General features: G+C 44.0%; 21 protein-coding genes, 1 long non-coding RNA gene, 1 other non-coding gene and 2 pseudogenes across 36 annotated transcripts; 12 read left to right on the forward strand and 13 right to left on the reverse strand.

Annotated features, from left to right (window-relative positions):
* Positions 1-2,732: 2,732 nt before the first annotated feature.
* Positions 2,733-9,456, forward strand: LOC102720963. Its single transcript, XM_015835662.2, has 5 exons — positions 2,733-3,038; positions 5,016-5,068; positions 5,542-7,572; positions 7,881-8,130; positions 8,210-9,456. Exons 1-5 carry the CDS (start codon positions 2,870-2,872, stop codon positions 8,854-8,856), a joined length of 3,150 nt encoding a protein of 1,049 aa, XP_015691148.2. The 5' UTR covers positions 2,733-2,869; the 3' UTR covers positions 8,857-9,456.
* Positions 9,457-10,020: 564 nt separating this feature from the next.
* On the forward strand, positions 10,021-11,244 carry LOC102709068 (dirigent protein 25). The gene has a single exon (XM_040521524.1). The coding sequence runs from the start codon at positions 10,021-10,023 to the stop codon at positions 10,987-10,989; it is 969 nt and encodes a 322-aa protein (XP_040377458.1). The 3' UTR covers positions 10,990-11,244.
* On the reverse strand, positions 11,144-14,795 carry LOC102721250 (UDP-glucuronic acid decarboxylase 1-like). The gene is made up of 7 exons (XM_015834359.2): positions 14,038-14,795; positions 13,663-13,810; positions 13,474-13,553; positions 12,471-12,554; positions 12,305-12,379; positions 12,128-12,220; positions 11,144-11,699 (listed from the first exon to the last, which is right to left on the reverse strand). Exons 1-7 carry the CDS (start codon positions 14,776-14,778, stop codon positions 11,508-11,510), a joined length of 1,413 nt encoding a protein of 470 aa, XP_015689845.2. The 5' UTR covers positions 14,779-14,795; the 3' UTR covers positions 11,144-11,507.
* Positions 14,796-14,884: 89 nt separating this feature from the next.
* TRNAR-UCG lies at positions 14,885-14,958 on the forward strand. Its single transcript has one exon. It is a non-coding gene; the product is annotated as a tRNA-Arg (tRNA).
* Positions 14,959-17,561: 2,603 nt separating this feature from the next.
* Positions 17,562-20,807, forward strand: LOC102721528 (ankyrin repeat-containing protein ITN1). Its single transcript, XM_040522781.1, has 4 exons — positions 17,562-17,854; positions 17,945-18,772; positions 19,108-19,517; positions 19,598-20,807. Exons 1-4 carry the CDS (start codon positions 17,833-17,835, stop codon positions 20,429-20,431), a joined length of 2,094 nt encoding a protein of 697 aa, XP_040378715.1. The 5' UTR covers positions 17,562-17,832; the 3' UTR covers positions 20,432-20,807.
* Positions 20,808-24,974: 4,167 nt separating this feature from the next.
* Positions 24,975-28,058, forward strand: LOC102721816 (ankyrin repeat-containing protein At5g02620). Of its 6 annotated transcripts, XM_015834963.2 has the most exons (4): positions 25,765-25,799; positions 25,903-25,950; positions 26,052-26,488; positions 26,560-28,058. In XM_015834963.2, the coding sequence occupies exons 3-4, from the start codon at positions 26,095-26,097 to the stop codon at positions 27,855-27,857; spliced, it is 1,692 nt and encodes a 563-aa protein (XP_015690449.2). In that variant the 5' UTR covers positions 25,765-25,799; positions 25,903-25,950; positions 26,052-26,094; the 3' UTR covers positions 27,858-28,058. The 6 variants fall into 6 exon arrangements, with proteins under 6 accessions (XP_015690447.2, XP_015690448.2, XP_015690449.2 ...); XM_015834961.2 differs by lacking the exons at positions 25,765-25,799; positions 25,903-25,950 and adding an exon at positions 24,975-25,399; XM_015834962.2 differs by lacking the exon at positions 25,903-25,950 and having other exon boundaries at positions 25,718-25,799.
* A 3,563-nt stretch (positions 28,059-31,621) lies between these two features.
* LOC102722097 lies at positions 31,622-32,806 on the reverse strand. Its single transcript, XM_040522652.1, has one exon. It carries the CDS (start codon positions 32,678-32,680, stop codon positions 31,700-31,702), a length of 981 nt encoding a protein of 326 aa, XP_040378586.1. The 5' UTR covers positions 32,681-32,806; the 3' UTR covers positions 31,622-31,699.
* Positions 32,807-34,479: 1,673 nt separating this feature from the next.
* On the reverse strand, positions 34,480-41,998 carry LOC102709353 (protein MLP1-like). Of its 4 annotated transcripts, none has more exons than XR_001549988.2 (20): positions 41,709-41,997; positions 41,402-41,593; positions 41,212-41,307; positions 41,069-41,121; positions 40,833-40,929; positions 40,526-40,599; positions 40,318-40,423; positions 39,149-39,259; positions 38,900-38,976; positions 38,250-38,316; positions 37,750-37,815; positions 36,717-36,824; positions 36,490-36,620; positions 36,295-36,361; positions 36,140-36,207; positions 35,960-36,053; positions 35,760-35,830; positions 34,884-35,534; positions 34,727-34,795; positions 34,480-34,574 (listed from the first exon to the last, which is right to left on the reverse strand). XR_001549988.2 is itself a non-coding variant. In XM_006651195.3 (18 exons), exons 1-18 carry the CDS (start codon positions 41,871-41,873, stop codon positions 35,150-35,152), a joined length of 2,028 nt encoding a protein of 675 aa, XP_006651258.2. In that variant the 5' UTR covers positions 41,874-41,997; the 3' UTR covers positions 34,853-35,149. The 4 variants fall into 4 exon arrangements, 2 of the variants coding, with proteins under 2 accessions (XP_006651258.2, XP_040378663.1); XR_001549989.2 differs by having other exon boundaries at positions 34,727-34,798; XM_006651195.3 differs by lacking the exons at positions 34,480-34,574; positions 34,727-34,795 and having other exon boundaries at positions 34,853-35,534.
* A 5,906-nt stretch (positions 41,999-47,904) lies between these two features.
* On the forward strand, positions 47,905-50,746 carry LOC102709634 (receptor-like protein kinase HERK 1). The gene has a single exon (XM_040521896.1). It carries the CDS (start codon positions 48,089-48,091, stop codon positions 50,630-50,632), a length of 2,544 nt encoding a protein of 847 aa, XP_040377830.1. The 5' UTR covers positions 47,905-48,088; the 3' UTR covers positions 50,633-50,746.
* A 216-nt stretch (positions 50,747-50,962) lies between these two features.
* On the reverse strand, positions 50,963-56,937 carry LOC102709914 (calcium-transporting ATPase 4, endoplasmic reticulum-type-like). Its single transcript, XM_006651197.3, has 8 exons — positions 55,311-56,937; positions 55,002-55,068; positions 54,779-54,903; positions 54,132-54,410; positions 53,658-54,035; positions 52,803-52,912; positions 52,473-52,701; positions 50,963-51,790 (listed from the first exon to the last, which is right to left on the reverse strand). Exons 1-8 carry the CDS (start codon positions 56,733-56,735, stop codon positions 51,215-51,217), a joined length of 3,189 nt encoding a protein of 1,062 aa, XP_006651260.3. The 5' UTR covers positions 56,736-56,937; the 3' UTR covers positions 50,963-51,214.
* A 4,913-nt stretch (positions 56,938-61,850) lies between these two features.
* Positions 61,851-66,974, reverse strand: LOC102722377 (protein SIEL). Of its 2 annotated transcripts, none has more exons than XM_015834361.2 (8): positions 66,578-66,974; positions 66,139-66,225; positions 65,520-65,753; positions 65,241-65,432; positions 64,297-64,437; positions 64,009-64,095; positions 62,959-63,416; positions 61,851-62,831 (listed from the first exon to the last, which is right to left on the reverse strand). In XM_015834361.2, the coding sequence occupies exons 1-8, from the start codon at positions 66,950-66,952 to the stop codon at positions 61,934-61,936; spliced, it is 2,472 nt and encodes an 823-aa protein (XP_015689847.2). In that variant the 5' UTR covers positions 66,953-66,974; the 3' UTR covers positions 61,851-61,933. The 2 variants fall into 2 exon arrangements, with proteins under 2 accessions (XP_015689847.2, XP_040378112.1); XM_040522178.1 differs by having other exon boundaries at positions 61,855-62,831; positions 66,139-66,221; positions 66,578-66,692.
* A 2,835-nt stretch (positions 66,975-69,809) lies between these two features.
* LOC102710194 (ABC transporter G family member 5) lies at positions 69,810-72,558 on the forward strand. The gene has a single exon (XM_040522204.1). The coding sequence runs from the start codon at positions 69,833-69,835 to the stop codon at positions 72,206-72,208; it is 2,376 nt and encodes a 791-aa protein (XP_040378138.1). The 5' UTR covers positions 69,810-69,832; the 3' UTR covers positions 72,209-72,558.
* A 5,670-nt stretch (positions 72,559-78,228) lies between these two features.
* Positions 78,229-80,511, forward strand: LOC102722657 (ABC transporter G family member 5-like). The gene has a single exon (XM_006649814.2). The coding sequence runs from the start codon at positions 78,229-78,231 to the stop codon at positions 80,509-80,511; it is 2,283 nt and encodes a 760-aa protein (XP_006649877.2).
* A 1,664-nt stretch (positions 80,512-82,175) lies between these two features.
* On the reverse strand, positions 82,176-87,578 carry LOC102710481. 3 transcript variants are annotated; one of them, XM_040521714.1, is made up of 4 exons: positions 87,211-87,578; positions 86,292-86,356; positions 83,549-86,202; positions 82,176-83,398 (listed from the first exon to the last, which is right to left on the reverse strand). In XM_040521714.1, exons 2-4 carry the CDS (start codon positions 86,313-86,315, stop codon positions 82,381-82,383), a joined length of 3,696 nt encoding a protein of 1,231 aa, XP_040377648.1. In that variant the 5' UTR covers positions 86,316-86,356; positions 87,211-87,578; the 3' UTR covers positions 82,176-82,380. The 3 variants fall into 3 exon arrangements, with proteins under 3 accessions (XP_040377648.1, XP_040377646.1, XP_040377647.1); XM_040521712.1 differs by having other exon boundaries at positions 86,794-87,578; XM_040521713.1 differs by having other exon boundaries at positions 86,292-86,451; positions 87,211-87,577.
* An 11,639-nt stretch (positions 87,579-99,217) lies between these two features.
* LOC102710772 (pre-mRNA-splicing factor ATP-dependent RNA helicase DEAH1-like) lies at positions 99,218-100,027 on the forward strand. Its single transcript, XM_015834801.2, has one exon. The coding sequence runs from the start codon at positions 99,218-99,220 to the stop codon at positions 100,025-100,027; it is 810 nt and encodes a 269-aa protein (XP_015690287.2).
* A 332-nt stretch (positions 100,028-100,359) lies between these two features.
* On the reverse strand, positions 100,360-103,882 carry LOC102711054. Its single transcript, XM_015834802.1, has 4 exons — positions 103,588-103,882; positions 101,347-101,522; positions 101,018-101,204; positions 100,360-100,645 (listed from the first exon to the last, which is right to left on the reverse strand). The coding sequence occupies exons 1-4, from the start codon at positions 103,670-103,672 to the stop codon at positions 100,416-100,418; spliced, it is 678 nt and encodes a 225-aa protein (XP_015690288.1). The 5' UTR covers positions 103,673-103,882; the 3' UTR covers positions 100,360-100,415.
* Positions 103,883-104,071: 189 nt separating this feature from the next.
* LOC102722940 lies at positions 104,072-107,261 on the forward strand. Its single transcript, XM_006649815.3, has 6 exons — positions 104,072-104,380; positions 104,808-104,964; positions 106,168-106,249; positions 106,328-106,375; positions 106,629-106,729; positions 106,819-107,261. The coding sequence occupies exons 1-6, from the start codon at positions 104,188-104,190 to the stop codon at positions 106,949-106,951; spliced, it is 714 nt and encodes a 237-aa protein (XP_006649878.1). The 5' UTR covers positions 104,072-104,187; the 3' UTR covers positions 106,952-107,261.
* Positions 107,262-107,491: 230 nt separating this feature from the next.
* On the reverse strand, positions 107,492-110,111 carry LOC102711334 (annotated as a pseudogene).
* A 3,438-nt stretch (positions 110,112-113,549) lies between these two features.
* On the reverse strand, positions 113,550-116,863 carry LOC102699385 (protein IN2-1 homolog B). Its single transcript, XM_006649816.3, has 10 exons — positions 116,649-116,863; positions 116,426-116,500; positions 116,240-116,300; positions 116,055-116,141; positions 115,855-115,953; positions 115,651-115,759; positions 115,331-115,407; positions 115,106-115,213; positions 113,887-113,967; positions 113,550-113,810 (listed from the first exon to the last, which is right to left on the reverse strand). The coding sequence occupies exons 1-10, from the start codon at positions 116,846-116,848 to the stop codon at positions 113,802-113,804; spliced, it is 906 nt and encodes a 301-aa protein (XP_006649879.2). The 5' UTR covers positions 116,849-116,863; the 3' UTR covers positions 113,550-113,801.
* Positions 116,864-118,533: 1,670 nt separating this feature from the next.
* LOC102699668 (protein MODIFIER OF SNC1 11) lies at positions 118,534-121,564 on the forward strand. Of its 2 annotated transcripts, none has more exons than XM_040522230.1 (6): positions 118,534-118,879; positions 120,614-120,676; positions 120,788-120,910; positions 120,998-121,055; positions 121,137-121,192; positions 121,282-121,564. In XM_040522230.1, exons 1-5 carry the CDS (start codon positions 118,626-118,628, stop codon positions 121,164-121,166), a joined length of 528 nt encoding a protein of 175 aa, XP_040378164.1. In that variant the 5' UTR covers positions 118,534-118,625; the 3' UTR covers positions 121,167-121,192; positions 121,282-121,564. The 2 variants fall into 2 exon arrangements, with proteins under 2 accessions (XP_040378164.1, XP_015690453.2); XM_015834967.2 differs by having other exon boundaries at positions 121,131-121,192; positions 121,282-121,563.
* A 120-nt stretch (positions 121,565-121,684) lies between these two features.
* On the reverse strand, positions 121,685-124,117 carry LOC102711605 (protein starmaker). 2 transcript variants are annotated; one of them, XM_015835753.2, is made up of 4 exons: positions 123,890-124,117; positions 123,560-123,698; positions 123,073-123,443; positions 121,685-122,398 (listed from the first exon to the last, which is right to left on the reverse strand). In XM_015835753.2, the coding sequence occupies exons 1-4, from the start codon at positions 123,913-123,915 to the stop codon at positions 121,981-121,983; spliced, it is 954 nt and encodes a 317-aa protein (XP_015691239.1). In that variant the 5' UTR covers positions 123,916-124,117; the 3' UTR covers positions 121,685-121,980. The 2 variants fall into 2 exon arrangements, with proteins under 2 accessions (XP_015691239.1, XP_015691240.1); XM_015835754.2 differs by having other exon boundaries at positions 121,685-122,395; positions 123,890-124,115.
* A 2,104-nt stretch (positions 124,118-126,221) lies between these two features.
* Positions 126,222-127,017, reverse strand: LOC107303911. The gene is made up of 3 exons (XR_001549881.1): positions 126,928-127,017; positions 126,423-126,753; positions 126,222-126,309 (listed from the first exon to the last, which is right to left on the reverse strand). It is a non-coding gene; the product is annotated as an uncharacterized LOC107303911 (long non-coding RNA).
* An 898-nt stretch (positions 127,018-127,915) lies between these two features.
* LOC102699942 (pentatricopeptide repeat-containing protein At2g37310) lies at positions 127,916-130,506 on the reverse strand. The gene has a single exon (XM_040521904.1). The coding sequence runs from the start codon at positions 130,446-130,448 to the stop codon at positions 128,658-128,660; it is 1,791 nt and encodes a 596-aa protein (XP_040377838.1). The 5' UTR covers positions 130,449-130,506; the 3' UTR covers positions 127,916-128,657.
* A 193-nt stretch (positions 130,507-130,699) lies between these two features.
* LOC102712153 (cardiolipin synthase (CMP-forming), mitochondrial) lies at positions 130,700-135,170 on the reverse strand. Its single transcript, XM_015834363.2, has 7 exons — positions 134,589-135,170; positions 132,701-132,798; positions 132,555-132,605; positions 132,300-132,413; positions 131,522-131,578; positions 131,362-131,447; positions 130,700-131,259 (listed from the first exon to the last, which is right to left on the reverse strand). Exons 1-7 carry the CDS (start codon positions 135,043-135,045, stop codon positions 131,139-131,141), a joined length of 984 nt encoding a protein of 327 aa, XP_015689849.2. The 5' UTR covers positions 135,046-135,170; the 3' UTR covers positions 130,700-131,138.
* A 107-nt stretch (positions 135,171-135,277) lies between these two features.
* LOC107303748 overlaps positions 135,278-135,375 on the forward strand; it is a 6,481-nt pseudogene continuing 6,383 nt past the window's right edge.

Below are 135,375 nucleotides of genomic sequence, written 5' to 3' on the forward strand. Positions count from 1 at the left end.
TGCTGGGCATCCGAAGCGTACGCCCGATGTCACGTTACGTGGACACGGCTCCGGGCCCACCAGGGGTCCTGCTCGCCGTACACGTGCGCAGGCTGGCTGAGTGCCCACTGACATGTGGGCCACACCTGGCATAATATGGATATGGTTAAGCATCAGGGCAAGCTTTTTTTCCTTACCGAAAGATAGAGTATAAAATGAAACATTTTCTATTTTTTTATACTGATCTAGAAGTATAAATTTTAAAATTAATATTTTTATAATGTATTGTTTAGCCATTTGAGAAATGTGTGGATAAGAGTTGAGGAAAAACATGAGACAAAATTAAGAAAAGAATGCAGCGTGTGTATTACACAATACTCACCATGTTCTAAATTAATCATCATATAAGAGAAAAAGAGAAGAGAAAAAGAGAAATCTCAAATTAATTATCATATAAGGAAAAAAAACATACTATGTATTAGTTGGAATACGAATAACTAAATGCTTAAATGTATCCATCCAATCTAGATTTTTGACATTTTGGTTCTTTTAAAAAACTTATTTTACAAATAAAACTTTGAAAAAACTTATTGCACAAATAGACCTTTTTGACCGCGCCAACGCCATTAACGTCATCGTTGTATAGGACGGCGCCAATGACATTGACGCCGTCCTATACAACGACGGCGCCAATGACGTTGGTGCGGTCAAATTTGTCTATCTGTGCAATAAGTTTTTTCAAAGGTCTATTTGTAAAATAAGTTTTTCAAAAGGGCCAAAATGTGGAAAATACAGCCATCCAATCGACTATGACGTGATTTACAAATTTTAGTTTTGCATATATATATATATATCCCGAGATTTGTGACTCTCTGTTTTTTCAATGCTGATTAAATAGACTTTTGTTGGTTGTACGTAGACCTGTGTGATTATCAATTTAGAATGGACGGAGGACTCTGTGAACCCACAGACCACTAGGGAGAAAAATATATCAAAACACATGTTTTGTTTTTTTAATGGGAAGTTCTACTAGGTTGCTTTTCTTAATAGGCTCCTTTAGTTTAAAATTTTCATGTGACTTGGGAGTTGCAGGGGGTGCTAGAGACGAGTGCGCTAGGCTTCTCTTTTGTCCAACTGTTGGAGCTCGAAAGTGATGATGCTTCACGTACTTCACGGTTTGGATGGATGTTTTTTGTTGTTGTTGTCCTAGCAGCTGTTCTGAACCTTCAGGTTTCAAAAATTTTGGAGGTTTTTTTGTGGGATGCTGTTGCTGGGGAGAAGAGTAATACTCTCAAATTATCGATTTTCGGTTAGTTTTCTAGAAAGCGTGCAAGTTTATAAGTTTGGTGGCAAGTCGAACTAGGGATGTCGCAGTCCTATTTTTAAAATATTGAATTTTTTGCAGTTAATCAATGCGCTTTAGGTTTTATATCATACTACTTTTGTGAACTTTATGTGGGTGGGTCTTTTTGAGGATATATAGTAGAAAGAATTCGCGGAGTTCATACGTTATGATGTTCAATCAAAGAAGTTTAAGTTTCGTGCCACGTTATGTCTCCTTAATTTACTTTTCCGGCTGCAAATTAAAAACATGGACAATTATACAATGTTAGAACTATTAATACTCATAATGACGTTAGTGATGAACCTTTTAGGGAACTGCAAAGTTATGTTTTCTATAGCTGATCACAATATAGCAATGCTCAAGCACATTGCATTTGGACAAACCGTGATCATTGGAAACAAAGGGCCTTAATGATCACCTTCTAACTTAACAAGCCTCACAAAGATTTTAAAAGAAATTGCTATCCCTCGTAAGGGCAGTCTCGGCGGGGTTTCAATCTTATTAAATTACACGGCACATATGCACAAATGATAATATGACATATAATTTATGATGAAAGAGATTAGTTGATTTTCATGGAGAGAAAACTTGCTATACATAGTTAACTAGACCATAGAACTAGATTAAAACCTACAAAAAGTAATTTATTTTATCTATACACATTTAATTAACTAGTATCGAACACTTGAATGTATCATCTACATTTGCTGGGCCTGCAAAACAGTGGAATAAAATTTTGCAATGAGAGCACTTGTTTTATTCCTTCGCTCAAACATGTTCTGATGATATAACAATATTAAAAATCACACGATAAAATCTCTCACCGTAAATAAACTAAGGCCATGTTCAGTTAGGAAATTTTTTTTGGGAGAGAGGTCCCATCGATATGTACGGTCACATATTTAAAGTATTAAACGTAGTTTAATTATAAAATAAATTTTAGGTTCCGTCTGAAAATCGCGTGACGAATCTTTTAAGTCTAATTAATCCATCATCAGTAAATGTTGGTTACTGTAGCACTTATAACTAATCATGTATTAATTAGGCTTAAAAGATTTGTCTTACGATTTTCCGTAACTGTATAATTAGTTTTGGTATTCATGATTATTTAATGTTTTATTTAGATGTCTAAAGATTCGATACGATGTTTTTAGAAACTAACCCGGGCCTAATGCAAATAAAAAAGTACAATGGGGCTCCACCGATTCGACGGAAGATATGAAAATTTATTTCAGATAGATTTAGAGAGTTATACAGAGAGAGAGAGGGAAGAGAGAGAGAGAGAGAGACAGAGCAGTAGAAGCCGAAAAAAATACAAAGTCATCCAGAGGCTGCACTGCACAGCGGGCAGCGGCACAGCAGAGCCAAAGGAAACGGGCAAAACAAAACAAGGTCCTTTTCCCCATCCTCCCACCCCCCTTCCCCCTCCCGTCCCCTCCTCTCTGCTCGCGAACGCGACTCCTCTCGCGCACGCAGAGAGAGAGAGAGAGAGAAAAATATCGATCTGCTCGTTTAGCTCTCGCCGTCTCGCTCTCGCGGTGGTGGATGAGCGGCGGTCTCGCCGCCGCCGCTGCATCCAGCCGGGGGCTCCAGACCGCGCCGCCGGGCATGGCGAGCATTGGGCGCAGCAGATCGAGGCGCAGGGGAGAGGCCGGCGAAGGGTGGCTGGAGAGGAATGCGGCGGGCTCCACTCCCCCCGCCGTCGATCACCGTGGTTTGCTGCTCTCTCTGCCCCCCGCATCTCCTCCTTGTCTCTCTCATTTCGTTTGTTTTGAATTTTGCGTTTTGGTTTCTTCGCGCGGAATTTTCGGGGGGTTTAGGCGTCCCTGTGTTGAAGATCTCATCTATGATTTTTTGATAGTGAAGGCTTTCTTGGGGTTTCCTTGTACTATTATTAGCTTTATTACTGGCTTGTTGCCAAGTCGGAAGAGGGAAGATTTGAGAGATTTTCTCTAGTTTCTCCTTTGCCCATGCGGTGCTTCCGTCGGAAGCTTAGGAAGATAGGATTGCTTGTACATTTGTCTTCTTCCACTTTTAGGGTTTGCTTACGATCTGAATCAATTTTTTTTGTTTCTTCTATGATCTATATACTTCACAGGGGAATAATCATATTATAGTGTTACAGGAAAGAACGTACTTTTTGTTTTTTTGGCTGATCACGTTATCAAATCGAGAATTTGGGATAACTAGCTTGACATTTAATCTTCCGAGTTCAAACAAATCAGCGTAGCGTAAAATGCCTAGAATGATGTGGAATTTTTCTTTTACCCTCGTATTTTAAACTACGGAGGGGACATAACTTTCACATGGACTTTAGGTCCTAGTCAAGCCTTTATTGGAGAGAGAGAGGATTCTTGCTTTCAAAATTCAAATGATTCCAGCGGACGTTTTTTGGTTTTGTTTTTTGCTTTTCCTTTATGTTATTTCATTTCAGCTACAATAACCTAGATTCTGTAGTTCTTGGATAAAATCCTACTACTGTACTAAACATGAAACATAAATGTAATATCAGATTTCAGTTTTTGCATCCTTTGGAGGGGCTGGTAGTGCTAGAGCATTGACCGCCTTTTATCATTGGGCCAGGCCATCTAGAGCTTACAATTTTCAGGAAATGTGAGATATTGTCGACTTGACTATTTCCACAAGATCATGCAAAGAAACCTTATTTGCCCGTAGTTTGCTGGACATGTAAGTGAAAACATTAAATAATGTTCTTTTGCGTGCCTATGTCAGTTGGATGCCGTGAAGGTTCATGGCCAAATGGGCTTCTTATTCTAATCACCAAGAGAATCTTAGCGTAAACATAGATTTGTCACTTAGTCTCTGAAAGAGCCGTTCACTACGTTAAGCTCCAGGAGTGAAACTTATCATGTAATCCATTTGGCAGCCCGGTGAATTGACCTTTGATCTAAAAAGTGTTATAGGTTGGTAAAAATTTCAGCCTGTCACTGCCTACTGCCAAATCATGAAATGAAAGCACTTCTATGTGCTTGTCTAGTCGCTTTCTATGTGTGTTTGCAAGTTTGTAGGAGTATCCCTGTACGAAGTGGCTCCATAATGAAAGGTTATTTACCTACTTATTTATTGTAGTAAACAAATTAGTATGCCACATAAAGGTTTTACCTCTGATCACTCCGCAGTCCAAACATAGAACGCTTTTCCTCATAAAATTAGCAGGTAATCCGGAACTCCCAGGGTATATTTGCGAACTGAATTCCATTCAATTAGCCCCCCCCCCCCCCCCCCCCCCCCCGCCGCAAATGACAGATTTTCTGCACAAGCTGGCTATTTGAATCTTTTTTTTCCCTTTTGTTTGTCAAACTGGACTTCCATGGATTCATTTGAAGGAATAGGATCAAGGGAGCTAGAAAACCTTACCCTTACATGTCTTCCGATCTTTTTCTTTTTGACTTCTCCTTTTTAGATTTGATGTTTGTTTATTAATAGTATACCAAGTATATTTTTTTCTTATGGCAAAAGTAAGTTTATTTTCTTGTGGTCACTGATCTATGTGCTGTCGATGCATGCTTGATCAAGCCTGGAATACAGTAGTACATATCTTCCTACAGGGCTTGAAAATCCCCTTTCCATCCCTTAGTTCAACACCAAGTATATTTTCTGCTTGCTGTTTCATCATGCAGTTTGTTTTTGCCATCTACAGTAAATATTCACCGTTTCCTTTTTATTACAGGGACCATGCTGAGGAAACAAGCAAGTAATCCTGGGATGCTTTCTGATTCTATGGTGAGTGATTTGCACTTAATTAAAGATATATATTGTGTATTCACATACTTTTGAGTATTATAAATAGGGAGCTTAAAAAACATGTTCTGTTTTCTAGCATGATAATAATAACCTCTGGCATAAACTAAAAGCTCAAAACTGGAACACACTTATTGTCATCATACCAACATTTTCTGTATCTCTGTAGTACAAATGAATGTGGTAATAGTGAAATCTGAAAATGGGTAGTACATAAATGCCTTCTGTTACTATACCTTGTCTCTCTTGCAATACAAGCGAATGTTTCCAGTAGTGAAATCCTAAAACAGGTCGTACATAATTGTCTTTTATTACTATACCTTTTCTCTCTTGTAGTATAAGTGAATGTTGCTAATAGTCAAATTTGAAAATGGGTGGTACATAACTGTCTTTTGTTACTCTCCTATACTTTAGCTAATGGTTTGTTATTCCTTTTTTTTTTTTTTTGCTCTCAGCTTGCTGTGGAGAACTGGCAAAGTAAACCTAAGAAGGCTAGTGGTATACCAATCAAAACACTTATTGATGAAGAATTCTCGAAGGATTTCAATGCTAGGCACACTTCGCCAGGTGTCGTAGGAAGACTAATGGGTCTTGATTCACTGCCTTCATTTGGAACCACTAATCAAAACAGAAATGCCCAAAGTCATGCAGAAAAGTCCTCACCTTGTTACTCTCATGATAGGCGTAGTTTTTCTGAATATATACCACATCGGAGAAGCACAGATGAGATTCCAGAAGTCAAAGATGTTTTTGAAGTTATGGAGGCAACAAGAATGAAAATACACCAGAGCCCAAGATCTACAAGTGGAAATGGAACTTCCACATTTAACAAGACTGGCAGTCCTGATCTAGATCAGATGAGGCAAAAAATTATAGATGCAAAACGACTTTCTGCTGATGAATCCCTTCAGCTATCAGAAGAGCTCAGTGAAACACTAGACACATTGGTATCTAATAAAGATCTTCTTTTGCAATTTCTTCAGAAACTTGATCCTATAGTCAAAAGAGACCTACATGATCATGATTCTCCATCCTCTACTGCCAATTGCATTACAATATTAAAACCATCTAGAAGAAATCAATTTACTGATGCAGACGATATCTATTCATCGCAAGATAAAGGTGCTGAAAGCTACGTCTACAACCAAAAGGAAGTTGAACACTCTCAGAGTAGACGATATGCTAAGTTGCCCAGTCAATCCCCAAAAGAAGGCTCTGGTTTACTAAGACAGAAACTGTCAAGGCCAAGTCACCAGGAAATCAGTGACCAGCAAATGTGCTCCACACGGATTGTTGTCCTGAAGCCAAGTCTTGATAAAGCTCAGGACATTGAAGGAGCCTTTGCCTTAAGAAATGAACTAACTCGTTTTGATTTTAGGAGGCACAAACCATGTCATGGTGATGCTATGTGGAACTCATGTACTGAAGAATACATAGGCCCCTTGAGAGATTCTGAAACGTTAGATGATGTGGCAAAGGGGTCTAAAGAAATTGCTAGAGGGGTTATGAAACAAATGAGAGCTGCTAGGGGTGTTGGAAGCAGGAAGCAAATACTCAAACCAGAGACCAGCACGTCTGTTTCAGATGAAAGGTCACAGTTTCTGTCATCTGTTTCTAATGTCAAGTCTCCTGAGGTATTTCATAGATCTTCTGAGCTACTTGATGGATGGGCTTCTTCTAGCTTCACGTCCTCGCCAGCATATTCAAAAGAAACAAAAGTTAGCAGGGAGGCCAAGAAACACCTTTCTAACAGATGGAAGGCTGCCCACCGAAATCAGCATCAAGAAGACAAGAATAGTGGGTTCAGCATGCTTGGAGACATGCTTGCTCTTTCTGACCAGGAAGCTTCAAAAGTTGCTACCCAGAAAATATCAAACAAGAAAAATCCAAGGGGTGAATCACATAAAGATAGAATGCCAAGCACATGTAACACTCGTGTTGGCATCAGCAGCAATGATGGCTGGCGAGATGCGGCTACAAGTAATTTACCAAGGTCCAAATCTCTTCCAACACCCTTCAATCGGGGAGTTCAGAAGTCAAACAACAGAAAACGAACTGGCAGGCATAATGAGTTTTCTATGCTGAAAGATGTTCTCAAAGTAGGAACTCATGATTCTGAACATGCATGCCACAGCAGGAATAGAAAATCTCTGTTTCGAGATGTGACACTTCATAGCGATGAAGCTGATCTTGTCTCCTCAGATAATGAGGAAAGAATGATAATTGAACGTGAAATACATGTAAATTCAGAGGAGCCAACAAATGGTATTGCTTTGACTGATTCATCTAAAGAGACACTTCTACATCCTTCAAGTCCTGATAATGAGTTAGATACAGTGTACTATCTGGATACAAGTCCTGTGGTTGCTGGACAGAAGAAAGAACTCTGCTCTCCTGATAGACAGAACCAGCAGATGCATCAACAGTCACCAATAGAATTAGATGACCATCTTGTTTTATCTAGTCTCAACAGTTTGGTGGCTGAGGTAAATTACATATATAGTGCCCATTACCTAATTAATTGAATATGTTTCTTGCCTCATGCTGACCATTTCCCATGGAAAAATTCTTCCATTAGTGTGAAAAAAGCTAGATGCATTTTTTCTGTATGAATTTTTTTGTGTATCATCCATTTTTCCTTAAAACACATTTTTCATGTGCACGTCTGGTACCATCGTATTTATGCTAAGGCCTTTGTTGTGAATATTCGGTGTGCATGATATCATGTTGATTTGTTTTCATTTGTCCCTTTCTTGGCATCTTTTGCATGCTGACATCATCCATGTACACACAGGCTGATAGAATTGTACAGCATCAGGATGATGACAACCCAGTGTGTAAATTTGAGGAAAAATCAGTGTCTGCCACTAGGATTGATGACCATCAAAGTGATAGCAATCAAGCCCCATGGATGATTCGATCTGAATCTCCAGTGAGCTCAAGCAAAGATGAGCAACAAAGTCCAGTTTCTGTTCTTGAATCTTCTTTGGACGCGGAAGACATTTACTCTGGTGATTTTGAGAAAATTAGTGCTGATCTTCAAGGCAAGTAATTGAGTTCTTGTTTCCCTAACATCTTATTACTAATTCATGTTATTAAGTTTGATTTGTTGGGATATCACAGGACTGAGAATGCAACTGCGACTTCTCAAGATGGAAGCTACAGACAGCGCAGATGACACTGAGCTAATATTGAGTGATGATGAGCTTACCTCAGCAAGTCAGCCACCGCCAGATAAGGAAATATCCCATGCTTTTAGGGATGAAGAAGAAAGGGATTTCTCTTATGTACTTGATATGCTGATTGTTTTGGGCATTAATGCTGCTAACCGGGATCAGCTACTAGACGTGTGCTACTTAGCAGAGTGCCCAGCTGGACCTGATGTATTTGACATACTTGAAAACAAGTACAATAGCCTCATTCTATGGCCGTCACCTGAGAGGAAGCTCCTGTTTGATCTCGCAAACGATGTCATCACAGATATAATCACCTCTCTGATGCAGCGGAGCTCAAAGGGCTTGTCTTGGAGTTGGTCGACCAGATTGGACCAGGAGGGATTTGTTGAGGTGGTGTGGCAAAGGGTGATCGAGCTCCGACAAGAAATGGAGTATGCTCATGAGGGTCTATTTATGGACTTGGGGTGGGTTGGTTCTGAAGACGGCATTGATCTTATTGCTAGTGAAGTCGGGAGAATGTTACATGAGGATCTCCTGCAGGAAACCATATCCGGGTTTCTAGGGGTGACAAAATCTGCTATGTTCTGTGGCTAGACATGATTTGATCCCTACAGCCATTAAAGCATACTGGCAGTTCAGTGGTTGATGCCTTGATGGTTGCTGGAAGCTGCCACGAATTGGTCAAAGAACTTTGAAAATTTTCTCGTGGCTACTGAAAAACAGAAGGTGAGATTGTTTTAGCCTTTAGGTGTGCTGGCGACTGTCAGCCAAGTAAATTTCCGGTTGGAACTGGTTGTAACTATGGGGGTTTAATAACTGTGACCTAGGAGTTGGCCCTCCTGACTAGACAAGAAAAAAAAGTACATTTTCTGTGGCATGATGCCGGAGTATAAGTTTTGGCATGAACCAAAATCGTATATGTGTTGAATTTACCTGCATGCAAGTAATACCTGTGTTATTCTTGTTAGCTAATGTGGCAATGCTAGTGTTTATTCCATATTCAGTGGGGAAGCATACGTCCGAGGAAGATGCTAGCTTTGACATTCTTGCTGTAATGTCGTGACTTGTGAGCTTGCGATTGCAAAGCTGGGAACACCCTCGTTCCGCCCAATGCTATTGGGTTCGAGTGACTGGTGAACCTGTTCCAATTTGGTGCAGACTGCTGAAAATCCGTTCAGTCTTGCCGTTAATTCATGCGTGCAACAGCTTATAAGCCAACATTTAAATTTTTAATATTAAATTGGTTTTATGTTTTTTTATCATAGTTTACTTTATAATGTTTGATTTGAATCGCTTTAGACAGTATATAAAAGTTGTACTTATAAATCATTTTTCGATCAGTCTCAGGTTTTATTCCAAAAAGCAAAACGATTGGAGCGATAATTATCTTCCTATAATCTTCCAGAAATTCTTGCAGCAGTGTAAGGCCAAGAGGCCAACTCCTCCTCTAATCACTTGAGCAGGCTGGAGGAGTACATGGCCGGTCTATTGCCTGCCCCTGATGTTCATGTGGCATCGTGCCATCGTCTGCACGAAAGTACCAACCGCACCTCGTCTCTCCCAGAGGTTTAGGTTAATCTTGGACGCTGTTCCCAACTGCAACTAACACAAAAACCACACAAAGCGCCATCAGCAACTCCACCCATGGCGCATCAATCCTTGCTGCGAGCGAAACTCGCTATAAAATCCTTGCTGCGACATGCAAAGCAGCACTTGCAATCTGCAGTACGTTCTTGTCCGGCAGCAGAGCGGGCGAGCATGGCTGGCAGTGGCAGCTGCCCGGCCGTCAAGGCGGCACTGCGGTTAGTGGTGATCGCGCTCGCGGCGGCGAATTGCGCACTCGCCGGCCGCGTCCTCGACGAGCAGCCTGCGGCAGCAGCGCCGGTGCCGGTGGAGGCTCCTCTGCCAGCCGACCCGTTGCCCGCGCCGACCGACCCGCCCGCTGACCCGGTGGTATCGACCGTGGCCGTGCCAGCCGGCGGCGCTGCTGCGGCGGGCAATGCGGGCGCGGGAGCTGGCGGTGCTGCCGCTGCCGGCGCGGGCGACCACCCGCTGACGTTCTTCATGCACGACATCCTCGGCGGGTCGCAGCCGTCGGCGCGCATCGTGACCGGCGTGGTGGCGAGCGCCGCGGCGAACGGGCAGCTCCCGTTCGCGCGGCCGAACGAGAACATCTTCCCCATCCAGGGCGCGGTGCCGCTGCCGCAGGGCGCGAGCAACCTCATCGACGGCAACAACGTCCCCTACGTCGCCGGCCTCGGCGGCACGTCCGCCACCATCGTCCAGAGCAACGGCAACACCGTCAACGGCGGCAGCAAGAACACCCCATTCATCAACGCCGGCGACCTGCCGTCCGGCGTCACGCTCCAGAACCTCCTCTTCGGCACCACCACCGTCATCGACGACGAGCTCACCGAGGGCCACGAGCTCGGCGCCGCCGTCGTCGGCAGGGCGCAGGGGTTTTACGTCGCCAGCTCGCAGGACGGCACCAGCAAGACGCTCGCGCTCACGGCCATGTTCGACGGCGGGGAGGAGCACGGCGACACGCTCAGCTTCTTCGGTGTCCACCGGATGGCGGCGCCCGAGTCCCACGTCGCCATCATCGGCGGCACGGGCAAATACGAGAACGCCAAGGGGTTCGCGGCCATCGAGACGCTGCACTCCGGTGACGAGCACACAACCGACGGCGTCGAGACTCTCCTCCAGTTCAGCATTCACCTCATCTGAGCTCCTCCTTCCATATAGTTCATCTTAAGATTTTGGCCTTGCAGCTTATGCTGCTCCTCAGCTTCATGAAATGTTTGTAATTTCAAGTACTACGTGACATTGTATTCTACATGTACTGTACCTTGTATACAATGCACTAGTTGCTTTGATGAGTTTGATCACATGATTATATAGTAGTATTATTGAGGCAACTGAAGTATCTTTCTGATGTCCTCTAGTAGAGGAAATCCCCAGAACAGATAATAACAAAGTAAAAATACAAAGAAAAAAAAAGTTCTACGTAAATTTCTACTACTGTTGACTGCAGTAAGTTTCTGATAACAACATCCTTTGATAATACTGATGTATCAAAGAAATCAAAACAAAACAAGAGATTACCTGTAAAAAAAAAAAAGAATTGCCTCAAAGAAGAAAATTTGGGCAAGTTGTCTGTAATTCTGCAGCTAAGCTTGTCAGGGTACTGAAAATGTTCTGGGAAGTATATTACAGTTTCGCATCCGATCATTCCTTCTTGGTTCTTAATTCTCATCCATGATGCGCTTCTGGAAGTCTGAAACCATACGTGGCAGGCCTTGCTTCAGCGAGATTTTTGGCTCCCATTGGAGAAGAGATTTGGCCTTAGAAATGTCTGGTTTTCTCATGTGTGGATCATCTGCAGTGTTGGGTTTGAACTCAACACGAGCACTTGGGTCAATTGTCTCTTTCACTACCTACAGAAAAAGGGCAGACATTTATTGCTTGTAGAGAGTAGGAGAGGGAAGGATAATTAGTTTTAGGTGGTGTTTAGATTGAGAAAATTTTTAGGATAAGTGTCACGTCAAATGTTTGATCAGATGTCGGAAGGGGTTTTCGGACACGAATGAAAAAACGAATTTCACAACTAGCCTAGAATACGCGAGACGAATCTTTTGAGCCTAATTAATCCGTCATTACCACATGTTGGTTACTGTAGCACTTATAGCTAATCATAGGCTAATTAGACTCAAAAGATTCGTCTCAAGATTTCTTCTATAACTGTGCAATTAGTTTTTTGGTTCATCTATATTTAATGTTTTATTTAGGTGTCCAAAAATTCGATGTAATGTTTTTGGAAAAAAAAATTTGGAAACTAAACAAGGCCTTAGCATGAAAGCCAAACCTGAGCAAGCTCTAACATGGTAAATTCTCCAGGATTTCCCAAGTTGAAAGGTCCTATATGCTCACTTTCCATCAGAGTTACTAATCCATCAACCTATGAATGCATAAAGCATCAAAGTTATTTCTAGTTAAAAGGAAACTTCGATATATAACAAGGGAATAGTAGAGCTGGAAGTACCAAATCTGAAACATATTGAAAGCTTCTAGTCTGCTTTCCATCACCATAAACTGTCATTGGCTGTTTCCGCAAAGTCTGGAAATGAGGCATTTTCAGTAGTAAGTAATGCTGAACTTTAACTACACTTATATTTTCCTAAGACTTAGAATCATAAATTGACACAAACCTGAGCAACGAAGTTGCTAACAACTCGACCATCGTCTAAACACATACGAGGGCCATATGTGTTGAATATTCGTGCAATTCTCACCTGAGAAGAAACATTTGTTTAGTCAAAAGTTCTTTTTAAGCAGCACTTAAACCAGCATGGAGAGATTGCCTAGCTCTTGTCACAATAACCATACGGCCTCCCTATCAAATGTTCCAAATTATGTGTTCCAATAATACACCAACTATATGTAAAAGCTTAGCAACAGACCAATTTTGACACAAAACATCAACATAAAATAAAGTGAAATTCCATGAATCATATGTCCTGAGGCATGTCCATGGTATGATCTCCCGAAACAAAGTTCAGATAACAGTTTATAACATACAACATAGAGCAATAAAACCTGTATCTCAATTTTGGAGCCCTCTTAAGTTCACTAAAACAAAATATAAATACCAAACATCAACTATAAATAGCACTAAAATTCATAGGTGAAGGTTTTGTGCCGTTCACTCACATTTTTATGAAAAGAAGGGAAAAAATCCCCTCCAATTTCCATTAATAGAAATGATTTGAAAACACAACAGTCTGTAAAAATCAGCCGCACTTCCCAACATACAATCTGAGAGCTCCACAACCTAACAAACTAGACTAAACCAACGTTCCAACAATTATCACCCACCCCACAAAAGACTTCATTCACCACTTTTACTTGGAGTGATTAACCCGCCACCCAGGTCAAGCAAAAAAACTAGCAGAGAACTACAGGTGACTAGTCACAGCAGAAAACAAAGCTGTTCACTCACTGACTCACATACATTCCCGGATCATAACATTTATTTTAGGACCTATACAATTAATGTATGTTTCACTTCGAAAAATTAATGTTTGTTGAGGGACCCCTGCAGAATTAATATTAGCTAAAGTTTGCACAATTAATGTATGTATCAAGATCTTGGACGCTCTTCCAAAACCCAGACCAGATACCTATTCAGACACTGAATGACTGAAACTTTACCTCAACGCCAGCCCCACGATGGTAATCCATGGTCAGAGTTTCTGCCGTTCTCTTCCCCTCATCATAACAACTCCTAACACCTGCACATTGCGGCATAATGTCACATATGAATAATGCAGTGGAGTGCCCATTTTGAATGGGCCAGGCTAGCAATTCACAAATGTTTGCTCCTCCAGACAAGATTAGCACCTATGGGATTGACATGGCCCCAGTAGCTCTCTTTCTGTGGATGTTCAAGAGGATCACCATACACCTCACTGGTACTGGTCAATAAGAACCTTGCTCCAACTCTCTTTGCCAGTCCCAGCATGTTCAAGGTCCCCATCACATTTGTCTTGTACAATAACATTTAAGGAACCAAACTTTAAAAATATATATAGGGTTGGAACACAAATTCAGATTCTTCCAGGCAAATGGCTATGTAGGCACAAAATTCCAAATTTGTCCTGGCATTATTGGCCTACTGTTCAAGAACTCCTATCCATTTCAGCAATTCAATAATGCAAGCAGAAAAGAGCCATTTTTGTGCGAAATGAGAAACCGCATTTGCAGTGGAAAGGATATGATGGTCTTGATGGGGTTGAATTTGTAATGGACGGGGGACGCCGGGCAGGCGAGGTGGTAGATCTGGTCGACCTCGAGGAGGATGGGCTCGACGACGTCGTGTCGGATGAGCTCGAGCCGCGGGTTGCTGAGGTGGTGCGCGACGTTCTCCTTGCTCCCCGTGAAGAAGTTATCGACGACGATGACGCTGTCCCCGCGGGCGAGGAGCTTGTCGACGAGGTGGCTCCCGACGAAACCCGCGCCTCCCGTGACGACGACGCGGAGCGACGGCTTGCGGACGCCGACGGGGAGGCGGCGCGCGGCGGCGGAGATGACAGACGACGCGCCGCCGCGGCGGATTCTGGCGGCGACCGTACTGGCGGCAGCCACGGAGGAGGAGGAGGAGAGAGGGTTGGGGTGCGGGGTGAGGGACGGGTAGAGGAGGAAGAAGGAGGAGGCGAGGAGGAAGCCGAGGAGGACGAAGAGGAGGCGCTGCTCGCGGAAGAGGTAGGAGGCGAGGGAGCGGGAGAGGGAGAGGCGGTGGTGGTGGTGCGGTCGGTGCTGCTTGCTGAGGCTCGACTGCCGGCTGAGCTGCTTCATGGCCGGCGCCGGCGCCGGTGCTCCGGTCTCCGGAGGCGGAGGTGCGGTGGTGGCGAGAGGCGGAGGAGGCGCTGGCACGTGGTGGCGCGGAGCCGGATGCGATGCTTCCCTGCCCGCCGCGGTGGCCTGCTCCCCGCAGATGCCGCACGTGCGTGGAACCATTCCTTTTCCTTGGTCCCCTCTCCCTCTCCTCTCATTTCCTTTGTTTTTTCCTTCCTCCATTATTCTTAAAGAACTTATAAATTCTATGATTTTCTTCGACAGTAATGACCGCATAGCGCAGTGGATTAGCGCGTCTGACTTCGGATCAGAAGGTCGTGGGTTCGACTCCCACTGTGGTCGAGATTCTGTCTCTCTTTTTTTCTTTTTTTCTTTTTTTTCCTTTTTTCTTTTTTTCCTTTTTTGCTTCGCTTGTTGGTACTCTGGGACTGTGCTAGTGACTTTTCTAACCAGCTAGCTGACCCCTCGCTTGTTGCTACTCCCTGTCTTAAAAAAACGAATTTTCTGGTTTCCGTGTCCAACATTTGACCATTCGTCTTATTTGAAAATTTTTTAGAAAATTAAAAAAAATTAGTCACACATAAAGCACTATTTATGATTTATCATCTAATAAAAACAAAAATATCAATAAAAAAATTTTAAATAAAATGAAGAGTCAAAAAGTAAAAAGTGAAAAATTAGTTTATTTTGAGATGGAGAGAGTACTCCTCTAGTGGCTAGCTGACTGACAATTCTGACCGTGTCATTTTTGGCTAATTACACAAGTTGATACGTAACCCCCGCTTCGGCAAATTTGCAGCCACGTAAATCTGAATCCAGCAAATAAAACACATCGACACATTTTTATAACGACGAGTGGCCCATCGCCCCCATCCCAAGTTCCTAACGATTTGCCCATCAGATTCCTAGTGGGCAACAGTGAAAGAAGCAGAAAACAATGCAGTCAATGCTCTGAGCCTCTAACAGTAATATGCTCTTAAAGCATTCTCAACCGTTCATCTAAATTTAGTCATCCATATCTTCATTTGGATGATCATCTAAAACATTTTTATCTTTCATATCCCTATGTACTCCAGCAGATCATCTATATATGACATCCTCCATATCTATTTGGAGAATTGGAGAGAGAACATCTAAATATAGAGTTTCTCTTTCCTAATATGGATAACATCCAAAAATAGATGGTGGGATAGATGTTCTGCTGGAGCTTAACTTTTACTCTTCATCCTCTATTTCTAGGATTAAGGATGGCATAGGTCGACCCGCGGATAGTTTAGGGCCAGCTCTAGTTCAACAAAATAAACTAAGTTTTATCCTAAAATACAATTTACTTCATTTAGTTGAACTAGAGTCGATCCTAAAATATCCGCGGGTCAACCCATGGCCATCCCTATCTAGGACGAAGAATGAGATAAATGAGCTGTTAAGAATGCTCTTAGAACTAAGCCATGCGCTCGTTTATTGCGTCTGTTATACCTCAGGCTTGCTCACGAGGATCATAACAAATTATCAAGCAAGCGAGCGAGCGTGTGGTTTGTGATTATTGATCGGTGACCCTTTCATCAAACAATGAGTGCCTCGCTAGCTGCAGATTTTACCGCTCCCTTGGGCAGCAATCAGGTTGTTTTCATGCAAGGCGGCTTCTGCGAATAGATTCCCCCGCAGCATACGGCGTGAAACATGTCGGATTCTAGAGCATCGCCAGCACACGGTGGCCGGAGGGCGGACCAGTGGACTGACTGATTGACCGGCCCCACCAACCGGCCGGCGAGTCAAGGTAAAGCTGACCACGTGGGGGTGGGGGGCATCCTCATCGTCCCGGCCCGTCGTCACGGCGACAGCCCAACATGCGAGCGGTTTTGGCCGTTGCTGATGCGCGTGGTGTGGCGGGCGCTGCTACAACCCCCCCTGGTGCACTGAACCTGGTGGTGGTGCTGGTGCTACTTGAAGTTATTAGCACCGTCGTACAGTACTATGTGTTCTGTGCTGAAAGCTGAACAGCAACTGAATTTCGACTCCGAGGTGGGCCGGCACGAGGAATCAGGGGTCGTTACTGAAATAGCCAAATAATATGTTCATAAACTAAGATAATTTATAAAACAAACTATAATAAAAAACTAGAATCAATTATAAATTTAAGGTTGAATATTTTGATTTTAGCTTACCAGTAAAACAAGTAGACACAGTTTAAGTGAGCACCGAGTGGTGTCTGATTACGCTGTCTCTCCCTTGTGCAAATGTAAGGTCGCTCGCAACTGAAATGTCACGGTCATCTTTTAGTTCTTTACCGGCTGGGATAAGGGAAAAAAAAGAGAGAGAGCAACGCAGACAAGGATGAGGGCGTGTTCAGAAATAAGAAATCCAGACTTAAAAAAAAGGCGTAGTGCAAGGCTACGCAGGCAGAGGCAGTGCGTGCGTACATGTATGCGCGTTAGCTTGGCCCCATCGCACCCAGCCAAGCGCCATGCAAATTGCGTGCGTGTTCCGTAGTGAGCCCGCGCGGGGACGGGACCCGCAACGATTCTCTCCTCCACCAAAGCACCCGATTAACAATCCAGATTTCTCGAAAGCAACGAACCATCTCGTTAAGTAAAACTCGCATGTGCCGTATCTTTTTTCGCATAAAAATTTGAATAACATGAACAGCTAAATCCAACATTTAACGGCATGATGTATTTTACGATGATGCCGGTGTTTTTTCCGTCGCCCCAGTAAAAAAACGCGTAAAATTGACACGTTGTTGTTTGTTAATTACGCACCGTGACAGTGAGCTTACGGGAGTGACAGGCACACACACTTGCGCGAAAAATAGAAAGGCAAGTGAAAAAAAAATCACAAGGGAAGGCGACAAAAGGCGGCCATATGCAGAACGCAACCGGGCAGGTGGCGCTGGCGCCCCCCTCCCCCTCCCGCACCAAACGAAGCGAAAAGGAGCGAACAAAACCGAGCTGCCTGCCGCGGCTGCGGCTCTGCCTGCCTGATAAACGAAGAGAAACCAACGGGAAGCAGAGGCAGACGCCGCTCGCGCTCGCTCGCTCCCTCCCCCTGCCGTTCGTTTCATCAGACGACGCACGCACGCACGTCCCGCGAATCCGCGATTCGCCTCCCCCTGTCCACCTCCCGTTCCGCTCGCTCCACCCGACCCCCGCATGCTGCCTCCTCCCCGTCGCCTCGTCGTCGTCGCCGCCGCCGCCTAGCTACGTCCCCGACGACGCCATGGCCGCCGATTCCGACAGAGGTGTGTATCGTCTCGTTTTGTTGGTTTGGTTGCTTATTTGTCTTGGTGTGTGGTGGTGATTGGGTTTGATCGATCGGATTGGGGGTGCAGGGGAGGGGGATTTGGAGATTGAGATTGGGCCGGCGTCGCCTGTGGAGGAGGGAGGGGCGGGCGACGACGGCCGGCCGGCGCTGGAGGCGAGCGGCTCCGGGAAGCGGCTGGACCAGTCGCCGCCCGGGGTGGTGAGGCGGCCCGGGCTGGTGATGTCCAACTCCGCGAAGCGGTTGGACCAGTCGCCGGCGGCGTCGCCGTCGCCGTCGCGGCCGGTGCTGGTGATGTCCCACTCGAGCAACCGGCTGGACCAGTCGCCGGCGCGGCCGGTGCTGGTGATGTCGCGCTCCAGCAACCGGCTGGACCAGTCCCCGGCGTCGTCGCCAGCGTCCTCCAGGGGCTCGGTGCTGGTGATGTCCGGCTCCAGTAATCGGCTGGACAGCTCGCAGCCGTCCCCGTCCCCGTCGCCATCGCCCACGGCCGCTGCGGCGGCTGCGCCGGTCCTGGTGCTCTCGAACTCCGGCAAGAGGATGGACCAGGCGGGGCGGAAGAAGTACGTCAAGCAGGTGACCGGCCGACACAACGATACGGAGCTCCACCTCGCCGCGCAGCGCGGAGACCTCGAGGCTGTGCGCCAGATCATCGCCGAAATCAACGCGCAGATGACTGGCACTGGGGAGGAGTTCGACACTGAGGTCGCGGAGATCCGCGCCGCCGTGGTGAACGAGCCCAACGAGGTGGAGGAGACCGCGCTGCTCATCGCCGCGGAGAGGGGGTTCCTTGACATCGTCGTCGAGCTGCTCAAGCACTCCGACAAGGAGAGCCTCACGAGGAAGAACAAGTCCGGATTCGATGCTCTACATGTCGCCGCAAAAGAAGGCCACCGAGGTGAGCGCTGCACACTCAATTCACACTCCTGTGAAAATCTCCGTAAGCACAAACCTCTAAGGTTTGCATGATGAAATGTTTTTTTAATAATTGGAGTCTTATACCTAGTTAAACCATCACTAAGGTAATTACTTAAGCCTTGAATCCCACTTTGATTTTTCACCTTATCTTCGTCTTAAATCAGTTGGTCACAAATCATAGTTTAGTTTCGCGATGCTAACGTACTGATTGTTCACATAAGCTATCGAGCAAGCGTTGCTCTATTATTGCTTTGTTGCATATCCATAATATACTTATGTCACGCACAAAGATGGAACACTGACATTTGTTTATAGATATTGTAAAGGTACTCCTGGATCATGATCCATCCCTTGGGAAGACGTTTGGCCAATCAAATGTGACGCCTCTGATAACCGCAGCGATTAGAGGCCACATTGAGGTAGTGAACCTGCTACTGGAGAGAGTTTCTGGGTTGGTTGAGATATCAAAGGGGAATGGAAAGAACGCCTTGCATTTTGCTGCCCGTCAGGGGCATGTTGAAATTGTCAAGGCTTTGCTAGACGCAGATCCTCAGCTTGCTCGGAGGACTGATAAGAAAGGCCAGACTGCTTTGCACATGGCAGTGAAAGGAACTAGTGCGGGGGTTGTTAGGGCACTAGTGAATGCTGATCCAGCTATTGTCATGCTACCTGACAGAAATGGCAACTTAGCTTTGCATGTTGCCACTAGGAAGAAACGATCAGAGGTATTGTTCTACCTTTGTTAAATCTAGTGTAGAAACAAAAGCGTTGTTCTGCTGCTCACAACTTTTGTTTCATCTCGCAGATTGTAAATGAGCTTCTGCTTCTTCCAGACATGAATGTCAATGCACTTACTAGGGATCGCAAGACTGCATTTGACATAGCTGAGGGTCTTCCACTTTCAGAGGAATCTGCAGAGATAAAGGATTGTCTCTCTCGTGCTGGCGCAGTCAGAGCAAATGATCTGAACCAGCCTCGAGACGAGCTCAGAAAAACAGTGACTGAGATCAAGAAGGATGTGCACACACAACTTGAGCAAGCAAGAAAAACCAACAAAAATGTTTCTGGCATAGCAAAGGAGCTGAGGAAACTCCATAGGGAAGGCATCAACAATGCAACCAATTCTGTCACCGTTGTGGCTGTGCTCTTTGCTACGGTTGCATTTGCTGCAATATTCACTGTGCCAGGCGGTAATGATAACAACGGTGTGGCAATAGCTGTGCATGCAGTATCCTTCAAGGTCTTCTTCATCTTCAATGCCATCGCCTTGTTCACATCATTAGCAGTAGTGGTGGTTCAGATTACACTTGTTAGGGGTGAGACTAAAGCAGAGAGGAGGGTAGTCGGGGTTATCAACAAGTTGATGTGGTTGGCTTCTGTGTGCACTACAGTGGCGTTCATTTCATCTGCTTATATTGTGGTTGGTCGTCACTTCCAGTGGGCAGCGCTTCTGGTGACCCTCGTTGGTGGAATGATCATGGCCGGTGTGCTTGGTACAATGACCTACTATGTGGTGAGATCCAAGCGCACGCGTTCAATCAGGAAGAAGGTGAAATCGACAAGGAGGAGTGGCTCAAACTCGTGGCAGCAGAACTCAGACTTCTCAGATTCAGAGATAGACCGGATATACGCCATATGAAGCCTCATTTCGGTTAGGTGATGATGATCCCTGAGCTTTTTGGCAGTCATACTACAAGATGTAAAAAATGAAAAAAAGGATGTTATAAACAGCATAACCCTTGAGATTACTAGGGGTTTACTGCATACATTCCAATAAACTGGTGTAATCTGCCATTTCCTGTTCCTGGATCAGCAGGAGCTAGCCGACAGTGCTGTTGTATACTAGTACTACAGATAGATTGGTAATTAGAATATGCAGCCTGTGCTGTGCTCCATGTGCATTGCCTTCAACTGCATATCTTCTTTTTTATACTACAACAATGATTAGCAGGATGATATATATGTATGCTCCCCTGTTATATGTAAAATTTGTATAGGGTAGATTTGTTTGGTCTTATTCGATCCTACAAAATTCCTATGCTCCAATGGAGTTATAGGCTTGAAGGAGACTTCCCATGGTGGAGAGAGAGCTCTCTCTTGTTTGTCCATGGCACGTGAGAAGAGGAGAATATTTTCCATGTCGACATGCCGGATTTTCTACCGGAGAGGACAAGCCTGGATCAGCAGCAGTAATCTTCAGAGCAGCGATCGCGACAGAGACGGGAGCAAAAATTAATTCCAGGAAAAGGAGAAAAGGCAAGAACGACAGGGACGGGCAATCAGGCGGCAGTGGAGACTCCGGAGAGGGAGAGCCTGGCCGCAACTTGAATCGCCGTCTCTTCTCTTGCTTGTGGGCTTCAATCATCAGAGTGTCTGAAACCGCATGTGTGTGGCGTTCGAACGGTAAAAGGGTGAAGAGCACGGCACGCTTGCTCCATTGCAGATAAGGGCATTGACGCTCTGGCAGCAGACTCGGTTAACCTGACGCCCGGAGTCGTCGTCGTCTTCCTCGCGCATGATTGATTGCTGAACCGCCGAAGTTGAATTAACCACGACAATTGTTGCCACAGACCGTCAGAAACTGTTGTACCATGGCCTAATTAATTAGGTGCAAGAGCTACCAAGAGTACAATAGCAGGCTATAAGCCGTAAGAGAAAAGAGCAATGGACTGTAGATTTGTAGCCAACTATAATACAGACTCGAAGGCATAACGTGTGTATGACAGGTGTGACATAATAGTATATGTTTTATAGGTAACTATTGTTTAAATTAATTTTTAGATTGACTATAAATAAATTGAAGGTAGTAATTGGTTATACTAGGGCCGTAGGAGTCAGGTTTCACGACTCATTCGAGGGAGTCAACACTGCAGGGACCAAGGCAAATAAATGCTGAAATCCAAAGGATTCATATATATTATAGAAACTTTGAAGACCAGTTGGAAATATAAAACAGCTTATAGCTGAAGCTTTTTTTCTGACAGACAAAATGAGGAATATCATTGGTACATATTTAATTAAGTATTAACTATTATAAACTTAAAAAATAGATTTATTTGATTTTTAAAGTAACTTATATATATATATATTATAAAATATAACGTTTATTAGTTTGAAAGAGTGTGCAAATGGTAAAAGATATAAATGCTCAGCCCATAAGCTTAGTATCTGAAGCACAAGGCTTTATAGAAGTCTTGAAGACCAAATGCAAAGGTATATGTGAGCTTGTGAAGCAGAAGGCTTTATGGTAGCTGTTCTTTAGCAATCCGAAGATGATGATGTGGAAGGCTGCAAGCCGAAGAAGGCCGGTGCGGCGGCACACCAGCAGCACCACCAAGATCCCACTTTGAGGCTTTACGCATATACGAATCCCGTAAAGCTCTCCAGGTCAGCCTCCACGGTAAAGCCTGCGCACTGTAGAGTGGGCATAGCGCATCCAGACGCGGTGCTTTCTGCAAGAACGTTCCTTGGATACATTATCTTATCATCATCGCCAAAGTTCAGAGACATTTTCACCTGCTAATAAAGTTCAGAGAAAGATTTCACTTGCAAGCAAAGATGCCCCTCTCGAAGGCTATGCAGCAACAATACATGATGTGATGTAGCCAGTTCTCACTTCTCTGGGCCAGTTCGGATGAGGGTGGATGATAAATTATCTTCGTCATACTTCCCATTTTTTCTAATCGAATAATCAACAGATAATACTATTTTTTATCAGTATATTTTTATAATATTATAGTTGAAAAACTTTTCAACTCTATAGCATTTAATTCATATTTGTATGTATCCTCGAATAATTGTCATAACAGAGCTAGTCATCATCCAAACGTGATTCTCCCAAAACTCTTATAAACGAAACTCTAAACTGTTTGATTTGACTTTGAACCGTTTGATTTAATTGTCACAGAAAAATCTAGGTTTATTCATACAGTGTCATCTTTTGGCTTTTGGCTTTCTAAAAGTAAAAAACCAAACAACATATTTATAAACAAAAATAATCTATAAATAAAAAAAATCATATATGTCTTTTAGCTATCTAAACAAATGCTAAAAAATAAACTATGATGAAAAATCCCTAAATTCAACTCTAAATTTGAGGTTGTAAATTCAAAATATGGTAGCCATAGTTTGCCATATCAATGTTTGTTGGTCTTGGCGTGTTTAGTTAATAAAAAAAATTGAATGTCAAGTCGGACGTTTGACCGGATGTCAAAGAGGTTTTCGAATATGAATAAAAAAATAAATTTTATAGCTCGTCTGGAAAACATGAGACGAATCTTTTGAGTCTAATCTATTATATATATAAAGTAATAGGAAAAGAAGCCACCACGTTTACTCTCATGTGCCAGAAAATCCCACATTAATCGAAGGAAAATAAGAGAAAAGAAGAAAAGGTAAGGATTTTTTTATCGGACAATTTAAAAAAAGAAGGTGATTTTTTGGATAAAAAACTATTTTTTGAATCGGACAACTCCTTAAAAAAGGAATGTGAGATTTTGTTGATCGGATAACTCTAAAAAAAAGGCTTGATTCTTTGGATAAAAAACTATTTTTTGAATCGGACAACTCCTTAAAAAAGAAATGTGAGATTTTGTTGATCGGATAACTCTAAAAAAAAAGCGTGATTCTTTGGATAAAAATCGATTTTTTGGATTGGACAATTCCTGAAAAAGAACGTGTTTTTTTGAATTTTTTAAAAGTAAAATCGGACTAGGAAGTTTTTTTTAAAAAGGAAAACTACCTAAACAGTTTGTTACAACCGTGGAAAAACAAGAGTAAAAAAGAAAAAAAAAAGGTGACTTTATTTTATTTTTTTAAGTGGAATCGGACTAGGAAGCTTTTTTAAAAAACGAAAACTACCTACACAGTTTGTTACAACCGTGGAAAAATAAGAGGAAAAAAGAAAAAAAATACTGCATACGCACATGGAATCTGACTAGGAGTTGTTTTTAGAAAAACTATGTGAAATAAAAGAAAAAAAATCATGTTTGTGTGGAATCGGACAAGGATATATTATACATATATGCTAGAAATTGTAAGATTAATCGAAGAAAAATAAGAGAAAAGATTAATCGAAGAAAATTAAGAAAAAAAGATCAATTTGGCGAACATTTGCTATAACAGAAAAGATCACGTTGACAGATCAGATTTTTATTCGGACGAAAGATCAATCGGAGATGAATAACAGAAAAGATCATGTCGTCGGATCATATTTTTATTTTCGCCAAAAGATCAATCAGGCGAATATTAGCTATAACAGAAAAGATCAGGTCGATAGATTAGATTTTCAATCGGAAGGAAGATCAATCGGAGACGAATTACAGAAAAGATTAGGTCGCCAGATCATATTTTTATTTTCGCCGTATGTAACGACAGATCAGAGAAAAGATCAATCGGACATATCACTGTTTCTATAAGAGAAACTAGGACTTAAAAAGCGCACAAAAAATTGGAAAAGAATCGAAAGCATCAAATGTAAAAGTTTGATTTAAGTTATATCCGAGTTTAAAACTATATTACCACTTTTAGTATTTATATTTTACAAAATATAATATAAAACATATTTGATATTATATAAGAAATTTTATAACAAAATTAGCCGCGCAGTATGCGCAGGCCATGATGCTAGTTAATTCATTATTAGCATATATGGGTTACTGTAGTATCTATGGCTAAACAACCATTGTATAGGCTCAAAAGATCCGTCTTACAATTTCTCTCTAACTGTGTAATTAGTTTTTTATCTATATTTAATACTCTATTTAGATATTTAAAGATTCGATGCTATGTTTTTTAAAAAATAAACTAGCCCCGAAAGATTATATACCTTTAGACTTTTTTCTATCTAGAACGCTTTGATCGTCGTTAACTTCATGGTAGACATTTGCCTCGGGATGGTCTGCGATAACAACGGACCGACAGATTACTGCCTTGTCTCAATCCTGTCCATTGATGCGTCGCCGTCTCCCTCCCAACGTGTCTCGTGCGCTTCACCACCAATGCAAAACCACGTCCTGGTCGAGAGACCCCTTGCCGCGTCAACGGTCAACGCCCACTTTTTTCTCTCGACTTCTCGACTCGAGCGCTAAGCTGCTCTTTGCTCGCGCCAAAACAAGCGTTTGGTCATCACCAAACCAAGAGCTCAACGAAAATGACATACATAATTATAACAGAGACAAAAACACAACGATAATTATTAGCAGAATCAAACAACAGCGAAGTGGTACTTAAGAGAAAGAAACCAAAAAACGATCATCACCTAACCATGCATCACCAACCTGCATGAACTGGTACAATCTAAACGGCGTCAGTTTATGGATCGATGCACGTCGCAGCTCACGATTGGTCCAGTGAAGATGATGATTGTCTTAAAATAGGCGGAATAAAACGAGCGAGAGAGGAAGACGCTTAATAAAAATCCTAGAAATTTTGATTCCATTTCCGTGCCTGTTCATTCGTTTGATCGGACCGGGGATTATTATTATAACGTCTATAACCGGCGGAGCTCTTTGTCTTCTCCGGCGTAATCATCTCCTCCGGCGTGTCGGATCAGGGGCCCCACGGATCACATGGAGGCGGCAACGAGGTGCAGAGCTCGATCATGCCGGTATGTCTGTTTCTTCTGTTCATCCATTTTTGATTCCCCTTTCTCTCCATGGATGCATGTGTTCCGTGGCCTTTGCTGCATCCATGGCCTATTCCTCCCTAGATACCTCTGTGATTGTGAGTGTTCATTTCTTATGTGGCATCCGGTGCTGATTGCCTCTTCTTTATGGGGGGAAAGCTTGGTGAATGAGGTGGAAATGAGGCGAAAGGGGAACGAAAAGATGAACCAAAGTATGTGTGCATTTTTGTTTGCATTATTGCTTAGGTTGTTGTAGTAGTGATCTTCTGTAGATATCTAGTTCCAAGTCTCGGCCTCATGATCTGGGTGTGTGTGGTGTGCAAATGGAGGAGCTTTTGTGGAGGGAGATGGAGTGGGGAGGGCACTTGCATGGCACTAGCCGGTCGGCCTCCTTTTGCATTTGGTTCATACTTCCTTTTTTAATTTATTTTCTGAACTTTTCCGCCATCTTTTATTTTGTTGTTAATGTTGCTCCCTTTATGTAGATTTTAGATTTTATTTCTACAATGATCTAGGATTGGGCAATTTGGTTGGTGAGTTCACCCAAGTGGGCAAAAATTAAAAAGAAAAAGAGTGAAGAAAAATAAACACAAGTATTGTAATGGAGTTCTTTTGTTCATCTCCTCGTTTGCAGCTACTAGCCCTTGGTGCTGCATCGCGACGCGTCTCCGATTCTGATGGATGCAAAGAACCAATCCGGCGAAAGCCATCAACCGCCGCAGCAGGCTGAGCCGATGGACTCCAGGAAGGCCGCGCAGGCGGCGACGCGGCGGAAGAAGATGACGAAGCAGCTGACGGGGAAGCGGGACGACACGGCGCTGCACGGGTCGGCGCGCGCGGGGCAGCTCGTCGCCGTGCAGCAGACGCTGTCCGGCGCACCGCCGGACGAGCTGCGCGCGCTGCTGTCGAAGCAGAACCAGGCCGGCGAGACGCCGCTGTTCGTCGCCGCCGAGTACGGGTACGTGGCCCTGGTGAGCGAGATGATCAAGTACCACGACGTCGCCACCGCCTGCATCAAGGCCCGGAGCGGCTACGACGCTCTCCACATTGCCGCTAAGCAAGGGGATGTAGGTATTGATATTCTCGTTGCACGCCTCGACGCGGGATTGCTCGAGATGTTTGATGTTGCGTGGGTGATGTAGAGGTGGTGAATGAGTTGCTGCGAGCGCTGCCGGAGCTGTCGATGACGGTGGACGCGTCGAACACGACGGCGCTGAACACGGCGGCGACGCAGGGGCACATGGAGGTGGTGCGGCTGCTGCTGGAGGCGGACCGGAGCTTGGCGCTGATTGCCCGGAGCAACGGAAAGACGGCGCTGCACTCGGCGGCGAGGAACGGGCACGTGGAGGTGGTGCGCGCGCTGATGGAGGCGGAGCCCAGCATCGCGGTGCGGGTGGACAAGAAGGGCCAGACGGCGCTGCACATGGCCGCCAAGGGCACCCGCCTCGACCTCGTCGACGCGCTCCTCGCCGGCGAGCCGTCGCTGCTCAACCTGGCGGACAGCAAGGGCAACACGGCGCTGCACATCGCCGCCCGCAAGGCGCGGGTTCCTATCGTAAAGCGGCTGCTCGAGCTGCCGGACACCGACCTGAAGGCGATCAACCGGTCCCGCGAGACGGCGCTCGACACGGCGGAGAAGATGGGAAACGCCGAGGCGGTGTCGGTGCTGGCGGAGCACGGCGTCCCGTCGGCGCGCGCCATCAGCCCGACGGGCGGCGGCGGCGGCGGCGGCAACCCGGCGCGCGAGCTGAAGCAGCAGGTGAGTGACATCAAGCACGAGGTGCACTCGCAGCTGGAGCAGACGCGGCAGACGCGGGTGCGGATGCAAGGGATCGCGAAGCGCATCAACAAACTCCACGAGGAAGGTCTGAACAACGCGATCAACTCGACGACGGTGGTGGCGGTGCTGATCGCGACGGTGGCGTTCGCGGCGATCTTCACGGTCCCCGGCGAGTACGTGGACGCGGACAGCCTGTCGCCGGGGCAGGTCCTCGGGGAGGCGAACATATCCCACCAGACGGCGTTCATCATCTTCTTCGTGTTCGACTCGGTGGCGCTGTTCATCTCGCTGGCGGTGGTGGTGGTGCAGACGTCGGTGGTGGTGATCGAGCGGAAGGCCAAGAAGCAGATGATGGCGGTGATCAACAAGCTGATGTGGGCGGCGTGCGTGCTCGTGAGCGTGGCGTTCCTGGCGCTGTCGTTCGTCGTGGTGGGGAAGGCGGAGCGGTGGCTGGCCGTCGGCGTGACCATCATGGGCGCCACCATCCTCGTCACCACCATCGGCACCATGCTCTACTGGGTGATCGCCCACCGGATCGAGGCCAAGCGCATGCGCAGCATCAAGCGCTCCTCGCTCAGCCGCTCCCGCTCCTTCTCGGCCTCCGGCATGTCCGAGTCCGAGTGGGTCGACGAGGAGTTCAAGCGGATGTACGCCATCTGATCTCATCCATCCCTCTCACCACGTGACACGTCTCTCGTTCATTGCATGGATGCATTCCAGTGACGACGATACGTTTCTACTCATATGATAAACAGGAACTGACCAGTATTCAATGTTGAAGGAATATATATTCAGGGTTCGGAAATTTGAACTTCCGTGGAATTTGATCACTTTATTTTCTAAATTTAAACAGATTCTCAATTTGACCAATAGTCAGTCACTCCCTGAACTCCTACAGCAAAAATTCGGGCCAGAATTTGTGAACCCTTCTGGTACTAATACCAAAGAAAGGTCCAGCTAGCCCAGCCCGCTTACTGGGCCATGTTCAGCTGTTTTGGGCCTATTCCTCGGCCCAGCTGCTTCGTGCAGGTTCGTCCGCAATTCCGCATTGAAATGCCAATGTTAAGAACCCGAGCGATCAAGCAATTGGAGGTGGCTAGATTTCACAAATTCAAGAGCACGATACAGAATACGATAAATACACACCACAGTTCTCAACTCTGCATGAGCGTTGACAGTGCATACACCACAGTTTAGAAACGACGTCTGATGTCTGTTGTTATTTCGAAATTTGAATGGATCGAAATAGGTGTACTAGTTTAGCATTTAGGGATTTAGATATATCCAGAGAGATTAATCCCATTCCAATATAGTATTACGTCTAAAATTCGATTTGAAGGGGCTTTTGGAAAAAAAAAAGCTGCTGCAAAACAAGAGAACTCAAAATGAAACTCAGAGTATGGCCAATCTAGAACATTCCATGTTAATTACAAGATTTCTTATCATTTAGTCATTTTCTATCATCTATATATTTGATACGTTGAACCGTTATCATTTAGCTATTTAATCAATTATATATATATATATAATAAGAGGAAAATGAGTCACCACGTTTACTCTCACGAGTTATAAAATCCCATGTTAATCGAAGAAAAATAAAAGATAAAAAAGAAAAACATAATAACTTTTTAGAATCGGACAAGAAAAGGAAAAAAAATCAGTTTTTTTATCGATTAGTCGAAGAAAATTAAAATATAATAAAATATAATATTTTTTTGGAATCGGAAAAGAAAGAAAAAAATTAGGCTTTTTTAACCAGCTGCTCCCGTCCGATCCCTACGAGCGCTCCATGGCTCGCTTATGGGCTTCCTACGTAGACGGGCAAGGTACATACATTACACAACCATATATTTTTTATATAGTAAAGGAAAATAATTTGCTACACCCGTGCAAGAGGAAAATAAGAGAAAAAAAGAAAAAATAGAATCAGACAAGAATCTATTATATATATGCTAGAAATTCTAAGATTAATTGAAGAAAAATAAGAAAAAAAAGAGAAAAGATCAATCAAACGAAATATCAATTGGATAGATATTTGATATAGTATTATTTTTAGACCTAAAAGGATTCACTATTTTACTTTGCGGGGAGCAGATCAGATTTTTCATTTCTCCGTATGTAACAACAAATCAGATCAATAGCAATTAAAAAAGAGAGAAAAGATCAGTCAGACATATCAATGTTTCTATTTGAGAAACTAGGGCTTACCACGGACAAAGAAATTGGAAAAGAATCGAAAGGAAATCATGACTTTGGAAACGGACAAACATACTTTCTAATTTGTGTGAAACACCTTGGATATCATGTGAGAAAAAAGATTTATTTGTTACCAATATGAAAATGAACGGTTGGATATCGTGCAAGATTAAACTAAAAATAATAATCTCATATGCCTAATATTTAGTTTATTTTAAAAGTGAACGCTATGTTATTTGAAACAGATTATGAAATACATGAACGATATGTGATTGAAGAAGACGACGAGAAGAAGAGATATTATGCCATAAATTTTGTACAATGATCTATTATAGTATTATTCTTATATCTATTATGTTATTAAAGTAATATAAAAGGAGTCATTGTTTTACTTTGCGTGGAGCATCAAATGTAAAAGTTTAATTTAAGTTAGGTCCGAGTTTAAATTATATTGCCATTTTAATATTTATATGTTACAGTATCATATGAAACTGTTTGATATTATATAAGAAATTGTATAACAAAGTTAGCCGCTTAGTTTGTGCGAGCCACAATGCTAGTTATATGAATAGTACGAAATTATGGTTAATTGTGTGTATATGTGCTACTCCCTCCGTTTCACAATGTAAGACTTTTTGTCTTGCCTAAATTCTTATGGATTCTAATATATAAATTATATATATTCATCAATTGATGAATTTAGACAAAGCTAGAAAGTCTTACAATATGAAATAGAGGTAGTACATATTATAACAGTATTACTTTAGAACCAAATATTAGGTTTTTGGTTGTAATTTTCTTTGACTCCTTTCTATTTTGAATACCCAACTTTAGTTTTTTTTAAGGCCCACCACTGCTCCGGTGTCGAACGGTTTGCATGAACACACACTCCCACATCCCCAACGACCCAAAGCTGTTATCTTTCACCCTAAAACCAAAAGTCGTCATGATAGCGCTAGCTACTGCTACTGTTCCCACAGGTGTAACCGCACCATGCACTCGCTACCTAGCTGTGTTCTTCACATCTCAGCACATGCATGGGCGAGCTAGGTAGGCTAAGTAAAGGCCTTTTTGCCGAATTTTCTTTTCATTCCCTCTCTATCTTTCTCAATTCGATCGTGTGCCTTTGAGCTCCCACTCGAGTAGGGCGCGTAGCCATCGCCTGGAGAGAACACACAGAGCCGAGCCCGCCAAAACAAGTTGCACATGTAGTAAAAGACGCTTTCTTCCTCGCCGTCTAAAGCGAGAAAATTTCTGCCTTGGCTCTGGCTGGCACGCATGGGCATGGCGATTCCTTTGTGCCACTCAAGCTGCAGGTAGTAGCAGTAGCAGTAGATCTCCAAAAAGGTTTTGGCTTGATAAGACCGTTCGTTCGGTTGCAGAAATTGTTCGGCATGGCATCAACCCGGCCACACCCCCAATCAAGGCAAGGGTCTTCACGAGTGGTGGGGAGGGGTCAAAGAATTTAAGGATGAGCACAACGTACTGCCTCCGTTCGTCGTGCACAACGTTAATTGCCGGCGATAATGTAAGACCAAAACTGGCGGCCATGTCATGTGCCTCTCCTCCTGCCCCCACCAAACCGGCGAGACGAGGTGGTGGGTAGCACTAGCTGCTGCTTGCCGTTGCCGCCATGACCGATCCATCGACGAGCGCGAGTGCGGGTGGTTGCCTCCGCTTCTCTCCACCCTCCCGCGCCTTTCTGGCCTTTGATGGGGGGACCCCTACTCTCGCCTCGCCAATCCATCGACCGATCCGCGGCATCGCGCGCGGCGATGACGGAGATCGCGCGCGTTTTCTCGCTTCCTTTTTTGCTCTCGCTCTCTCTTTTTGTGCTCTGTTACCGAAAGGCGTGGCTAGTGGTGGGCTCGTGGGTAGCGACTAGTAGCAAGCTAGTCGCTGCTGCTGCAGCGCTGCGTTTTTCAGGCTTGGGGGTTTAATGGCGCTATTTACTATCGCACTGAATGAGCGAGCGGCAGTTGGTCAGAACAAATTCTGAGCCGGCGGCAGCGGCCCATGCTGACGAGAAAAATGTGCGCCGTTCTTTGCTCGGAGGACGCTGCAGAACTCCCCGGTTTTTACGGGGATTGATGAGAGTTTTGTTTGCTGCTGGATGGATCTTGTTCTTCCTCTCTCTTCTGTGAAGAAAAACATGGGCGTGGGCAGCGAGAGATGAGAGAAATTAGGAAAGAAAGAAGCACTTCACATTATTGTCATCGTGGTCGTGATCATTTTGGGAGCCGTCTATAATTTAGCTAGCATGCACACGTAGGAGGAAGGGAGGGAGGGAGGAGTAGGCTACGGTACTAGAGCTGAGTTTGGAATTGCAGGGAGCAGAGGGCGGCGTCGCTGACGCTCTTCCGGGCGAGCACGAGCTGCTGCTGCGAGCGCTTGCAGTAGGCGATGGCGCCCTGGATGAGCCCCTCCGACTCGGACCGGGCGCTGCTGCATCTCTTCAGCGGCGGGTCGCAGGCTGAGCTCCTCCTCGACGTCGAGGATGGCGGCGGCCGCGGCCTCGATGATGCGGCCGTCGGTTCCGACGGCGGCGGCGGCGGCGCTGGACGCCACTTGATCACGCCGGAGAAGGACTTCCGTTGGCGGACGCTGGCCGCGTGCTCCTCCTCGTCCATGAGCTTCTCCTGCTCAATGCTGCTCCTCAGGGTGGTCGGCGCCGCCGCCCTGCCGCTGCAGCTGCCGTAGCTGCTCCTGATTTGGCCAAACGGCGCCGGCTTGGCGGCCCCGGCAGCTCCGCCGTTCTTGATTCCGACAGGCGACGTGGCCGTCCTGCTCCTGGTGGCCCGGACGCCGACGCCGTGGCATTGCTCGTCGGAGCACGAGGTCCTCGCGAACAGGGACCGGAAGAAGGCCCGCGACGCCTGCAGCTTCGCGTGCACGGTCCCGGCGGCCTTCTTGCGCCGGCCGGTGGCGCCATCCGGTTGCTGCAGCCTCGCCGGATGCGCATTACGCACCCCCGCACCACCACCATGCGGCTGCTGCCACGGCGCAACCGTCGCGGTGCTCCTCCTGCCACCGCCGCCACAGCCGCCTCCGCCCGCATCAGCTTCCTGCTGCTGCTTGGCCCCCGACCTCGGCACGGCCCTGTGCAGCCTTCCCCTGCAGAGCGTCTCATCCCCGCAGGGCGCCGCCGCGCTCCGGCACACCCGGAACTCGAGCCCCCGGCAAGAACTGAGATCCAGGTCGATATACTCCTCCTCCACAAAGCACTGAGCAGCAGCTGCTCTCGCCATTGCAGCGCCCCCGTGCTGCGCCGTCGCTCTTGGGCACATCGAGTGGAAGCAGGGCTTGCTCCGATCGTCCGGCCAAGATGGCCAAACGGGGGAAGGAGGAGAGGAGTTAAGGAGGTGACGGGGGCAGTGGCTGGGCAGGAGTGTTTGAAAAACTTTTATGGGCAAGGCAATGGCAGTGGCAGCAATGGCAGTGGCAGGGAGGGATCCAAGAAAACAGAATTGGGATGGGGTGGCAGCTTGGACCCCCTTGTCTTGGAGGCTGATTGATTCCAGGGTTTGTCTTGTGCTCACTCGGGTTGTTTAGATGTGACTAAACTTTTTAGCCCTATGTCACATTGAATATTTGGACACTAATTTAAAGTATTAAACATAGACTAATAAAAAAACTAATTTCATAAATAAGAGCTAATCCACGAGACGAATTTTTTGAGTCTAATTAATCCATAATTAGCAAATATTAACTATAGCATCACATAGACTAATCATAGATTAATTAGACTCATTAGATTCGTCTCATGAATTAGCCCAAGATTATAAATAGGTTTCATTAATAAACTACATTTACTATTTATAATAAATATCCAAACATCTGATATGATTAGGGACTAAACTTTAGCTCTAGAAACAAACACCCCTCACTCGCTCGCTCGCTCACTCATCACTCAGTGCTGGGTGCTCTCTCTCTTGGTGGGTTTGGAATTTTGGATGTGTGTAGTTGTTGTACTGATGTGCCATGTACTGAGGTGGTGGTGGTGTGTAGATGCCGTACTTGTTAATATGAATCACAAACCACAAACCAGACAGTGACTAGATTCATGTAATTATATCGGAGGTGTGAGAGCATCTCCAAGAGATGTTTAAAATTGATCTCTATAAACAAATTTTAGAAATTAGACTAGAAGATGTATCTCCAACAGGTTACCAAATGTATGACTAATATTTACTCATGCCTAAAATTACATCAATTGTATTCTAAATTTGGGGCAAAAGTATGTGTTCCTAATACAAGTTATTCATTTTTAGACTTCTGTTGGAGTTGTGTGTAATTTTTATGCCTAATATTTTTTAGATGAATCCAATACAAATTTTTGAGTAACAAAATATTAGCATTCTCTTGAAGATGCTCTTATGAGTGGTAAGATGTAAACAAATACTGATCAAAAGAATGATATGCTTCGGGAGGAGGGGGTAGTGGTGGGGGAGATAAGAGCATCTCCAACAAATGACTAAAAATTAACCTCCAATAATCTAGGGTGGATCTTCCAAAAAAACAATTGGCCCAAAAAATATCTACCAACTCTAACAATTCTTCTAAAATTGGTTCCTAAAATCTGTTAGTTGGCCACGTAGGACGTAATTTCCGTATCAGTTTGACGAGTTACCTGGTAGTTTTAGTGTGTCTGATAATCATTAACAATCTTTGCAATAATACAACTTAGCCCGATATCATACTGAATAGAAATATCTTAGCATGAAATATTTAGATGTGCATCTTAAGCTAGCCACCAGTACAAGCCCACATGCACGTTGGCGATGGATGGAGGGGGCGCCGGTGGCAACAGATGCAGGAGGAAGCAATTTGTTGAAAAGATGACAGGGTAAAAAAATAGTGTCCAGTGAAAAGTTTGGTGCGTTTCTTGAAGGGTGACAGGGTAAAAAAAGTAGTGCCAGTGAAAAATTTGGTGTGTTTTCTTGGTTTGGGAGTTCCAGCGTGAGACCAAAATTTGGTTCAAGAAATGATGTTATTTGGGAATGCTAAAAAATTAGAAGTTATTTTGAACAGCTGATGGAGAAACGTTTTTAGTCATAATGCTAATATTTGGTTTTTGGACATGTATAGGACTTCTATTGGAGATGCTTTAAGATGATACCTCCGCTGTTACTACTAGTACAACTGTGACAGTACTTTCCCATATTTTCTTCCCCCTTGTTGCTGTAAATGGTCAGAACACAGAAATTTCAATGAATGTAATAAATACTCAGTTTTTGAGATAAAATAATTGTCTAGCAATTCAATTTGTACATAAGAGCATTTTTGAATTGAAAACATAAAAAATATATAGGGTGAGAAAGGTAGGGCAACACCTTTGTGCAGAGAAAGGGTTGAGAGCTTCTTTTGTTTTTCTCCCATTTCTTTTAGCGTCTTTGATCTTTCTGCTGTCAAGTAAAGCAGGAGAAAAGAATAAAGGCTAAAAAAGAGGGAAGACGCAGACGAACAAAAGAGGGGGGAAGTTGACTTTACCAGGTCAGGATACCCATACACCCCAGCAAATTTTGTACGTACGTGCACGCATGGTCAAATACTCAATACAGCGAGGTTGACGCATCACAAATCGTAAACGGCTCTTCTACCAATGTCCGACATATGTGCAGGAAGACAACACAACAACGTCCACAAGATGAAGCAAACGCTTCTCTGTACCGAAAACGAAGACTACATACAATGTACAGTTTTGTGCACCTATGTGCTCTCCACATCTTAGGCTAGTGAGATTCTACGTGCATGAACTATTCTGGATCTGTGAGTCCAATTTGCTGCCTATGCATGTCACTGGAGTCCTGGAAGCCTGGTGTTACCTCTGCCTCGTCCTCAAGATCATCAAACTCCCACCCACTTATGTCGTCACCCGAGTACTCCTTGTACTCTGGGTCAAATCTGGCCAGTTCTGAGTCGGACTCTGATGGCAGACGTGTCCTGAGCTGGGCTGGGATTTGGGACTCGTGCCCTGCGTTTCTCGGTGAGCCAGCGGCCTGCAAGCTTGAACGAGATTGTTTTGTTCTCTCTTCTTTCGCTTTGATCTCGATCTGTAGCACTGGCCGTGGAACCGATTCAAACTCGACCCGCAGCTTGTCTATGTTGGCAAATAGTTTTTTGACATCAGGGTCGTCTCTCCTGCAAAAACCGAAGGAATGGCTTTAGTGTTTTTTTTTTTGACTGCAAAGTAGCCCACCAGAAGGATCTAATAGTCGAGCTTTTTACTATCATTGAGAAGATGCAAGCAGTAGAGTTACCAAGAGTTATCACAGATTAACAGTCAAAATATGGATCCCGCGTGGTAACTGTCAGTACCTTCTTAGGGATCGTAAAAACTCTCCTAATAGTTTGAAGAAGAACTACCTGGCTTGATGCTCTTGATTGAAAAAATATATTGTTCTGATGTTATCAATCAAACTGAATGCTGCTACAACCTGAAATAGAACAGAGGGTAATCATAAATGTCACCCGAAACCTTTTGGAACCAGCTTCTGGTCCCAGCTTGTTCTCCTCAGCGAGTATCTCTATTTGTAGCAAGCAGTACCCAGAAAGACTTGAGATACCTTTTTCTCAGCTTCCAGATATTCTTCCTCAAGGTATTTACGTGGATTTGATTGCTTGGACGAACCATTGCTTCCGTCTTCCGCTGATACTGATCTGGTGATTCAGTTAGAAGAATCAGCATCAAGAAAACTTCATGTGCAACAGCGCAAGTAGTCTAAACTAGCAAATAAGAGTTATACCTGTCGTCAAATATTTTCAAGTTATCAACAAAGGTCTTTATACGATCAATGCAAGTGCTCAGCTCTTCCTAGAAAACAACGGAAAACAACGAATTGAGAAAAAAAAAACAATTGGCTATACTCAATAGCACTGTGATAATAGTCAAATGAAGTACCACTCGTGTATCAACATGATGATTAATCAATTTTGCAAAGCAAGTTGCACACCTATCCAGTTCATCACTGCGATAAAGAAAAGTTTAAAAGAGCAACATATATCAGCAAATCTTCATACATCAAAATTTTGCGTGAGTATTAATGATATTTTCATCGAGAAATCACACAGCGCTTCTCTAAAAGAGCCTACATACTTGGCCTGTTTTTGACTTAGTTCTTCATAAAAAGACTGCAACTTCCATGTATCTTCTAAAAAGTTGATCCACGCACTGACAGTGCTTGACTCAACTTTGCAGGAAGCAATAGATCTTGATAGTTCTTCCTCCTAGAGGTGGAATATGGCAGAAAGCACTGAAGTGAAAGGCTAGCTTGCAATGAAGCTTTCTATTTCTAGAAACTAAAAAAGAAAAGGTTATCAAACCTTTGCTTTCAAGTGTAGCACAATCTGATTGCTGGCTTCATCGAATTGGTCTCTCTCCTCTCTAGTTTTTTTAAGCTTCATGAAGGCCGCCTTCAGTTTAGTATTTACCTGTAATCTGAGTTTCAGAATTACTCTTACAAATAAGTCTCAAGGGATAATAAATTCTACATAACAGTAAAAACCTAATTGATAATGGTAACTAATTCGGCAAATGCTCTAGGTAATTTTGAAATGAAAATGTAAAATTTATATTACAAACCTGTTAAAAGTTTTATGTTTTTGAATCAGCTATGAAATTAAAAGAAACATTACCTGTCTTTGTTTATTATGTCTGCGATTCTGGACAATAATTACATTTATGGCTGTGCTCGGGAGGGGGGCATAAGTTAACTTATGCCGCCGGCACGGAAAACATAGTAATAGATTAGTATATGATTAATTAATTATTAATTATTAGAAAAATATAAAATATATTAATATGATTTTTTAAAACAACTTTCCTATAGAAATTTTTTGCAAAAAATACACCGTTTGAGCAGTTCGGGAAGCGTGCGCGTGGAAAACAAGGGAGACTTAGTTAATTTATAGCGGTGGCCGAACGCGGCCTATGTGGTACAACTAAGACCATAAATTAACAATTAATTTGAAGCCTATATCTGCAGTTCTGCATCCTGAGTGTTTCTCCTGGATATCTTCCCAGTTCTCATACATTGACCATCACCACCAAGCATCAGAGAATGAGAACTATACCCAGACTTTATAATGACACAAAAAACCATATTCGTACCTTTTGTGGTGGTTTGGTTGGTGTTCCTTTAGTTTTTTTTAATATCTGTGGCACAATTCGTTGATGATACTGCTCCTGCAATGCATCTCTAGGTTGTTTTGTAGCGCTTATTTCTTTAACAAATGGAGGAACTCCTTCCTTTTAAGGAAACTAGAGGATTCCCCACACAATTTTGCGCGAAATAAATCAAAAGATTGGGTTGGGAACTTTAGCTCTATAAAAAAGAGAGAGAATGGATCGTCATACTTTCTTTAGTTCGGCCTCAAGTTGATCCTTTTGGTGCTCAAGCCCAGAGATCTCAGCCACTAGTTCCTTTAAAGGAAAACATAACTCAGAAACTAAAGCCAATCCATATGACTAAGACTATTGAAGAAAAATGTTAGAGCAATTCAGATGTCCAGTTATGTCTTATCCTTAAAAAATGTTTTTTTACCATTCTTAAAAAGTATCTTGAGGTACAAAAAATTTTAGTGTAAAATTCTGTTATTTTAAGGTACATTTTACCTCAAGTTACTAAACTTTTACGCTAAAAAATGTAGTACCTCAAGATACTTTTTTCAAGGTTGATAAAAAATCTCTAAAAAATGGTTAGATGGACATGATATAGATGAAGTTAAGATGGTCTTCTCTGTGCTTCAGAAAAAATATGTAAAGTTATTTATTGCTTTCAATGCAATATATGCAGATGTATGCAGGTACCACAGTAGTTTAAGTGATAATTCACAAGCTCATAGCAAAGAGGTTACCTTTTCAGTTCCACTAACTTCATTTGTTTTGGTAACTCGGAAGATAAGAGATTCTTCCTTTTGTAGCCTACATTGCAGAACATAAGACACAAAATTCACATCAAAGCAGAAAGGGCCATTTCAATCATCTGGTGGCAATAAAAGGCAGTTATGAAATGAAAAGGTACAATATGCATATAATTGTTCTACCTAAAATTTACATCACTTCAAGTTATACCAACTTTGCTGCACAAAATTACCTTGACTACACTCACATTTTGGAAATAACTACGTGCTAAGGGCATGTTCAAATGTAAAGCTTAGATTGACTCTTTCCTCATCCACATCAGTAATACTAACTCGTGTTAAAAGCGTATGTATAAAGATAGAGTTAAGTATGGTTCCATCATTAACACAACACATTTTTTTTATTACTCTTCTTTCTTTTTAAGCTACCGCATGCAAAAAAAATTCCTTAAAATATATCAAGAGATGACTCTAAGGTATTGTCATGTATAACAATCATTTTTCTCTTTGCTCCTTTCTTCTTTACTTCATATCATCATATTTGCTCACGTGGCAATGGAAAGAGTTAGCTAATAATCGCCACTATACGTGCCCTAAGTTGCTAAAAGTAAATGCAATAAATACATCATGCTTAAGACAGAAACCTATTCTCCATAATTCGCCTTTCCGCTTTTGCAGCTGAATTTGCAAGTGATTCTGACAAAACCTTCAATTTATCAACCTGCAAAGTTTTATGAAATGGACATTGAGGCAGTAAACATGTTGGTGACAAGGAGATAAGTTAACTGTTGTTGTTGTTGTTATTTTTGTTGTCCTGAATCTGAATTCCAGAATGAAGAACGATCCAGAACAATAACACAATCAGATTAATATAGAAATTGTAAATTTCATACCTTCTCAAAATAAGTCTCGTATGAGTTGCCATGGTGTATCGATTTCTTCATCAGTACAAGTTCTTCCATTCTAGAGCACAAGTGAACCTCATTAATTGCAGTTCTGAAACCCTGCAAATAGCATCATAATGTTGAAATACACTGCTGAATCCATTTTCAAATACTACCTCCATTATAAAATATAAGAATTTCTAGGTTAGTTACCATAGGTTAAGGAGATATCAAAAGATTATGTTTTAGTCACTTCAGTAGTCAATTTTTAAATTTTGAATTGATTAGATTTCTTCCTAAGCATCTGATTAGCTCTATAATCATTGGAATGATTGAAATCATGGGAATCAGTGCAATAATACTTATATCATGGTACAAAATTTGAATCCTAAAAATGCTTACATTTTGGGATGGAGGGAGTAATTAGTAACGAAAAAGTATGATAGGCCGGATGATAAAAACTTTCAGGCATATAAATAAATATTTCTATGCATTTGTTTGAAAGTATAATGCAGTTAACATGTGATCGCTTGTCTTTCTCCTCCATGGAGGACAACGGACAGTAACTTTTTTAGTAAGTCATACTCACACAGACTCATCTGTTGTTTTAGCATAAACCAAAGAGTGGATGTGCATTTGCGCGTAGATGTCAGAATAGAAACAATATAAAAATATTATGCATCTGCACAGAGAACAGTTTCATAGTATTCATTCTCTAATTTTTGAAATAGTAGAGGATATAAAATTATTAATTAGAGCATTGATATAGTCTTTCATTAGCCACCAGTCTAACAGAAGAAACATGTCAACCTTATATTTGGATCAAACAACATAGGGGTGATCGTTTGGCTTTTTCAGGAAAAAAGACAAACAACATTTTTGCAAATGGAGAATAATTCATGAATAAAACTTCTATATACATGTTCTTAGTGATCTAAAAGTCAAGGCTGAAAAATAAACTATGATGAAAAAACCCCAAAATCAGTTCTAAATTTAAAGTTGAAAATTTAAATTTTGGCTTCTAAGCATAAGCAGAAGCAGAAGCGAAAAGATGAGGATATGTTTTTCTGCGTTTCTCTTGCTTTATAGGTCAGCAAATCATATAGCATAACTAAAGGTAGCTTTTGTATTTTTCTTAAATGAAAACAATATTTACACACTCAATCTTGTAAAGTCACCTCTGCTATTGTTTGAGATGCTTTGCTACGCCTACTGGTCGAATTGTATTGAAGAGCGTCCATTCCATTTATCCGTTGTTGTAGCTGCACGATTTCATCATCTAATCTGGAATGAAGAAGGAACAGAAGTTTTGGAGCATGTAAAGTACACATGCAACCGTAAATTACCCAAACAAACCATCCTGTTTCCTCAAAAGAAAGAGCTAACCTTGCAATGTCAGCATTTTTTTTTAACCCTGAGATTGCACATTGAGCAAACTGAAGCAGCTCACCACGTTTTGCCTGGGAAGGAAAAGCACACAAGTACACGTTCATAATGATAAATTTTATGCCTTTTTTCGGGCATCTAATCTAATTTAATCATCAAAGGTTCCAAAGATCAAGTCATGGACCAAGTGGATGAGCTAAGAAGAGTTTCTTAAACTAAGAGGTATACAGTTAGACTAATTTTGTTAAGAGTTTTTAATTCCAGTCTATGGTTTAATATCGAGAGGAAGGAAACAAGAAGTATATACCAAAACTTCGTCATGGTAACTTGAAAATAACTTTGCCAACTCCTGTATGCTATTAAGAATTGCATTGTGGACATCTTTTCCTCCATAAAGACACATTCTGCAAGCAGCAATCCACAGATCACAGTAGTATATCAGTGGAAGTTTCAAGATCCTCCACGTTCCGAAGCCACCAATTTTTTTTTTGAAAAATACTCAAATAGAACGAGTAATTGGACAGAAATGGCTGAAGAACTTGCCCAAAAATCTCTGAGAGAAGGGAAACTTCTTCTTCCGTTGGGACTTCCAGAATCTGATCCAGATAATTGTTTCAAATCATTAGGCGCTTAAATAATAGCAAAAGCAGGCGTTCGCAAAGTCGAATTTCGCAGATACAGCGTACCATAGACAAGACGATGCATTCAAGCGCTTGGCTGTATAGGAAGACATGGATAAAGTTCATCGGCTCGGCCGCGGTCTCGTAATCCATATACAGGTCCTGCAATACGCACCAGCCCGTGCCCAACCGATCACGGAACGCAGTTTTTTTTAGAAAAAACTTGGAAAGCTAGATCAGATATGCGTATGCTCACCAACACGGGTAGTGCTTGATCGGGATCGGCCGCGTGCTGTGGCTCCTTCGCCGCCGCGGCCGCGCGCTGGGTCTCCTTGAGCGCGAGGAGCCACCGGCGCAGCAGCTGCACCCGCTCCACCCCTTTGTAGGACAGCGCCGAGTCCTCCAGCCTCTTGGCGGTCAGCCTCATGCTCTTGTAGCTCCGGCTCCCCTACCCGAAGAAACAAACGCCGGAATCAATCAAACCGCAACGAAAAACCACGAGACGACGACGCGACGTCGCGGGGGCGCGTACGTAGTAACTAAGCAGATCGGGTCGCACGTACGATGCGGTCGTTGATGAGCCTGGCGCCACCGGCGACGGCCTGTCCGGCGTGGACCGCGTGGTGGACAACGGTGTGGAGGGAGGTGCGGACGGTGCGGGTGAGGAGGGAGCTAGGGCCGCCGCTCGCCTCCACCGCGCGGTGCACCGCGTTGCGGAGCCACGACATCGCGCGCAGACGCGAGCGAGCGAGCTAGCTATCCACCTACCTCCCGCGGTCGATCGGGCCTCCGCCTCCTCCCCCCTTCGCAGCAAAATCGGAGAGCGCCTGGTCGGGGAGGGGAACGCGCGCGGGTTGGGGATGGGGGAGGGAGGAGACGCGCGGCGCCGATGCGGGGAACGCATTCGCGCGACCCCCCCCCCCCCCCCCCCCCCCCTCCCTGCGCGCGGCCGACGAACGCGCCCGCCCGTTCCCCTTGCGATTTGCTACACGAACTTCTCGGCGATTTGGTGGCACCATGTTTGGGCGGTGGGTGTGGGCCGTGGGCCGCGGTGCCCCGGTTTTGGCCCAACACAAAGCATTTCCAGCCTCTTTATGGTTGGCAAATTACTAGCCCCAGCCCATGTCTACTGCGTGCGCCCCACAGCCCGCCCGGCTGCGAGCTGCCGCGGAGCGTTGACGTGCTGCGGCCTGCGGGGGCGGCGGCGATGGAGACGGGGATGGCGCTGCTCGACGACGCGCTCGCCAACACCCTCGGCCACCTCCCGCCATGAAGCCTGGCCACGTTGCTCAGCCAGGGGTGATAATGGGTTGGGTCAGGCAAGTGTAGAACAAATTTATGTCCATCAGATGCCCCAACTTCGTCCATCCGATTTATGCCCGATAGGGTTGGAGGGTAGAACTCGATGTTCGTGTCCGTGCCTGGATGGGTATGCCTCGTGGATATCCCATGGCTTTCATATAATTAATATGAATAGATGACTAAATAAAGAGCAACATAATTAATTATAGAATTGTCGGCCATGGTTTAAAAGAGCAACATAAACTATTACCAAGCTACCATAATTCCACATTTCACCAATAAGCGAAGTGACGTATTTATAAATAAAAAATAATTTGTGATAAACTATAATTTAGAAGCCAATGATGAAAAAAAAACTACGATCAAAAACATTAAAATCAATTTTAAATTTGAGATTGAAAAGTTAAATTTTAGCTTATTTCATAAGCATAAGTGAAAAAAATATGGATAAGCATGTTGATATAAGTTAACTACAAGCTAGCTTTTGATGATGTAGAGAAATTGTGGAGCTAGTAGCTAACTCCTCTATTCATTTGCTCTTACCATACAAATATCAAGGCCGTGAGTATCAACATAACAAATACTTATCGCTTTGATTTATGCTCCATCATCCTTTTAAGTTGTTCTTGATGCTCTTTATCGGCGATTTTATACACTACCATTGTTTTGACTTTTGAGCTGTTTTTTATTATGTTTATCCGTGATACTGTTGTATCTTGTAAGAGAGAATGATCTAAGTCTAACAAAAAAATTTGTATGAGTAATTCGAATTGCTTATACATTTGATCATCTAATGTTTTTTATGGATTAGTTTGCCATTTGAATTGTGCAATTATTTCTTGCACGGTTCTAGATTTTATTTAACTTGGTAACTCATAGTACTGGAATTGTTCTCTGCACCTAAAATGAAGCAACGGATTAATATATGATTAACTAAATAATTACAAATAAGCTTATAAATTGATCAATATATATTTCTAAAATAATTGTTTTCAGATTTTTTTTTCAAAAAGAAATACACAATTGGGTACGTGCTGGGAAAAGATGGAGTTTTGATTGGAAACTGCAGCAGACGCCGACGAATGCGCCCGCACACCCGTTTCCTCTTGCGGGCTGGCTCGAATTTCTCGGGATTTTGAGGGGAAACGCTGCCGTGGTGTGTCCGCGGTGCGCGGTTTCTGGTCCGGCTTGAGCTCCGGGATGAGAACGTCACGAACGCCCGCGCCGTAGTTTGGTCGCCTAGCCCAACACAGAGCTTTTGCAGTTTGACAAATGGCCGTATGGCCCTAAACCTGACGCTCGTCTAGCTCATCCGTACGTCTCAAGCTCTCCGATGTCCAAGTGGCAATGCGTCCGAATACTATGGTACCACGACCACCACGGTACCGCTCGCGCCGACTACATTCACAATATAATAACTAACATTGTTTTTATAAAGTTAAATAACATTGTTTTTATAAAGTTAAATAGGTTATTATATATGATAAAATCTGATGTGACAAGTGATTAAATGAAAAAATAAAAGCAAAACCTATCTTGTATAAGACATAATTTTTTATACGATATCCAAAACATGATGATAGATAAATGATATTAAATTTATATGTAAATTATTAGTGTATATACTATAAAAGTAATATCTAATACTAGTTTATTTATAGAGGGTACAGAAATAATGTAGCCAAGTCTACATCAAGTCCGCGCGACAGACATGTAGACTGGGATGGCTCTGCCTGTGCCTGACCGATGAGGCGCTCGCTAACATTGTCACACATAACATTTTTTCTGTCGCGTCTGCAAGCTGTGGCGCGCGGTGGTCGACGGCCGCGGGCCACTGCTCCAACATATCCTGCCGTGTGGTGGTGCGCAGCGCGCGTCGTCTTCCCTTCAAACTACGGGCCCCCACCGTTCCGTATTGGTGTCAGTGGTGTGTGTGCCCGCGCTCCATGACGGGTACTCTTGGGAAGGAGCAATTTTATCATCTTTGAGAAGGTATCAGAAAATATCACTATTTTTAGGGAATTGCTACCATACAGCCCGCTTTTTTTTTGGTTTTCTCAGCCAAATTTGTGACCATTCAAAAATCCCAAAGATTCATGTAGCCTTTTACGTGGGCCTTGTGATCAATGCTTGTGTACACAGCCCAAAACAGAGAAAACACGTGTTTCCACATTACTAGCAACGGCGACTTGGATCTCCACACTCTTCCCAAATTCTAGTAATATGATAATATCAACTAACCCAAGTTTTTTATAAATGTTTTTCAACTACCAATCTTACCAGTTTCTTTGGTTTGTCTTTTTTTCAGAAATGAAAATAGTTTTGTTAGTTTTGTGATCTGTAGCACCAAGTTTTGTTAGAACTTAGTTACATGGGCCCGATTTTGTTATTTTTGTAAGTATTCCTGCTTTGTGTCTTTGCTGCTAGTTGGATAGTTTTGTTATTTTTTGTTGTTTGGAGTTTTGTTATCAAATTTATGGCGATAGGTATTAGTTTTGTTAATTTAGTTTTGTCAGAAAACCTCAAAACAAACCGCTACTAGAAATGCCTAGTTTTGTAAATTTTGTAGTTTCGTCAGCTACTAATCATGTCTAGTTTTGTAAGCTACTAGAAATGCCTAGTTTTGTGAATTTTGTAGTTTCATCGGTTACTAAACATACATGATGTCTTGTTAGCTGATGCTTGAATTTACCAGCTCTAATTATTGTAGAATCAACAATTCACCACTGTTGTAGGCTCGAAGAAACCTGATATACCCACTAATTGATGATGACGAAAAGTGTAGGGCTATGTTTTAGCAAAGCGCAGCTAATCCAATGCTATTTAGTTTTGTTTGAAACAGTGCAGAGAAATAGTTTTGTTATTTTTTCAGAAGTGTTAATTGTGGAAGTAACTAGCTTAAGTTATGCAATATTAACTAGCTTAAGTTTTGTTATTTTTGTCTGAATTCTACTAATACGATTATATCAAGAAAAAAGTATGGATTACCCCCTAAAGGATGGCGGTCGTCTGTTTAACACTCCAAAGTCGAAAACCAAACATAATGCACCCTCAACTATTAAAACCAGTTAATTAACCACCTAAGGCAGTGTCAGGGGCTGGTTTGACTGGTTTTTGAACACATGGCAATACAGCGTGGCAAGAGGATGCCCCATCAGCTTAGTTTTACATATGACAGCACATATGTGTTTGTTGGGCTTTATTGCTATTTCTTATGTGGTTTATCCTTTTTAGAACTAAAGGTGAAGCAAAAGCCCAAAAAGACCCACTAGCAAAATCCACTAACAGAATGAACAGCCGAAATGACAAGCACAATAGTGGAGACAACGACAAAACAAATACACGCTACGCACGCGGTTCATCGTAGAGAGGGGGCATCTAGATGACGACACGCGTCTTCATCGTATGGCTCAAGATCCAGTTGAAATTGCAAAAAAATTCAGCCGGCTGTCAACTAGACAGTCCTATTTTTTATGTAAAATTTAATAACTCTCGATATCTTACATATTAAAAGGTACCAAATTTTACATAGAAAACAGTGATATCTCTAGTATATTTTAAGGATGAGAAAAATACTCATTGGGAAGAGGTGGGCCAGAAAACGGAGACAGTGCGCCAGTGCCGCCCTTGACACACTGCCAATTCTGGTTTTACCGTGTCCAAAGTATAAACCAGCGACTTGCATATGCCACATTCCCACGGCCCGACGCCGATGCGACGATAATTCCTCACCCCAATCGCCCCATTGACTCGATCACCCACACCCAAACAGAAAAGGAGAAAAAACAAATAAAAGGTACGTGCGTACGTGATCACAGCTAAACAGGAGCATACGCACGCATCCCGGAAAACAGAAGGCAGCCGCGCGGGTCAAGTCAAAAGAAGGCGATCGCGACACCATCATCCGCAATCGTGCCCTGGTATGCATGCGATGCACGCTGACGCAGCTGCTCTCCCCGCCTCGTCCCGTTCCCGTCTCGCCCCCGGCGACGCAGAGAGAGAGATCCATCCCCGCGCGTAGTAGCTATAGGCGCGTAGCGCGGGTCGCTTTCCTCCACCTCTCTCCACCGCGCCATCACGCTACGCCACCGCGCGCTAGCTCCAGCCGTCTCCCACCACCTGAAGCGGCACCCCCCGGCCTCGCCGCCACCGGTCAACCCGCGCTCGCCCACGCGACGCGTATGGACATCGCGAATTGTCTTTCTTTTTTTTTGTGCGTTAGCATCACACGGGGCCAATCATGCGCGCGCGCGCGTTTATCCTTCGGTGCAGCCGCAGCAGCGGATGGCTTGTTCAGTCATCTGACGCGACGATCATAGTATCTCCACTTTGAGATTTCCATGGCAGATTTGCCAATTTGGTCCTGAAAAGCGAACGCATGCCGTATGCGACAGTGTGGGAAAAAATAACGGGATGAGACCAAAACATCGTAGGGCATGCTAGCTCGTGGTGTTCGCTGCTTCTGGCCCAGACGTGTGTGCACCGGCTGGTCAGGAAATGATCCCGCAGTGGCACGCACGACGGTGGTGCGAAAACGACGGCTGCCCCGGGGCCGGTTGCGTGCCAATTAACCCTGGTCGTTGGGGGCCTCTTCCTCCGCCTCTTCTTCCCGGCCGCTCTGCGACGCGACGACAACGGGAGAGAGAAAGAAAGCGGAGCACTACGGCCCGAGCTATCATAATCGCCTTTATTTTGTTCGAGCATAAGAGGATTTTCTCGACAAAAGGGAAAGGTCTAATTGTTCTGGATTCTTCTCTTTGCCCATTGTTTTTCACCTCCCAATATGCCCATGTTGAAAACGGCTTGCCTGCACGCAGCGAAGAATAATACAGTACTAGTACTTGTGAACAGAGTTCTTCAAGTAGCAGAGCAGTAGAGTCAAGGATAACGATCAACTGTACCCACAAAAACCGGACCATGTTTTTGTATTTTCTCCGTCTCTTTCTTCAATACCAGTATTAGAAAAAGGGTTACTAATTAACTTTTCTTCAGAATTATATATCGATCATGGAGCAAAGCTACCGAATCAAATAAGCTAAGATTCTGTCGTGCAACCTGTAAACCAGGGAAATGACAGGATTTAAAGGTCCTAAAAAATATCTCATTCCCAACTTACCGGTCTACCTAGGATCAAAAGAAAATGACACTTTTGGGTTCCCTGCTAATCAAATACTCCATTCTGGTTGTTTTATTTGATGTTGTTGATTTTTATATTTATGTTTAATTATTCGTCTTATTTAAAAACTTTATGTAAATATGCAAAATTATCATGCTTAAAGTTTCTCAGTAATAAATTAAAGAGTATAACAAAATCATCAATAATTATATATATTAAATAAGATAATATCAAACATAAATTTAAAAATCAACCGTTTCAAATAAAAGAAAAGATGTAGTACTCGACAATAGAAAAATAAAAATAATTGTAATCACATATCCTGCGAGCCCTTTCACCGTTGCAAAGGCTACAAAACTCGAGTATTGTCGTCTCCGTCCCTAATCTAACCAGGCACAGGCTCAGTCTCCTGCTGGTAGCAGTTGCCTTGCCCTTCCCTTTTGTTTCACACCGTCGTCGTCAAGCTGCAGGTTTTTCTGAGCTAGAGATTGTCTCCCATGCTCAGGCGGCCGGAGTTGTTGCGCCATGGCAACCGCTCTTGAGATGCTCGTGCAGCTCGTCGTTGTTGTCACGGTGTTATTCGCTGCCGTTGGCGCGTATACCCCGGTGGACAATTACCTCTTCCTCTGCGGCACGTCCGGGAACACCGCCGTCGGTGGCCGGACGTTCGTCGGGGATGCTGGTTTACCCGCCTCGGTGCTGACGGCGCCCCAGAGCGTCGCGGCCAACACGTCGGCGAGCCAGGTCACCGGCGCCGCCGGAGACGACGCGCCAGAGCTGTACCAATCGGCGCGCGTGTTCACGGCGCCGGCCACCTACACGCTCGGGGTCAAGCCTGGGCGGCACTTCGTCCGCCTCCGCTTCTTCCCCTTCCGGTACCAGTCGTACGACCTCGCCGCGGACGCGGCGTTCAGGGTGTCCGTGCAGGGCGTGGTGTTCGTCGACGGGTACACCCCCAAGAACGGCACGGCCGTGGTCAGGGAGTTCTCCGTGAACGTCGCCGGCCGCGCGCTGTCGATCACGTTCACGCCGACGGGCAAGCTGGCGTTCGTCAACGCCATCGAGGTGGTGTCACATCCCGATGAGCTCATCGCCGACACGGCGAGTATGGTGAGCCCGCCGACACATTACACCGGGCTGTCGACGCAGGCGCTGGAGACGGTGCACCGGATCAACATGGGAGAACCCAAGGTCACGCCGAACAACGACACGCTATGGAGGACATGGCTGCCGGACCAGAGCTTCCAGGTCGAGAGCAACTTCTCGGCGCACAAGCAGGTGCCGCCGTCGATGATAACGTACAAAGACGGCTCGGCGACCTCGCTGACGGCGCCGGCGGCGGTGTACGCCACGGCTACCGAGCTGAACACGACGGAGGCGATGGTCAGCAACGCGCAGGCGCAGTTCAACCTGACGTGGCAGTTCGACGCACCGGCCGGGTCTGGGTACCTGATCCGGCTCCACTTCTGCGACATCGTCAGCAAGGCGACGCTCGGGTTGGCGTTCAACGTCTACGTCGGCCCATGGCTGGTGCTCCAGGACTACGAGTCTTCCGGCGATACGTTCAACCTTCTGGCAACGCCGCTGTACAAGGACTTCGTCCTGGCCGGGAAGGATGCGGCGAAGGGTAGGATCACGGTGAGCATTGGATCCTCGACGGCGGCCAACTCGTTGCCTGGCGGCTTCCTGAACGGCCTCGAGATCATGAGGATGATCGGGAGCACCGGCTCCAGCGACGGCGGCGCCACGTCGCCGCGCGGTTCAAAGATCAAGACCGGGATCATCGCCGGGTCGGCCGTGGGCGGGGCGACGCTGGCGATGGCTCTCGGGTTCGTCGCCGTCAGGGTGCTGCGGAGGAAGAAGAAGCCGGTGAAGCAGCCGTCGAACACCTGGAAGCCGTTATCGGCGAGCGCGCTAGGAGGCCGCTCCCGCACCAGCTTCGGCAAGAGCAGCGTCAACGTCGTGACGCTCGGGCAGAACTGCGACGCCGCCGCCAGCGTCGGGTACCGGTTCCACTTCGCGGCGCTGCGGGAGGCGACGGGCGGGTTCGAGGAGGGCATGGTGATCGGCGTGGGCGGGTTCGGGAAGGTGTACAGGGGCACGCTGCGCGACGGCACGCAGGTGGCCGTGAAGCGCGGGAACCGGCTGTCGCAGCAGGGGATCAACGAGTTCCGCACGGAGATCGAGCTGCTGTCCCAGCTGCGCCACCGCCACCTCGTCTCGCTCATCGGCTACTGCGACGAGCGCGGCGAGATGATCCTGGTGTACGAGTACATGGCGAGGGGCACGCTCCGGAGCCACCTCTACGGCTCCGACCTGCCGCCGCTGCCGTGGAAGCAGAGGCTGGAGGCGTGCATCGGGGCGGCGAGGGGGCTGCACTACCTGCACACCGGCTCCGCCAAGGCGATCATCCACCGGGACGTCAAGTCGGCGAACATCCTCCTCGACGGCGGGTTCATGGCCAAGGTCGCCGACTTCGGGCTGTCCAAGACCGGGCCGGAGCTGGACAAGACGCACGTCAGCACCGCCGTCAAGGGCAGCTTCGGGTACCTCGACCCGGAGTACTTCCGGCGGCAGATGCTGACGGAGAAGTCCGACGTCTACTCCTTCGGCGTCGTCCTGCTCGAGGTGCTCTGCGCCCGCGCCGTCATCGACCCCACGCTGCCGAGGGAGATGGTGAACCTGGCGGAGTGGGCGACGCAGCGGCTGAGGGACGGCGAGCTCGACCAGATCGTCGACCAGAGCATCGCCGCCACGATACGGCCGGACTCGCTCAAGAAGTTCGCCGACACCGCCGAGAAGTGCCTCGCGGAGTACGGCGTGGAGAGGCCGACCATGGGCGACGTGCTCTGGTGCCTCGAGTACGCGCTGCAGCTGCAGCTGCAGGTAGCATCGCCGGACAGCTCGGACAGCAGCTTCGGGGTTGCATCCCAGGTCCAGCGCAGCTCGTCGATCTCGAGCGTCGTGACAGACGCCTCCACCATGAGCGCTAGCCTGGGGGACCTCGACGGCATGTCCATGAAGAGAGTATTCTCAAGGATGATCAAGAGCGAGGAAGAGGGTAGATGAAGGATTGAAGCAAAAAATATTCTAGTATATCTCAATTTTGATCTTACATGCATGTAAATTTCAGCAGAACAATGTACATTTTCCATGTAGAAGATACAGCAAACTGTATGAAGGCACAACGATATAGTAAACCACAGTTCAGAATGCGACATCACACTCATCAATGTGATATACGGAGCCAGTTCTCCATAAACTGTAGATTATCAACTACAGCCAAAATGAGCAAAACCTTGTCTGACATCTGAATGCAGAGCAACCGGTGTCATTCCCTAGTCCCTACAGGAGACATTATAATCATCACATGAATATAAAAAATGCAAGATTATAGCAGCTGAGCAGGCAAACATGCTGTGTCTCCAGCACATTCACAAATAACAATCTCAGTTACAATGAATAAATGCGGTTTGTATCTCTGCCTGATTATGAGTTCTATAGAGTACCTAACTTCGGTGCATAGTCATGTTGCATTCTCTCAGCAAAGAACGAGAGCTTTTGGAACTCGAGAAAAAATAATGTTTGTTCTACATCAGGTGCCGGTTCCTCGTGACAGAACTAAGAAATCTAAATACTTACCACTAGCATCTACTCTTCCTTACGCTTCCCCAATTGTTTTCTGGCACGTGCTGTCAAGCACCGCCCAACAAATTTAAGAACCTCGTCAATCAGAACCACTGGGAAGGCCACTGCTATCACCAAAAGCCATTCGTTGAAGCTTAGGGGTACAATACCAAAGACTTGGGCAAGGAAAGGCACGTAGAGGATCAGGAAATGCAGCCCAAATGAAACCGACATTGCCAGAAGAAGCCAAGGGTTAACCCACGGAGGCATGCTCAGAAGGCTACCATCCTCAGACAGAGCATTCAGCGAGTTGAACATCTCAATGGCCACCAAGACAGACAAAGAGAGGGTTGTCGCTTTAATTTTGCCGCCTTGGAAGTAATCGCATGGGTTCGCATCAAAGTTGAATGTGTGCGCACCTGCTGTGAATGGTGACACCTTGAAACCCTCCCATGAGGAGCATTGGCCCCAGTTTGAGAGCTGGGAGTATGAGACAAGAGAGTGACCATCACCAGCCAGGTCAATTCCTAGGAAAGAGCCATGTGTGTACCAAATGATGAAGACTCCAACTGTGGCAATCCCAACATACATCCCAATAACCTACACACAAGAATTTCAAATAAGTACACTATGTTAGGAGTATGGCAAGGTCCTAGCACTGACACGAGTTCATAACTAACAACCACAAGACTTTTTGATGGCTATTCATTAATCATGATGCTCCATGCACATAATTTGTTTATGCTAACGAGAACCAAGCCATGCCTTCTTTTCTTCAGTAGTTGATGACTACTTCACTAGATCAGTTAGACCAACATTAGGTCACATAAGTATAAGCTATGACTTGATAAATTTTCAAGTAGTTTGCTTAAAAGCTGGAAGGCTTGAACCAAGTTTATTTTCTTAGTGGTGAACATAAAAGTAATTCTATGCTACGGAACAGTAAGAGCATCCATTATGTTTGATGATGCTCATCCCATTTTTTGTTGGATCGAGCATTCACATAAGTTACACAGTGATACACTAATACCATATGTAAATTAAAGTATGTTATCATAAAATTTCTAATATTCGAACCGCATGTAAATAAAAGAGTGCTATAATAAAAATGCTAAATATACATTGTTTATGCGTATTTTATTTGTTGGCAAGCCACATGGAACACAATAAACAATAGCAATACGAAATAAATAGACTTTAATAGAAATATAGACAATTAAATATGTGCAATCAGAAAGGAAAACATTACTCATCTAAAAGAAGAAAACCAAGGAAAACATACCATATAACGGAACAGGATCCATGGAGTGATCAATGAGTCATCACTTCTTCGTGGAGGCTTCTTCATGATATCTTTATCAGGTGGATTGAACCCCAATGCCGTTGCAGGAGGACCATCTGTAACAAGATTGACCCACAAAAGTTGCACAGGGATGAGGCCTTCAGGGATACCTAAAGCTGATGTTAGAAATATTGAAGCAACTTCCCCAATGTTTGAAGAGATCATATATCTGCGATAACACATATCCCACGTGAGCTGACAACATTTTTACTAACTTTTCAGATGATAAAAAACAAGAAAAATATAGCCATAATTGCTGTAAAGACTGACCTTATAAAGGCCTTCATATTGTTGTAGATGGACCTCCCTTCACCAACTGCTGCGACTATTGTGCTGAAGTTATCATCTGCAAGCACCATATCTGAAGCTTCTTTTGCAACCTAACAAAAATTACAATGAAAATGACAGGATCAGGACTCTAATCTATTACATTTACTTAGAACTATTAAGGCATCAACCACATGCTTTCAGGACTGAAATATGCGGGTCGTATAAGATTCCAGGCAGAAAGACAAGGAAACATATTGGATAGAATTCTGTCTACTTTAAAAGTTTGGTCTGTCACATGCCCATGTGCTCAGTGCATGCATTATTTTAGAGCTCACAAAGTACATGATCTTATCCACACCATAAATAGCCTGCATTCTGTGGTAAAAAATTATGCAGGACTATTTTAAACCATATATAATCATATAAAAAAGGGAAGGGATAAAACATCGAAAGACATATTCAGTATAAATTATGAAGAATAAAAAATAAATAAGGTGACAAAATTGAAGGGAAATAGAAAATCAAATGTGCAGTCACTATCTTAGGTAGTTCCCAGCTATTAGCAAATGTTCAAAAAGGGAAGTAGCCATAGAAAGATAAATGGGTAGTGAATTGTGATGGAGCGAACAGTGAATAAAATGGCATTATGGAATGGTAAATTGGTAATGGAAAGAGCGCACTAAACTATAAAAATTATGATCAGAAGTCTAAGAAAATGGCTATATCATATTAGAACAGGAAGCCTAATGTTGTGTGCCACTCAAAATGTATGACAAGTGACACAAATCAAGAAAGATGTGAGAAAGATATTCTCAGATAAAAAGGAACAGTTTGATGACAAAGCAAGAAGAAGACCTCAGTCCCTGTAATTCCCATTGCAACTCCAATATCAGCCAATTTCAGTGCTGGTGCATCATTCACTCCATCACCAGTCATCGCAACCACCTCACCATCCTCTTTGAGCAATCTAACTATCTCCTGTTTATGTTTTGGTTCAGCCCTAGAGAAGAGAAGGCCAGCTGTTTGCCTTAAGAGTTTCTTTTTATCAGAAAGAGACATGAATTCCTTCCCTGTGAAGCTCTTTGAACTAATATCTTCAGCAGAACCAAAAACTCCAATTTCACGGCATATTGCCTCTGCTGTTTCTTTGTTATCACCAGTAATCACCATAACGCGTATTCCAGCAGCTCTACAATCTTCAATTGCTTTGTGAACTTCTTCACGGGGAGGATCCTATAATATCATATTGTTAGAGTTGCACAGATTAGTAAAAGCAGAAAACATCTTGTTATTGAGAAGTCGAGAATATCTATGAAGAAATGTTCTCACCCTTAGACCAACAAAACCACAGAATATCAAATTACTCTCTATGGAAGAGTAGTATGCAGGATCAAGTAGATATTTGTGAGCGGCATGCTCTTCACCATCGTAGGTTGCAAATTCTGCCAAATCCTCCTTGTATGCAAAACCCAAACAGCGCAATGCACTAGCAGACATTTCACGGAGTGTCGATAATATGAGTGCCTTGGCACTTTCATCCAGAAGCACAACAGATCCATCGAGCAGCTGAATATAGGCACTCCTTTCTAGCAAATTTTCTACTGCTCCCTGCAATATTCCACTCTAACAATGAATACATTCACAGGTAAAACAAAACGCAATGACCATAACATAACACATGATATTTGAAAAGCACACACATAATTTTATACCAAGTGGGGAAACCTAACTAACTGAAGGAACAAGAGGCAACAGCCACTGAAAGCATTGACAAAGAACTAATAAACTGATAGTTCAAGGAGAACAAAAAAGATGTACTGCAGTTGCAGCAGAACAATCCAAAAATTTGTTGTTTCCAGAATTATGAAGAATTAAATAGGAATAAACAGAATATGATTGCCCGCTAGGTCTTTCATGATAAAGGAAAATTTGGTAACTCGACAATGGAATTAAATTCTATAAATGATTCAGAATACCTTGACAAGCAGCAAATTCTTTCCAGAATCTGCCTTTTTTACAATAACTCCCATTGATTTTCTAGTACGATCGAACTCCAAAGTGGCTACTCTCTTAGCAGCATTGTTCCACCATTGACAGCACCCTTACAACAACAGAAAAGTCCAAATTATTCCAGATTCATTGAAAAAAAACTAATTATGCTCATAAATAGTTTTTTACAGTTCACAGAAACCAGCATACTTAGCAAATCAGATGAATCCAGGGATGGAGTATAGCCACCAGGAAGCCCCATTTTCTCAACCAAAACCTGCCATGTGCATAACAGAGTCACTCAACAGTGCAAATAATCCAACAATTGCAAGCAACTAGAAACTGAATGGATTCTACATGTATGCCCTTCAAAAAAAGTCACATAGATGATTAAAAATTAATTATCATGGGTTGATCTTTGTTTTATATTATGTTACACATCACTGCTAACATTTTGGATATATGATCATTAGTCAAAGCAACATACAGAAGATATTTCATTGCACTACCAAACCATACCTTCAAAGCAGCCTCCGTGGGCATCCCAGTGGCAACCCACTGATGCTCAGAGTGTGCAATACTTGCATCGTTGCAAACTGCAGCAGTCTTGGCAATCATCTGAAGATTTTCATCCATGCTCAAACTTGGCCATTCATTTATCTTCCCATCGCTTGGATCATAAGTGGTTCCATCAACCTTAAAGCACCTAAGCGTATCAGGCCACCTCCCAATTGCCACGAGTTTCACTGCTGACATCTGATTGGTGGTCAAAGTTCCTGTCTTATCGGAGCAAATCACTGTGGTGCAACCGAGTGTCTCAACACTTGGCAGCTTCCTCACAAGTGCATTCTTTTGCGCCATCTTCCTCGTGCCTAACGCCAGGCATGTGGTGATAACAGCAGGCAGACCCTCTGGGATGGCTGCAACAGCCAGTGCCACTGCAATCTCAAAGTAATAGGTGCACTTCTCGAACGAGAACTTGAAATTCCTGGGCCACCCATCCACATACTCCCAGGTGAGGAAATACTTCACATTGATAAGCCAAACCAAGGCGCAGATAACCCCAATTATGGCCGTCAGTGCCTCCCCAAACTCGTTGAGCTTCTTTTTCAGTGGCGTGTCATCCTCCTCTTGTGATGCTTCCTGGATCTGTGCATGGATCTTGCCTATTTCGGTGGACATTCCAGTGCCCGTCACGACACAGACAGCGCTGCCGTTGACAATTGTAGTGCCGGCAAAGACCATACACTCCTTGCCCTGGATGTCTGTGTCCTCCAGCTCGATTTTATGGCTGGTTTTGTTAACTGAAGCAGTCTCACCAGTGAGGGAGCCCTGCTCAACGCGGAGGGTGGAGCTGATAAGCTGGAGCACACGCATGTCTGCAGGGACCTTGTCCCCAACACGGAGCTCCACGATGTCACCGGGGACGAGGTCGCGCGCTGGAAGCCCATGGGACCACCGGCCGTCACGCTTGACGGTTGCGTGCTCGGACTGGATCTCCTTCAGCGCCTCGAGCGCCTTCTCGGCGTTGCTCTCCTGCCAGACCCCGACGACGGCGTTCACTATCAGGATGAGGAAGATGACGAGAGGCTCCACGAAGGCGGTGGCCCCGACCTCGCCGCCCTCCGCGCCATCGTAGAGCGCGAGCACGAACGACACCACGGCCGCGGCGAGGAGGATGCGCACGAGCGTGTCGTCGAACTGCTCGAGCACTAGCTTCCACACCGACGGCGCCGCGTGCCGCTCCAGCTCGTTGGGCCCGTACCGCTGCAGCCGCGCGGCAGCCTCCTCGGAGCTGAGCCCGCGGTCCGCCGCGACGCCCAGCTCCGCGAGGCACTCCCCCGGCGTGCGCGCCCACGCCGGGAAGGCCGCGGCGGCCGGCTCCGACCCGGATGCGTCGGATCCGTCCCGCCGCCCGCCCTCGTCCTGCCCGCCCTTGCCCATTCCGGTCACGACCTCAGATTCAAACTTCAGAGGAGAGAGTCCTCCCACCTAGGATTTCCGGCCGCCGCCGCCGCGGCAAGATCGCATGGAACCGAAACCCTAGAAGCGGATGGGGGCGGCGGCGAGGAGACCTGAGGTGGGTGGAGGCGATTGGTGCCGCAATGCGGAAGCGAAAGGGAGGAGAAGCTTTTTTCCCCCTTCCCTTTCTTTCTTGGAGTAAACTGCTTTATTATTTCTTCTCGGGTAAATCGATCGATCGTGACGAAGACTAGAGAAAAATAAATACTACTATATACTGGTACAGTTGAATGGCCACTTATAAATACTTGGGGGTTTATCTCTTTATCATCTCAACGGAGCCCATACACTTACAGGTGGGGCCAAGGTAGAGGTGGGCCAGAGGTGTCAGTGACAGACAGGTCACGTCAACGTGGCGGCTTTGTTGGGTTTCATGTGATGACGAGCTAGATGGGCGGGTCAATTAACCGGTAAGCAACGGGAGTTTTGAGTTTTAATCTTGACCTGGACGGGGGAGGGAGGCGGCGACGTCACCAGATGACGCCTGGTGCTGCCACGTGTTCCCCTTGGATCTGGGCCTTTCAGGCCCATCTGGCCCGCGGCAAAAGCAAGAAAGGCTCTCCGTGGCCGGGGTCGGTTCTCCACTGGGAGGAGACCGACACGTGGGACCCACACTCGTGCGTCCCCACCGGCAGTGACACCGCGTGGCTGCTTTTTGTCACCGCACCCCCCCCCCCGGCGCCCGCTTTGCGCGGATCGGGAAGCAAGGAATCTGCTGTCGAGGCGCGACGTCAGTCTGGCCAACCATTGGTCGCCACGCCCGCCATCACAAAAGAAGAGTCCCGGACGATGCCACTACAGCCAATGGCACCGTGCCACGTGTACTTAAAAAAATTACTAACAGAAACGGCTCCTGCCCCGTGCTAGTCAGTGCCAGGTATGAGTTCTGGAATAGCTGAGCAGCCGGGGTGTCCACTGCCCAGTACTCCAAGGGACACGGAGCCGCATCGTGTCGGATGCGGCAGGGCGTCGCACGGCCGCACACGCTTGGGGAATCAACCGGAACGAGCGTGACCTGCTGCGCGGTACGGAGCTCTGAACGCACCACGTTGTCACCGGGGCGATGGCACGAGGAAATAAATATTCGCGAGCCTCAGTTAGTGCTCCAAGTGCATGAGACTGGCCACCCGGGCCACGCAGCTCTGAATCCAACATATAGGCCCCCGTTGAGTTTGTAAAAAAAATTTTCAAAACCATAAAATCAAGTTTTTACACGCATTTAAAGTATTAAACGTACTCTAATCTTTTGAGTCTAATTAATCTATCATTAGTATATATTGGTTACTGTAGCGTTTATGACTAATCACGTCCTAATTAGACCTAAAAGATTCGTCTCACGATTTTTCACATAACTGTGTAATTAGTTTTAATATTTATATAAACTTAATGTTTTATTTAGATATCCAACGATTCGATGTGATGTTTTTACGAAAAGTTTTTCGAATTAAATGAGGCCGTAGTCTCAGATAGATCCAATAAATAAGTATGTATGTTGTTATGTCTCATACGTAGTATAAATTATTATTCCTTATCTAAGATGGATTCAAGATGCTAGAGTTTTGTAGAGATCGGCGAAGTATTACGATATCACATTTCTCACAGTTACCGTATTACGATATCACATTTCTCACAGTTACCGTATGACATTTGGGCATGACGTTAGCGGATGGGAGGACGGGAGCGTACTGCGAATCCTGGCATGGTACGGAGGGGGAGATCGCCCTGTGCTTTTTGCGTTCGTGGGAGACAGGCTGAAACGCACATGCGACGGCCTTGGATCGCACACGTCGACGCGCGGGGTCCCCGTGACATGCCTGGTGCGGTCTTCTGTACCCGCGCATATCTGGACTGTTTCGAATTTGGTGTGGTTTTTGGACGTGCGGGAGAGATTATCAGTTTTTTTGTAAGAAAAAAATGAGTATGGTTGGTTGCTTGGCTTATTTAGGGAAAAGAAGCTAAACTAAGAATGATTTGTGAATAAAATTTTTATATATGTATTCTTAATGATCTAATAGATAAGGTAAAAAAATAAACTTCGATAAAAAAACCTAAAATTTGTTTCAAATTTAAAGTTAAAAATTTAAATTTTTATTTGTAAGTATAAGCATAAGTGAAGAGATGTGTCTCTAAAAAGTAAAAACGCACCCAGATAAATAGAGCACAAAGATAACCCTTCGACTCACAAAATTTCAATCGACATATAAGATGATAATAACTTAGTCCAATCGTTCTAGAACATAAGTATTCGAGGATTTGAATCTTATACCATTTTATAAGTATTCATGGTACTATAAAAAAACGATTTGTTCTATCAATCACTTCTTATTCAAAGGTGGTGACGGTATATTTGTAAAAAATAATTTATAAATAAAATTTTTATATATGTATTCTTAACGATCTAAAAGTCAAGGTGGAAAATAAATTTTGGTAAAAAAAAACCCTTAAAATCAACTCCAAATTTTAAATTAAAAATTTAATTTTTGGCTTATAAGCAAGCATAAGCAGAAACGAAAATATGGGGTAAAAATTCTTCAATTTTATCTTTACCTACACCGTCACTTTATTTATTCCTCTTTTTATTAAGGGGCATAAAGTATTTTTCTTCTTAAACTTACTCTCCAGTTAACAAACGAAAAGATATTTATGTTTTAGAAACGGACGGTATATTCGTTTGGATTGAACTGTTTATATGTATTAAAAGAGAAGGGTAATCCTATGAGACTTGTGTTTTTTTTTTCTAGCGACAAATAGTGCCTTTCATAGAGCCAACGATGGTAACGAGAATCCATTGCTTACCAGCTTTACATCATCTGCGTGCTTGATATACCGAAAGAAAAAAAAAACTGTGTATGGCTATAAAACCATATGCGAAAACAATAATAGGGACTTTGCTTGTTATTCGAGGCCGGGCCGTTGCCGTGCGTGTGAAGGCCTGACTCTCCACTTCTGCCGGCCCAAGCAGCCCAGTAGAAAATGAAGTCGTTTCATATGCAAAGAGAACTCTTTCCCGGGTGGCGGGACTCCGATTCGGAGACGTGCACGCGCGCCAATATAACGCGAGTAGCCTCTGTCTCCCGGAGGCCGCGATCCATCTTCCAGGTGTTGATCAGCGAGGCCCGCTAGCTTTCGATTCGATCGATGCCTTCTTGCTGCTGCTTCCGCTCTGCTCGCGGTCCTTCACCGGCGGCTGACGAAGTGGGGAAGAGCCGAACGGCGACGATCACGCGGCGGCGGCGACGGCGGCCGGTCATGGAGGAGAGGCGTCAGACGTGGAACCCCTTCGCCGGCGTCGTCAGACGCTACATTGTGAACGTTGCTTTAGCGGAGTGCTTGGCTCGCGAGTTCGAGAGGAGGCGGAGGCGGTGGTTCGGCTTCGGCCAGCCGAGACGGTTGGTCGCGGAGGCGAAGGGGAAAGCGAGGGCAGGCGCGCCGCCGTGTCACGTGGGGAGGAGGAGGAGCAGACCTAGCGGCCGCGCGGTCGCTCCGCTCGTGGAGGAGGAGGAGATGGTGTCGGCGCCCGCGGCCGCGCCGGTGGTGAAGGAGAAGACGCTGTTCCCTCCGGGAGGATACAACACGCAGTGCAAGCCGCCGGCGCGCATCACGCGCGCCGACCGCTGCGGGCCAGGGTCGCTCGAGGCGTTCCTGGAGTCCGTCGTCGCCGCCCGCGGGACGGGCGGCGCCGGAGAAAGCACCGCTCAGGGCGTGCGCTTGCGCGGCAGCCGCTGGGCGGAGATCACGGAGGCGAAAGCGCGGCGCCAGAGGTACCTCAGAGACTACTGCCCTTTCCAGAGGGAGGACGAGGAGGAGGAGGAGATAAGCCCGGCCACAGCGCCAGAGAAGAAGACGAAGGACGGCGGCGAGGGGCAGCAGCAGCAACAGCAAGAAGAGGTGGCCGGTCACGCGGTGGCTGAACAGCCGGCGAGCTGTCCGGCGCCCGAGGGAGGAGACGACGACGACGACGACGCTACCGGTGTTCGCGACAGGCAGGCTCGCCCAGTTCGCGGAACCACCGAGTACAACGTGATGCGCCAGGAGTTCCTCAGGAGCTATTCGTTCGGGAGGAGAACCTCTGCACTGCGGTTGCCGCTGTTCGGGCGCTTGTTGCAACGGAGAAGATAGGCCCAGATTATGTGGCCATTCGTCATCGGTGGACACTGTTGCACCGGCCGCCGCCGACGGCGGCGACGAGGTCGTTTGGCTCGTCGGCTGATCAAGCGGACGGGAATTGGTTCGTCGGAGCAATAATTCTACTCAGACATTAGTTTATTGGGCTAGGTTCGTGTAGATGCCATGCAAATTGTAAAGATCAAGATTAATTTTTTCCCCAATAGTGGAGATTAAACATTCAAATCCCTGATCCGTATGGAAAAAAATGCGGCTGGTTACGCGGGGAAGTGAATCGAACTGCTGCGGAAAGATTTGGTTCATTTTTGCATCATGTACGAGACGATTGCTTCGTCGAAAATGGCATTAGTCCTTGGTGTAGCTACTCCAAACCTATGATACCGTATAGCGTTTGAAGCAATTATTCATCGCCCATATTATCGACTTGATTATAGGGAATAAACTTAACAAAAAAAACCTAAGTGGCCTAAGCAATTATAATAGTAGAAGAATGTTTTTTGAAACAAATAAGCTGAAAAGATATGGATAACAATGGCCCAAAGTTTCCGAGCCAAACTAGTGCTATCTCCGTTTCACGATGTAAAATTTTCTAGCATCTAGATTTGCATAGATGCTAATGAATCTAAGTATATACACCACTAAGCATATACACCACTAATATATATTGGTCAATAGATATGTGGGATGTGTCCTTTTGAATCTACCACCCATCAACTCTGCTATATAACCTTCTTATCAAATACTCCTGTATATGGTTTAATATTACAAAATAGTTCTTCTAAATATTGATCCTCTCCTATTTATCTCTAAAGTACCGGTTTATCCTGCAAAGAAATCTATAGGAACGAATTTATGGTAAAAACCTCATAATTAATTGTTTGAAAACAATCCTAGCACGCCATATAATTCATATTTATCAATAGTAAAGCATACGGGTATTTAGCTAGTATACTAAAGATCTGAATGGGGAACATACCATCACGTAGTTTTATTAATCACCTTTGTTCAGTACAAACAAAATAGACATCCAATTCATCACATAGTTGGACTATAGAATCTCGTGGCCCTTCATGCCCTTCTTGATGCATGCTGATGCTTCCGAATGGGCATTCCATTAACAAACATGCCCGTAGCACGAATGAGCATGTCATTGGAGTAGCATAGAAAGGAATAATCGTAGAACAGCTCTTCACCTCATCATTACCTCCAAAACAGGACAACTCTAAGAAGGTATGTTGGATGGACTCACCAGCAATCATGCGAAGCCATACTCTGTCCTGACTAGAGATGTTGCACATAGATATGTAAAAGCTCACACTCACAGGTAATCCACAAACATACGATGAAGGATTTTCGGAGTCATTGTCTCTGGCTTGCAACTCTGCGGTTATTGCTTTCAGCATTCCATAATCTGCTTTTGGTTTTAGATGAAAGAGTTCAAGCAAAATGCAAATATCACTGCCCACAAAGTTAGCATCAATGGCTTTCTTCATTTCTCTGCTGAAGAAAGAAAGCTCACATGATCCATCAGCACATAGACATTCTAAACGATTAATTACCCAATGCAACTTATCCAGGACTAGTTTTGAGTGAACCCCAACCTTTGCAAGTCTAAATAAATTCGATAACAAAGCAAGCTCACAGACTTGAACCTCAGTTTCTCTATTGAATCCAGCATAACAACACTTCATCCTTCGTATAGATGTATCTAACTTCTCCAGTAAAACATCAAGTGAAGTTGGGCCAAGGTCACATGAATTATCCAATTGGATCGATCGCAACATTTCAACAATAAATTGTACTGCATCAAGATACTCGCACAAAAAGCTCAATAATGCACCAGTTGATACAGAAGATTTTGAAGTTATTATTCTAAGTTCCTCCTTGCATGTTCTACAATGAACAAAATTTCAAAAAAGTTGAATCATTTACAGAATAGAGCAAAATCTAATAGTAACCACGTCAAAAAGAAAGGATTAGTCCTTGCAAAAAAAGGATAAAGTAATAAAGTGATTGATACCTTAGAATAGTTCGAACATCATGAATATTGCATGACTTTCTTCTTATAGTCCAAGCCCTTTCAATTGTTTCTATTATGGAATTAATTGATTGCATCGTCAAAACTTCATCCAAACATTTAGTTGATTTTCCAGTTTTTTCTATCTGGGCACGAATATCATCCACTGTTTCAACATTACATCCTTCAGATTCTGTAGGCTCTGTAGATGTTAACCTTGTTTCCCAAAATGGAGTTCCAGTTTTATGACGGAAGAAGGATAAAAGCGAATTCTGATCAACCACTTCTCCTATTGCACATGAGATCTTTCCCAGTAGTGAGATTGCATGTGAAAAGATAACATCTGGTATATCCAGTTTGTTGTGTTTATTATCAGAGAAAGCTACAGAGATGGACACTATCAACAATGCTTTGATCCTGGGTTTGTCCAAGATCAGCTCTCCATCAGATGACATAGTGATCTGTGGCATACAGAGAAATATGGAATGATTCTAAGCTATACTCAAAGCATATAAGCCAGGGTCCATACATAAAAAAACCAGAATGATGTATAAACAACTAAACAAGTAAGAAAAACAAATCCAGAATTATGTGTTGTACCCCCCCTCTTTTTTTTATATGATGTTGGTTAGTTCAAAAATGAGCCAACCAACGTCATGTAAAAAAAATGAAGGGAGCAGTTTAATAGGCATAAATCACTGGATATCAGTTTATCACAGTTTATATATCAACACCTTAACATTTTTCAAAGGAAGTTTTGAAGTCTTGGAGGTGATATTGCCAAGTGGATCATCTCTAAAACATTCATCATGCATTTAAAAAGAGAGGAGAAGCTATATATCTACTTACATAAAAAAAAAATCATTGCACAAACAGCAGCGGGGCAAAATATGGAAAAAGGAAACATTGTCAAAAACATTATTGCGAAGAAAAAAAGGGTAAGGCATATCTGATTTATTGGATGAGTAACTCGTAGTTTAGTGCACATTAAACACAAAATTCCAGATGGCATGAACAGTGTAAATAAACTGGAAGTAAGTATTGGAGACAGACCTCTTTGGCCAAATGCTTAGCTATATTGGCTGAAAAGTTCCCATGATTCTTACCGACAGAAAAAAGAACACTATATATTTCTTGTTCCTGCATGCAACACAAGACGTTACGCATTGGAAGAAAAGCACTAATTATTACAGTAAATTGAGTCATATACTCAAGCATTCAGAGCAAAAGAGTAAACTACAGTGGTACACTTTATATCCTGAGTTGCTAATCACTGCTGAAAATTTGAGATAGTTTAGAAAGAAATATGGTGTGTTCTTCAACAGTATTAGACCAACATACCTCCTGATGTTTCTCCAAACTTGTAATGAGAACATCAATTGCAGATTTGAACATTTGAAGTTTAGGCAGATTGACTAAACCTAGGATCTTGCGTGTTGCATCTCGGATTAATGCATTCATGTCAACCAACAAACCAAGGAACTGCAAGAGCAACAACATTACATAAGATCACAAAATTTAAGCGAGACCGAGCACAGACACTATCTAGATTAAAACAAGAATTGATTATTTGGCAGGTCAATTCAAATGTATAAATGAAAATCAGAAGGCATTCAAACTCAAATGGGGTATCTCAGGCCAAAATGTATTCAAAACTATTGGGTGTTTGTCCAATGACTTATTCTTTGGGGGTTTCAGAAAGCTAAACTATGGACTGTACCACAAAATCATCGTCAGCCATTACCAGTTTTCAGGAATTTTAGTTACCACAGGCACAGATTTAAAAAAACTACAAAAATAAGGTTTCAGTTCCAGAAGAGGTCAAGATGTTGATATGCATCAACAAGCCAACTACCAACCATGACAAAAAATAATCACTATGCATATTGCTAGTGCACTCATAGGTTCATGAAAGAAAAAATGATCATTGACTAACAACAATGTTAGTACTATAATAAGCTGTGTCCTAAGGGCACTTATGTGATCAATATAATTAGAAACAAGATAAATGCAAACTTCATACCTTTTTTAGTTAATATATGACAAATGCAATATTAAAAAATGCTAGAATAACTTTCAGATGATAACTAGCATTCTTGCAATCAGTTAATGCCATAGGAATAATGGACATAAGATAGCAAAGGCATAGATAATTAACCTATATGTCTAGCACTCTAGAACTAACCCATATGTCTAGCATTCTAGCTTACACTGGACAAACCATACACACACAGAGCATTTTTTTTTTAGGCAAGGCAACTATACTGATAGATTCATAGTAATACCATATGCATGTGCATCTCCTGCACACTTAAACATCCATATGTTGCCATATGGAATAAGGTCTGCAAAGTCTGCAATCTAACTGCTTCTGTATCATCATTCATCATGTCCATCAACAAGTCCAGGGCCTTCTGTGCGTATTGAGTAGAGAATTTTGAAAGTGTTCCCAATGATTTACAGGCAGCTGTCCGCACCTGTAATACAATAAACAATAAACCAAAGGAAAATTGTAGCAATGTAAGAGAATTAGAGAAACCATGATACACAAGAAATGATAAAACCTGATAGAACTCATCTTCAATACCGTGCGCAAAGATGCCAGCAGCGCAGGGGAAAAGTAATTTGGGAGGTACTTTTTTCCCCTTAATGATAGAACCACTCCCAGTATTGGGTTTTATGACCTTCTTAGACAGTGACTGAAGCAGAACAGCCTCAGAAACTCTCTGCATTTTACCAAGTGCACTGAATGCTTCAATTCTCACCTTTGTACACATGTCCCTAGCCATTGAGCTAAGCTGGATAGAGGAGCCAAGAAAGAGAAGGTAAGCCGTGAGCATTAAGAGGAGGTGATCCTGTTTAAGTATGTACAAACACAAAATGCACAGAAGTTTTGGAAGTCATAAATTTGCATTTCTGGTTTAACAATTAAGAAGTTTACATTTCAATAATATATCTCGTACAAAATCAACAGTCAGCAACTTCACCTTATACGTCAAAAAAAGTTACCAACGGTGATAAAAGTGTGATGATAAGCTATAATATATTTAGTTCACCCACCAATATTCAATAAATATCCTAAATTAAAATTTTCAAATTCCTAAAATGCACACATCCTAGTTAGTTAATCCTACTGTATAGGAACATCAAATCCACCCGGACCTCACTAAGCTGAAAACATACCTGGAGGAACATAATGTCAGCTTGGTCACATTTGTTCTTTCCGTTGGATCCTTCTGTCGTATTCAACTTATCCGCACATAGACCTATCTAGTCATCAAAACGGAATATTTCATCAGTTCCTAAAACTTACACATCCAATCCATAACATCCTTTTTCAATCCAAAAAGTCAAGAATAATTAGGATTAAAAAATAAAATCTAAGGTCTACTCATAGCAAACCAGACTTTCTCTCTACTAATCTATTTTTAACGCCTAATTAGATCAGCGACTCCTTCCAATTAAGAAGTTAAGCTCGTTGCCTTTTATTTTACTAGAATTGGAGCCAGGCTCTATCCATTTTTATTCATTAGATTCAGAAAAGTTCCGTAAACCTAGAACAAGGCTACCAACAACTCGAGAAGCAAAAAAGCAAAATACTAACAAAATGGTAACAACTCACCAATCGTACGGAGGCCAACCTGACGTCTTCGTCCTCGTCCCTCATCAGCCCCACCGCGCATCCGTAGCACTGCTCAACAACCCCGCCGCAGGCGCCCGCCGTCTCGAGGACCGCGGCAAGGCCGCGGAGCGCCTCCGCCCGCGCCAATGGGTAGATCCCGCGGGCCATCGAGACGAACGCCTGGACCTCCGCCTCGGGGCTGTCTGCCGACCAGCTCGACGAGCGCCGCCCCGCAGCCATAAGCTGGTCGGTGAAGGGCAAGCTAGGAGTAGACACGGAGGGTCCCTCGTCCATGGGGTCGGGGCGGTTTTCTGAGGAGGAGGCGAGCGAGCCGGTGGCGCGTGAGGTGGATGCAAGGGGCGGTGGCTCTTCCATGGCTTTGGGGCGGGAGCGGCGGCGGCGGCGGCGGCGCGCCGGTGGCGATCGGCGGGAGAGAGGAGGGTGTAGCGGGCCTAGCGGCGGGAAGGGGTTCGAGTGGGTTTCGGTGGGGTTGAAGGTTGGATGGGCCGATGGGCCTTTTGTGGGCCATAGGTTTGGGCATTAGCGAGTTCATGGATCGTGGCCCACCTTCGGCCCTGCTATTCTTCCTCTTTTCTTTTCTTTTCTTTTCTTTTTGAAAGATAGTAGCCATCACCATCTTCAATGTTAAGTGGGCTGTTATATCATCACAACCGGTATAAATACTCCGCAACTCTCTGTACTCGTGTAGCTAGCTATACGACTCAATTCTTTTAAGCATGGTGTTTTCTTTCACATGAAAGATCATTTTTATATTTTTCAAAAATAGCATGATACGCGTGTGATCTTGTTTCAACCAATTAAAAATATTTTAATTGTTGTATAAACATTTAAATAAAATATATTTTACTATTATAAAAATAAAAAAGTGATTCTGCCATGCGTTAATCCATCCGAATTCGTGACCGCACAACCAGGTCCATCTCAGTCGAAGAGAAACCTCACTTCTGTTATTGTTGCCACGAGAATAAATCCTTGGGCTTCGACGACAAGTTGGTGTCACGCCTGGAGAAGAGGTCCATGCCGGGCTCGCCGTCGAAGTGACCGACGAGCTGGACGAACACCGGTGACCTAAGTTTCTCCTTGCAAACTTCTCGGCATCTATGTTTATTCCAGTATCGACACATAATTTATTTTCAAATTTTATTTTACTCTGTATAATTAAAAATAGCTTGATCCATTACAACACATGTATATTTTTGCTAGTTCAATATAATATAAATATACTTTGATATTATATTTGGTTTGGGTTGAAAGTGTTGTTACGTTTTTTTTATAAACATGATAAACCTTTATAAGATTCTTATAATATGAAACATAGGGGTATTTGATTCAAATGAAAGGCGGGCTGACTCTATGTTCGACTTCGCCGCTGAAGATCCATGATTTTGAAACAGTGGAGGAGAAACTGTTTGATTTGATTTGTTGAGACCATGTGTGGTCAACTTCCCGTTGACTCGTGGTACTTGTCTTGGTTCTGCTACTTAGGTAGCGTTTGGTCAGACTATGCCGCATTGCTGCTTGACATGTAAACCCAAAATATCTACTTCTCCTTTCCTCAAACAACACATACATTTCCACTGCATGACGCAGTCTGCTGTGCACCACATGTCATTCTAGTAACCTGTAAAATGTTCGTGCATTTATTGAGTGTTTGGTCTGACAGAACAGAAACTACAGAGATCAGATACCTCTAGATCTCTTAAAATGTTCGTGCATTATCGCGTATAGTTAGATGATGAGTCGTTCAACACTTCCCAGCTGCACTGTGCCAGAGCCACAAGGTACGGCCACAAGTAAAGAGTACTATTATAAATCAAAACTTGACACGTCCACAGTCGTACCATTCATTCACCGATGCAACAAGTAACCTGTAAACTCTCTAGGCCTTAATTCTGAAGACCACGATTTCTACCAAAAAATTGTTTAACGTTCCTAGCCAGGGGCGTAACAGGACTGCCTCACGAACTCGTTTATAGACTAATTAAATGAATAACCCGATGTGCTACCCGCTTAATTAGCCTATAAACATATTGGCGGGCTGGCCCACTTTCACCCTTATTCCTAGCCACGTAAAGAGTAGCCGATGTGCTAAGCTCCTCACATAAACAGAGTTGTTTAAATAATGGAGCAGACGAATAGCCTGTCGCCATATCTTTTCTTTTCTGATTATATTTATCGTTAAAATTTAAATTTTTGGTATTAAATTGGAGTTGATTTTAGAGGGTTTCACCAAAGTTTATTTTCCGGTATTTGCTTTTAAATCACTAAAAGTATATGTATAATTTTTTTAAAAAATATTTTTCATTTGCAAAAATATCGTTGAAAAACCCAAACAATCGATCCCCAATATTTTTTTACACGCGATTTACTACTGCTGTTTTTGATACATCCAATCTGAATAAAAGCAGAAAACGATCCATCTCTGCGAAGGAAGCCAACACTTAACCATGCATTGCTCACCAGAACAGCTCTCCCAACTAACAAAAACATTAACAATCTGTTCCATGCTAGAACCTCCAAAGCTGCAGAAACAAACACTCTAAAAAAAAAGCCAATACATACTCAGACAAGCAACTTAGAAAGAGGCCTGTAATTTAATTTTTTGCTTGCACGTTTCCTGACTTTGGCCAACACCACTCCCCTGACTCGCACATTTTTTTTTGGCCCCTCTTCCCTTCTGCGGCTATCCCAGTGTTCGGCTAGCCAGCCAGTGTTAGCTGCTCATTTGGTGAGCTTTGGCTGAGCTACACTTACCCACCTCGGCGCCATTTCTTGCGCGCACACAAGCGAGCTCCACCCACCGCAACTACCTTTTTGACCCCCCCCCCCCCCCCCCTTCCTAAACCCAAGCTACTGCTACCGTTGCTGTTGCCACTGCTGCTTCTGCTATTTTCGCCATCGATTTCTTTCTCTTTCTCTTTCTTTTTTTTTGTTTTTGTTTTTGTTTTCTGGATTAGCCTTGGCTCCAGTTTGAGACTTTGAGTAACCAATTCCAACTAACGAAAAGAAATTGCGCGAAGCGAAGCAGCCGATCTCCCTCACCAAACTCCAATGCTTTTGACTCAAGCTGGGTTGAGCTATAAGAATGGGTCACTGCCACAGCGATCCGAGGCCAAGCCACCATTGCCGATTTGCTCTTCTTGCTCTCGCCGCGGGCAGGCAGCCGGGTCGAGGTGGCTCGCCTGAGAGGTGTAGATATCGGTAGGAGTGTATAGGGGAGTGAGCTTGCCGGAGATGTCGCGGTTTGTCGACAAGCTGCCGTTGTTTGACCGGAGGCCGTCGCCGATGGAGGAGGCCGAGGGCCTCCCGCGCAGCGGCTATCTTGGGCAGCTGCACCACAACCCGTACTACCAGCAGCACAGCGCCATGCTGCCGATGGAGCAGTCGCCGCCGACGAACACGAAGCACTCGTCGGTCACGCTCGCGCAGCTCCTGAAGCGCGTCAACGACGCGCGCAGCGGCTCGTCGACGCCCATCTCGTCGCCGCGCTACACCATCGAGCTCGGCGGGTCGAAGCGGGAGTCCGTCAGCAGCGAGAGCGAGGACCGCCACTCCGACGACGGCGGCAGCGAAGGGCCGCCGCTGCCGTTCGTGCTCAAGTTCACCGACCTGACGTACAGGGTCAAGCAGCGGAAGAAGGGGTCGTGCCTTCCGTTCCGTCGTGCGGAGGCGGAGCCCGAGCTGCCCGCGATGAAGACGCTGCTGGACGGCATCTCCGGGGAGGCCCGGGATGGCGAGATCATGGCGGTGCTCGGCGCGAGTGGGTCCGGCAAGAGCACGCTCATCGACGCGCTCGCCAACCGCATCGCCAAGGAGAGCCTCCACGGCTCCGTCACGCTCAACGGCGATTCCGTCGAAAGCAACCTGCTCAAGGTCATCTCGGCGTACGTCCGCCAGGAAGACCTCCTGTACCCGATGCTCACCGTCGAGGAGACGCTCATGTTCGCCGCCGAGTTCCGCCTGCCGCGCTCCCTCCCCACCAGGGAGAAGAAGAAGCGGGTGAAGGCTCTCATCAACCAGCTCGGCCTGGACAGAGCGGCGAACACGATCATCGGCGACGAGGGCCACCGCGGCGTGTCGGGCGGCGAGCGCCGGCGCGTGTCCATCGGCGTCGACATCATCCACGACCCGATCGTGCTGTTTCTCGACGAGCCCACCTCCGGGCTCGACTCCACCAGCGCGTTCATGGTGGTGAGGGTCCTCAAGAGCATCGCGCAGAGCGGCAGCGTCGTGATCATGTCCATCCACCAGCCGAGCTACCGCATCCTCGGCCTCCTCGACCGCCTCCTGTTCCTCTCTCGTGGGAAGACGGTGTACTACGGCCCGCCCAGCCAGCTGCCGCCTTTCTTCATCGACTTCGGCCATCCCATCCCGGACAACGAGAACCCGACGGAGTTCGCGCTGGACCTCATCAAGGAGATGGAGACCCAGACCGAGGGGACTAAACGCCTCGCCGACCACAACACGGCATGGCAGAAGCACCACGCCATGGCGGTTACCCATATGCACCACCACGCCGACGGCCGCGGGTACGGCGGCAAGCCGGCGATGTCCCTCAAGGAGGCCATTAGCGCCAGCATCTCGCGCGGGAAGCTCGTGTCGGGCGCGACCGACGGCACCGTGTCGGTCGCCTCCGACCACTCGGCGCGGCCGCCGTCCGTGTCCAAGTTCGTCAACCCGTTCTGGATCGAGATGGGGGTGCTGACACGTCGCGCGTTCATCAACACGAAGCGCACGCCGGAGGTGTTCATCATCCGCCTCGCGGCGGTGCTGGTCACCGGGTTCATCCTGGCCACCATCTTCTGGCGCCTCGACGAGTCGCCCAAGGGCGTGCAGGAGCGGCTGGGCTTCTTCGCCATCGCCATGTCCACCATGTACTACACCTGCTCCGACGCGCTCCCGGTGTTCCTCAGCGAGCGCTACATCTTCCTCCGCGAGACGGCGTACAACGCGTACCGCCGCTCCTCCTACGTGCTCTCCCACACCATCGTCGGCTTCCCGTCCCTCGTAGTGCTCTCCTTCGCGTTCGCGCTCACCACCTTCTTCTCCGTGGGGCTCGCCGGCGGCGTGGACGGGTTCTTCTTCTTCGTGGCCATCGTCCTCGCCTCCTTCTGGGCCGGCAGCGGCTTCGCCACGTTCCTCTCCGGCGTGGTGACGCACGTGATGCTCGGCTTCCCCGTGGTGCTCTCCACGCTCGCCTACTTCCTCCTCTTCAGCGGCTTCTTCATCAACCGCGACAGGATCCCGCGCTACTGGCTGTGGTTCCACTACATCTCCCTCGTCAAGTACCCGTACGAGGCGGTGATGCAGAACGAGTTCGGCGACCCCACGAGGTGCTTCGTCCGCGGCGTGCAGATGTTCGACAACACGCCGTTGGCGGCGCTGCCGGGGGCGGTCAAGGTGCGGGTGCTGCAGTCCATGTCCTCCTCGCTCGGCGTCGACATCGGCACGGGGACCTGCATCACCACGGGGCCCGATTTCCTCAAGCAGCAGGCCATCACCGACTTCGGCAAGTGGGAGTGCCTCTGGATCACCGTCGCGTGGGGCTTCCTCTTCCGCATCCTCTTCTACATCTCGCTGCTGCTCGGCAGCCGGAACAAGCGGAGGTAGACGACGACGACCACCACCACCACCACCTTGCTCGTGATGGCGATCGATCGTCGCCGGTTGGATGCATGGGCCGGCTTCGTTGGCGCAAGCGACGTGGGACACCCGTTGGTTGCGGTTGGCGTCCAGCCTTCCCTTGCAACCTTTTTTTTTTCACTTGTTGAACATTTCGATCTTTTTGATTAACCGCCCGTGATTAACATGGGATGGGAGTTGTTTGTAAAATTTGCGTGTAAGTTGTACGTTACCACTGCCAAGTCTGAAATTGTATCAGGATGATATGCTATTTTTTCTGTTCTTTAATTCCAGTTTTCCCGTTGCCTGCAATGATTTTTTTTAATAAATTTTCATGACTAGAGTACATTTTTTTTTGCCTCTCATCGTCGCTTTACTTATTAGTTCTAGCCTAATTTAAAAGTTGTAAGTTAATCATTCATCGTAATGTTTTTTAGCATTGATTTCTAAATCCACAATAACACATATATACAATTTCTATAACTAAAATTTGTAAATTATCTCATTCATTTTCTCTACGGTTTAATTAGCCGCCGGTTAAGTTGTATATGCATCGTCGTCACGGCGCCACGGCGGTGACGCCATCCACGGTTGCACTACTTGGACAGCAGCACATCAGAGGCCACATTGGTTTCTTCTTCTCCTCCAATAATTATTCTCTTGTTTTTTTATAGAGTTGTTTGGTGAGCAGAATTGCGGAAACTTAACCGAAGCTTGTTGTTCAAGCACGGCGCGTACCGATGTGGATCAACCAGTTGCACGCACAGGTGAGCTACGACGGTTGTGGTAGTTGCAAGTAGTTGATCCGGATATCACTTGTACGGGATTTTATACCTTCTTTTTTTTCCCCTGAAACTAAAAACAATCTTTTCAATGGTGTTAAAAAATACTCCTTAAACTGACTTAGGTTTATACAGAGAGGAAACTTACGAGTTACGACTTTACGAGGTAGGATTATTAGTTCAGGGTTGGTGATCTAATCTGCATGGTGCATGGCAAGCCAATCCACAGAATTTCGTGCTTCATGTTAGTTTCCGCACGAGTACTAATTAGCCCAAGGCTAAAAAAAACGTTTTATACGGGCCTCAGATAATCTGGGCCCTCCTAGGGCCTTGTGATTTGTGCGTCTCCTTCGGCCCATTACTCCGTCCTTCGCCAAGAGGCTGAGACGCTGAGTTATATCTCTCCGTCGATTCCCACCAAAAGAACCGGTCTGCGAAAAAGTCCAGTTAGAGTATTTTTCAGCTCATATTAACCGTATCATCCTCTACTCTAAAAATAACACGTAGAGCAATAAATGTTGTTCTAGCAGATACTTCATCTTATTCTTTAAAAATAAAGCAACATATGAGGAGAGAGGAGAGGGCAAGAACAACATGAGAAGATATGTTTACAAAATAATGTAATATGAATGTTTTGTTAGAGTAATAATTGATATGAATAGATCATTTATTTTAGATGGTCATCCAAATAACAATATGGATGATCAAATTTGGATAAACCGTTAGGAATACTATTAGGTTCTCAACTATCACTAATTATAAATTAATTACTAAGAGCTATTAATGGTGACAGTTAAAACTACAGTGATCAACAATCACGAGTAAATAGTACTAAAACAATGTTTTATAATACATAACAAAAGGAAGCATGTTTCTTTCTATCCGATTACTATTCATCCCCATTTTTTTATGCTTATGAGCCAAAATTTAGTGTTGATTTTAGGATTTTTTTTTCACCAAAGTTTATTTTTCAACCCTGGCTTTTAGATCGCTAAGAATACATACATAAAAGTTTTATTCATAAATTATTTTTTGTTTACAAATATGTTATTTGACTTTTTTCATTAAAAAACTAAACAATCAACTATGCTAGTCTACCAGTTTCACGCTCATCTTCTGGCTTTTGCTTATGTTTTTAAGTTAAAATTTGAATTTTCAATCTTAAATTTTGAGTTGATTTTGAGTTTTTTATCGTAGTTTATTTTTTTGCGTTGGCTTATATATATATATATATATATATATATATATATATAAATATAAGTTTTGTACATAAATTATTTTTTTGAAAAACACCATTTGACTTTTTTCTCGAAAAGATATGTTTCTTTCTTGCTTCTCATCAATGTTGATCAAAAGGAACCTACCTACTTGTGATATTCTGCTAATTAAGTACTCCGTACTTGCCAAACCACAACCTCGTCCCGCTGAATGCACATAAAACCATCAGTCCAGAGTCGAGACGTAACGTGCGTTAGCCGCTGCTGCTGATAACTACGTGTGTGCACAAAGTAAACAGAGTTTATTATGCTGAGGTAAGTGAAGACACCATCGATCGCCAGTCTCGCCGCCTGGCACGGTGGGTCGGTGTAAATTAATCTCGTCAATTAATGATAGGTAAATGCAGCTCACAATGGAGGTCGAATGCTAAATTGATTGCATGCATGCGTCCTTTGAATGAAGTTCTCCGATCCTTCGACGTGTACAATGTGTCAACGGTACAGCCTCGCAATCCTAATTCCACGATTAGGCGTCCTATATTTGTGACAGGTGATGTGTATCAGACCCGAAAAAGGATTCATCTGTGAAAAATATTAAATAAGAAAGAAATATGTGATCCGTTGTATATTTTCACCAACCCTCAGGGTTGCATATATAACGTACGTATACAGGAGATAAGAAAATTGAAGTATAAAACGATTTTAAAACTGTTATACATCTAAAATTCTATTTTGTCTCTAGGACTCAACCTTTATATCTAGAGTTTTCATCTGACTTCGTTATCTCCAATAGTTTTTTTTCTCTAGTGTCATCGCTGTATGGTTAATTGACGGTTACCAGCGATTTTTTACATCATGCAGGCGAGTTACAAAACATGCAATCCGATCGAATTGAGGACATAGCGCCTTTCGCAGTTAGCTTATCCACGAGAGACCGTCACCCTTTGCTCTGCCCATTGTAGCACATGTGCCATCCAGACATAAGGAGCATGATGATCTTTTCTCATTTTCTCCTTCATCCGTCTTAACAAATGCATGCGATCTGTTTAGGTTCCAGTACATGTCATGGTATATGAAAATTGGACTTTCAGTGTCTAGCTATAGCTAACTATGCATAGTTAATTAGCCTGATCCAATGGCCGTAACTTCACCACAAAGAAACACAAACCAAGAGACCAAGTTGAGCAATTCCATGTGCAGAAATGCAACGGCAACGATGGATGCGATTATGGTTGATTAGTCGTGCGTGCGTGCCGTCGTATCGATCCCTTTTGGTCCAGCAGAAACGCTGCCATGGAATTTTTCTTGTCACTCGCTGCGTTGACATGCTAATTTCATTCGTTTACGACGGCAATTGACATATGTACACTCGCTTTCCCAATCCTCTTCCAGTGACACATGGATGTCTTCATGTATACTTTAAACTAGTAGCTTTGAAGATGCTATGAGACAGGGACAGCAAAATTGAAGGCGGTACAAATAATTTCTTACATAGAGCTGTCTCGCAGAACACAGTAAATTACTTTTGTGCAAGCGTGTTTGCTTTGCCAACGAAGGGAAATTAAGAATGCCAGTTAAATCTATCCATTATACAACTTCAATTTCATAAAAATTCGTTTGGTATATATATACTCCGGAAGTGGATTGTAATAGGTCGAGTGAATATCCCCTTATTTTTATATAACATCTAAACAGTTATTGGAAATAAGATATGTTAATATAAGATTTATCATTATGCAAATATACATGTTTAAATTCAAACTTTAAGTTATAACAAAAAGAATAAATTAAACTATGATTAGTATGTGTGTATTTACATTTATTATTTTTTAACTTGTAGAAGTTAAATTTGATTTTGTATGTTTGTGTAGTGATATTTTAGATATTAATCTATTTTTTAATTTTTTAACCATTTAAATTATATATAAGAAATGCGTGGGTGAGCTCTCGAGAGTTTGAAGGAGTTTCCATACACTCCATGATATATTCTGCTACTTTTTCAGAATGAACAAAGTACTGCTTTCAAAAATGTAATATAATGTTACGGTACCTTACGCTACTGTTGGGAGTAGTGTAGTATATATTTTTTAATAAGTATATTAATTAAAATTTTATTTGAAATTTTGATAATATATATTTTCCAATTCATATATTTTAACTTGATATATGACACACAAATTTATCGCAATATTATATATTTTAATTTTGATGTTACCCCAATAAAAATTTATACTACTTGCTACCGGTGTAGCATAATAAAATTATATCCTTTTAATTTAAAGCAACCAACTGTTCACAACCATTCGAGGATATGATAAAAAATCTGGAGGATATATACCACTGAATAAAACAGGTAAAAAGACTGTGTAGCGGAAGCTAGATAATTAATTTAACCATCCATAAAATGCAACTTCAATTGGAAGTTGGCATGGTACTTGCCTAGTTCGGTTGTGCAAGTCCGTTAGAGTTCAAGTCAGGCTTGATCGAGACCGACGTACGCAATTTTTTGAGTACGAGAGTATATACGGTCGTGTATTTTCAGTGGGTATGTACGTCAGTAAGTGTCCGTTCTCTAGCATGACTTCAGTGCTTTCGACCGTTTGGCGATTTTCAAGCATGTGCAGACAGCAAATATATTAGGGGGAAAATGCATCGCATGATTACATATCTACTCATTTCTTACATTACATTAGTTTTTTTCTGGTTAAAAATATGTATAGTTTATGCCAAGATTTATTTAAACTTTTAAAATTCTAACCATCGATAATTTCTTAAATACTTATTTTAAATATAAGACAAATGATGCACGTATATTTTTCTTGAAAAATGCTATCATAATATTAAAATTATTCGATTTTATAAATATATTACATAAAAATTGTCAGAATTTGAATTTTAGAAGTTTAACCAAAATTTATCATAAATGATAAATATTTTTGACTGGATAAAGTAATCATTATTTTTTAAAAAAATAACAAGATAAATTAATATGGGATGTATCACTCCATCAACATGCAAGTTTAAATTCGAATTTATAAATTGTAACAAAAATAACAAATTTAACCGTGAATGTACGTATACTAGTTTTAATTTTATTTATTTTTTACAACTTGTAGAAATAAAATTTGAACTTACATATGTATGAAGTGATATATCTCTTATTAATTTATCATATTATTTTTTAAAAATGGTGAGAACTATTTATGTGACGTGAAAGAAATGAGCGAATGTTCAGCCAAGTGATAAAAATCCATCTCCATGTATTTGTATACGTAATAGCGTGACTGTTATGAATGCGTCAAGCTGTACTCTCAAATAATTAGGGTTCTATCAAACATCCCGTGCAATAAAAAGTTATCTCGCTCTAGCTAGCTGCCACCCGCAAAACAGTCATGATCAACAACTTCCTCCGTGAGGCTAAAAAAAATCAGCTTAATTTCGTTTGGATGGTGTCACCAAACCTGTCAACCAGCCAACCATCGCTGTGATTCTGTGAAGAAGCTCGCGTAGCATGGTTTCCTCCGATTTTTTAACAGTTGGTGGCTTCACACAAGTCAGAGTCTGCGAGTAGCAATTTATTGCTTGAATTCTCACCTGCAGATGGCACACGATGACGCCAAAGCCGATGCAGGCAGGAGTGGCACGTAGAAACGACTTCTCTTTACTTCTGAATTAACCAGCCTAATGAACGTGTAGAGAGCAAAGGTCGGTCAGATACGCAAGTCCCTGCAGCTTCAGTCCTTCGCCGGTGCCCAAAATTCTCTAAACTGTGTGCATAAACTGCGTGAATTCCAGCTCCGGGTTTCGATTTCGGGCGGCAAATTTAGCTTTTAAAAGTTGCAGGCCATCGTGTCCATATACACACACACACACACACATGCACACTTGTGAACGAACTTAATTAGCACAAAACAAAGCTACGAACCTGAGTTGGTGATACTTCAGAGTTCATTTCATAGCTAGTGACAGTGTACGAGTGTACGGCTGAACGTGATCAAAGGTGGGTGCCATGTCGAGTGGCTTTGGTGGTCGGAGGACGTTGCCGATGGAGGATGGCGAGGACGCGCCACGCGCCGACCTGCTGCCCTGTCACCCTCGCTCGGACAGGAGGTCCGACAGCTCGGCCAGCCTCGACCACCTTGTCGCGCTTCCTTCGCACGCGCCGCCCGGGCATGTCGTTGTCGACGTCCGGACAACGGCCAACGCCGAGGGGAATGAGGAGGACGACGGCGGCGGCGGTACGCTTGACTTCGTCGGCGGCACGGCCGTCCGTTTCGTGCTTGCGTTCCACGACCTGACGTACAACGTCGGGCGGCCGAGGAGGGTGGTGTTTCGCCGGCGGAGCACTCACGTCGAGACCGACGCGACTACCACGCGCGGGGGCGGAGCGAGGGCGAGGGCGCTGCTCGACGGCGTCTCCGGGGAGGCGCGGGAGGGGGAGATCATGGCCGTACTCGGGGCGAGCGGCGCCGGCAAGACCACGCTGATCGACGCGCTCGCCGACCGGATCCGGCGCGACAGCCTCCGCGGCGCCGTCACGCTCAACGGGGAGGCCCTCGGCGGCCGCCTGCTCAAGGTCATCTCGGCGTACGTCATGCAGGACGACCTCCTGTACCCGATGCTCACCGTCGCCGAGACGCTCATGTACTCGGCGGAGTTCCGGCTCCCGCGGTCGCTCTCCACGTCCAAGAAGGCGAGCCGGGTGCAGGCGCTCATCGACCAGCTCGGCCTGCGCGCCGCGGCGAACACCATCATCGGCGACGAGGGACGCCGCGGCGTGTCCGGCGGCGAGCGGCGGCGCGTGTCCATCGGCATCGACATCATCCACGACCCCATCATCCTGTTCCTCGACGAGCCCACGTCCGGGCTCGACTCCACCAGCGCCTTCATGGTGGTGAAGGTGCTGCAGGGCATCGCGCAGAGCGGCAGCGTTGTGATCATGTCGATCCACCAACCGAGCTACCGCATCATCGGCCTCCTCGACCGTCTCCTGTTCCTCTCCCGCGGGCGTACGGTGTACTACGGCCCACCGGCCGGCTTGCCGCTCTTCTTCTCGGACTTCGGCCACCCGATCCCCGACGGCCAGAACCCTGCCGAGTTCGCGCTCGACCACGTCCGCCAGCTCGAGAGCTCCCCAAAAGGAGCCGACGAGCTCGTGGAGTTCAGCAACTCGTGGCAAAAGAAGCCGGTGGCCCGTGCCGTCTCGGCGGCAGCAAGAACCGGCCACCATGATAAGCCGTCACTGCCGCTTAAGGAGGCCATCAGAATGAGCATTGCCCGCGGCAAGCTGGTGTCAGGCACCAGCGACAGCGGCACGGCGGCGGCGTCGACGGCGGAAGTGGCGACGTACGCGAACCCGTGGTGGGTGGAGGTGTGGGTGCTGGCTCGGCGGGCGTTCACCAACACGCGGCGCACGCCGGAGCTGTTCCTGATCAGGCTGGGCACGGTGGTGGTGACGGCGTTCATCCTGGCCACCGTGTTCTGGCGGCTGGACAGCACCCCCAAGGGCGTGAACGAGCGGTTCGGCTTCTTCGCCATCGCCATATCCACCATGTTCTACACCAGCGCCGACGCGCTCCCTGTGTTCCTCATCGAACGCTACATCTACCTCCGCGAGACGGCGCACAACGCGTACCGCCGCTCCTCCTACGTGCTCTCCAACGCCATCGTCTCGTTCCCGCCGCTCGTCGTGCTCTCCCTCGCCTTCGCGCTCATCACCTTCTTCGCCGTCGGCCTGGCCGGCGGCGCGGGAGGCTTCCTCTTCTTCGTCCTCATCGTGCTCGCCTCCTTCTGGGCCGGCAGCGGCTTCGTCACCTTCCTCTCCGGCGTGGTCCGCCACGTGATCATCGGGTACACCGTGGTGGTGGGGTTGCTGGCCTACTTCCTCCTCCTGAGCGGCTTCTTCGTCACCCGCGACCGCATCCCGAGCTACTGGACATGGCTCCACTACCTGTCGCTGATCAAGTACCCGTACGAGGCGGTGATGCAGAACGAGTTCGGCGGCGAGCCGGGGAGGTGCTTCATGCGCGGGGTGCAGATGTTCGACGGGACGCCGATCGGGGCGCTGCCGGCGGAGACGAAGGTAAGCGTGCTGAACGCGATGAGCAGGTCCATGGGGGTCGACTTCAACAGCAGCTCGTGCATCACGACGGGGCCGGACATACTGGCGAGGCAGGCGGTGGCGGAGCTCGGCAAGTGGAGCTGCCTCTGGGTCACCGTCGCGTGGGGCTTCCTCTTCCGCGCGCTCTTCTACCTCACGCTCGTGGTGGGGAGCAGGAACAGGCGGAGGTGAGGGTGAACGCGACGCGCCGATCCGTCCGCGCGCGCTGCACCGATCGATGCGTGCGCGCGAAAAATGGCCGGCCGCACCGCACCGCACCGCACCCGCGGGTTAAACAAGATATAGTTCTAGTACTGTAGTCGTGTTATTCGACCGTCTCGGATCGGAGGATGGTTGACCAGTTCGCTTGCGAGACGACCGTATATTGTTCTCGTATTATGATATTTGTTTGGCCCAACTGGCCATGGCCTGCGTGTGTCAGTATAGAACCGTTGTTAACGGCCCAAAATAAGGGCCCATTTTTTTTGATAAATTGCTGTAGTTTAAAATGGGCCAAGTAAACAGAGCAATAGTCAACTTTAATTTAACTGTAGGTCGAGTTTGATTTACGTCTGACAACCAAAAATCAAGTATAAAACATTCCTAACTATTAAAACAAGTGCACATCAATCCCTGGACGATTTGGACAAAAGTTTTGTCTTACTTGATATCCACGTGGCATATTTACTTTATATTTTTGTCCCATATGAAGTTTATGTGTAATTATCTTAGCAAAAAAACATAGGTAAAGGTACCCAAATGTCAATGATAGTTATTATACCATAAAATTAATTAGTGGGGACATATATGTCAATCAAATGAAATAAAAATTAAAAAACAAACATCTCAGACAGAGCCTGCACTTCAGAACGAGAGCTCAGTTTGCCGTTTCCTTCCTCGTTCTAGCGTAGCCTTGAAATTCCTGGCCATCGCAGTACACCAACCGAAGTCGTAACCGGAGGCGTCTCTTTCCTGGACTCGCTTTTGCCATCGCACAACTCCACCAACGCACCGATTAATTCCTCGCGCCCGTGCTCGCACAGCTTCGTCTACGCACCGGCGCCGGTCAATCCCGAGACGACACGACACGGCTCCCATCTAAGAACACAGCCCCCAACCGCTCAGCTAAACCCGTGGGCGGGCGCGCTATCCCGCTATTCCGTACGTGGCGGAAACAGTTTACATCTGCTGATCTGCATCTCCTCACCTGGGACCATATGGACGACTACGACGCACCAGGCAGCAGGACTCGCAGCCAAAGTGCCCAAGTCGACGAGGAGAAACGCATCGTGTTTTCTAGTGTTTCTTTAGGCCGACGACTTGACTTCACCAACCGGGAGACGCTACGCTTCACAGGTTCACAACTGCTTCTCCTAGATCCAAGGCATGATAGAAAACATTACAATTGCTCATGTGACGCATCCAACTTTGCACATTATTGAAAGATGCCAAGCAGAAATTTATTACAGGGTGCACAAAGTACCCTGTGGCCATGCCCCGTTGGCAAACAAACAAGATCCAGTCCAAGAAAGCATAGCAATAACCAAATGTTTACTATGCGTATCCCCACTATCCCGTCTGAATTCTAGATCAGATCAAAGGAGACAGCTCACTTGAATACATAAGGGCCCCAACCAACCAATGGCATGCTACTTGATACTCTTCTCCTCCATCAAATTAAACCAAAGCAAAAAAAGGGCAAGCCAGAAGACCAGAGACAAGTCCACGTTTACTTTGATTTGTCCTGAAATGTCAGTTTCAACCTCCATGCGAGTATGCGACCATGTCCACATGCTAATATCACCTTATATCAAGCAGCAGTGTCCGGAGGATATAAATAGTGCAAGTATATTGTACTCCGTGAGGAAAGAATGAAAGAAACAAGCCATAAATATATGGAGGGGCAGGACATGCTTGCAAAATATTGCAGGGTTCGGTTAACGGAAAACGGCGACGCCAGATTGGGAGAGATGCATGAACCAGCCCGCCAAAAACGCCACCATGCATTAGTTTAGATAGGATTCGCAGCTGTCACAGTTGTTGTGACTAGGTCAGTAGTGCTCAGTACCTCCTCCTCTTTGCCCTGATGCCATTAGAGCTGCCATCGCGCCACCCATGAGGTCCACGGCACCTGTGGTCGTCTTCTTCTTGCTCATCCCTCCCCCTGTGCGCCCCTCTGCTCCTGAAGCGGCCGTCCAGCTCCCGCGGACCACCGGCGCCAGCTTCAGGGAAGTCCATGTCGGCGTCTGCGCAGTACGGAGGCATCTCGTCGTCGCCACCAGCCGGGATGCTGGCTTCGAAGGATCGAAGATAGCCTCTCCTCTCCCCAAACTTCCTCCTGTCGGTAAGTTCAGCTTCTGCATGTAGCTCGGCTAGCTGGGCAGGATGTAGATGTGGCTCAAAGGCATCTCCTTCAGCACCTCCATGCATGCCACACCTTCTCGTGTTTCTTTGCATGCCTCTGTCATCACGCTCCATTCGGTCAAAGGGTGAGCCATGGTGGTGGGTGTGGCGTCGATGAGGCAAGTATGGTCTGTCAGTTCTGATTAATGGTGGTGATCTGCCCATTGCTTCAGGTGACCGTCCTCTATGTAAATGCATAGGAGCGCCCCTTATATGCCCAGGTGAATGGCTCCTGTTTCTATGAATGAATGCGAGGTCCTCTTGTCTATGATGATGACGTGAATGTGGTACATAAAATCTCTCCTCCATCATGTCATCTGATAGATCTTCCATATGCCCATGTGCCAGCAGCCTAGGGTCTGGAGCATCTCTTCCAGAGAAACCATCAATGTCCATCTCTCTCATGAGCCGCCTATGTGGAATTCGGTGCGAGTGATGATCATCTTCAAAGTGGCGCCTTCTGCCAATCATAGGTTCATCATCAAAGTAAATTTCAGATTCATTCATTCTTGGACCCCGGAAGTTCCTTGGATGACCGCGGGATCCAACACCACGACCACCATAACGGTGGTCTAACCTTCGTTGGTTCATTGTATCAGGCCCATGCCTGCCACTTTGGAATTCTCCTTTGTTCTTCTCTCTCTCAGCCTGCATAAACCTTTCCCATCTTTCATTCCTGTAAAAGAAGCACAAAGAGGAGAAGAAAACAAAGATTTTTTTAACTTCAGCCAAATACAATACCTGACAGGCATAATTACCAATATGCATGTAACAAGTCACCCATACTGCAGCATCCCACAAAAGAAACAAACGACAAGAATCATACCTATTGACATAAGGATACCCCATCTCTCTCCAATGTGGGCCATCAACCTGCCCATCTTTTTCATTCTGTACAGAAGTTGTTCTACAAGAGTCAGGTTTGGATTTATCACATTCTGACCTTTCAGATGCCGACTTCACCATTCCACACTCATGTGGTTGACTGCTTGAAGCGCCATCAGGATGAGAATCTTCACCTGGGACAGAATTCCTTGTATGCAATTCAGAGACTTTAGCAACCTCTTCACTTACTGTCTGATGCTCACTTTTCACAGTAACATTTTTCACATGGTCCTCACTACAACTAGCAGCTTGCTTACCAACTGGAGATTGCAACCCTTTTGACTTTATTTTAGGAGTTTTACCCTTCTCAAGGCAGCTACTTGATTCCTTACAAGAATCTGTGGTAGATTTGGTTTTAGGGGAAGTGGATGTATCCAGAGATGACAGCCTTCGGAGATCTGCTGTACTGGATCCTGTGATGGTCTTAACACGTATGGTATTGTCATTGTCATTCACTGGAGTATTCCTATCGGATCGCAATAATTGTTTATTTTTGGGCTCCTCATTGACAACATCAACACTTTGATGCCTGTCCTGATATGAATGAGAGGAAACTCCATCTTTAAAATCAACACATTTGTCATCACTAACACCCTGCATGTCAATCTTATTTGTCACAAATGAACAGTCCTGGCGTGTATCACTGTCATGTCCCTTCTGTATATTTGTGCCCATCTTGGCACCAGTACCATCATCAGAGGTTTGATTGCTCCCTAGTGTTCCTCCATGAGGTTTATCGGTAGTAAATCGATGTGAAACAATATTATCATCATCTTCTGAACAGTCCATTTCAGCACTCCCTTGTGACATACCATCAAACGCAAATCGATTCCGAGAATTGGAAATCAATGGTTCAGCGCTATGGCTCGAGGAGCTTTGCAATGGACCACAAGCTTCAACAGCATTGCGATAATTCACATGACTGGTTGTTGGTTTGCAATCAACGCTAGCCTCACCAGGATTACAGGATGCACGTTCAGTAGGCAATAAGGGCTGGCTGGCTGATACACATAATCCAGTACGGCTGGCACCACAGCCTCTCAAAGGCAAGGGCCTTTTGGTCATCAATGGTGAACGCTGACTACTCATTGATGCAGTTGTAGTTGTGGGACTTGGAATCACAGTGGTGGTTTCCTCACTCTTGATAGATTTCTTAACTTCACGGTCAGCATGCATGGTCTCAATGCGGGTGGCATCAAGCAACCTTTCAGTTGGTAGTGAAACACTAGCAGTTGCTACATTAGGAAAGATCCCAGAATTCAAATCCAGGGCAGCTTTTCCAGAAACTTTGCGTGCACTGTCAGTTTTTTCAATCTGTGCGCAATTGTTAGCTAGTACAACACTTGGTGATTCTAATAGTTGTGCTTTTTCTTTATCATTCGGAATATGTCGTTGGGACTGTTCTTCAGGCTCTTTCTTTACCAAAGAACCAGCTGCTATCCTCTCCATTCCAGCCACGGTTGATGATATACTTTTATGAGGGTTTTCATTGCTGGGCACTAGTTTGACAACCTCGTCAACTGGTGATTTATGTGTCCTTGGTACACCAACCTCTGTGGTGACCTTTTTGGTACTTTCAGCAGATTCAGATCTAACTGCAACATTAGGAGCATTGTTCTCAGACTCAATAATGTGCTTATCAGATAGAGAGAGATTTAGTCCAGCATTGTTCTCAGACTCATCTACATGTTTACCAGATAGAGAGAGACTTAGTCCTGGAACAGGAGCAAGTTCTTTCCAGTTTATGCCTAGCTCAGGTCTAGCTGGTGGTTTAAGCTGCAAGTCTAAGGTAACATCAGCTGCCCCATGCTTATTAGAAAGTCCGCACGCATTGGAAAGGTTCAGAGTACTGTCAATGTTTTGACGCAGTCCATTGCTCGCTGTAGAAACTGGGGCCACTAGGGGAACATGTGCTTTCTGATGCTGAAGAGTTTCATGGTAGAGTCTATTACCGCAATCCTGCACTATAGGCAAGCTTTCAGCAGGATCATGAGGATCCAATGGTAGATTCAGATCCAAATTTGGTAGTCGACCAAAGCTACTGTCAGAAGATGATTTGGGTTCACTTGTTGCTCCAACATCCTTGTGAACATCTGCTGATGGGAAGCCAGAAAGACCCTGATCTACTCCCTCTTCCTTGACAATGGAACTAGGACTGATCTTGCCATTCCGAGGAGACACTGACTGCAATCCCAAACTCAAAAACTTCTGACTCTGAGTTTCGTCGCTGTGACCAACACTACTTGTACCACTCTCTATGCGAGAAGGGATGTCACCTGAACCATCAAGTGACGACCCTTTTTTCTCAGTCAAAGATTGAATGAATGACCTCTTGGCATAGCTTTGATCCTGAGGACTAAACATCCCATTACCTTTGACATGGCTTTCTCCTGATACAGATCTGTTCAAGAAAGTGTCCTTGCTGCAGCCTGCCTCTGCAGCTGAAACGGCTATCGCCTCTGTCGGAGACAACGGTCTCATCAAGGGCAGCCTTCCTGACGGAACCAATCTATCAGAGGGCAAAACTGGCCTTTTCTTAATGGGCACACCGACTGCCGGTTCATCCAATCGCGGCCCGAGCCGATGACTGCAAACCTGCTCATACAACATCCAGAATTTTTATACAAATACAGAAAGAGACATCCAGACCACCACAATGGACCTCCGAGGAGGAAGCTTTGTACCTCTTCCTTCTTTGCTACCGACATCTTTGCCTTGCCGCGGACCACCAGCCAATATTCGGTGCCCTCTGGTACAAACCGCGGTCAGTACCCGGAAGAAACCAAGAATAACAAGAGCAGACGAAAACGCCGAAGTGATGCGTACCAACCGGCAATAAACGAGCTGATGGTACGGCAGATCATTAGAGAGGGATACCGAATGCCTAATACTAGCACAATGCATATTGTCTTCTTGCAAACCGAAGAGAATAATAACTACAATACTGAATTTATTGAATACAGTATCGATAAAGGAACAATATTGGATAGAAGAAGCATCAGACAAATCTGTCGATTGTTAACAATGAATAAATCAATGGCACATCCAGGGTAAGTAAGAGCTAAACGCAAACATTAACACTCAAAGATTAACCTTGCAAGCAAGAGCGATTCCTTTAACACTAAAAATTCGGTCCAATCAAGGCAGGAGATGCGCAAAGCAAGATCGTAATCAGGGAAGACTTACGAAGCATGAAAACAATCACTTGCGATTCACCAGCGAAAGTGCGGTGGCGACGGCAGAATAGCAACTACTCAAAGCTCAAAGCTATCTGCCGTGCTGAAGCCCAGAAAAAAAAAGCCTCAAAGCTCGCTCCAAACACGCTTGCGTGAGAGGGAAGCATCCAAATATACCACCAAGAAGATCACCAATCACCGAGAATAACCGCAATAACACTCTTGCCGCATCCCGCCCCAACAGAAAGAATCAAAAGAAGCAGCCAAAAATCCCAAAAGAGGAAAAAATATTCTCGACACGAGATCGATCCGGCAAAACCCCGGGGACAAATCTAATCTGCTTCATCCCTCGCAAACAGCATCGTCGTCACTTGCGGCGGCGACGAAACAGGAAAACAAAAAAGAAGAGATTTTTTTTGCTAGGTACCTGAACAAACCTAGCCCTCTCCACCGCGACGGACGGAGAGGAGAGGGATCAGCTCGCCGCCCAGTGTGTGCAGCTTTGGCGAGACGAAGAAGTGCGCCCTCTCGCGCCAGGCGAGCTCTGCGGGCCGCTTTAAAAGAAGACGAGCACAGCCGCAGCACGCAGCAGGGGGGTGGTGGAGGTGGTGGCGGCCGACGGCGACTCGCCAACTGCTCCCAATCTGCCCGTATCCTTCTCTCTCCGCCCTCCCAACTGTCACTCTCCTTCCTCTCGCACCGTCTGCTCGAGATCCCTTGCCTCCCTGCTCTCTCTCCCCACCTCCTCCCCCCACCTCGCGCCGCTGCAGAGCAATTCTTTTCCCGACCTCGCTTTGGTGTTTTCTTTATAGTAAAAGTACTAGTCGTCCCAGCAGTTTAGCACTGACCTATCTGCGCCGACGTGGTGCCGGCGCGGCGCGCGTGGCTTCCAGGAAGTCCCCCCCCCCCCCCCCCCCCCCCCCCGAGGAGGAGGAGGAGTCGCATTCCTGCTGCCCCCGCGACGTCGCGATCGGGCGGTCCACGCGCGTGGAGCCACGCCCCCGATCGGCGCCGTCCGTTCGATGCCAAGCCGCCTGATCCTGGTTTCGGTTTCGTTGGGGGCCCCGGACGTCTCGTCTCGTCCTCCTCGCTGTGCTGCCGCGGTGGAACGCAACTTTGTACGCGACCGGTGCGGCCGCGCCGCGCGCCCGCGGGGTTGGTTTGGTTTGGTTTGGTTGGTTCACGGCGTTTTTCACGGATTCACGCCGCGGTGGCGAGGGATTTTTTGGGGGGGGGGGGGGGGGTTGGGGAGGTTAGTTTGGTTTGGATTAGGGAATGGGGGTGGATTCTGTGGCGCGAACGGATCGGCGGATCTGACGCCGACGGGAACGAGAGGGAGGGGGAGGCATGGGATCCCGCCGGAATTTTGGGGCATTGACCTGTTGCCGATCTCGCGTTGGGAGCCAGGACACCACCTCGCTTTGATGGCACTCGGTGCAGCGGGTGACGGGATTCTCTGCAACCCACCCCGCGCATGACAAAGGAGAACTGGTCGCATGCTTATTGCCAGGTGCTACGGCCCTGTTTAGTTCACATGGATTTTCGTATTTATCTGTTATATCAAATCTTTAGACATATGTATATAGTATAGTATTAAATATAATTAAAAAATAACTAATTACATGGTTCGAAAGAAATTTGTGAGACAAACCATTTGAGCGCAATTAATCAATGATTAGACATAATTACAATATTAACTCATATGTGCTAGTGGTAGATTAATTAGGCTTTAAAATGTTATCTCATGGTTTCCTAACCTATGTAATTAGTTTTTTAATTAGTCACCAATTTAGTATTCTAACATCCGATTAAACACACCAAGCTAAAAATTTTCACAAATTAAACAAGACATACGTGTAACTTATCGCTAGGTTTCACTACATACTACACGCAGGCGCCGTAGACGATCGCGTTGAAAAAAAGAGGTACTTTGGCACGTCAGCGCTTTGGCTGCCTACGATAACGACCGCCCTGGAATGACTAAACAAATGAGCAGATAACGGGGACAAGGGGATTGGACAAGATTGGGCGCCACTCCGGTGCTCCACCGAATCGTCTTTTATCCGGCATCTCCGACCACTCTCGGTGGAGGTTTGTTGATGCGAGAATAAAAGTCCAGTACCAATTTGATGCCGCCTAGTGGTGTTGTACCACATCACGGGCAAACAGGACCTTGAAATTATACTACCGGTAATGCTAGCAGTACACCATTAGACTGTGTTTAATTGGCAAAATAAAGATTTTTGGTGTCACGTCAGATGTTTAATTGATATCGGAAGAGTTTTTAGACACAAATAAAAAAATAAATTTTATAGCTCAACTGAAAACCACAATACGAACCTTTTAAGCTAATTAATCTATCATTAGCATATATTGTATGAGTTATTGTTGCACTTATGACTAATCATCTCAAAATATTTGTCTCATAATTTTCCTTCCAACTGTACAATTGATATTTTTTATCTATATTTAATATTCTATTTAAATGTTTAAAAATTCGATGTGATATTTTTGAGAAAAGAATTTCGAGAACTAAACGTACCCTTAGTTTAGCCCCATTTTTAACCTCATAAATTTTCCGCGTATCCGTCCAGAGATCGGAGCATCGATTTGCGAGTTGCGACTTCGCTGTCTATATTACACGATATTTCACATCCATGGTAAATATAAGGTCGTGATGTCGCCGATTTTTAATACAAAAGAGCAGCCTTGCACGATTTGTAATTAATACTCGTTCGCTCAAATTGGGTTAATTTCGAGATTAAAAATGAGTTGACTTCTAGTCACTGAGCTATCCTATATATGCATCGAAAAGTATTAAATATTTTGTATACTTTCAACACCCTTGCATATCAAACTGGTAGAGCATTTATCATGTTAGTACTAGCAATTGACCATGGTAGCCGTGACAGTTGACAACTATTGGAAATGTGTGTAACCGTTTTTAAGTGCTCGTTTAGTAGATTTAGTTCTTAACTTTAACTTATTTAGTGCCAGAGTTATATCAAATGGTATACATCCTAAACGTAGTTAGTAAAGTTACTCTAAAAAATAAATTACTAACATGGAGTTAGGTTTTTCTACCCCACAACTTCACTCTATATCAAAAGACTTATTACCCTCTAATTTATTAATGTAATCACCTCACTCACCTGCCCCTATAACTACACGGATTTTATCGTAACACACTCATATCCTCTCTTTAAGAAATTTTTGAACCTGGCCAAGCTGGTCAAATAGATTTAACCTATCCTCCGGCTTTCATAGGACTAGTTACACTGGAGTGGTAGCTTGGAGTCCTAAACAACGGGGCCTAACTCTCACAGCCACAATGACTATGGTATTGAGCACAATCCAACGACTTCATCGATGAGGTTGAATTTCAGAGAAGGACAAAGCGAGAAAAGTCATCTCATTTTTGTAAAATGCATGTTTCCAAATCAATGTGTCTTGCAATTACTAGATATATTGTCTAAATCAGGATATGCGATGGATAGTACGACCGATGTTCGTAGAATCAAATAAGTTGCTATATTAGAAAGAAAATAATGTGACAGGTGAGTAGCTGATTAAAAAAATTGTCTTACACGAGAGTTGAGACATGATTTATACACAACACTCGATAAATTTAAATATGAGTCATTAGTGTTTAGGGTCGCTATAAACAACGTGCTTTCAAAAAAATATATAGAAAGATAAATTTGAAATAATATTAATTATTTTTAAAATTTATAATAGTTATTACATACGTTTTAGGTTATTAAATATTTTGATTTTCCCTAGATTCATATTGAGAGTAATGAAATTGGTCACACAAACATAACAAAAATGGATAAAGGGTATATTTACAAACGGAAAATAATTTATAAATAAATATTTTATATACATGTTTTTAGCAATCAAAAACAAAGGCTAAAAAATAAATCACGATAGAAAACTAAAAAACTTTAAATTTACGGTTACAAATTTAAATTTGTCTTATAAGTTACAAGAAGAAGAGAAAATATGAGGCTGTTATTTTATAATTCACTGATAAGATGTCTCGATTTAAGTGGTCTCAGTTTTCTTCCCTTACTCTCATACTCACCCTAAGTGACATATTGACATTGTGATATCCTTTTCTTTGACAACTAATACTTTTTAGAATATCTAAAATTCAATTCTTTTGGGACACACACCGAGTAGGTTGTACAGTTTTATCACTCGTGCTTTCGATGTCACTAATATTTCAGTTCATAGACTTCTACACCACGCTTACCCCATTCAAGCAGTTGCTTTTTCAGACGATTACTCGGAATAAAAATTTTAAGTAGCCATCCACTGCTTACAGCTTCGTATGAACCATAAGTGAAACGGTTTACCAATAATTAAAAAATAATTTATAAACGAATTTCTTATAAGTGTTATTAATGATAAAAAGTAAAGGTTAAAAAATAAACTATGAAAAACTTTAAAATCAACCATAATTAAGTTTTACCACTTAAATTTTTAGCTGATAAGTACTAGCACAACCATCCAGATTAGTCTCTTTGTTGAGTTAACCTAAAATCGATTTTTCGTCGCACGAATCATCGACGTGTTGCTCGTTGACTATCAAAACGTCTGGAACTTATATCATGTCTTCAGGCAGCTCGTACTATCACGTTGAGGCCGTGTTTAGTTCATAAAAAGTTTTCCAAAAACATAATATCGAGTTTTTAGACATCTAAATGAAGCATTAAATATACATAAATATTAAAACTAATTACATAATTATAGAGAAATCAATCTTTTGAGCCTAATTAGTAAGTAATTAGACATAAGTGCTACGGTACCCTACATGTGCTAATGATAGGTTAATTAGGCTTAAAAATTCGTCTCGCAGTTTCTTGACGAAATCTATAATTTATTTTATAATTAGACTATATTTAATATTTTAAATGTGTGTCTGTATATCGATACGATGTTTTTTAAAACAAATTACAAACTAAACAAGACCTGAGTTTCCATACCTGTCAGATCCTGTTGTGAGAGACAAGTCAGGTATAATAATATCCACGGCTCCACGCATCGTTTGCTTGAACGAAGTGAGTTCTCTAACCGTGACATAATCTCAAACGAAGAGAATGAGATCACGATAGTAGAAGACTAGAACTACTGAACTAGTGATACCTGGTGGTTGGTGGTGGGTGAACTCAACTCAGCTAAAAGCAACCCCACCAAAACACAAAAACCAAACCTACTAGACAGAGTGCGAAGAGAAGAACATATATATGAAAATATAACCTGAACAGGCCAGAAGTAGATCACCTTTATTACATCACATTGTGTTTACAAAGAAAAAATAAAACATTCCTCTTAGACCCTAATTTTCTCTCTTACAGAAGCTATATCTTGAGTCTCAATATCTCTTCTATTTATAAAAACTCAAAGACAAACTAGAATTATACCTCATTGCCTTAGTAGGAGTCCGACTCCTAGTCCTAACAGGAACCAAAATCTCAATTCCAAAACTAACATAATTTACCTAATTAAATTCCCTCGTTCTCTAAAAAGCAGCTACCAACCATTGAGCCACGCACACGCGCACAGCATGCAATTACAATAATCCAATCTACCGTAAAACTATCTTTACTTTTACTTTTCTCCATCGATTTCCTTCCAGTTTTCTACATAATTTTTCAAGCTCTTGCACATACAATATGCAAAGCTCATTATGAATCTATTCTCACATGATGTCCCACCGTCATGTGCCAACTCATATTCAACATTGTCACCCAACACTCTTGACCATCTAAGCCTCATCTCCTTTCTAATCTCAGTCCTGATCCTACCATTGACCAATGTTGACCTCAAAGAATCCTAACTTTAGTCTAACCATGTCACATGACATTGTGACTGTCTAGATTTTGTTTTCTCCCTAAACCTAGTCCAATATTGATCTCAAATCACATACACAAAAAGATAAACCAACCATTCTAGACATATATATCATAACCTGACTCACATTAGTCACATGCATGCTCACCAACATAAACACACATTTCAGAGCCAATTTCTATTAAATAAATCATTTCAAAGCCAATTGTTCATCATATACTATTAATCATGGCCATGATTTTACACTTTTCTCCGTTAAAAAAAGTAAATCTGAATTATTTCAGGAATGAGTCAAATGTCTGCTTATGCAATGATTCTGTAAATCAAAGATCGCGCAGCAGCTTGAGGCGAGAGATGCAGCAATTCATCAGAAGTTTCTGTGATCAAAGATAAAAAATATCTATTTTTTAGCTATTTAATAGTATAAACAATAAAATTGACTAATATAAATTTAAAAATATACTCTACAAATATAAGATGGTACTATATCGTTTAAAGGTTTCAGAATTGTGTGCGCAAAATTTAAGAAATAACCTGGTTAAAAGAACACAATATTGGCAGTAATTTTGTTGTCGTCACTCCAGTCCAGGGCTCCACCCAACTCGTCTGCGGTCCTCTATTTATTTTCTGCTATTGGACTCACGGTGTATCAAATCCCGTGTAGACCAACTTGCAATATCAGCTCTCAACTTGTTATTGCAATGTCTGAGCATGAACAATAATTTGCAGCGAAAAGTGTACGTCCGTCTGAATATACAATCACACCAAGCATGTGCAGCCGGTGCTGACAGCTAATATAATACATCTGGAATTGCCCCCACAGTTTTCTAGATTGTCTGGAGATCGAATTATTTTACACGGGAACTATATCAAGTCCTGCCTTCCAAACAGATCTGTGGCAACACAAGAGAAGCGGTTGCAGTAACAAAACTCAAATACGCTGGAAGCAATTTTTTTTGCGGTTATTTTCATCAAAGGTCTTCTGGTAGATGTGAACTTGGTTGCCATAAACCCTTCGAACGTACGAACATATTTATTAGATAACTCCTTTTATCGTCAAGCAAGCAAATATAATAATATTGATGAAACAGAATGGGGTAAGAGAAAAGTTGTTAATGTATGACAACCATCCATAGTGCACTCCTAACTTTCCATGTTCTTATAATAAAAAAAATTGTTTGTGTTTGTATATATCAAATAAACAAAACAATTATGCAACTCTCAAATAACATGTGATTCAAAGTCTAATTATTTTATGAGTTTAGAAACAAATTTTGTTATGTCTTTTTATATTACGTAAAAATATATTTAATTCAAATATTAAGTAATTGTATAATAACTTGCAAATATTTATCGCACGAGTTTTTTTAGTTTAAGAATATATAAAGTTTTTAACAAAGTGAAATTGCTAATGACGTTTCCATTAGTTATGTTTCTTCTTTGTTATTATTAGGAGGTACACATATTTTAATGATTAAAAAATATTCTACACTGATGCATTATTTGATTGATAGAGAAATTTACTAATTTTAGATAAAAGTTGGTGCTACCAAAATATTTTTAGAATTAAAAATACTCATTCCTATCTACTAGAGATTTTCTCTAATATTATTGTTAGTGATTTGGTTATTTGGGTTTCTAACAATAGTAGTCTACAGCTTTCATCGATTTTATGATTAGCATAACTGTGGCATGTTGTTAAATATAAAATTTATTGTCTTGGTATCGTTTTTAGTGTTCTAACCGTGTTTCGTGTCGGCTTGTGCTAATGCGCATGCGCGTCAATGTTGTGATTGAACTTTGATTATAAAGGTAAACAATGCATATTTATAGAAATTTTATGGTTAAAAAATTTATATATTTATCTATCTATCTACATATATTATCTAATATATATAAAGAGTTTGTCTTGTTTCTAATTGAAAATATAATATCTAACATATGAAAACTCTATAATTGTTAGAGCAAGTATAATAGTAGACTATAAGTTGACTATAAGCTGATGTGGAGGAAAGAGGTAATGAAAAATGGGTAGGGTTGGCTCTCATGCAAGAGCTAGTTATACACCAACTCTAAGAAAAATGCATTAAATGCAAATGTAAGAGAAAGAGATAAGAGATAAAAATTATAGCCAATCTATTTTATATGTTGACTATAATATAATCTTATAGCTAGAAAGTTGGCTTCACTATTAAACTTGCTCTTAAGATAACTTCTAATTTAGAAAGTTTTAATATATGTAAAGTCCCCATAGAAAGATGTGGTGTCCGTTCTAACCGTTCGGCCGAATATGATTCCATATGTCGGATTTGAAAAATAATAAATCAATTATTATGAATGAATAAAATCAGTTGGTTTAACCTGTCTCGAGTTTGTTTAATCTGAAACAATCCTTATTCTTGAGGTCATCGTCATGCGTAAGAAGCTTTGCCGGGAAACATACAACTTCTGACCATGCGTAACAAAAGGTCTGATTCTCGCCTCCTTCTCGTCCTTCTGCCATTGTTTAATCGTAATGAGATAGAAAAAAAAAAGTCTACTTCACCCTGAACTACCAGAGTTAGTCTATTTAACCCTCTAATGTATAAAATTGGATATTCCACCCCCTAAAATATGAAACCAGTTCAAATGTCCCCTGAAGTGATTTTATAGGTGATTTTGTTGAGTACATGATAACATGTTTTTGGCCACGTGGAGTATGATAAACATTAGTGATAATATTTATTTTTAGATTGTTGATTAATGAGTGAAAAGAAATATTTGGTTCAACTTAGGTTTAATGGGTCAATCTTTGTGTCATGCAAGCAATGACACTACTACGTCAGCATCTACATGGCAAAACCACCTACAAAACCACTTCGGGGGGTTATTTGATCTAGTTTTTGTACTTCAGAGATGGAATATCTAGTTTTATACATTATGGGGCTAAGTAGACAACTCTGATAGTTAGGGAGTGAAGTGACTTTTTTCTAATGGGATTGGAATAGCCGTCGGCACCAGCTGCGTGATGGCAGCGGAGGCGTCCATCTCGCGTGGTATTCCCAGCGAGTCAAATCTTCTTCGTCGCACGCCAGGCGGCCATGGACCCATGGATGGATAATAACCGTAATATACAAAGGAATATCCAAGGGTCTCGACTGCAAAAACATCCCTCAAATCATCCAACCCATTTTGACCTGAACGGATCTGATGCCTCTGGCGTGGTTAATTAGTCCAACGTACGTCATCTTAGCCTCATAGGTCATGAAATGAATGTTGACGATGTACGCAGACACACTTATTAAAAACGTGGTAGCAAATTTATACTATGTAGCTGGTACTGTAGTGATCATATTGAGTCACTGATCCCAAAAATAAAATTTTGAGATTATGTGCAGTTGCTACCATGTGATCCAAATAGCAAGCACATTGGATCTCAGTCCCATAGGAACTGCACATCTCGATTTAGAGATGGCTGAAGAGAACCCCAACGGTGCTTTCGAATGTCCAGGGTAAGTTCTAAACTAGCCTATACATAAAAGAAGATAGAAAATTAACACATGATTACTATAAAAAACTTTTTTAAAATTAATGTGTTTTTAAAATAACTTTTCTATATATGTTTCAAATAATCTGTTTAATAATAATTCAAATACATAGACATATCAAACGAGGAATTAGAAGTTGAGAGAATGGTAAGCAAACCTAAGTAGGCTATATGTTTTTAAACGGGCCGAACGATAGGTCTAAATTATGTTTTTTTCTCGAACGGAAAAAAGAATAGCACGTCAAACTCTTTCTAGCTAATAGGCCTAAATTATGTTGCACCCAGACATAGGCAATTGACCTAATAAAGCCCAAAAGGAAATGCCCAGTATGACTAGAACCAGGCTTCCAAGGCCCACTTAACACAGAGCCCGAGATTATGCGACTCGGATTGCACCTCCGACTCCGTGATGGAGAAGAACGTGAGGCGCTATAAATGGACGGGTCATTAGGCCCTCCTGTCATCCACACCTCGCTGTCTTGCCTCGTGAATCGTGGTCTCGTCCAGGGCCGGCATACGTGCGAACGAGCGATCCACCCACCGTTCAAGAAGCAAGCTTGAGCGCGCGACCGCACGTCCGCATGGTCGCATCCATGGAGTACCGCGGTCTTCCAGTCATCCCGGCGGTGCGCGTGGGCACCCAGCTACACCTCACCGCGACCTACTCGGGGCCCGGCGGTCGACGCGGCTCCGCAGGACCGCCGCCGGCGCTGATGGCCGACGTGAGGTTCGTCGTCAGGAGACACTTCCCCGTCGGCCCCAAGGGCGTGATCATCGAGAAGGTGGCCGACGACATCGCCGTCCGGAGGCAGCCGTCGCGCAAGCTACGGACGCCGGAGAGCGTGGAGCGGGTCCTCGCCGAGCGTGTGCTCCCGTTCGTCGAGCACCCGTTCGACCGGCGCGCCGTGGCCGTCGCGAGCAAGCAGATATGCGAGTACGTGTCGGGGGCGTGCGCCGACCCCCGCCTCGCCCACCGCGGCGTGCGCGTGCTCGTCTTGGTCGACACCTTCGCCTGCGGGACGTTGCTCCTCCCCGTGCCGCGCAAGCAGAGCTCCGACGACGACGACTCTCTCCGGTTCGGCACCGTCGACCTGCCCGTGCTGCGTAAGCAGAGCTCCGACGACGACGAATCTCTCAGGTTTGACACCGTCGACGTGCCCGTGCCGCGCAAGCAGAGCTCCGACGACGACGACGACTCTCTCCGGTTTGACAACGTCGACGTGCCCGTGCCGCGCAAGCAGAGCTCCGACGACGACAGCTCTCTCCAGTTCGGCATCGTCGTGAGGACCTGCCCGTGCTTGAAGAAAGTTAGGCCAGGGAGAGAGGAAGAACCGGGGCTCGCAACGTCGGCTGGGAATGGCAGCTTTGTGAGGACGTGTCCATGCATGGAGATTGGGATGGGGGTGAACAACAAGCCGAGGGGTCTGACTTCGCCATGACTGGAGACAGCCAGGCGGCGAAAGATGGCATCGAAGATCAGTTTCAATGTTGGGTGCCATGGTAACTTAGCATGATCGATCAATGTAAACATCACCGTTTTAGCCACTGATGTCAACCATTTATTAGATACTAGAAATGCACTGGCGCGCTATGCCGCTACTGATTAACAGCGTCGTGGTTTGAGAAACCATAAACTACATCACAAAAGGAAGTTTTCTTTGGCGCGCAATCATGCTTGAAGTAGAAAATAACATGTATAGAATATCTTTATTCACAGGAGTGTATTAAATAAGAGGTAATTTCCAACTACAGTGTCGAGCTCGCTCCCTTGTTTGGCCATGACTGGGCTGTCTGGGCACCGTAAGAACCAAAATGTTGATCTGTTACTCTTTTCATTGTGTCAGCATCATTTGTCAAGAAATAACCTACCATACAATTCAAAAGAAAATATACTCCCGCAGTGCTATAATTGCATAAAGATGTGTACGGATTACTACAGCAAGCAAAAGAGATACAAACCAGTAAAGAAAGCACCAGTTATCAATGTATTCAACAAAAGAGAGAATAACTCAAGAGGGTAATAAATCAGTAAATGAATAAATATATAGCAATTATTCTGTGCAAGTTAACATCGACACAAAATCTATTTATACAAAGATTAAATTAGATGTAGGCACTCCACCGATCATTGTTTAGCTAATCCATATACCAGAAATCAATAAGTACATTTTATCTTATCTATATTTATACATGAATTAATTTTATAAATACATTCAAATTTATTACCATTCATATGCATTTAGAGTAATATGACACGGATGGAATACTTATTGCTATGATATTGGAGCTGTATGGAGTCCCAGTAATATTGGTTCTTTAATTTATGGCTTCCGATACTGTTTCTAAGATCTTAAATTTGTTGATTTTGATCGATGGCTTATGTGCAAGGCTCTTCTATAGATTACTATCACGGGAAATATCAGATGCTTCGTTCGTTAATCCTCTTAACTCAAAAGATGTACATCGAGTGTTTGATCGTCTGCATGTGTCCGATTCGGATAAGGAAACTACCGAATCTGGAAAACCCACAATTCCACATACGGATTTCTGACTACTATCTGATCATCTCCAAAAGCCCACTCGCATAGACTATCCGTCCGTTTCCTCCCGCGTCTCGTCGCTTCGCGCAATTCTTTTTCAGCGGCGGCGACCGGTTCTCTCCAGGAACCCCCGAGACTATGGCGCCGCGGCCTCCGGCGATCTACCACCAGATGCCGGCCATCCTTCGCTACCTAAAAGACCACCGGGTCGTAGTCGTCTCCGCCGCGCCGGGCTCCGACAAGTCATCGGTGCTCCCTCGGTGCCTCGCCGCGAGCGGCTACGGCCCGGTGCTCTGCGCGCAGCCCCGCCACTTCGCCTGTGTCGTGGCCGCGGCGAAGGTTGGCGAGAAGCGGGATTCGGGCATCGAGTTCACGACGACCCGTCTGCTCCTCGACAAGTTCGGCTCCCCGGCGCGCCTCGTCGGGTATACGGCGCCATCGTCATCGACGAGGCGCACGACCGCACGTCGCTCGGCACCGACGTCGTCCTCGGGATGGTCAAGGCAGCGATGGCGACGGGGACGATGGGCCAATGCAAGGTGGTGGTCTGCACCGCCGGCGGGCCGGCCGACGGCATGCTCCGCACCTTCTTCGGCGGCGCGCCGATCGTCTCGAGCCTGCGCGCGGGTCACCCGGTCGAGGTGCGCTACTCACGGGGTCCCATGCTCGACATGGTGGATGCAGTGGCCGACGAGGTGGCGGCCATCCACGCGTCGCAGCCGCCCGGCGACGTGCTGGTGTTCCTGCCGGAGAACGCCGACATCATCAACGCCCACGCGGAGCTGGAGCTGCTCGACCAGCCAGGACTGGCCGCTCGCTACATCCACGACAACCTCCCGGCGGAGCTCACCGACATCATGCTGAACTCGCCGGTGCCCGACGGCGGGAGGAGAGTCGTGCTGGCCACCGACGTGGCCGAGACGGCCGTGCTGGTCCACGGGATCACGTACGTCGTCGACACTGGCCTGGTGTCGGAACAGCCGTCGGCGTGGATCTCCAAGGAGACGGCAGCTGCGCGGGCGGCGATCGCCGGCTTCTCCGGGCCCGGGCGCTGCCACCGTCTCTACCAGAAGAAACAATACGATGGTTTCGACGAGCTCACCATTCCACACATCAGGCGAGATGGCGCCGCCGTCAAGTTCGCGCTCATGGTCAAGCGACACACCGCAGACGGCATGACAGGGTTTGAGGTTTTTGACCCAGTATTGAAGCCAGCAGTGATGAAAAACATCTTTGGTCAACTTGTCAACGGTGGCTACTTGGACAAGCAAGGAAATCTGACAGACAAGGGGCGTCTTGAAGCATACGACGAAGACTAGAATATGCAACCGCCTCTTCTCGGTGTGCATGCAGTGTATATTTGTAGCAGAACCACGGTGCCTCTAGCCCTCACATTTTGTTTCAGAAAATTTTTCATGGGTCTAGTGAGACTTCGTGTAGAACAGAAAGGTGTCCATACGATGCACATTGTATCGGGGGAAAACTGTCAGTCATTCTTTCAAAACTATGGTGACGATGTACATAGCAAAAATTTCTAAGCTAAAATTGCCCATTTATACATGACAACGTGGATAATCCATCTGAAAAGGTGGCAGGTCAGACTGTAAGTGCTGTTTTGGACAGAGCTCCTTGCCAAGGAGTATACTTCATCTTCAATGTCATTTCCCTCTTCACCGAGCTTGAAGAACATATACATACACGTGCTGTTCAGAGTTCATTGCCAAGGCCCAGTTCGTCTTCAATGTCATCTCCCTCTTCGAAGAGTTTGAGAAATCGTAACTGATCCCGCTCTCTCTTCCTCTTCTGCCAGTACTTGTAGCCCCCATATAATGCAACGATGACAAGGACAGAAGAAAAAACACTGACTATTATGATTACGGTAACGGATGTCTTCTTAGTTTCCACTTCCGAGCTAGAGTCATGGGTTGCAGAATCACCTGGTAGGGAAAAATGGTATCTTGAGCAATGGCTACGAAGAACTCAAAACACAAAACACTACTACCTCTGTCCATTTCACATTGTAAAACATTCTAGCATTTACTAGATTCATATAAATGTTAGTGAATCTAGACGTGTATACAAACAATATATATTTATCAATAGATCAATCTAGACATAGCCAAAACATATTACAGAGAAACAGAGTGACTATTTTTTAATGATTAATCAATTCTACAGAGGAAATTCAAATCAAAGGGGCGGATGACTGGATGAGAGAAAAGCAACTGCAGATCTAGCCAGCTCAATGAGTTTATAAATGAAGAAAATCCTAACAAATTATAAATATAGGCATTGGATATGAACCGCACCTGCAGAGGAAGTGCAATTTGGACATAGGAAAGTGGCATTGAACTGGCCCTCCTTGAAATGGGTGTATTTGCCTTTTTTGAAATCACTAGAACACAACTCCCACTCATCGTATACATCATGTTTAAATGTATCCTCTTCGTACAAACCACACCTCTTGCATTTCTTTTCTGGAAGTTCTGTTAAGGGCTGCCAAAAGGACAATACTCAATGTGTAGTACAGTGTATACTTACATAGACGAGAACAGAGTAAGTGTAGAAGAGTCACATGAACTGAGAGTCTGTGATCCACATGAGTCATGACAGGAAGCAGCCCATTTGGTTGACTAACCTGCCATGATTCTTCACCCTTAAAGGTATATATATTGTTTGCATCCTTCACGTCAGGCAAATATACCTTGTCCTCACCATTGCAACGGAAATATACAGTTGGCTTACTGGGGAACCATTCGTGAGTAATAAATATATCAATGGTATCAAGTGTGACGAGCCTCTGTGAAGAACTACCTACAAAATTAAGTATCATCAGTAATGGGCAGAGAACTAGTGAGTGTAATAGAAGGCATATATGGAGTTTAGCTACCCTCTCCAAATGTCAGAAATGACAAGACAAAAAAATAGCAGTTAAAAATGATACTAGTATAAATATTCATTACTTTCAGTTCTATCCATTTTCATCTCAGCAGAGATAGAGACATTAGGACTATTAAGCCTCTACGGCTTTGAAATGGACACTTCATCAGTTTACCTTTCACATAGTCCCCACCCCCACAAAAAGGATAAACATATTTCTATAAGCTCATCACACTGGGATTGATTTTAACAGAGCAGAAGTATTGGCTTTTCTTTTCTTTCTTTGAGGCTGATCTCTCGATGATAACAACATATGGGCATGCAAAATATAATCTACTAACTGAAGTTGACAAAATCATCAACACCTGGAGGTATGGAGCATACAGTCTGTTGCTCCAATAACCAAACCACAGAGGTATAAAGCATACGGTCTATTGCTCCAATAACCAAACCAGGCACTGTTTTACAGCAGGAAGCACAGTTCTGCTTTGGACCATAGGCAGTAGCTCAGACTTACTAAGAAAAAGGCAAAGTGGGATAAAAAGCAGTAATGACCAGATCTAAATACTTATCAGCAAGAATACCCTTGAGGCCTCATCTAATCACTAGTTGAAATGATATCTCGTTAACTATTATAGATTAACCATGAACCTGTACCATGAAGTATTTGTGTTCCTGTTATGTGATAGCATGAGTTCCAGAAATTTATAATCCTTTATCTTGCAATATTTAAGACAGATGCTCTAGAGTAATAAGCCATATCATTATGTTTTAGCTACATTTACCTAGCATTGCTGGTTGAGTCCTTTGAACAGTTGAACCCATCACAGCATGTCTATTCGTGTTCAAATATAGCTTGTGAAATGCAGCATATTATTACTCCTTTAAAAAGACTCCAATGGTGGTGGCAGTGAATCTACCATCCACCTACTCTCATTGTAGTTTTTACATATTACCCCATTTAAACTTATTGATACTCATAACAACTAAATCTATAAAGCTAGCCACATAACATTAAATTAAGGTGAGTGTTTTCTACAGAAAAATGGTGGGGGCATATTTCATGGAAAATGTTTTTTATTTATTTTAAGCAACATTATGATACTTTTTTCTTTTATCCGTAGCAAAGCACATGCATTTAGCTAGTATATGTACAAATCAATTTATGGAGCTACACTCCTACTCCTCAGATCAGGCTCCTCTCATATGACTAGAAATTAGTATGCATATCATTCTCTATGTAATAATATTAGGTGAGGGGTCCAAAAGCTACCTATCCTTCAGGGCAATATGGTAGGAGCAAAAGTAGGAAGGACAATCTGTCCTCCACTATTATTTGTCAAAGAACAACCCTGGCACTTTACTATCTTATGAAGTCTGAGCAAAATATGTCCTTCCGCTAAACCAATAAATACACCATAAAACAGACTGTCCAGAGTTCTGCCTCAATTGATTCAACTTTCACCAGGAGAACATATACGATTGCATCACTGGCATGACAGATGACCTTCCATCTTGCCCATATGTCTTTTTGGAAATATTTCATCAATAATGTGCACTACTCTGTTTAATCACTAGTTTCCCTTTCCAAACATGCCATCTAAATTATTCACATTGCTGGTCATATCTCTATTGAAATCAACGTGATTCTATGACCAATCTAGTTAAACTTTTGCTTTGATATCAACTGCTTTACTTACAAGTCTTTCAACTCCCCTAACAGCAACCGCGATTGAGCTCCGGATGTTTCTGACATCCCATATCTCACCTTGCAGCCAATCATTTCGCTGCTCACAAATTCACAAATCCATTGTAAATTCACGGGCTAAAAAATTGCAGTTCCCATATCGAATTAATCAATCACCCCCCCCCCCCCCCCCCCCCCCCCATCAAGGAAGTGACAGGAAATAACTACGGTCAAATTGCTCGGGCAACCAAATTAGCTACAAAAAACTAAAAAGTAAACCGGCCTCATGGGAATATACGAGCCAGATCTCACCATGAACCGAGCAGAGGGCGACGAATAGCACGACGACCAGGAGGAGCCGGCGGCGGGGAGACGAGATGGGATGCGGCCACCTCATATGCTCCAGCCGCGGCGTGCGCTGCAGGCTGGGCGCAGGGGGGAAGGCTAGACTCAAGCGCGGCTCCCTAGCGTCTCGTGGCCGCAGACAGGCTCGCTCGCTCTTCCTCTTCGCCTTCGCCTTCGTCGTCGTCGTCGTCCTCGACCTCGCGGTGGAGATGGACGGAGAGGAAGGACTGGTTCCTTGCGCGTGGCGAACCCGATGCGTGCATCCCCGAACGTACTTTCTTTTTCCGTATTCTCCTCATGAAAGCGTATTTTACAATCGACGAAAACGCATAGGCTACATGGGCCGTGTGTAATAGCCGCCTAACCGAAAAGGGCCCATAAAATCAGGAGGGCCATTCAATCAAATGGGCCCAGCCCACATAGGCCCATTTATGATGGTCACCGCCAGATAGAAGCCCATCCGGGTCCATTCGCGTCGTGCTGCTCCCGTCCTGAGTGCGCCAGGCTCCCAGCTCCGCCGTTCCTCTCCGCCGCCGCCGCCGCCGCCGCGCAGCCGCAGCAGTAGGCATGTCGAGGCTCGCGGTTGCCGCCCTACGGCGGGCCTCCGTCGCATCTGGGGTTCCCTCGTCCTCCTCTCGTTCGGCCGCGTTTGCTCCGTCCGTGCCTCGTCTCTTCTCCACCGACGCGTCCGGAGAAGTTGCCGATGGCGCCGCAGCCCAGGGGTCACAGGATGAATCTTTCTTCAAGCCTTCTGAAGAAGGTAGCTCTCCCATTCTTGTGCGGCCGCTTGATTCTTTCCCTCTCTCTCTCTCTCTGTTGTTAGGGCCTTAGGGGGTTTAAGGTTTAATGTCTTTTACCGTTTTACATGCCTTAGGAATTGGGGTAGGAATGTGCTAGAATGATGGATTGGATACAGTATCATAACTTACTTTGGTGTTGCACTGATGAAAATTTTCATTTTATTTTAGTCCATATTGGTGCGAATATCTCACATCAAGAGTTTAAAACGGTTGGAAATGCGTATCACAGTTCCTAAAACATGCATCTTTACAGCTTACACTATCATATTGCGTTTATTAACAAATGCATATAACCACAACTTCAATTCTCTTATAATTATTGAAAACTTCGAGATCTGGTTTCACTATCATATCTTATATCTCACAAATAATGTTCCGCGGAAACAGGTTTGGCATATGGAAGGTTCTACAGTTCTATTCCTGGAGGCAGCCGTCTCGGTAAGAGCATGCTGAAAACTGATATTATCCACCACCTTGACAAATGTGAACTGTCACTGGACGATGTGAAGATTGATTATAACAGGGGATATTATCCAGTGGGCGCGTAAGTTTCCTATCCTATTACTAGGTCTGGTCTGCAATACTAGTATCTATTTATTTATATAGATTTTTTCACTTTAATTTTGGACTGAATATGCATAAGCAGTTTCTATTGCTGAGTAATATCATAGTATGCTTATTATATTATGTAATTTTAGAGGCTCCGGCCAACTATAGCAGGCTTATTCTTTGTATTTTTTATGCTATTAGAAATTAGTATTGTAGTTGGAATGTGACATTATATCATACTCCCTCTACTTTTATTTTATTTGACACTGTTGATTTTTGAGTCTACGCTTGACCATTCATCTTATTTTAAAAAAATCTACATACTTATTAACTATTTTGTCATGATTTGATTTATTACTAAAGACACTTTAAGCATGACTTATTATTTTGTATGTTTGCATAAAAATTTTGAATAAGATGATCGATTAAATGTAGTTTCAAAAGACAGCATCGTCAAATAAAAAAATGGATTGACTATTAATGAATATGGCTTTTTAGGGGTGCAGACACAGCCGCTAAGCACACAAGAGACTAGTGGCTGGCTGCAGCGCAGTGCAGCCCAGACTACTGATCACTTCCTTATTAGGGATAGTTGTGGCACACAACATGGAAACAATTGACCCACTCTATTTCAACCAAATGAACTAAGTACATCATATGAATAAAAAAGTGCATTTTAGTTGATTTTGTTGAATTAGAGTGGGTATTTGGTAACCCACGACCATCCCTACTTTTCAATTCTTTCTTAAAGCCTTGTCTGTATTTTTTGTAGGCCAACTTGTTCTTCTGTCCAGATTACCGTTGTTGTCATTATCTATTCTTGACGTACCAAAGTGAACGCTTATGTTTTGTTTGGCCATTGATGTGTAACACTATCAGGCTGCCAGCACAAATTACTTTTACTTGGATGCTCCATTCATAGGAAATATAGTTACTTCTTGACATCTTCATCACTAGTTCATATTCTCCATCTCCATTTTGCCAAGCAGGATTGTTACACATTAGTAGCTAATACCTTCCTATAGAAGTCCTTCCCTCTATGTAGCTGAAAAAAATAATATATGGTATGCCCTCTCATTAACTGCACTGTGATTTTAATATCACAAGGGCATAGATTTACCATTGAATATCTGAGTTAGTGTTTCTTCTGTGCATTTTACAATGTGCTTATTGACCTGAAAAATGTCCACTTGATCAGGTTATTGCGGTTTTCTTCAGTGCCATTATTTAACACAGCAGTCAGGCAAACAAGAGACGGTCGTATGTACAGGCTTGAGATGGTTCGGCTAAGCCTTTTTTTGTCACTTCTCATTTCGTTATGACAAAACACCTACATATCTTATACTCTGATGTTACAGGTCAGTCGTGAGGAGTTTGATCTCAAGCAGTCTTATGATGGAAAAGCTGTAAGTTGTTTTGCTTTGTCCTCTGGATAGGCCAGTTAAACTTGAATATATTGTGTTCCGGGCCTTCCGGCAAGCAAGTGTAGTTTTATCTATGTTCTTACCAAGCACTATTGACTGGTGTAAAGAACTGGGAGAACATATCTTATTTTCCCCACTTTACCAGTTACATTATATATGTGATTATGGATATGATGGTATATCTGGAAATAATTATAATGTTCTACCTATGTTTTCTCTGTCTGTGTTTATGCAGATACTATTGCAAGGAGTCCCTCGAAATGCTCTGCCAGAGGACATAGAACGATTTCTGTCTGGCACCAACTTCGAACCTCCACCATTTCAAAGCTTTCTCAGGTAAGCATTTGAACAGCCATCCTTGGTTGCTAGCATTTAAAATCTGTTCCATTCATCTTCATTTAGTTCCATCCATGGCTACTGCACAGGCCTGGCGTCCCAGATCCTATCAGAGTGGTGCTGGTTAAATTCCGCTCAAGGACTGATGCCGCCAATGCTTTCATCACTAAGAACCGGGGTTTCTGTCTGACTAACCCTGTGAGCATGCGTGTTCTTCAGTAACCTATTCACTCTTATCGTGTCTATGGAAATTAGCTCCAAAACGAAGCCTCTTTCTCGGCTTTGTTTCTGAATCCATATCTGCAAATTTGGTAGAAAGTTTGTTTGACTGTGTAAGTTTGCACTCTACTGTCAGCTGCTTTTATGTTGTTTTGTTTATGGTGGTTTAGTACACTTCATTTCTCAAATTTCGTGTGTAAACTGGAAGTTGCTCTGATGCCTCCGTTTGCAACAGAAAGATCTGAACAAATATCCGTAATAAACTTTACAAAATTACACATTTCTTTGTCATTGTTGGGATATGCTTATGGCAACGCAAACTGTGCAGTCACATGTCTGCCTGAAACGCGTAACTTGTTGCTGGGAGAAATATGTGGTCGATTTTCCATTCAACCACAATGCAGCCTGTAGGCTCCTTTTAGGCTGAGTTTAAAGGAAAAAGAAGAGGAAGATGATCACGTAAAACAAGGAGACTCATCAGTGAATGATTAATTTAGTGTTAGTTACTGTAAACTTGAAATTTTGATTAATATGATCTTTTAAAGCAAATTTTATATAGTTTTTGTTTATAAAGACACTATTTAGCAATTCAGAAGACATGCTTACAATAAATCACACATGGGCATATCTGTTCGAGGAGAATTTACATATAGTACTTGGTAACTGCACAATTGGCATTTCAATTGTGCTCATAGCAGGCTAGTCCCATGGGTATATCAGCCACCAGTTAACATCCACGTGAATACCCTCATATTATCTGCACAGAAAACTAATAGTATCAGGTTCTAAACGGCAGCAATTTGCAGACGCGGTAATAAGCATTGCTTGATCAACCTTACCCCGAGCTTCTTCTTTGTGGGAGCAATCACTTCGCTGGGATCCTGTTTGGTCTGCGTATACGCATCGATCTTGTTCATTTCCTGTTAAGTAGTAGTATTTCAGTGTCATAACTCTTAATATCTGAATGATCATTCAAGCTCCATTTGGTGTTTTATGTCATTGTGTGGGTTTTCTATTGATGTTTGTTACCTCGATGAAAATTTGTATGTTAGCACTTCCTTCAGTGATATTGCAATTCTTTATCCCAGCAAACAGTGTCTGGAATCCATCGATAAAAGGTGCATACGCAATGTCAACCTATCCAAAATTAACAAAAAAAAATTCAGAACCTTGGTTAACGAACAGTAACTGTAGAACAGTAGGAGAGTTTTTAAACCATCTATGCAAATTACCAGACTGAATTGGCCAAGGAAGAAGGGACCATCATCAAATTTTGAGAGGGAGCATTCTATGTCGTCCAGAGCAGCAACTGATGATCAGGAATGCTTCGTGAGTCAGAGTTATATTCTAAAAAAATGTCAAAAACTACAACTGAATTATGATTAGCGTTTTTAGTTCTTGCCAGCTTCTGCTGTCACGTTGCCCTTGGAGATCAGAGCGGAACACATTGCCTGGTGGAAGCTATCTGAATAAGCCAGAAGTTCTTCGCCAAGCCTTTGCTTTTCAGGATCCTAACGTCAGCAGTAGAGGTATCAACCTATCAGGGCTTGCTATTACAGATTTGGAGACAAGCAGCTTGATAAACTCACATCAGGAGTCAATTTGGGCCCTGCAAAGTTGCTGTCTATGTACTTGATCAAATCCAAACTCTCTCCAATGATTTTGTTGTTATGCTCTAGGGATGGCAACTGTCAAGAGAAGTACAACTCATCAAGCATTCAAGCATTAAGAACACAAATACTATGTACATGTTCAGATAATATTTGAGACTAGTCACACCATATTCTTGGGGTACATCTCCTTGTAGTCTTGTACCATCCTGGCCTATCATCCAGGTCAATGGGGACTAATTTGATCTTTTCCTGCAAACCCTGATGACCATAGTAATCAAAATTCAAAACCACTGAAGTGAACTTTGCCGAAGAAGGTAGAAGTAAGAAGAAGCATGTTCAGAAGATCAGCTTTTTTCATACCTTGTAGTTCCTTGCAATCCATGCCCGTTGCGCATATGGGCAAATATAAGACATGTACAATCTGCAGTTCCAATTTTTCATTCATGAGCAAGGCGAAGATGGTATGAGAAGTGCAGATCAAGGAGAACATGAACACTACAGATAGTACGTGTCCTGAAGAAAGATAGAAGGCAATTTCAGAGACCACGGTAGATGATCTACCTGGTTTCGCCATTGTAGAGAGGTTGCTGCTCAGAAGCGGATGGCAAGGTAGGCGGTAGAGCTTCCTCTCCAAGCCTGAATCCACAGAGAAACAATGAAACACACCAATATATATAATGAGGAATTTTATAGTACTTAAGAAGGTACTAGGAGATATACCAAACAAATCTAACCGTTGATACGTTAGGGTATGATTGGAAGAAAAAAATTAAATGGAGCCCTCACACAGCCACACGCCATGGCTGCTGGAGATGTGGCCGGACTGGTAGCCGCCGGAGTCGAGGAGCATGTAGCACGTCTCAGCGCCGTTTGGCCGGAGCATGAAGCGGTAGAGAAACGAGTTGAATGGGACGAACGTGAAGCAGCCGTTGAAATTAGCGCCCTCCACGGGATTCCGACGAAGGTGTCCGCCGGGTGGTCGAAGCTCTGCCACATCGCGTCCGCCGTCGTCGCGCCCAGGTAGACGGCTGCCGCGCCGCCACCGTCGTCGCGCCCAGGTGGACGCCCGTCGCGCCGCCACCACATATCGCCCAGGCGGACGGCCGCCGCGCCGCCGTCGTCGTCGCGCCCAGGCGGATGGCCGTCGCGCCGCCGGCGGACCTCTCTCCCCCTCCCGTCTTCTCTCCCAGGTGGCGGCGGCCACAGAGAAGCCGAGCGAGCAGGCCCTTGACATGATGGCGAAATTCCCTTTTACCCTCCCAATCCTAATTACCACGTGAGGACTCCTCGCGGTACCGACAGGTAACTATTAATTTGAGCACTTAGATCGAACACAATCAACGGTTATTTGGTACCTCTTGTTATTTGGTATTATCTCAAAAACTATAAAATTTCTCATATATAATACTCCCTCAATTTTTTTTATTTAACAATCAAGTATTATGTTATGGAATTTCTTTACAGTGCTCTCCACTTGATAGAGAACTTCTCCTAAAAAAAAGAGAGCAAGAAACTGCAAATGACCTGCTTGTTGCTACTTCTGCTGCCATTGCCACTGCCAATGCCACACACAACTTGCAAGATGCGCATTTTTGTAGTTAGGTGAAAACGCTGCACCTGGTAAACGAGAGCACTGAAGAAAGACGGGAGTTGAAATGTATGACGAGAAGAAAATTTTGAGCCCTCTGCGTCAGCGGTGACGGGCTGATGATGGCCGAGAGCAAAGAAGAAGCGAGCGGTGATGGCTGAAGCCATGTCGCCCCCCTGGAACGTGTCACAACGTTCGCAGCACATATGCCGCTCTCGAATTGACGGCGATTAGCCGAGTCGGCATCTTGTGCAGTTCTTCACGAAAACGAGAGGAAAACAGGGAAGTGGGGGACCTGACGAGCGCGGCCAGTTGTCAAAGCCAAATGAAATGGAAAAATTGACATGAATAGAGCCGTAGGGTGGCAGATCTCCTCTTCATGCCTTTACGCTATCGTTCAACTTACCGTTTAGTTTTAAAAACATCCTAGCGAATCTTTAATATCTAATAAAGTATTAAATATAGATAAAAAAATTAATTACATAGTTAAGGGAAAATCGACATCCTATCGAATCTTTGATATCTAATGAAGCATTAAATATAGATAAAAAAATTAATTACATATTTAAGGGAAAATCGTAAGACGAATCTTTTGAGCTCGCTTAGTACATGATTAGCCATAAGTGCTGCAATAACCTACATGTGCTAATGAAAGATTAATTAGGCTCAAAAGATTGTCTCGCGGTTTCCTGACTAGCCATGAAATTCGTTTTTTCATTTATATCAAAAACTCTTTTTGACAGCCTGTCAAACTTTTAACATGATATACAATTTTTTTTCACTAAACACGGCCTCAGGGAAATAGACTCTAGTGTGGTGATCTTGTTAAGGGCCAGTCATGTTTGTACGTGTAATGTGTGTAGAGATATGTGCTCGCTTACTCCATATAATTAAATAAAAAGGTTCAATACAGATCAGTACTAATAGAATTGTATGTAGCACCATTATTTGCAACTACACAGATAATGCAACTACACACTGTTTTAAAATGTAAGAATTTCTACAGGGATATAAGTATTTCTGGTATCATTTATAATACTATTTACCATATAAAAATACTTATCATTCAAAATTCATCTATCTATCTATCTCTCTATCGATCGATCGATCTATCTATCTATTATAATATAAACACAGCCCGAAAAGGAGTCACCACGTTCGCTCTAAGGGCTAGAAATTCCCATGTTAATCGAAGAAAAAAAAATATAGACCGTTAGATCATGGTGGGTCCATATTATAACGGTGTAGATTAATCGGAGAAAAAGAAAAATATATATACCATTAGATTACGGTGAGTCAAGATTATAACGGTCAAGATTAAATAGCAGTTATAGATAGAAAGTTTTATGTTTATAGTTGCAGAAGTAATCAAGTAAGCATTGTTTCCAATCGGAAGGCAGCATATAGAAAAAAGTACCAGCCAAGCCATACCGGATACACGCCATACTAACAGCAACAAATAAACATCATGTCCTGACTCATGACTCCTTGGCTAATCGCCTGGCAAGTGACAACTCTATAGCCTTAATACGGAGTACGTTTTGTTAATGTTTTAGTCGCTCGAACAAGCTAACATAGAAATACAACAAAAATCAATAAAAAATATATTAGTGAAAGAACAATATACGTAAAAATAGAATTTCAAATATAAAAAATCTACATCATTAGATCATAATATATATATATATCAAAATATTTCCGATCGGTATCTCTTAGTTTTTTCCACACCGCGTCGGCCGCTGGCGTGGCCAGGGGGGAGTCCACCTGCCCGTGGCCGCCGTTGATGCCGCCATGGGCGCTGCAGGCGTGGAACGACAGCGCAGCGAGGAGAAGGAGCATGGCAAGAACGAGGGACGAACGAGCCCTCATCCTGGCCATGGGCGTCGCCGGCACGATCGTTTAATTTCTTCTGGACCACTAGCTAGCAGGATTCAGCACTACTATATATGTATATATCCACACGTTTGTACTTAGATCGATTTTAGTTAATTATTCCCGGTAAAAAAAATAGATCATTAAGGATAAGATTAGATCAAACTTAAAAAATTCTGATTATGCCTAATTTCTTAAATATTTAATTTAAATACAAGACAAATGATACACAAAGATTCTATTGAAAAAGTACTATCATAATATCACAAATTTATTACATTTTAGAAATTACCATGTTAATAGAAGAAAAAATTACATCATTAATTTTAGTGGTTGAGATCTATCCACATATTAGTATATATTAGGAAGTTATGATAAGAAAAAGAGATAGAGAAAAAAAGGACCATACATATTATCACATTATCCTATTATAGTTAAAAGTATTTCATAGAAAAATATAATATAAAGTGGTAATTGAATCTAGCCGCGTGTTTGCGCGGGCCATACTGCTAGTTATATTTATTCTTCCGTACCCTTTACATCTTGCATTCACATTGATTCTTTATTTACTGAAAGGTGTTATAGGGTTTCTCTTCCTAACCTTAATATATGCTAAACAACCTAAAAATATTTATAATTTAGGTTAGAAAAAGTAAACTTAACACAAATAAAATACTTTCTCTGCATGCAACATATTTTGTTAATACAAGATACTTACAAGAATCTAATAAATGTCGAGCACAATACTTGAATGCTTTTGAAGGGGACTAGCATAATGCGCGTACCTTGTAACGAGATTTTATTTAAAAATATTATTATATTATTAATATTATTTTTTTATGTATTATTGTCTAATTGCTACGTATATTTATTATTGATATATGAGCCTATTGGTCACGGTGTATTTTCTTTCTCGTAACAGGTAGAGTTAGTGGGAGTGGTTGATACGGGATTCACGATTATTTTTTTTAAAAAAAGTACAAATAAAAAGCAGATAGTTAGCGACGGCAGATTTAATACCAGACAATACCACTACGAATGTTTTTAGGAATATTTATAGGAGTATAGATATTAGATAACACGCAGATCTGCAGTTCTGCATCCATAGGGCATAGCCCATGAGGCCATGACTGAACCACTCCCTGATCAGCCATGCATGTCCAGCTAACTGTCCACACTTACGCAAATGCAACAATCTGCATGATCAGGTTTGATTATGATCCCACAATACCACTCCATTGCGTATTCTCACAAGAGAAGGTTGTCAGCGATCCATTCTGGAGGATGAAACACGCAAGTACAGAGCCGTATATATTTGACTGATCACCGAGTTTCCACCTGCTCTGTTTGTTCGATTGCCTTCTGATTACTGATTAGCATATTAGACCGATTGATATGAATTTATGGTGCTTGCTTATAATCAAGTTTCCACCCACTCGATCGTTCGGTTGCCTTCTGGAGAACAACTCAACACATTTGCGGAGTTATTTTACTATGTAAATCGTTCACATAATTAGTGACGCATTGATTCATTACTCAACACTGCGAGCAATATGTTATTAATCATAAGAGTGGTACGACGGGAAATCCACAGTAATATCGGTGCACAGCCAAACCACAATCATGGAATAGTTTTTTCTTTCTAAAGTATGGCCTGAATAGCCTACAAATCTTATTCAAGCTAAACCATATGACAACTAATCACACGAGTCTTCAGTTCATCTATAATATACCGCAGCAGCTTCCTGCCTCCCCCGGCAGTTCATCCTTGGTTACATCTTCAGGCAATCTGGAAGTGCAAATGTGTAAAATGTAAAAAAATAGCGGGATGAAATAGACCATGCATACAATTGTAAATATCTTACCCCGAGACGCTTCTTTGTGTGTTCAAGCAAAAACTGTGGGTCCTGTTTGGTTTGTACATAAGCATCGATCTTGTTCACTTCCTGGAACATATATCAATTTGAGTCAGATTGATTTGAACTACACTACATAGTCTTGGCAGGACAGTGTAGTTTTGCTCCAAAGAAAAGCAAGAAGACAAATAAAAGTGTTGTGGAGGATAAACACCCAGAGAACATTCCAAAGAGGAATGCCAACGCTGGCGTTGCCTGCCACATGGAAATGGATGGAGACGAGGTAACCATTTGCGAGACACATGAAGGCCCGCAGGGGTGAGGGCGATGTTGGGGAACAAGCCCCCTGCGAGCCTCCATCTATCTCACAAGTACTTCATCACCATGTGGTTGGTGTTGGCATCCTCTTGGAATTGTCCAGTGGGTGCTAGCCCTCCACCACCTTTTCTTTGACGACTCGGTTTTATTGTCTCTTGGAGGGAGGCATGGGTGGCTAAACATAATACTTCCTATGGTTTTTAGCAAATATCATTGTTGACTTTTAGACATTAGTTTGACCCTTCTTCTTATTAAAAAAAGTTAAGTATTATTTATTATGTTGTGAATCATTTTATTACTAAATATGTTTTGAGCATATATATATTTTTGGATGTTTTTGAAGATCAAACATATATCTAAAAGTCAATGACGTCATCTATTAAAAATAAAAATCGGAGGGAGTACCAACCAACCAACATATGATGTAATCTCATATTCTCATGTATAGTCATCATGAACAAGGGGATTCCCTGAGCTATATAAAAATATAATAGAATTGGATTTGCTATACAAGTCATTTATAATTTATTTATATAAATACAATTATGGTTTCTATACAAAACTGAAAAATATAATTGGATTTCATATAACTCTTAAAACGGAAAATAGAATTGGATTTTATATGTGACTCTTACTTTCTTTTCTATTTCCATGATATGGTTGTAATTTGTATATGACGTATTTAAAAGTGGAATTAGATTTGATATATAACTCTTAATTTCTCTTTTTACAATTGTATTTTGTACACAACTACATCGATAAATGTCCACAGCTGTAATTTGAACCCAATCCAACGGCTAAAATTGTTTTCCTTTTGTTCAACTAATGTGAGTTTTTCTAGTCTTCAGAGCGAAAATGGTGGATCATTTTCAAGCTCTCTTTATAATATAATGATAGATGGATAAATTACCTCAATGAATTTCTGAAGGTTGGGTCGGTCCTTAATGATATCGTAGTTCTTTATATCAGAAAAGAAGATCTGAAACCTTTCGATAAATGGGACATATGCAATGTCCACCTAAAGAGAAAATAAGCAGGAGCGTCAGGCACAAATATTTTTGTTAAAAAACACTTTTTTAAAACACAAGTTTTTATAAATTCCAGGGAAAAGGATTCCCAGACTAGAGTGGCATACCAAACTGAACTGGCCAAGGAAGAAGGGGCCATCGTTGAACTTTGCCAGATCAGCTTCTATTTTGTCGAGAGCAGCAACTGATGAAGATATTATTATATTATCAGATTAGCACGTGGATACAAACTGCAGCCTTTCCGAATATAAAATATACTCCCTCCATCTCATCAATATATATATATATATATATACACACACACTCCCTCCATATAAAATTTTATATTGTTTGTATATATGTTAATTAGCATCTATATTAATCTAGACAATGCAAATGGAGGTAATAATTCAAATGACTAAGCCCGTAATCCTATAAGTGCTCTCACCAGTCTCATCGGACACATCTCCCTTGGCGACTATTGATGAGTATAGAGCTTTGTTGAATGCATCAGTATACCCAAGCAACTCCTCAGCGAACTGCTTCTTCTCAGAATCCTGTCAGTTTACAAATTCAAATGGTAAACACTTATGACAAACCACTGGTTCTTTTGCAAGCATTACACCCGAGACAACCGAACGTATCTTCTTACATCAGGGAGCAATGACTGGCCTTCGAAATTGCTTTCAATGTACTTGACCAAATCCAAGCTCTCTCCTTTCACCTGATTGTTGTGCTCAAGTGAAGGCACCTATTGAAAAGCAAAGGTAAGTGCACAGTCGCAGCAAAATTACTAGGCTGCAATGGATTCGTTATAGGAGCAAAGTTGAGTGTAAAAGGAGATACTCCTACCTTGTTCTCTGGGTAAACCTTCTCCTTGTACCAAGCTGGTCTGTCTGCCAGATCGATCCCGACAATCTTGATCTCACCCTGCAAACCCTGGAAATGAAAAGAAAAGGAGAAAAGATTAAATTTTTATCATATGAACACCACCAAAACTACGAGCTGCGTCAACAAAACAAAGAACAGCAGGTAACCTTGTAGTTCCTGGCAATCCAGGCGCGCTGCGCGTATGGGCAGTGATACGCAACGTACAATCTGCACGAGGCAAACATATCAATCAGATTACCCCCACCCCAAGGCCCCAATCGATGCAGAAACCCCCGATAAACAAATCGATGCCGGTAATTAATTCCATTTCTTGCATGAATAAATCCTACAACCTGGTGGTGCCATCGAAGAGGGCAGGGGGCTCCGAGGAAGAGGTCAGGGAAGGGGGGAGCACCTCCTTCGCAGAGCTGCACGGATCAACACGACGGAATGAACAAAGAAAGCATTCAGATTCGCAATCAAGAACCAGAATGGACGGTTGGACACAGTGCCCAAGGCAAAACCAGAACGAGAGATTTCTGCCCACTCGGCCCCGCCGTCGACGCGCGTGCTCACCTAGCCGGTGCGGCGGCGGCGGCGGCCATGGCGACGGTCCGAGAGAGATTCCTAGCGACGCGGGGGTGGCAGTGGGCAGCTCTTGGCGAGCTAGGGCGAATCTTTATACGGGCCTGCGATGGGACGGTGGGGCGGGAGGAGGTGGAGGGGCGCGTCAGTGGTGGCGAGGAGCAACCGCGAGGGAAAGCGAGCGAATTCATGATGGGAAGGGTGGGGGGGGGGGGGGGGGGGGGGGGGTGAGCTGGGGGGTGAGGTGGTAATGGCGGAGGCGATACGTCAGCAGCTCGCTGCTCCGGGACGGATGGGCCACTCACCTGGACGCGAACGTGGTCTGCACCGTGCACGCACATCCTCCCGTGTTCCAGTGTGCTTTTCTTCCCTGGATTTCTTCTGGAAGAAAAAGAAAGCCGTGGTGGGACCGTGGGAGATGTTTCGTGGTTTTTGGGCCCGGAACTGAGCGAACTTGCCCCGATAGGGTCCGCCTAACTAATACTCTTTATTTTCGTGAAAATATAAGATATTTGATTTTATTATTTATAATGTTGGATATTTGTCGTATTTAGAAAATTACGAAAATATCATTTATTTTGCTTATTCCTTACTTTATTATAAAAAACTTAAACATAACTTGTTATTTTTTATATTTGCACTAAATTTTTGAATAAGACGAATGGTCAAACGTTACCACCAAAAAATCAAATATCTTATATTATGAAACGTGGAGGTAGTAATGTTTATTTCGGCTTAAAACTGAGTTTCTTTTTTAAAACTAGAAAAATACATTGGCGTGTCACCAGGTCAAGTACTCAAGTTATTTTAATTATATAAACTAAAATAAAATTTGAAAATAGATTACACACTGAGTCGAGTTTATTCCCTCTATTTTATATTATAAGGTTTTTTGTCTTGCTTATATTCATTTATGTGCTAATAAATCTAGAGACATATACAAAACATATACATAGATAAATGGATAAATCTAAATAAATATATAAAGACTTATAATATAAAATAGAGAGCGGTAAATTTTAATCAAACTTAGGGAAGCATATGTAGCATCGAAAGCTAATAATTGAAAATAGTAGACTGTCCTCAACACTGTAAAAAAATTAAATAAGATGGGTGTTAAACCATGCTATGTCATTTACAACCAAGTTATTTGAGTTTTACTCTCTTTAATTTTTTTATTTGATGCAAATATTTAATTTTAAACAGTGCATAGTGATCGTTACTAAAAATTTTTTGTTTCTTTTTTATTTTATTACCGTGAACGGTCGCGACTGTTAGCGGTGGGGTTGGGTTGGAACTTAAATCCAAATTTAACATGAATTTTACGTCCTACTCAGATGAATTGTTTGTTTTCTTTTATATGCTTTATGAAAAAAACTGAAACGAAATTCTATTGCTATTGCAATTTATTTTTGTAATAACTTAATATTTGTATAGTCATAGTAAATTAGAATAAGGCAATTGAGTAGTTGACCAAACAGCGTATTTAAAGGTAAACCACGTAATATATTTTAGAAACAGATGAAGTAAATTTTACACACTGATAAAAAAACGTTGGGTGAATACTTAATTTAGTCCCACAAGTTTCCTAGGAACTGCAAAACATTGGGTGAATACTCAATCTATAAACCATTTATCTTTTGTCTAAAAGCTGATCAAAACATGCACGTGTCCCAAATTTCCGAACGTCCCCCTCGCAAAAAAAAACAAGAAAATAAATTATGTACGGCCCACTTATTATTAGGGCCCATTTAGTTATGTGGCCCACCAGAACCCGAAAAAGGCCCATTGGGGGCCCATCTGCAAAGCGGCCGTAGGGCCGGCGAGACAAGGGGGAAAAAGTTCGCAGGACAAAATAAGAAGCGAGGAGACTCTCTCGGCCGCACTCCGCGACTGCGACGGTGCGACTCGACTGCTCCATCTACCCTCCTCTCCTCCTCCCCGACGAGAGCTTTCCCCACCACCTCCATGGCGTCGCAGAGCACCAAGCTTCCCGCGCAGGCCCCAGCCGCCGGCGCCGCGGCGACCCCGCCGGAAGCCACTGGGGAGGCGCCGGCTCCGAACCCCGCGTCCGCCGCCACACCAGCCCCAAACCCTACCGCCGCCGCGGGGGTGGCCGCCGGCGGAGCCACGGATCTGGAGAAGAAGATGCGCCGCGCGGAGCGGTTCGGGACGTCCGTGGTGATGTCCGAGGAGGAGAAGCGCAGCAGCCGCGCCGAGAGGTATCTGTTCTGTCCCGTCTCTTCTTCTAGGGTTTAGAGACTTTTTTTTGCTAGCAGACCCTGGAGATTTGGGTTGCCATGATTTGGGTGAATGTGAGATAGCTCATCGTATTTTGAAATGATGGTTCTGGCAAAACACCTTGGTAATTTCGAGCTACGAACAACTATATTTGGCATTGGTAGAAAACAATCCATAGGATACAGGCAGGATTTAACTGTGCAGTGTGCACCAATGTTGCATTTTTTAGTCAAACTGTCATTTATGCATGATTTTTGAGGAGATTTTTCCTGTGGTACAAACTAGTATGTATTCCCTTCAGTCTACTTAGCAAGGGTGCTCCTGTTTCTCACTTCGCAATATCCTGTGAGGTTTATGCAACTGCTTGCTAGTTTAGTTTATAGGATAGGCTTTGCCTTGTCCGTTGCATTACCTACTACCTAGGTCCTGGTGCAAACCAGAGTTTATTTATCTAAGATAGTTTTGGTTTAGGCATTTAGCACTAAATGTTTTGTCTAATACTGCTCCTGGAATACAGTAGCAAGCCTAATTTTTGGTATTCCGTTTTGAGTTTTGACTCTCAACCTTTACTTCATTGGACTAACTACCAAACCGTGTGAACTAAGGGGGATACATATAGAGATGTTTAACAAGTACTACCCACTGATGTGTTCAATGCATGTCCTATGAACGCAGCCACTGTTTGGAAAATAAACGTCTGTTGTAGTCTAGTTTGGACTAATAGTTTTCTTTTGAAAGTATGCTCTATTTTCCTTTAATCTATGGAGTAGATGGCAAGGGGATATGGCAACCCACAACATCTCCTTCCTACTTAACTGATAAGTGCAGCTCCTGCTACCCCCACCCCCCACACGCAAAAAAAGAAGAAAAAACTCCAGTTCAAATTGTTTGGATAAAGTGCAGAGGTACACTTACATCTTAGTTTAGTCTTAACTAGAAAAGAGCATTCTCTTGTAGGAAGATTCTTAGTCGTACTCCCATATCGACTAGTTTTCAATCACTATGAAATCCAACTCTGTCATGGTATCTTTTCTGAGATGGAGTAGATTGGAAGAAATTCCTCTGATGAGGACTAAATATTGATAGAATCTGTCATCAAGGCTAGAACCAATCAATGATTAACACTTGCATGGGGAACACAGATTGGAAGCATACTGAGAACACAGGCAAACCACGTCCAAATTAAACCATGCTGTATGGATTGGCGCTGAATGCTCTTAAGGCACTAATGCTTTTAGTTGATTGCTTTTCACTTGTATAGGAATATAGTAATACTGTGCTTTATACTATTTTGCTACATTTTTTAGAAGTTCCTTTTACAGGCTTATATTGAATCCAATAAAAGGCAGTTAACTATGCCCTGTTCATTATAGGAATATAGGATTACTGTGGAAATCAATCTACGTTTCTTTCCCTTTAGAATTAAACCATATGTTTTGCTTCATCCTGATTCAAAAGCTTTTGAGAGAATTCAACTGCTTTAGATGTTCATTCAGATGGAAATAATGGATCCTTTTGTACCATGTGTATCCGCAATCTAGTTGAGGGTAAAACCTACGCATTGATAATATTGGTGCTTGGTTTAAAATTTGACTAAAATTATATGAAATGTCTCCTTTGCTGAACTAATTTTCTCCCATTTCTAGCTTCGCATCAGATCTATTGTCCGAACAACTTATTTCAATTACAAAAGTAACACTCATCTTGTTTACAAGGTTTGGGACTGCATCTTCAAATGAAAAGGCGGAGGAACAAAAGAGGAAATCCAGGGCTGAGAGGTATGTTGATACCACTGTTTATACTCTTAGAAAATTAGCTCTGTTCTACTGTTCTAGATTTTTCATATTCGCCTAAATGCCGAACTGATGCATAGTTTGATGGATTATCAGGTTTGGTCTTGCCTCATCTTCTGCTGATGAAGATGCTAAGAAAAAAGCTCGGTTAGAACGATTTGGTCAGAGTACAAATGTTGACAAGGCGGAAGAAGAGAAAAGAAAGGCACGAGCTCTTAGGTATGAATGCGGCAGTGTTATCTCATTCTTGATAATAAAATCTTAGCCTAGCTATCAGCTATAGCTGACATCTCTTCACGGCTTCAGGTTTGCAGAAACACCAAGTGGACCATCCCAAGAAAATGGCAAAGACAGCTCCAAGCCGGTAAGTTTATCATGGTGCTTTTGGCTTTTGCCTCATTGGTGTGGTTTTGTATCCGACCTATATGTATGCTGCTAGACGCAGGATGCAGCCACTGTGGCAGGCACGGCATAATGGAAGCACTTCCTACCTTTTATAAGGTTATGTATCGCTTCTATCATCCTACAATAAAATTTTCATTGCCAAGGGCTTTCTGCATGACATGCAAAGTATCGTTCCATTCTTGCAGATCCCGGACATGGCCCTTGCTTTTGGGGTGGAGCCGTAGTTTGTACAACACTAACATCAGTTGCATCATGTTTTCTCCTAGCCATGTTGAGTGCTATTTACTGTTTTGACTTGCTTACTGTACTTACCTAGCAGTGTAGCTTTGAGCTGCTTGGTTTGGGATAATTCTGTACCTTTATTCCCCCTCCCCTGTTTAATGACCATGACTCCTTATCTATGTAACTTATGTTGTTGTATTTAGCTTCTAAGACGACGCGCGTGCATTCTAGTTTCAGATTCAACATGCTAGTACGAAATGACACGAGCAACAATGGTAAGCTGGCTGCGGGCGATCCGAATATCTGATAACGCACATCTAGTTAGTGCATAAATGGTCCATCCTGATCCTACAAAAATGCTTTCAAAACAGTGGTTCCATGCTCCGTAGATACGGCAAATTCCCAATGGATAGTAAAAATCCATGTGATCCTTTCGACAGGCGTATCGGAATATCGTATATGCCAGCATAGACAAATGAAAAATGAAGGAACAAGTTATACATTATAACTGGAATTATCTTCCTTTGGCTCCAATGTACAACGACGCAGCCACAGGAGCAAATCTTATTCCAATATTTCTCTACAAATAACTCCCACTATCACTATCAACTCTAGTAAATACTACTGCTAGTAAAGACCCGCTGCTCAAAAACTGAGAGCTCTCAGTGGCCGAACAGCTCCTGGTGGGCGACGAGCTCCGACCGCCTCTCGATCGTGTACCTGAGCTGCTCCTTCACCTGCCGCAGCGCGAGAAGCACGGACTGCACGTCGTTGCGCGGCGCGGGCGCCGGCTCCTCCGACCTGGGCTGTGGCTGTGGGTCAACGAGGACGATGGCGAGCTCGTTGTTCTCCTCCCCCACTTCGTCGTCGTCTCCCTCGCGGGCCTCGGCCTGAAACTTCCCTGCTTCCAGTTCCATATGCATATCGTTTCCGTCTCCTGCTCTCGAGTCGCCTGCCTCTGCACTTGGCTGCGGGTCTACCAGCACCAGCGCAAGCCTGTCGTCGTCCTCGTCGCGGCGGCTATCTCCGGATTTCGATGACCCGTCGTCGGATGGCACGTGAACAGGTTGATCATCCCTGCTACAAAAGAAGCAATCCATGTGTTTAGAACATCAGGAATACAGGTTGTTAAGTACAAAGTTAACGTGTGGCATTTCTCCAGGAATACAAAGAGAGTCAAATTTGAAGGATCAAGTAGCTGCTTATGTAAGCACAGCTGCTCTATTTTTAACAATGGAGTCAGTTGTGCACATGTTTATGCTATTATTGGTGGTTGTCAGTTCATACGGTTGAGTTAGTATTCACCAAAGTGAAAAAATCTCAGGTGGGTTTGGCACAATTTCGTGTGGCGTACAACACCGACAATTCGTCCATCTACTTTTACTGCCCTAAGCGCAATCATTCTGTTTGTGGAGGCGCAAAGGGTACAGATTGTTTCCTCAATACCTAACAATAATCGTGATTCGCGAAACATGCCTATGGAGCTAGCCGCCATGAACAAATATTATACATACTAAAAAGGAGGGAATTTATTTATGTGTCCTAATTCTGGCCAGAGAGAAGGCAGAAGAGAAACCTAAAATGCAGAAATACCTACCCGAAAATGTTAAACTCCTACAGGAATTGCACTATTTCTTAGAGAAACTGAATGTTTAGTTCCTACAGGAACAGAAATTGCAAGTGCTCCCAGAGAAATTAAGCTGTTTATATAGCTTTTCATCAACAAAGCATCCCTTGCTAATCTGCATGCTTACCTCTCTGAATCATGGTCGCCAGCATGCTCCTCAGAGCCACAGTTCTTAGCGTCTTCAGGGTCCAAGCCGCTCTCCTCCTTGCAATGAACTGACGGTGATTGCTCAGACACAACAGAGCACCAGCTCCCTTCCTGGGAGTTCACCTGAGTGCATGAACCAGCCGAGGACCCAGGGTTGTTCATGTCCGCCTCCATCTCCGGAGCACGGTGATCGGAGCAGCCATTGGAGGACAGTGATCCGATAGAGCTGTCCGAGAGCTCCACATCCAAAATCTTGAGGGACTCGAGCTTCTTTATGGCCCTCCTGAGCCTCCTTTCCGCCTTGTTCCTCATCTTGACCTCGTCAGAGAGCATCTTCTCCAGCTCGTCCAGCTGTGACCAACCATGGAATCAACCAACAACCGAAAAAGACTCAAGAACAGTGTAAACCAATAGGAGAGAATCAAGGAGTTGCTGCAGCACGGAAGGTGACCAAGAGAAGAAGATACCCTTTTGGTGAGGGAGTCAGCCTCCTCCTTGGCAGCCTTGGATGCTACCCTCTCTGCAAGCAGCCTCCCTCTCAGGCACTCCACTGTCCTCATGCCACTACCACCACCGCCCTCGCCGGCGTCGCCGCCCTCACCGCCCCTGCAATCAATAAGAAGCAAACGCAAATGCAAGGCCGGTAAGGAATTGATCCTAGGATCCCATAATCCATCACCAGAGAAGTCCAAGAACTGGTCCTAGCTAGAAGAAGGCATCCAAGAAAAATGCTCAGGAACAGATGCTTTGAGACCAGGAAACCATCAAAGAAAGCCGAGAATCAAAATTGTAGCAACCTGCATTGCATGGCTATGGCAGCCATTTCCTCCCGCCTCTCCCCGTCGACGTTTCTCGCGGTATATCCAAGGGACCAAGATTTGGGGCCAGGATGGGCGTACGATATGCGAGCAATGTGGCGGCTGTTTCTAGTTTGGGCTCTTCTGCTGCTGCTGCATGCGCCACTGCTTTTGAGCTTGCCCGGTAAGGTGCAGGCCGCTGCTGAATTGGAGGTAGCGGAGGCTTGAAGCGGAAGGCGTCTCTGAAGCGCTGAGGCGTGAGGAGGCGCCTCATCAGGGGAAATGTACGGATTCGGTTACCACGGTAACCGGCTCTGTCCGTGAGACCGTGACCGCCACCCGTGAGGTGCATAACTTCCCCAGGAGTACATTCTTCGATGACCGCGCTTTCTTGCATTTTTATTTCCTTTCCAGTGTCTTGAAATTTTTTTACAGTCACATAATATGCATGCGTACATCAGTTTCCTGCAAAAGAGCGATGGTTTTAATAAGCACAGGCAAAACAATTTACTACTAAAATAAATTTACAAACAAAACTTTTATATGTGTTTTTAGCGATCTAAATGTAAATGATGAGGTCATTCACATGTATATAAGGCTTCTTTTCAACTATATTATTCCTCGACTTTTGTGTGTATATTTTCTGAACTACTAACCGGTGTATTTTTTTTAAAAAAAGTTTTTATACAAAAGTCATCATCAGTTTTTTAATATTATAATAGTTAATTTTATTGTTTATACTATCAAATAACTTATAAAAAGCTTAAAAAATTGCATCTGCTAACTACCAACACGATTTGGTCAATTGCATACTGTAGAAACCTAACCTAACTTGCAAAGTACAGATAAGCATGGTAATGATGCTAATAAACTAGTAATTAACAAGGAGATGGTCGCAGGGGACACGTGGGGTCTTTACCTTGGGCATTGCATAACTGCAGTGTAAGAGGGAGCGAAGCGGAGGAGGGCAGAAAGAAGACCACGTGAAAGGCCGGTCTGCAAAGTTCATTTAACCGGCTAGTTGTTTGGCCCCCCATCACTCAGCCCTTCGCGTCTTCTTGCCGGATTTTCTTTTCCTCGTGGTTTTTAGCAGCATCTGAAATTCTGAGCAGCCACCGACTTCTGTATTTTCTAGAGAAGAAAAAGAAAGGACGGCTACAGTACAGTACAAAGACAAAAACGCCTCGAGTGTCCCTGTCGTGGCGCCTCACGAGGGGCCTGTGTGTTCTGCATTTGAAATGATTTGAGATTTTGATGATGTGTTTGGGGCGAGAGACTAAACAATTTCTTGTCCCGTCAAATGTTTGAACACTTATTATAAATAGTAAATATAGATTATTAATAAAACTTATCCATAATCTTAAGTTAATTCACAAGACGAATTTATTGAGCCTAATTAATTCATGATTAGCCCATATGATGCTACAGTAAACATGCTCTAATTATAGATTAGTTAGGCTTAAAAAATTTATTATACAAATTAGCTCTCATTTCTATAATTAGTTTTATAATTAGTCTACGTTTAATATTTATAATAAGTGTCTAAACATCCGATATGAAAAGTTTAGCCCCATCTAAGGGGTTGTTTAGATGGGGCTAAACTTTTTAACCCCATGTCACATCGGATGTTTGGACACTAATTTAAAGTATTAAACATAGACTAATAAAAAAACTAATTTCATAAATAAGTGGTAATCCACGAGACGAATTTTTTAAGCCTAATTAATCTATAATTAGATCATATTTACTGTAGCATCACATAGGCTAATCATAGATTAATTAGGATCAATAGATTCGTCTCGCGAATTAGTCCAATATAATAGATAAGATTTATTAATAGTCTACGTTTACTATTTATAATAAGCATCAAAATATTCGATGAAACAAAAGACTAAAAATAAGTCACTTGTCCCAAACACCACCTAAACACCTCCTTAGTAGGGTTAACCCATCAGATTACCGACAGGACAAAGTATTAACAATGACATTTGAGCTGTCCTCTCCTGCATGTGGCTCTTAAAAATACTCTGAAACAATAGGCGTGAGCGGAGTATATACAGAATTTGGTGGAATTTAGTGTAAATTATACAGGCTGAACTGAACTGACCTGCCACGCTGAATGTTGAGAGGAATTAGCTGGTTTTGGGGAGATTGGAAGTTAGCACTGCACCCCAACATCATGTGAGCGATGAGTGGTGATCTATGAATGTACTTTTGATTCTCCTACTGCTGCTGTTGGCACAACAGTTCCTTGCCCACGAGCTTAACAGTCATGAAATTATACGCCAACAATTTGGCAGGAGGTAGACAGATAGCCGCGGCTTTTTCATGCTATAAGCTCAGTACGGTGCACAGTGTTTTGTAAGGCATCTGAGGCTTCGAGGTTCGGAGTCAGCTTGCAGGATCTTCGACCGCCATGGCTACACTAAGAGCTTTCCGAGTCAAAAAATTAGACTTTGAAAAAGAAAGCAGTTAAAGGTGTTAAAGCGATGGAAGAAGCACGATAAACATCACAGGGCCAAAAAGAACGTACCTGTCCCAAGAATTTACAACCAGATTCCACTAGAAGTGCTATGTAACTGCTGGGTAGCTACTGTACTATTCTTCTACTGCTGGTCCACGTCTTTTCTCTCTTTTTTTTTTCAGGCATCATTACGGCGACCCTACTACGCAACGGTGACCATCATTCCTGGTCTGGGAGTGGAGCCTTTGCAACCGTCTGATGAACGATGATGACGCTTCTTCAGCAAGCGAATGCAGTGACACAGTCCATGCCACGCTCGCCGCACAGCCAATGCACAGAGGAATGAAGGACACGGGCCTATTTTGTCTCCCACCGCTGGCCATTACCGTGACCTGGTAGGCTGGGAGGTGTATCACGTGCACAGAGATATAAGTATGCATAATACCACCGAAACTATTCAAAACATTTTGAAATTCTGGATTAGATCAAGAGATAGAAATGGACAATTGCGCAGCAATGTAGATACATACAGTGAAGGTAATGCCAAAACAAAATAAAGAGAGAAGACTTCCACCTGATTTGTCTTTGCTGCTTGCTGTGTGGTAATTTGCCATGGCTCTACGCCCATGCATGCTGTGGCCCCAATTATGAAGCTGCTCCACCACTCATGCACCATCTTTCTGCATACGTTCAAATGTGGATGAACAGGTGTGCACTATGATTAAACAGATTTGGTGATTATACTCACTTAGCTTCACTTGAACTCTAAGGCTCCAGGATGATCGGGACCTCACATTAAAATTCACCTCATCACCACATCAATGTTGTCGCTGGTGAAATTATCCCCATTCTCTTGCCTCATTTGGGCGGTCAGTGCATGTGGATATCACTGCAACCTTCAGCCTGTAGTCTTAGCATGTGAGCCCTGGCACAGAACGAAAGAAGGGTCATGGCTAACTGGTAGTAAGAACAGAGCAGGTTGGGTACAATCCGGAGAGCTGCTTTCCTGCTTTTCCTTTTAGGAGTTCATGAGCTGGGAGGTAAAGAGGTAGAATGATCCAAGCATGTGAACCATGATCCACAAGCACGAGGGCACTAAAAGACAGATCTTGTTGTGCTAGTTCAGTGCAATTATAATTCTAATGCAGGATAGGATTGGGCACATGCATGCAAAGCAGGTCCAAGAATTTGATTTGGACGGAGAAAGGAATGTTGAAGAAATCACAGCTTCAATTCCATGAACCCCATAGCTCCCAGTTTCACAAAGAAAAAAAATGCATGGTAGGTTGCAGAATGATGCAGTGGCGATTTTGTTGAGATGAAAAATACTCAAATAGCGTACTAAAAGGCAGTAGGTGCAGTAGGTAACACAGAAGCTAAAATAACTACTTCGATGAACTGAACTACTACCTCCTTCATATTGTAAGTCTTTCTAGCCTTGTCTAAATTCATTGATAAATGTATATAATTTATATATACATTTAGATTCATAGCATCCATATGAATCTAGGCAAAGCTAGAAAGTTTTATATTGTGAAATGGAGAGAGTAACTTTTGTATGTTGCTCTTAATTTATTTCATCAAACACAGATTTGTGCACTTCCTGAAAATTCAGATTAGAACACAACTGTTTCCATCATGTTTTGTAGTAGAGCAAGGCTAATAATATAGCCAAAATTCAGATTAGAACACAACTGTTTCCATCATGTTTTGTAGTAGAGCAAGGCTAATAATATAGCCATATGTCTCTCACAGAGTGTCTTGTTCTTGTGCCTGAACTGACTATAAGCTTATAGTCCGCTTCTCCTCTCTCTCCTTCCCTCTCTCTTTCACATCAGCATTTAGCCGGCTTATAGCCTGCTATTGTACTTGCTCGTATGGACTTTGCTGTTGCTTTGGTAACTGTTGGCCTTATTAAAAATTAGAGTTGAAGGTCAGCTTACATTTCAAAAGGTTTAAAGACTGGTAGCAAAGCACTTATTGGTTCCAGATCTAATTTTCATTTGTCACCCCAGCGTTTGATAATCAGTCAAATCAATATAATTGACCACATAATAGCGTATGGAATCCGGTCGTCCAAATAATTCCAAAAGACTGATATGCTTTCAGAAATGATAATCACATTTCAACTATTAGCTCTATTCAATGCCCACCATATAACTTGTCTTCATCCAAACCTTAGGTTGATGTCAAGATCTTTTCTATCATTCAACCCATTTAACCCCTCAACAACCAAATCAATGTGTGTTGCTTTCTGCTTTAAGGCAAACACAGGACTAAAAACTTGCAAGCGATTGTTCTCCCTCAATTCCAAGTACACCCAGGAACCTTCTCCAATCCAACTCCCCGCAACATGCGCCTGATGATTTCAGCTTCTTCCCACTTTCCAGCATTTGAATATAAATTAGCCATAACAATGTAATTGCCCGTGTTCCTAGGCTCAATTATGAACAAGCGATCAAATGCATATCGCCCAAACTCAACGTCACCAATTACTGCTGCTCCGTTAAGCAATGCACCCCAGACCTTTGCATTTGGCTCTAAAGGCATCTTGTTAACAAGATCAACTGCTTCCCTGAGCATCCCTGCACGACTGAGTGCAGAAACCATGCAAGCATACTGCTCAATCACTGGAGAAATACCAAAAACAGCCTGCATGGAGTAAAAAATCTTACGAGCTTCAGCTACCTTGCCACAATGGGCACAGGCACTAAGCACAGCGGTGAAAGTTACAGTGTCCGGCCTAGTGCCACCACTGACCATCTGATTGAACAGGCTTAATGCTTCAGCTGCTTCTCCATGTGCGGCGACGGCCGATATGATCGATGTCCAAACAATTGTGCCTCTATGTTCAGTCAGTTTAAACACCTTCCTACCAGCGTCAAGAAATCCAGCCTTTGAGTAAGCATCAATCAATGCACTAACCAAATTGATGCTCTGATCATAGTCATTTCTGATCGCATAACCATGAGCTTGCTTTGCTCCCAGAAGTGTTGAGAAAGAAGGAACTGAAGGCATGATGATTGAAAGGGTGGCTGAATTGGGTAGAACTTTAGAGGTAATCATTTCTTGCAGCAACCCAAGAACATCTGACTGGCGGCCATTTTGAATTAAACCTGCCATCACTGAATTCCACACACTGATGGCTCGAGCATTTGCTTGCCGGAAAAGCTCCATTCCCTCTTCAACATGCCCGCTATTCATGTACCCAGTGATCATTGCACTGTAACTGATTGAATCCTTCTTAGTCATCCCATCCAACAACTGCCGTGCATATTGCAACCTCCCGCATTTGGCATAAAAGCCAACTATTGAATTCCAAACTGCAATGTCCATGTCGAGCCCACTCTCCACAGCAAGCTGGTGAACACTAATCCCAAAATCAGCAGCCTTGAGCTGCGCACAAGCATGCAGTACACTTGTCACAGTGACGCTGTTCGGCCCAGCACCATCACTGGAACGAACCCGTACGAACTCCTGGAACAGACCCAAGCACTCTCTATACCAACCTGCACGGGCGCATGCCGATATAAGCGAGTTCCAGGACACGACGTCCCTCCTCGGCATTTCACCAAACACCGCGCGAGCGGAGCGCATGTCCCCTGTGTCGGCATAGGCTGTGATGAGCCCATTGGATACGAACAGGTGTGCGCCGAAGCCCCGCAGGAACGCGACGGCGTGGAGCTCCCCGGTGACGAGTGGGGAGCACGCCTGGCCGGACGCGGTGAGGGACTTGAGCAGCGTGGAGAGGGTGATCTCGTCCGGGGAGACGGCGGAGGAGGCGAACAGGCGGAGGGCCGCGGAAGGGTCCGGCGAGTGGAGGGAGAGTGCGATGAGGATGGCGTTCCAGGCGAAGATGCTGGGCTGCGGGATGGAGTCGAACACCCCGCGGGCGTCGTGCAGGCGGGCGGCGCGGGCGTAGAGGGAGATGAGCTTGGAGGCGAGGAAGTTGGAGGGAGTCACGGAGGCGGCGACGAGGCGGGCGTGGAGCTGCCGGCCGGCGGCGAGGTGACCGGATTCCGCGCAGAGCTGGATGAGGTGACCGTACGCCCTAGGGTCCGGCGGCACGGCGGTGAGCCACGACGGCAGCTTCATCCGCTGCTCGGGAAACCCCGCAGGCGGGGAGCCGCGGACATGGAAGTTTGGTTACCGCCCCTAGTTCTGGGCCTCGCGTGATCTAGACCGTTGAGATCGTATCAAGCGGCCACAGGAGCCAGTGGGCAAGTAACAAACTGACAACTGCTCTCTTCACCAAATTTTGTTTCAAGGCTACATCAGGTATAGAATTCAAATTCAATCCCAGGTGATATAACCAGAACGGATTGGATGAGATGGCTCAAAATGCACAACTAGAACACTTATCCAAAGAATATTTTTTTGCTCCTGACATATCATATGGGTAGATTACAATGGTAGCAACTGTAGGAGCTCCACAGTCCACAGGCGCACACACATAAACCTCATGGTTTTGTATTCGTATACGGTTACAATCTTCTGCATCTTCCAGTTTTGCAGATCATTACACCCAGTGTCCGAAATAGCTTTCGAAGAAGTAATCGCCCCGGCAACATACTATTCGCTATGATTTTGTTTCTACCGAGATCCTCGCATGCACAGCAATTCAGCGGCTAATCCACCAAACTGAAATAATGCTCAAGTAGCTGAGGATCTCAACCAATTCTAGGTCCATCAATCAACTCCGCAGTTCAAAAATTGTATGCTCTTGAGATGTAATATCAGCTTGCTGGCTTGCTCCTGTTCCTTCTATTACACTATGTGCTACGGCTATTTTAGAAGTATCCGCCATATCTTTCTCATGTACACCACTAGGGACCATATGGCAAGCCCAGCTGAAACATAAAGCAATGCGACGCCAGAAGTAACTAGAGCATCTTGTGCAGGAAGACTGCAAAGTACAAGAACAAAAGACCAATCCATCATTACAGAAATAAAAAGATGCTGCGTAATATTAAAACTCCATGCAAAGACCAAATAAGGATAAGGATACCTTGGGTCTCTGCTTGCAAGGAGGAGAGTCAATGCTGTCATCTGTGTTGCGGTCTTCCACTTTCCTAACTTGTTAACTGCCACAGCCTGTTATGGTAATTAAAAATTAAGTGGCCGAACTTATAGTTATATTACAATGGATAACATAGCACAGGAGGAACCTCAAGAACTTTAGTATTCTGAGACGCAGCCCACTCCCTCACAGCTGACATTGTGATCTACATAAACACAAGATAGATATGAAATAGGTTAGGCTACTAGCTTGTGGCAATCATCACTCTTGCACCACAGTGCAGCAGTTACAATTGTTGTACATGGTTACATGTGTTTGCTGAAATAGAAAAAAAGAAAAAATGGTGCTTATGGTACCACACACCTTTCACAAGTGCAAGATTGATAGCAAACTATAGTAATTTCTCCAACTTTCGAGAAAATTGTACTCTAGTAGGTTCTTAAAGCATGGAAACAGGATAAAGTTCCTTATTCAATGCAGGCTTCAGTTCTGTTTCAAACAAGCCACATGATGGTGGCACTCTACCTCACAGAAGAGAATGAATTGGCACCATCACAAAAGATAGAGGTTGACCAAACAACAATCATGAAGTCATAAATATGTGTAGTCAAATCTATATATCTATGATCTAGCTAGAACCAATGCTACAAAACACCAAATTGTCAGTTTTTTTTCCTTTTTTGATTATCATATAAGTTTGAAAGATATACTTAGAGGTTAATATTGGCCAGCCAGATGCACCCAGGAAACAAAGATGTCATCATAGTTGCAAGTTGCAACAGAGCAAAAAATATATCATCATTAGTCAAAACAGTTACAGTCACCATACTTAAGTTTCCAAATTTATGCTAGCCAAAAAAGTTTTCTGTAAAGCCATTTTCACTAAATGTCCATCCGTAGACATTGTAGATTGGCTAAGGAAATACCTCTCTCCCAATAATGGCAATGGCAGGCACCGTTAGAAGCCATGGACCATATCTGAGCAGTGAAATTTCCAAAGGTTTGGTGCACAGCAACACTAATGTTGCAGCTACCATAAGCTGCAGCAGGAATGGCAGTAACTAAGTTAGCTCCCGAGAGTAACACCTTTTGAACATAAACAATTTAACAGGAAAAAGATAGCACAGCTGTTCAATTAACAAAAAAGATAGGTGGGAAGGATGGCAGAAAGAGAAAGAAACCTTGTCAGCCACAGGATCAAGAAATGCACCAAAAGGTGTTCCTAACTGCATCTGTATAGAAAATCATGTGAGAAACAATTAAAGGACTAGAGAAGCGTTAGTGAGCAATTGTCTAGTGTGTTATCAAATCAGTATTTGTGACGCACCTTTCTCGCAATATAACCATCTAGCCAATCAGTGACTGCAGCAGCAAGGAAGATGCCAGTTGTCGCAGTTGCTGCCCAAGGCCCCTCCATGTAGAAAGCTGGTGGCAATACAAATGTCTATTAGCTATAAACTTTAAATAAATCAGAGCAAGAGGGTACTTCCTACATGTGAAAATAATATTATTTGGCCAAAAATAAACAAGGAGGTACCAGATGCATATCGACCAGTATTGTTCAGTGTAAACTGTAAAGCACCAGAAACATATAGCCAAGCCTCCAAAGCAACGGTGCATGTTTCTTAAAGACTGTGAAGACTATAAAAAATAGAAGAAAGTGCAAAACTGATCAAGGATGTAAAGGTAATTTGATAAGTTCAACTTCTTGAGGTTACCTTACTGCTGGTTCTTGTAAGGTTTACTATTTGACCTCCAAGAAACAAACAAGTACTCCCTCCGTTTCATATTATAATGAATATGTTTTATATATGCGCTCAGATTCATTGGCATCCATATGAATCTAAGGAGGTTTAGAACATCTTATATTGTGAAACGGAGGTAATATTGAATCTAGGGAGGGCCATTGCAGAAATTCCATGAGTAATTGGCAACAAAAAAATGCCATTAGTCATTTCAATAAAGCTAATGGCTGCAATCTGAGAATGAATGCAAAAGCTCCTCATGCTTGTAAAAGGTATGTACCTTGGAGCATAGAGCTTTAGACCTTATATATACACAGAGATTTTCCAAGACAATAAATAATGCAATGCTGAAAGGATACTTTAGCTTACATATTCCTTCAGTTCATTGGTGTTGAAAATATCATGTAGTAACCTTTCAGCTTCGTTACGGTGAATGAGGCATGCTTTTTAGTCAAAAAAATATGTTAAAACGAGGGTGTTTTCAGGAGAACAAATGAGCATGTTCTTCAAAGATAGATTACCAAGATAATTACTTCATTTCCTCATAGTGGGGAGAGAATGTGTATTATGCAGCAGGGTTTCATATGGGAGGATGCTCAGGAATACTAAGGTACATCAAGGGATACAATAAAAAAATTGGGAAAGAAAAAAGACCTGTTAAGGTTTTAATGAAATAGAATAAGCAGGTACATCATTGTGTCGTGTACGAGATGAGCTGCAGACTCTAGAAAACAGTACATACTACAGTTCGAAATTGAGGAGCCCTAATCAGGAAAGGAACAAACAGACAAGGCAGTAAAGAATATATGCAAAGATGTCCCCCTGTATATCACCTACTGCAATTATTAACATGTTCTGAATTCAGAAAATTACGAGTACAAAATAGATAACAGTATCATCCAGATAACAGCACGTCACAGTAAAATAAAAAAGGAGGATAATGTTAATCGTTTAGACTTATCAACTCCATTGATGGTAATTATTCTGCTGATTCAGGAATTATTTCCTACCTGATCTCCCCTTCTACCGATTCCAATTTTCACAATTATGCACGATAGTCAATTGTTTTATGCAATAAATGGATATACATCATGAACCAGAACCAAAGTAGCATCAAAGATAGCATAGTGAGCTGGAATACCACAAAACTTTCCACACCATTCATTGTACACTTGTAGCTGGGAAGTAATTAAATTAATCAATTTGTTCCAGCACGGCTCGCAGCAAGATACCTACAATTACCTAGCGTTTCCAACACTATATTTGGCCATATGCGCTCAAATGACATCCCTGATCAGCCTATCAGATTTCCCACATTACTAGCGCACGCAAAATAACGTCGGCAAGAAAACACAACCCTCCTTGCCTCCATCAATATTACACGCGCACGTTACAATCCTGTAAGAAACGTGTACAGCAATATCGAATTTCCTAAAGCTAAAAGAACAGATAAGCTTCGCTCGCACTTACTGCTTATCAGGAGAGGCACGGCGGCGACCCGGCCAATGGTGAGCACGGTGGGCAGCGTGAGCAGCCTGGGCGGCGGCGGCTGTGGCGCCCCGTCCTTCGCCACCCCGTTCACCGCTGGCGCCACCACCCGCCTCCTCCTCCCGACCCCATCAGATCCCATACCCTCACCACCACCACCACCACCACCCCCAACGCCAGAATGCGGCAAGGAGCACAGCCCCCTCGCGGGCGCCGGCGCGGGCGGGGGCCACCGGAACCAGCGGCACGCGGCGGTGGCGCTGCCCCCCGCCGTCGTCGCCGTCGCCGTCGCCGGCAGGTAGCGGCCGCTGCCCGCGGGTGGGGAGGGGATCCGCGCCGCGCGTGGGGAGAAGAAGGGCTTGGGGTGGAGGTGCGCGGGCGCGGCTGCGGCGGCGGCTTTGAGGAGGAGGGATGCGTGGGTGGCGACGGATGGGGGCATGGGTCGGGGCCGCGGATTGATTGATTGATTCCCTCTTGTTGGGGCGGAGGGGAAAGGTCGCGTCTACGCCGTAGAGCGGGAGGGAGGATGGGGGAGACGCTCGCGCACTCGCTCGCTCGCACGCGGGTACGGTACGGGTCGGCTAAATTTGGGGGCGTCGGTTAGGCTGGCCGAATGGGATGGCAGCACGGCAGCACCGGCACGGCTGTAGTACGTGGGCGGCGTGAGCGTGATGGGGACATCCCTCACACCACCGGGGGATCTGGATCTGGTGGACTTCAGGTGGGAGAGGAGAGGAGAGGAGACGTAGTATCTTGCGGGCGGTGCGGG

Source organism: Oryza brachyantha, chromosome 3, assembly GCF_000231095.2.
Source record: "Oryza brachyantha chromosome 3, ObraRS2, whole genome shotgun sequence".
Lineage (NCBI taxonomy): Eukaryota > Viridiplantae > Streptophyta > Magnoliopsida > Poales > Poaceae > Oryza > Oryza brachyantha.

What these genes read in the sequence shown, in the direction of transcription:
- LOC102720963 (XM_015835662.2), top strand. Translation starts at nt 2,870, where the DNA reads ATGAGCGGCGGTCTCGCCGCCGCCGCTGCATCCAGCCGGGGGCTCCAG. An exon ending in CCCCGCCGTCGATCACCGTG is followed by an intron (nt 3,039 to 5,015) that starts GTTTGCTGCTCT and finishes TTTTTATTACAG; the next exon opens with GGACCATGCTGAGGAAACAA. An exon ending in GGATGCTTTCTGATTCTATG is followed by an intron (nt 5,069 to 5,541) that starts GTGAGTGATTTG and finishes TTTTGCTCTCAG; the next exon opens with CTTGCTGTGGAGAACTGGCA.
- LOC102709068 (XM_040521524.1), top strand. Translation starts at nt 10,021, where the DNA reads ATGGCTGGCAGTGGCAGCTGCCCGGCCGTCAAGGCGGCACTGCGGTTA.
- LOC102721250 (XM_015834359.2), bottom strand. Translation starts at nt 14,778, where the DNA reads ATGGTTCCACGCACGTGCGGCATCTGCGGGGAGCAGGCCACCGCGGCG. An exon ending in TCAACCCCATCAAGACCATC is followed by an intron (nt 13,811 to 14,037) that starts ATATCCTTTCCA and finishes ATGTTATTGTAC; the next exon opens with AAGACAAATGTGATGGGGAC. An exon ending in GGGCCATGTCAATCCCATAG is followed by an intron (nt 13,554 to 13,662) that starts GTGCTAATCTTG and finishes CGCAATGTGCAG; the next exon opens with GTGTTAGGAGTTGTTATGAT.
- LOC102721528 (XM_040522781.1), top strand. Translation starts at nt 17,833, where the DNA reads ATGGCCGCCGATTCCGACAGAG. An exon ending in GGCCGCCGATTCCGACAGAG is followed by an intron (nt 17,855 to 17,944) that starts GTGTGTATCGTC and finishes TTGGGGGTGCAG; the next exon opens with GGGAGGGGGATTTGGAGATT. An exon ending in CTAGGAAGAAACGATCAGAG is followed by an intron (nt 19,518 to 19,597) that starts GTATTGTTCTAC and finishes TTCATCTCGCAG; the next exon opens with ATTGTAAATGAGCTTCTGCT.
- LOC102721816 (XM_015834961.2), top strand. Translation starts at nt 26,095, where the DNA reads ATGGATGCAAAGAACCAATCCGGCGAAAGCCATCAACCGCCGCAGCAG. An exon ending in CGCTAAGCAAGGGGATGTAG is followed by an intron (nt 26,489 to 26,559) that starts GTATTGATATTC and finishes TGGGTGATGTAG; the next exon opens with AGGTGGTGAATGAGTTGCTG.
- LOC102722097 (XM_040522652.1), bottom strand. Translation starts at nt 32,680, where the DNA reads ATGTGCCCAAGAGCGACGGCGCAGCACGGGGGCGCTGCAATGGCGAGA.
- LOC102709353 (XM_006651195.3), bottom strand. Translation starts at nt 41,873, where the DNA reads ATGTCGTGGCTCCGCAACGCGGTGCACCGCGCGGTGGAGGCGAGCGGC. An exon ending in AATGCATCGTCTTGTCTATG is followed by an intron (nt 41,122 to 41,211) that starts GTACGCTGTATC and finishes TATCTGGATCAG; the next exon opens with ATTCTGGAAGTCCCAACGGA. An exon ending in AAAAATGCTGACATTGCAAG is followed by an intron (nt 40,424 to 40,525) that starts GTTAGCTCTTTC and finishes TCTTCATTCCAG; the next exon opens with ATTAGATGATGAAATCGTGC.
- LOC102709634 (XM_040521896.1), top strand. Translation starts at nt 48,089, where the DNA reads ATGGCAACCGCTCTTGAGATGCTCGTGCAGCTCGTCGTTGTTGTCACG.
- LOC102709914 (XM_006651197.3), bottom strand. Translation starts at nt 56,735, where the DNA reads ATGGGCAAGGGCGGGCAGGACGAGGGCGGGCGGCGGGACGGATCCGAC. An exon ending in AGAATTTGCTGCTTGTCAAG is followed by an intron (nt 54,411 to 54,778) that starts GTATTCTGAATC and finishes GGAATATTGCAG; the next exon opens with GGAGCAGTAGAAAATTTGCT. An exon ending in AATATGAAGGCCTTTATAAG is followed by an intron (nt 52,702 to 52,802) that starts GTCAGTCTTTAC and finishes GTGTTATCGCAG; the next exon opens with ATATATGATCTCTTCAAACA.
- LOC102722377 (XM_015834361.2), bottom strand. Translation starts at nt 66,952, where the DNA reads ATGGAAGAGCCACCGCCCCTTGCATCCACCTCACGCGCCACCGGCTCG. An exon ending in CTGACATTATGTTCCTCCAG is followed by an intron (nt 65,754 to 66,138) that starts GTATGTTTTCAG and finishes TCCTCTATCCAG; the next exon opens with CTTAGCTCAATGGCTAGGGA. An exon ending in GTTTGGAGAAACATCAGGAG is followed by an intron (nt 64,096 to 64,296) that starts GTATGTTGGTCT and finishes TGTTGCATGCAG; the next exon opens with GAACAAGAAATATATAGTGT.
- LOC102710194 (XM_040522204.1), top strand. Translation starts at nt 69,833, where the DNA reads ATGTCGCGGTTTGTCGACAAGCTGCCGTTGTTTGACCGGAGGCCGTCG.
- LOC102722657 (XM_006649814.2), top strand. Translation starts at nt 78,229, where the DNA reads ATGTCGAGTGGCTTTGGTGGTCGGAGGACGTTGCCGATGGAGGATGGC.
- LOC102710481 (XM_040521712.1), bottom strand. An exon ending in CGGTAGCAAAGAAGGAAGAG is followed by an intron (nt 86,203 to 86,291) that starts GTACAAAGCTTC and finishes TTGTATGAGCAG; the next exon opens with GTTTGCAGTCATCGGCTCGG. An exon ending in GGGTATCCTTATGTCAATAG is followed by an intron (nt 83,399 to 83,548) that starts GTATGATTCTTG and finishes CTTCTTTTACAG; the next exon opens with GAATGAAAGATGGGAAAGGT.
- LOC102710772 (XM_015834801.2), top strand. Translation starts at nt 99,218, where the DNA reads ATGGCGACGGGGACGATGGGCCAATGCAAGGTGGTGGTCTGCACCGCC.
- LOC102711054 (XM_015834802.1), bottom strand. Translation starts at nt 103,672, where the DNA reads ATGAGGTGGCCGCATCCCATCTCGTCTCCCCGCCGCCGGCTCCTCCTG. An exon ending in CGCCCTCTGCTCGGTTCATG is followed by an intron (nt 101,523 to 103,587) that starts GTGAGATCTGGC and finishes TTAATTTTGTAG; the next exon opens with GTAGTTCTTCACAGAGGCTC. An exon ending in AGGGTGAAGAATCATGGCAG is followed by an intron (nt 101,205 to 101,346) that starts GTTAGTCAACCA and finishes TCCTTTTGGCAG; the next exon opens with CCCTTAACAGAACTTCCAGA.
- LOC102722940 (XM_006649815.3), top strand. Translation starts at nt 104,188, where the DNA reads ATGTCGAGGCTCGCGGTTGCCGCCCTACGGCGGGCCTCCGTCGCATCT. An exon ending in CTTCAAGCCTTCTGAAGAAG is followed by an intron (nt 104,381 to 104,807) that starts GTAGCTCTCCCA and finishes CCGCGGAAACAG; the next exon opens with GTTTGGCATATGGAAGGTTC. An exon ending in GGATATTATCCAGTGGGCGC is followed by an intron (nt 104,965 to 106,167) that starts GTAAGTTTCCTA and finishes CCACTTGATCAG; the next exon opens with GTTATTGCGGTTTTCTTCAG.
- LOC102699385 (XM_006649816.3), bottom strand. Translation starts at nt 116,848, where the DNA reads ATGAATTCGCTCGCTTTCCCTCGCGGTTGCTCCTCGCCACCACTGACG. An exon ending in CTCTTCGATGGCACCACCAG is followed by an intron (nt 116,301 to 116,425) that starts GTTGTAGGATTT and finishes TGCCTCGTGCAG; the next exon opens with ATTGTACGTTGCGTATCACT. An exon ending in ACCTTCAGAAATTCATTGAG is followed by an intron (nt 113,968 to 115,105) that starts GTAATTTATCCA and finishes TATATGTTCCAG; the next exon opens with GAAGTGAACAAGATCGATGC.
- LOC102699668 (XM_015834967.2), top strand. Translation starts at nt 118,626, where the DNA reads ATGGCGTCGCAGAGCACCAAGCTTCCCGCGCAGGCCCCAGCCGCCGGC. An exon ending in CGCAGCAGCCGCGCCGAGAG is followed by an intron (nt 118,880 to 120,613) that starts GTATCTGTTCTG and finishes CTTGTTTACAAG; the next exon opens with GTTTGGGACTGCATCTTCAA. An exon ending in AGGAAATCCAGGGCTGAGAG is followed by an intron (nt 120,677 to 120,787) that starts GTATGTTGATAC and finishes ATGGATTATCAG; the next exon opens with GTTTGGTCTTGCCTCATCTT.
- LOC102711605 (XM_015835753.2), bottom strand. Translation starts at nt 123,915, where the DNA reads ATGGCTGCCATAGCCATGCAATGCAG. An exon ending in GCCATAGCCATGCAATGCAG is followed by an intron (nt 123,699 to 123,889) that starts GTTGCTACAATT and finishes TATTGATTGCAG; the next exon opens with GGGCGGTGAGGGCGGCGACG. An exon ending in CTGACTCCCTCACCAAAAGG is followed by an intron (nt 123,444 to 123,559) that starts GTATCTTCTTCT and finishes GGTTGGTCACAG; the next exon opens with CTGGACGAGCTGGAGAAGAT.
- LOC102699942 (XM_040521904.1), bottom strand. Translation starts at nt 130,448, where the DNA reads ATGAAGCTGCCGTCGTGGCTCACCGCCGTGCCGCCGGACCCTAGGGCG.
- LOC102712153 (XM_015834363.2), bottom strand. Translation starts at nt 135,045, where the DNA reads ATGCCCCCATCCGTCGCCACCCACGCATCCCTCCTCCTCAAAGCCGCC. An exon ending in CGTGCCTCTCCTGATAAGCA is followed by an intron (nt 132,799 to 134,588) that starts GTAAGTGCGAGC and finishes TATTGCCACCAG; the next exon opens with CTTTCTACATGGAGGGGCCT. An exon ending in CTTGCAAGCAGAGACCCAAG is followed by an intron (nt 131,260 to 131,361) that starts GTATCCTTATCC and finishes TGTACTTTGCAG; the next exon opens with TCTTCCTGCACAAGATGCTC.